Genomic DNA, 144179 nt, shown 5'->3' on the forward strand with positions numbered 1-144179 from the left:
GACATGTTAAAGGTGCTGCTGTGGCCTGCGGTTGATCTTCAGGTTAGTAGGACATCTGTGTGCTGAGCTCCTGTTGAGGTCAATGTGGGTTTAACCCACAGCAGAGGCAGATGTGACCAATATAAACATGACCAAAGAACCAAAAGTCCAAACAGAACCTCTCCAACTAAAGTTCTTTGTAGGCTTTGTTTTGTGTGCACGGTCAGTGGAATCTACGCATTAGTTTATGTTCTGTCTTAAGTCATTTAATGATAACTTTGTTTAGCTCTTTACTTGTTGAGTTGGTTTAGATTTTTGCTGAATTTACAATTTTATCAACTTTTTCTAAGTTATCAACAGTTGAAACAATGGCTGTGTTCAAAATGTCACATTCTGAACTTTACACTACAAACTCAATGAGTACTATCTACCAAAAATTAAACCCTGGCATTTTCTATCCAGACCAGTCCACTACATTATCAGCGACACCACATAGAAGCCGTTATTAAAGCTGCAGTTTGTAGAATCCTCTCTCCGCTCCGTTTTGTAACCGAAACCGAAACTGTTTTGTGAACGCTCTTCGAAACTTTTTTCTGAATAGAGATTAGTGACAAATGTATGGACTTCATCTTGTGTCATTGGAGATTTTTGTGGTGTTTTAGAGACATGAATGTACTTTGTAGTTACTGTCATGAGCAGCGGCTGCTGCCGTCAGCTCGTCTCCGCCAAAGAGCACACAGAGGCTGCTGGGACGACCGTGGCCCAGTGGTAGAGTGGGTCGTCCTATAACCGAAAGGTTGGGGGTTTGAATCCTGTTCTCGACAAGTCATTATTGTTGTGTCCTTGGGCAAGGGACTTTACCCACATTGCCTAGTATATGAATATGGTGAATGAGTGAGTGTTGATGGTGGTCAGAGGGGCTGATGGCGCACTATGGCAGCCTCGCCTCTATCAGTCTGCCCCAGGGCAGCTGTGGCTACAACAGTACCTTACCACCACTGTGTTTGGAGTGAAAGAATAATGCACATCAATGCATTATTATTATTATCTCGGCTGCTTGTCGCTCAGCGCAGAGTGACAACCATCACTCTACATTCAGACTGCAAAATTAATTCACCTTGAATAGGTTCTCTTAGGTTTACACTCAATTTATCCCGTCTGTTCTCACTCTCCCTCTGACACCAGTGTGTGTGTGCGGCGGACCCCGCACAGTCAGGGGGGTCCATGAGGACGCAAAGCGGTCTGTTCCTCCTCAGTGTTTGCAACTTTAAACAGTTGCTTCTCACACCTCAGTCTGCCTTTTTCCGCTTTAATTGCTGTGTAACTGTTGTGTCTAATGCTGCGATGGAGACTTCTGCTTGGAGGTCCAATAGCACACTTTTGCTACGTAGAAATGGTAACTGAACCCACCTGACTTCAGTCGAGCAGCCAATTGTAACACCAAAAACAGCTCATGGAGCACGTGTTTGTAGAAAGATCTCTTTTTGCCACTTTTGGACCATCTTTGGCCACGTGTTCCCACGTCTGCCTTCCCTCGCTCGTCAATAAAAACATAGTGGACCGCAAAGGACCCATTTTGGGTCGACTGCCCATCGGGATGATTCTCGGTATGCCAATGGTGTCTTCTATATAGTTTAAGTATGGTTAGGAGAATTAGAATGGTGACCGTTCCCAATGAAGTATACTTCCAAGTTTCCCAAGATGCATTTGGGACCAACAACAGAAACCTGAAGCACACTGAGACTAAATATCTCTGAAAGTTCTGAAAACATTTTAAGTAAGAAAGTGACCAAGTAGAATATCAACATGTGCTCATTTGATTCATAAAACTCCCGGGAACACTTTTAACATTTCAGAGACCCTCCATTGTGCGACTGACAAAACATACGGTTAACTTCAAAACAAGAGCCCTATTTACAAAAATGTTAAAAAAAAAAAACTAAAGGAAGACAAGAAGAGATGCTTTTGTTTTGAAAAGGGAATGTTTGATTTTTAGCTTGAAGCTGGTCCCAGGACCATTTTACATTCCGCTCACAATGCATCATGGGACGATTGAGTATGACTAGTGTGCACACTTAAAAAATGTCCCTATACATCCGGGTATTTCTCGCATACTCAATCTTTCCATACTATCTAATGTGAACGCAATTCATACTCATTTTGACTTCTTACTTAGTATAAGTAGGACGTTAGTATGCAAATTCCCACACAGTCAATGTCTTTTCTCTTCATCCGTTCCAATTACATCCCTGATTAACTAATCTTGAATATCAGGATTAGCCTAGTTAAATCCCAGTTTCGTGAAATAGAGTAACCTTGTTGGAAGAAAGAATTCTTTGAGAATTTTGGCATAAACTTTTCTAGGTTTTGGTCCAGAAATTTCAAACAAAGCTAGAATCTTAAAAAATAATTTATTTGCATATTAGTTGAATTAATGAATATATCAATTATATTTGTGTAAAGGTTTTACAATTACTAAAAAAAAAAAAGAATACAGAAACACTCTTAAAATAGAATGACTATTTATATGGCTGACTTGGTTTATTGTGTTTCAAAATAATGGATTTTATTGGTATTTTTCTTTTTTTTTAAAGTTGGTTTTGTTTCTGTATTGTTCTGCTAATCAGAGAGGACGAGGAAGTATTGACTTGATTGATCAGGTTAAGGACTAAACGTGAGTTGAAATGTGGGACAAACTTGGAGCAGCAGATGTACGTGAGTTTTTGTGCCACAGTCTAAACACAGATTAAGGTCAAAGGTGACTGAAGTTGTGCAGATCACCTGTTAGAATGAGTTCAAACGAAGAGCAGTCTGTCACTGGAGGAGGAAATCCTTCTGTCTGCTTTAGCTGATGGCAGCAAACTGGGCCAGTGTTGTTTTATTTTACCATATACTTCAGACTCAGAGGTGGGCAACCGTTACAAAAATGTGATTGTCTGAGCCACATCATCAATATTAATGTTAGCATTTAGAATAAAGAACGATCTTGATCAGCAATGAAGGAAATAAAAATTGTTTTTTTTGTTTTTCTGTCATTCATTGATTTTTTTTAATTCCTTTAGCGTATTTTTGCTGTAATCGTATATATTTATTGTCACATTTTGTGTGTTTTTGTGTATTTTTCACTTATTTACTTGTAGTGTTGTGTTTATGGAGTAATTTGTTGTATTTTTTGTCAATTTGTGATTCTTTTTGTTTATTATTGTTGTTCTTCAGTGTATTTTTTTTCCATACGTTTTAGTGATTTTGTGTTTTTTTTGTGTATGTTTCCATCCTTTTATGTGTTTTTGTTAGAGGTGCACATTTTGGTTTGCAATAAAGACCCATTTCAACATTGTCGTGCATTAATTTGCACTTCCACGTAAAACCGATATAGTAAACTTATGTATGCCTGTGACATTATCCAAGCAATAAATGCAAATATCCATCCCTGCAGAATCTTCACTTCAAAACATTTAGACTTTGTGAACATTTTTCATGTAATTAAGGGCATTTTTGGGTGATTATTTGTGAGAAATTGCAGGATTTCAGAAATGTTGGGGAGTTATTTTGACAATTTGCGAGTGCAATCATGTTATATAGACACGAGAATTCACATAAACTACACAAATATTGTAGAGTTTAATTTATTTTATGATTTTGGAAGTGACTGAGATATCTACAACTGAATTATTTAGTAAATTGCACAACAGTGTTGGGTAAGTTACTCTAAAGTTGTAACTTTATATTACTAGTTAGTGGTATAACAATGTAATATATTTGTATTACAATATTACTGTTTTTTTTTAAAATGTAACTACTTTTAGTTACTTTTGGTCCACAACACTAATGATATCACACTGATAGTGTTCCAATAACATCGGTCTAAGTTTATTTTCAAACACTTCTGCTGTTTCTAGGAGCAGAAAGCTCTTTTTTGTTCCCCATAAGTTATATTTAACTATAATGATCATCTTTTTTTCCTCAAATAATTGCAAACAGTGAGAAAACAAAGCAAGTTAAATTAAATATGCGGGTAACTTGAATTACTTTAATTGTAACTAGTAATATATGACCACTTTTCACTTTTGTAATGAGTTACACTACTGAGTCTGTTTATGAATATATATTTCTTTACTTTGTATTCCAGAAAAACAGTTTGCACAGAAGCATTTTCATATTTATCAGTGGTGTTACACTCCTTATAATGAAAGTGTTACTAATTAAAGATCCTTATTTTTATTTAGTTTTGCCTCTTTTTATTTAATCATATTTGGGGTGTTATACGAATAAATGTATCTTGTGTTTAGCAAAGTTCTTGTTTCATATATCAGATATTAAAACCCCTCAATATCAGGTTCTATCTAGAACTGAATGACTTGTTAATTTACACAGTGATTCGTCATTTTTATTTTCTCGTTTGGACCGATTTCAGATGCCTCAAAGGGTCGGATTTGGTCCCCGGGCCTTGAGTTTGACACACATTGATTCATATCATTATATTTCCTTCAATTTGTGTTCTTTAAATGAATTGAATAAATTAACAAAACAAAAACCTGATGCATTTAATGTAAACAAATAAATAAAGGATCAACGCGCGCTGACAAGCACGTGGCGGAGAGGAAGTCCACCTACGTCACGCCTCCTGTTGGTTTCTGACGAACGACTCGTGCGGGATTGCAACATAGTAGCCCCGCCCCGCCGGATGACGACACCGCGCTGAGGAAGAACGAAACCAAACAAACCCAGAGTCCGTCCCGAGTCCTCCTAGTCCGGCACCGAGTCCCGAACCGAGCCGAACAAAGCCGAGCTCAGCCGAACCGGACCAAAACACACCGGACCGGGTCTCCTCGCGCGCGCACAAACGGAGGCTTTTGATTGGAGGAAAGCGGCGCTCGGGACGGACACAGGAACTCTTTGTTCGCTTCCCACTCTGGATACTTTGTTTCCTTCTTTCCTCAAAGTTTACTCACTTTTTCAGTTTTTAATTCATCATATCGACTTAAACTGCGACTTGAATTGACACCAAAGAGGAAACCGGTCAGCAGCTGACTGACTGACGACACATTGCGCAACATCGTACAATTAAGAAAGCAGACAAAGACGTCACCAGACCCCAGTGTCTCCAGTGTTTCCAGTGTCTCCAGTGATCCACGACTGAGCTTTTTATTTATTTTTTATTTTTTTAAAGACTGCGCACGAACAACTTTAATGTATTTTTTAACTTCTGCTGCTCACCAACGGTAGAGAAACCAGCACGTCCACCAGACCTGACCACAGACTTCCACTGGTTTCCAGTTTATCTGAAGGTAACAAGTTACAACTATTAATAACAATTATTAATAACTTCAGCTTGTAATAATCACTCATCATTTACATCTGATTGTTTACTAAGCTTTAGAAAATAGAACCAACATGTGAAAAGACTGCATTAGCTCTAAATAAACGTTGCCTAACACACACACACACACACACACGCACACACACACACACACACACACACACACACACACACACACACACACACACACACACACACACACACACACACACAGATTCAGTCTTGATCTTTTATCAAATATAACATAATATGTGATATTTACAGTGTGTGTGTGATTTGCTTTAAATGTTTTATTTTGTTACCTACCAAAATAAAATTTAGCATGGTATGGTTTTAATTTAAACAGGCACAATTTAACATTGACCAAACATACCAGATTATAGCTAAAATGCTAATTTCCACCTGTAATCCCTGGGCAGGTTTATGTTACAGGAATTGATTTTAAATGTAGATGAGCATGTGACCATGGATTTATACATTTTAACGTTATAATTAACACATTTATTTAAATAAGTTTGAAACATGATCACATTTTTCCACCAATCCTTTCTCCAGGTGAAATGACGTCGTTACTGATCATGAGTGCAAGATGAATTTTCTAGAAGCTTGTTTTAGTTGAATGAGCAAATGCTTTAAATGTAGTACATGCAATAATCTCTGTTGCTTCTAACTAAACCATGTGTCAAACTCAAGGCCCGGGGGCCAAATCCGGCCCATTAGAGCATCCAAATTTGGTCCAAAGCAGAAAATAAAAATAACAGTAAAAATATGAAACATTGTATGAATTAACAACTCATTCAGTTGTAGATAAGTGTCTGATTATTAAAGGTTTTTAATATATATGATACATGAATTAGGAAAATTGGGCAAGGAAAGACACGGTATATTTATTTGTGTAGTGCATATTTCATGCACAAGTCAATTCAGTGGCTTTAAATGATCAAAACGTGCAACAGAAAACATTCAACAGCTTAAAAACCAAAAAGAGCATTTAGATCAGCAGTAAAAACATTTAAAATCAGCAGTAATACCACAAATGTGAGTCAATACAAAGAATAAAAACACTAAACGTGTGCCAACTCTGTTTCTGCAATGCAGTGTAAAATATATATTGCAAATAAAGTTGCTCAAATCGAAAGAGAAAGCAAAATGTAACTGTAAACAATGAACGTGCACTACTCCTCGTATTAGTCATCACTGCAGATTCTAAAGTGGCGTCTTTAGATAGAATCAGCAAAAGGTTAAAACATCGGTTCAATATTGAAGCTATTGACTAATATCGTTTATTTGGTGATAACTAGCCTAGAATCGGCGCATTTAATCTTTCAGGCTTTAGTTATAGATATTTCAGTCTCTGCAAATACACAAATTCAATTAAACTCCACATTATTATTATTATTTGCGGTGCTCACAGTATTTTCATGCTTATTTTACGTGATGAATCTCAAATGGTTGAAAGAACTCTCAATCTTTCCAAATTGTTACAATTTTCAACAAATTTACCAACGTTTAAATAAAAGTTGGTCAGAAAATCAAAGAAATTCAAATAAGGATTACTTATTGCCTGGATATTATCAGTGCCGTACATACATTTATACATTATTTATACACAGAAGTGAAAACTAGGGCACGTTGATGATGACGTTTCCCTTTTTCTTGTTTATTATCTTGATTTAAAACTGTTCCACTTTTTGGCCCCTGAAGTAAAATGAGTTTATCAGCCCTGAACTAAATTAAACTAATTCTTATATCACCTGCCTGTGATGTATATTTGTGTGTCATGTGACTGATGTAGGTTTTATTGCACTGAATATAACTTATTTTTGTACTTTGTTTTTTAATCTATGATTTATTTCAATTTGTCAAATAGGAAGTCACACAAATACAGAAATCACAAATAATATACGGACCCAAAATGAAACAACAGCAAATAATAAGAAATATAAATAAGTCAGCCTAGAATAACAAAATAAAAAAACAATAAACAATAGCATATAAGACAAAACAAACCATGATGTCAAACAGCTGCTTGTAAACATGGATCATTGCATAAACAAAGCATGTTTTTTTTTTAGTTTATTATATTTATATAAACTGGAACAGAACTGGAGCCATATTATCACTTACATATTTTATCACTGATACAACTTTTTCACTTCCTATTCGATACCGATATTGCAACCTTTGGTATTGGCCGATACCAATATCGATACGATACGATATCTGCATGAATCAATCAGACTTTTATAACTTATTTTGTAGAGTGGAATCACAATGTTAGATATAGGTAGGTAGGTAGGTATGAGAAAATAGGTATATTCAATAGGTATGAGACAAAACTGACCCATTTATTAATAACCAGACGTTTTAACCTTAAACATTAGGATATTCTACAATGGAATCAAATTAATAAATAAAAAATAACCTCAATAAATCCAAAAAAACAATATATACCATATTATATTGGAGACTATAGATACAGGACGATATAATCTTGCACTTTTTTTTGTTTTTCTGCTAATGTCAGATCGATATTAATATCAATACCGGATCGGGACACCCATAGTCAGAATATAAATGATGATTATGATGGTGGATGGAAAAAGGAAAAACCCTGCACATTTATTAACGAATCTTGAAAAATTACATAATGTTGTTTTACCACTGTTTGCTTCAAGTTCATTTGACTTATTAAGTCTTCAGCCTCACTCATTAGTTTCCTCCTCAGTCACAGCTGAATGTTTTAAATGAAGTTAGAATGAAATCATGTGACACCACGGAAACAGCAACACTCAATGCTACATTTAAGCAAATGGAATTTCAATAAAGTATCCAAAATTAAAATAGCTTATACACTATAGAAGAAGTCTAACTTTACTGTTACCCCCAATTTACACCGCATCTGAAACCACAACGCAGCCGATACGTTTCCACCTCATCCACATCTATTTTTGCCAGATGCCTGAGCATGTGCAGGACAGGAGGTAGTGCATAGACTCAGAATAACATTTCTGGATTTTTTTCAAAATAAAATAATCCGTGTTCAAGGCGGATCGTAATTCCATCCATTGATCGAGGTTACCCCTGGTAGAGGAAAACACTGACCTTCCGGGTCCTCCAGCGGCCCCATTTCAGGCTCTATCCGAAAACCGAGCACATATTCAGACTCAGGGAAATAAAAAATGTCCGCTGATACCACATTTTTGACAAAATGAACACTTTTTTTTTTGGCCCGAAAATTGTGCTTTTCGCCTCTAGCGGGGCGCAATATGGACTCTACCCAAACACCAAGCACATATTCAGGCACGTTGGGATCAGACATTTCCATTGATACCACGTTTAGCCCAATCCGAGCACTTTTAAAATCGTATTTCATAAAGATGTCCCGGTACAACTTTTTCATTTCCGATATGATACCGATATCAGCATGAATCATACATACTTTTCTCTCTCTCTCTTTCTCTCTTTTTTAATCAAAAATAATAATGACTTATTTTGTAGTGTGGATTGTTAGAAAAGGCTTGATCAAGTGATGTTACTCAGCAACAGAAGGCATGAGAAAAACTGACCCATTTATAAATAAACAATTGGTTACATACATTTTTAACCTTCAACATAATATCTACAGTATTCTACAAATGAATAAAATAAATAAAAAAAAAAAATTGGAAAATCCGGAAATTTGAATCCAATATTTGTTTCCAGGCTAATATCGGACCGATATCGATATCGGATCAGGACACCACTAGTATTTCATATATAAATATTGCATTTATCCATGGTTGAATCACATACATATAGAGCGATTACACGGGAATTAACGGGATCTTCTGAGTCCGTGCTGCAACAGATACGCAGAAAAACCGTAGGCGGTGGGAATTATCGGTCTGCAGATTGCGCTGCAGTTACGCAGCAAAGCAGTTTCGGAGTAAATCGCATCCAGTGGAAATCCAGGGTTCGAGTTCTTCAATCATTGCAATTATTGAGCTGCTTCTAAAAATATATATATTATAGTAGCTTATATAACGATGCCTTTAGAATCATAGTACATACATTTATTAGTGCCAGTCAAGTTATAATGTTTGTCAGTAATAATGTTCCAACTTTTTATGTTTAAATTTATGCTGAGGTCATCCAAGTCAAAAAATGAGTTGATTCAGGTCTAGTTGAGACTACACTAGGTGCATATAAATATTCCTCCTGTTATTGGAAGCATTGGTGGCAATGCTTGTATGTGTTTGTTTTAACTATACGTGCAATGTGAATATTTTGTATTTATTGTTGTTTGTACATTTTTTTATATGGAGCAAATATTCATTCCTATACGTATGTGCAAGTTTAGTCACAGGATAACATGATTATTATTCCAACCGTAACACACTTTTAAATAGATTTTAAACAGGATTACAGGCAGAAATCCACATATTTGTCAAACTTTGTAGTCATCGAATCTCCAGTGAAAAATGCGTGATGTCCAAAAAAATGCTCGTGTGGCATTTTGGTATCCTGTTTGGGCCCAATTTTCAATAAAGGGAGAAAAACCCTGGCCTTTTCTGTTTCTGAACATGAATTCCATTTTTCCGTCTGATTTTCTTGGATGATGTGTTTGGGAACTACTCAAGTGGTGATAAAAGCACTCCATAAAATAACATAAATAGGTAGTAATAGTTATTTATGTCATTGTGGATTTTTAGTTATTTATGTGGAGTTTTTTTTCTCCCTTTTTTCTCTCTAAATGGAATAAACAAACTATAACGACACTGGTGCAGATGATGTCATATAGAATGGGAATAGCTTCTGAATAATCGTCTGTATGTAACAATCAGGATTTTTAGTCAACTAAATACTAAATAAACAGTGGGTGGGATTTTATTAAATATTTTATTCAAAGTCTATACAAGTGCTTTTATATATTAACCCCACAATCATACTACTTGTGGGAGTAAACTATATCTGTAGCCACAGCTGCTCAACCATATTCTGCTGCCTTTTTTATGCTGATTGTAAACTGCGTGTATGTGACTCACTGAGTGTTTCACAAAGTCACTGCAGTCACTTTTTACACTCACACACGCACGCACACGCGCACACACACACACGGTGTGAGTCTGTTGACTGTATTTAAAGCTGTTTAAACTCTAAACTGTTGTGCTGTGATGCAATGATATGAAAGATGAGGCGCCTGCTGTCAGTTTACAGGAAGTTGCATCAGGAAGCCTATAGACACACGGCCAGTGAGTCACATGTGAGCAGCCGTGACGCGGAGCGCGCTCACACACACACACACACACACACACACACACACACGCGCGCACACAATGATGCTAGTAAAACTCCTATTACTGTACATGAAATCATCATTTAAAAACGAGAGGACTACAGGGGGCTTTTACTGCGATCATTTCAACCACGTGTCAAACTCATGGCCCGGGGGCCAAATCCGGCCTTTCAGAGCATCTGATTTGTCCCACAGGAGAGAGGGAAAATTACAAAGAAAACATGAATTACTGTGTAAATTATCAAATAATTCAGTTGTAAATTGTTGCTGAAAGAACTCTAAATTTTTCCAAAATCCTGCAATTTTTCTCAAATTATTCCACAAAATCTCCCCAAATTAAATAAAAATTGGTCAAAAAATCAAAGGACATTTAACTATCTGTCACTTATTGCTTAGATATTGTTGATGCCTTCCATACTTTGTCTAATTTATAACTGAAAGTGTAAACTTAGGAACATTAATGTTGAATTGCCTGATTTAAACCCTTTTTCACTTGTTCATTTTAACCAAAAACCAAAAAAAAAAAAAAAAAAAATCCACATTTGTTACAGTAATTACGTATATGCATTAAAAAAAATACAGGATCAAGGATAAACCAAAAAAGTCAAAAATAACAGTAGGAATAATAACAATAGTGTAAAACAAATAGTCAAGTAAAGTGATATATATTGGATACCCATAAGATTAAAAAGAAGAATAATAAAATAGCTTTTAGTGTGAATTTTTTATTGGAACTGGGAATAAATTCAATCACTCTTTATTTAGTTTTCATAAAGTTTTCGTCAATGAAAAAAGGTTCATCCACAAATATTTTTCGTCATTATCACTAAACTTGCTGCAGTTGATGTCCATACATTAGTTCAGTTATTTCTAACTTTATAGCCTTCCCTACTGAGAATTGGCTTTATATTTAACGTGAATCTCTAGTTTGTTTTTGGGTGGACTACAGAGTTCTGTCTTTCAAACATGATGTATTGTCAGTCAGTATTGTATATTTCCAAAATTACTATATACTGTAACCACTAAGGGTCCTACTTCAATCTTCTTGGGGTAAAAGAGGTTCATTTTTAGGGTTACAAAGAGGTTAATCATTTTTGGTAAATTTCCACGAGAGAGAACGTAAGCTTAAGAATTTGGGGAATATGCAAAAAAATATAAGCTTTTCGTGAGAATTATTTCTTGGAATTAAAAATTGGGAATAATTTTAGTCACTCTTTAATTTGTTTTTAGTGAGTTTTCCCCCATGAAAAAGATTCAACAAATATTTTTCATCATGGTCTTTGTCAACTAAATTAACACGGGTCACACCTGATTTGTGTTTGCACATCCTTGTCATGATATATGAAGTTTGAACTTGAAACCAAATGTAATATTTATTGACACGTTCTCGTCCAATCACAGATGAGTATGAGCGCGGCCACCCACAGCTCCCACCTGTGTCTGAAGAGGTTACTGAACGAGCCCCGAGATAATTTATTGAAATGGAAACGAGCCCGTCTGGTTCCGCCTCCTCCCTCCACCAGCCTATCGCCGTGTCTCGGCCCAACAAGCCCCACCCCCAAGGACAGCCCCAGCCAATCACCATCCAGAGTGGGATCGTACCTGCTCTACGGACGCTCTGAGAGGGAGGAGACCTTCAGAGCTGTGCACGTGCACACCAAGCAGCAGTACACGTGTCAGGTAACTCCTCACATTACACCCGTCACCACACGGAGCAACTTTTATCACCTGGAAAAAAAACAACCAATCCGATCATTCATACTGGAAAGAACAAAGTGTATTTTCTTACTTTGTTTGTGTGTTTTTAAATATCTTTCTTAGTTTTGTGATCATCTTGTGTGTTTTTGAAGTAGGCTTGTATGTTTCTGTTTTCTTTTTTTGTGTTTTTGGAGTAATTTTTGTGCATTTTCATGCTGTTTTGCTGATTTTTATGTAGTTTTTTAAGTATCTTGTGTGTTTTTAAAGTCGTTTTGTACATTTTGTTGTCTTTTTTTTTTTTTTAGTGTTTTTGGAGTTATTTTTGTGTATTTTCATTGTTGTTTTGTATATTTCTCTCTCATCGTTATGAGAGGTGAAATGAAATCATTCTTCTTCTTCTCTTGTGTTCGCAGGTGTTACCTCTGCGGTGTTACCAGGAACGATTGGCTGCCTACGCTCAGATCGGTAACCATGACAACGTTTGTGGCATACTGGACGTGGTGATCGGCGAGGAGAGCGTGTACGTCTTCTTGCCCAATCACCACGGCGACATGCACGCGTACGTGCGCAGCAGGAAGCGTCTGGGCGAGGAGGAGGCGGGTCTTCTGTTCCAGCAGATGCTGAACGCCGTGGTTCACTGTCATCACCACGGAGTCGTCCTCAGAGACCTGAAGCTGCGCCGCTTTGTCTTCATGGACAAGTTCAGGTGAGACGTGCGCACTGCAGGAGTTTATATAAGAGAACAAATAGACGAGTACAGATCAAAGCTGGGACGATAAATTGCAATAATAGAGCGTCACAAGATTTATTGCTCACCAAATAAATAGACCTGCTAATATTAGCTGTGTTTTCATTACAAAGTAAAAGCAATATTTCTTATATCCTGGCAAAGTATAATTGCGTGTTTCCATTTCGCTGCAGGAAAATGAATGATTCAAATCTCCTTTTTTTTTCTAATGTGGCAGGAATAATTTTAACAGAGGTGTAAAAAGTACTGTCATATCCTACTCAAGTAGAAGTACTGTTACTGGATGGAAATTTTACTCAAGTACAAGTAAGTCATACATAAAAAACTCGAGTACAAGTAAAACATCAGCAAAATGATGGTTCATTGTTCTATGAATCTGTGATAAACACATTTATTTATTTATTATTTTATAATAGGAATCCAGGAAGTTTATTATAATTTGCTCCATAGTATATAGTCATCTTAAATATGTACATCTTTGTTTTAATCAGAAATAAAATTGGTTAAAAGTGACCAAAAATGGTAAAAAAGGAGGTAAAATGGGATTTTAAAAACAACTGAAATTGGTTAAAAGTTGCAAATTAGAGTGGCCAAAAACACATAAAAAGTGGTATAAAAATAAAAAAAGTTAATATTGGAACAATTAAAAAGGCAATTCATGGGCATGACAATTCGTGAATGTGGTTAAATTGGCATAAATAAGCATGAAATATGGTGAAAAGAGGTTAAAAGTGATAATGGGTCAAAATATGTGACATTATGTGGAAATGGTTTAAAAGTGCTGAAAATGTCTTGAAAGTGAGAAAAATGTGCAGAAAAGGCATTAAAATGTGATGAGAAGTGGCAGTAATAGGAGTAATGTAGCAAAAATAAATTAAAAGGAGCAAAAATATGGCAAGAAAAAGTAATGATGGAAAAAAAGTTTGGTGTAGTTGCAGAAAATTAGTAAAAATAACGAAAATGTGGATAAAATTGGAAAAAAAAATTCTTAGTTTCTTGAAGGTATCTGGCTACTCCCTTCCAGTGTCTCGCAACCCCAAATGGGGTCCTGACCCCATGGTTGAGAACCCCTGATCTGTTGTATTGTATTGTGAACTCAGTCTATCAAATATAAAGATAGTTATGCTTCATAATTACATTTCCTTATTCAAATTCAGGCAGTTTTTCCTTTTGGCCCACTGAAAACCGGTTCGCGACCTACATTTGGGCCTCGACCCACCCTTTGAAAACTCAGGTTGTGAATAATAACATAAAATTGAACGTGTTACGTATTCTCTCTGCAGGACCCGTGTCGCCCTCCTCGGTCTCAACGACTGCGTCCTCCTACATGGTAACCACGACGACGACTCTTTAAGCGACAGACACGGCTGTCCGGCGTACGTGGGCCCGGAGCTGCTGACCAACGGGAACACGTGTTACTCGGGGCGTGCGGCGGACATGTGGAGCCTGGGCGTGTCTCTGTACACCATGCTGATTGGACGATACCCCTTCCAGGACACTCAGCCCGCCGCGCTGTTCGCCAAGATCCGGCGCGGGGCCTACAGTTTGCCCGAGTGGCTGTCGCCGAGGGCCAAGTGTGTGATCGGCTGCATGCTGAGGAAGTCGCCGACGGAGAGACTGACGGGGCGTGAGCTGCTGATGCACCCGTGGCTCACAAGTCCTCGAACGCATCACCATCACGCCACAAAGACGCAGCACAGCCACAGCTCGCCCGCGGCGCCCGCCAGTTTTAACCAGCACGACGACAGCGACGACCAGGTGGTGCCAACGTGGACTGAGAACAAATGAGTTCCACATATTTAAACTCTGCATTTGTGAAAGCCAAACATGTTGGAAGTCAGACAGAAAACTAGTATTTTTATTTTCCCCCCAAAAAAACGGATTTAGTCTCATCCAAGGAATTAACAGATTAATTTACAGCAAAGTGCAACGACGTCTCTTTTAAACCTTTTGTTAGAAAAAGTGCAAATTGCTTAATTACAAGTAAGAGTTTTCACTTTAAAACAAGCTCCAAATCACCTCTTTACCAGATATTCTCAGTTATCAGGTTCAATGATCAATATCATGGTCCCGTGATATTGATCATTCACACTTTAAAAAGCTTGGAAGAAATTTCTAGCATCATTAATAACCTACACTACAGGTGTGCATTTGCATGCCATGATACAATATATCCTGATACTAAACAATACGATATATATCATGATAGTATTTCATAATATCAATAGTTACAAATTTCACCTTTCAAATTACAAAGTGGTATGAAATGCAAAGTTTTTTCATTTTTTTTTTACTTACGAGAACAAGTAAATGGTAACTAACTGTAATTCAAGTACAAAATATAAAAAACAAGTGGTATGTTTATGAAACTGTCAAATTACATTTTTCAACAAAGTTTAACATTTGCTTCTACATCAAATTCTGATTCTGTTAAGTTGTTAAATCCATAAAAGTGCCCAGTATGTTTTATGAAAATAAAATGCATTCAACCTTCAAAATAAAATACATTGAGTAGTGATGTAGTTTAACAAAGTCTGATGATGTGTTCACTGACACAGTGACCGGGCGTTTACGTGCTATGCGTATTTTAGCGCAATTAAATGTTTATTTTTAGGGACGTTCCGATACAACTTTCTCACTTCCGATATCAATATTGCAGCCTTGCGTATTGGCCGATATCGATCCAATACGATATCAGCACAAATCATAGTATACACACTTTTATGACTTATTTTATAATGTTAGAAACGAATTGATCAAGTGATGTCACACAAACGGAGAACAATAGTTAGTTTATGGTGGGAACAACTGAGGGCGGGGACAAAAACAACACATCGGAGATTTTGGATGTAATCTGATAAAATCCGATATTAGTTTTTTTGTCTGATATCGGACCGATAACCAATATTGAATTGGGACACCCCTAGTTTTTTTGGTTTAAAAATATGATTTAAAAAAACGATTTGGACATTTTTTGAGTCGATACGATAATCGCACAGTGATATATCACGATACATCGCCGAATTGCGATGAAATGCGCAATCCGGATGAAACTAAAGGAGAAGTGAGGAACCAACCCGAGATAACAATCAAATTTCCTAAAATTTGCCCAATGACAAACTGAAATATGAATTTTTGGAATTTGGCCAATGATGAGAAGTGATTATTTTTTTTATTTCTCAAACTGATCAGAATCATCCTCTCCAAAATGTAACAATGAAATCTTCCGTGGTGTAAGGTCTAGTTTTAGTTAAAATTTGCAAAAATCTGTTGAGCATTCATTAACGTAATCCTGCTAACAGACAAAGTGAAGATACACGACCTCCTATTGGGAGGGAAAGACTGGACTTTCTAATGAACCTTTGATTTCCACAGGCTACAAACTGGTTCATGTGGTAAAACTCAATGGTTTTCACAAATGCAGATGTACACAAGCAGCACTTCACCCTAAATATGACCCTGGATTAACTTGACACCAATGTGCCTTTAGCTCTGTGTAGCTGGTCCGCTATTGTCACATGTTTATATGATCACACCAACAGTGATTGGCTCAGACTGTGAAGTTCTACAAAGAGCGATTGGTCAGAAAAGCATTAAAATGTAGCGGACCGCTGAGCTGTTCATGGTGTGCTCTATGCATGTTAGGCTAGAAGCTGATCTGGTCAAAACAATAGGATTCAATGACTAAGTGTTTATGATCCCCTGAGTTGAAGTGACTCAGCTTTTCTTCTCATCCTGTTTTTTTTTTTAAATTCTGGAATAAAGCTGAGTCGTGGAAAAACACATGAGAAAAACCCAAACTACAGAGTAGTTATCAATAAGTGTTTGATATCTGAATGTCTTGATATTAACATTTGCTTTGCATTTCTGGAGTTACAGTGAGAGTGATGATGGTGATGATGAAGAAAAAACTGGACAGAACACACTTGTGGTTTGTCGTGTGTTGGTTTTCACTTCCAGATAAAGAATAAATATCTTTTTTTGTAAGAAAAAACGTTGTAAAATCTTGATTTTTCTTTCTTATTTTCACCATAGCATCATCAACACATCAGCTAACTTTATTAACATGTGTAAAAATGCTCTGTTAAATACACATTCAGTTAAACTCACAGTTTTCTCACGCTTATGTCACATAATGGCATAGATTTTTAAACACACATTGTTGAAATAACTTTAATTTTTCCTCAAATTATTCCCCAAAAACTTTTATAAAAAAATACAATTTAATTCAATAAAATTTTGTTTGACATGTTGAATGTCAATGAAACATCAAAGCGATCAGCAGATGCCTCTGACGAAGACTGGCAGTTGACAATCTGTGCTGAGTAAGTTGAATTGAGATAATTGTGAATAGTGAGGTACAGTATATAGAGTAGCTAGTTAGCATTACAAAGATTGCTATTTGAACATTTTATAGTATAGACTGGGCGTGTCTTAACTGCTCCAGGAGCCCCGCCCATAATCAAGACATTTTTTTAAATTTCCCTACAAGTCAGCAAAAACTAGGGGCTTTAGATGCTTTTTAAATATTACGCTGGTCTGTATTTGGAAAATTAGTTTTACACTCCTGATTTAAAGTCATTTTGTGTTTTTTAAAAAGAAACAAATTAAAAAAGCATCTTGTAGCGAAGTGAATATATTAATAAAGCATGTCTTAATGAAGGAAATTATTGATTGCAATGAATAGAAACAAATCTACTTTTTGTAATAATGTCAAATTCACAGACAGACAAAGGAGTGAAATCCTGGGGATCACAGCAGCTTTATTGATCAAACAATACAAGTTAGAAAAACATCAAAGTAAAAGTATCTCTTTCCCAATCTTCATGTTTGTATTCAATTCACCAGAAAACAGAATAAATGGATTTTTCTAATCAATGGAGTCAATTTCAAATCTTCATTTCTTTTCATCAATCATTTAAGAGAGTCTCAGTCCATCAGAATCAGCCAATCAGGAGCCGGTTTCAGTTTCCATGTCCTCTGCTTCATCGCTCTCTGAGCGGCAGATCTCCTCTAACGCCAGTTCTGAAACACACGTGTTCACACCGACATCAAAACTACAGAGGAGTGAGATACTGTATATTATAAATGTACAGGGTGGAGATTAATTACATTATTCAGTTACAATTAAGCTTTCAATTATCCATGTTCAACTCAATTACAATTACAGTTACCAGCATTTTTTCCACTTACAATTAAATTGCAATTGTTTTTTTTTTACAATTATATTCTCAATTACTAAAGTTCAAATACAAATAACCACAGTTACTGAGCCTGAAATAATTAACCTAATAAAAGTTAGCCTTCCTCTTGTGTTAGCTTCCTATTAGCATCTCTTATGATAACTAGTTCTTAATCGACTGTAAAATACACAATAAACAAATATCTATCATCTAATTTATTTCCTATCTATGGTTCCCTTGTTAGGATTCCTAATAAATGAAAATATAGGTTTTAATATTTTTGGTGTGGGTGTCTGAGCCTTTTTTGTGGTTCAGTAAAGCCCAAGATTTACATTTTTTTTTTTTTAAATGGTCAAATGTGGGAAAGCTTGATATGAAACACATTTTAATGATTGTTAACTACATATGTGTAGAACTGTACATAGAACTGTAACACGGTTCAACTGTTTTGCGTTAAATTATAATTGACATTTTTTAAAAGAATTTTCATGGCAATTACAATTAAAAAGTCAATTATCTAAACTTTAAATTGAATTGTAATTAAATTACAATGTAATTACGATTACGACAGCAACAGATTTTTAAAATTACAATCACAGTTATAATTACACCATAAAAGTTATAATTATGCAATTACAATTATAATTGACCTCAACATCCCGTAATGTGGCTCGTGTATATATATATATATATATATATATATATATATATATATATATATACTGTATATAGTGTACATACAGCTGTAAGCCAGAACAAAACAAGAAGACAGTCATCAACATCCCCCACCAGATTGGTTCTCATTGTAACTCACAACCTTTTCCTAAATGTCCTAAATCTAAGAACTTAGATGTATACATAAGAAAATATTATCACATCAGAATATAAAATTAATAACTATCTTAAACGATTTCTAAGAAAATCTGTCCCCTTTGAAGATACCTCGAACACAGTGAAGAAAAACAGAACAAGGGCAATAACTCCGGAAAAAATATTTGCGCACTTCTCATTTTCGAACTCCATCAAGGTATTGATACCCTGAAGCCACACACCAAATTCGGTTATCAGTTTCTGAGAAAAGCTGTCCCCATTAACTCTGACGAACGCACAGAGCTCAAACCCATATCCCCCTTCCACACTTTGTGACGGGGGGATAATAACTGGATAATATTGATTTAATAATTTATTCAGGAGGCAGAGAAAAGGAGAAAACTCCTCCTTTGATGCTCTTTTCCATGTGGAATTGACTTTGATTCTTTTAATCGACCAGTGCTTTGCTGCATGCAGTATTCAGCCTTTCAAGATGATTTATTCCCTGAAAAGATTGAATTCTACTGCAGAACAAACATGAGTTGACGTAGTGTTGGAGAATTACTACGATCAGTTTTAGTTGCTGACGGACGGTACGTGCGTCTTTCTCGCGCTAATAGAAACACATCACCTGACCACTTAATAAAGGTGTTCGTTTTCCGTTTTTCGTTTTCTGTACTGAAGCAAAAGAGCTTATATTTGAAAAACAAGGCGTTTTCCGTTTTTTCATTTTGGTTTTGGAAACAAATATCAAATAATGAGTGTTTTTTTTTCTCGTTTTTCATGTTTTTGTTACATAATGAAAAACTAATGATACACGGATTCATCCGTCTACAGAACTCTACATCCCAATTTTTTTTCCTTCAAACAAATTATCTCAGATTATTGAACTATGAGGCCTGCATTATGTCTTTATCTGACAGAAAAATATGAACATCTCCAGCAGCTTTAATGCATTAATAGAAAATAGACATTAAAAGCCTATTTTAATGTTTATTTTGTTGGCAAAATAGACATTTTGGCAGTCCAAACCATCAATCTGGTCCGACCAAATTTCAGGAGGGTGGTAGTGATGTCATTTGGTTATGTACAAGACAAACCAACTGCTGTGTGTGTGTACCTTCGCTCTCACTGAGCTCTGGTATCTTCCTCAGCGTGTCCCTCACAGCAGGGATCACCTGGTCGTACATGTGCAGCAGAGGTCTGCAGCTCTCTGAGAAGCTGCCGTGATGCAGCAGTAGCCAGTGAAGTAGCAGCAACGTTTCCCTGAGCAGAGATGCTGGCGGCCTGGACCACCACGGAGACGAGGACATGGTGGAGTCACACTCTGAAGGAATATATATATATATATATATATTAACAACACACGTTAAAAACACGTGAGGGTTTAATTCTTAGCAATAATCTCACAGTTTGTAAACTGGACCCACCTGTGGATTCTGTGAGCTCTGGAGAACCACGAAGCTCTAACCACTGACGGTGGAACACAATCAGAACCGTCTGAACCAGCTGTGAGGACAGAACGATGAGTGAGTGAGGAACAGTGACAGCGAAGAAGAAGAAGAAGAAGAAGAAGAAGAAGAAGAAGAAGAAGAAGAAGAAGAAGAAGAAGAAGAAGAAGAAGAAGAAGAAGAAGAAGAAGAAGAAGAAGAAGAAGAAGAAGAAGAAGAAGAAGAAAAAAAAATAAATAAATAAAATAGAAGAAGAGTAACAGTTACCTCTGTGTAACACTGACAGCTCCTTCTCTCTGGTCTCTGAGTCGTTAATCTGCTCAACAGACGAACCACCTGAGACACCACAGAACAACCCACATCAACCAAAACATCAGTCAAACATCTACTGCTCTTCTTTACCTTTAAAAATCCAAATTAAACATTAGGTGTGTTTATATTCACCACATTTATCAACTTCTGATAAAAAAAAACCAGCAAACAATCCAAATTAAATTTTTTTAGGAAAATCAAGATGAAATCTGTAATTTACATCTGATCCAGATGAAACTCAGTGGAATAATTGATAAACCAACCCATCATAACTGAGTCAAATTTCCTAACGATCAGTCAATTACAAACCAAGATATGATTTTTTTTTGTTTCCATTTTCACCAATGATGGGTTAATTTTGAATCTGATTCAGAATCAGTATATTGATCTGGATCCCTTCAAAATGTAATGCAATCTTCCATGGTGGAATGTCTGTCTTTGGTTAAAATGTTGTTAAAATCAGTTGAGCACTTTTCACGTAATCCTGCTCAGACAAACAAACAAATTAACCTGCGCTTGTTTAACACAGACTTTTGAAAACGACCGATCGGATCCGTACGTCACCATGGAGTCAACAGTGATGATGTCAGAATTCCAAAATGTGGATGGGAAAACGAATGGGATATATATATTTCTATATGTTTGATTTTGGTAGCCAGAACACCACCAAAATTTAATCAGCTGTTTCTCGTCCCATTTAGCAAATTTCCTGAAAATTTCATCAATACCCGTTGATAACTTTTGAAGTTATCGTGTACAGACTGTTTTTTTTTTTTCAAGTCCAATTGTTAAGGCACAAAATACATTTTCAGTTGCACATTTAAAAAGAAAAAGAACTATTATGCAGTTTTGCATTGTTTACTATAGAACCAGAATTTAAATTAATAGGCTTCTTCTTCGTTTGTATTATTCCTTTATTTATTTCATGATTTATTTTTAGTTAAATTGCATTGTTTTGAATAGTTTATCAAGGGATTCTTTAGACAATGAAAAATAAAGGGAAAATAGTACAGTATTTTCTATGGAATATTTTTCAGTCATAATTTGTACATTTTGTAAAATAAAGCATGAGAGAATCATATTGTGAACCCAGTATCGTGAGTTGAGTGAATCATTACATCCCTAATATAATATAAATATATATATATATATATAATTTTTATAAATATATTAAAAAAAATTTTTTTTCCTTTTGGTTGCCAGAACATCACCAAAATGTGCCATTATCAACATTTCTTGAAAATGTCATCAAAATCTATTCATAAGTCTTCAAGTTATCATGTATGCAAAGACAGACTGACCAACATACTTCTGAAAACCGTTTTAGTTTTAAAAAGTAATAAATAAAAACATAAACAAACAATGGTGAAAATACAACTATATATATATATATATATATATATATATATATATATATATATATATATATATGGGATTGCGGTGGCAAGTCTGAGAATAAATGTCATAACAACTGCTAAAAAAATGGTGAAAAGTGAGTTTACATTGTGGACCTGAAACAAAATCATGTGCTTTGTGGCAGTTTACACCAAATGTATAAAAAACAAATAAAGCCTGCTGTATCACCTCATTTATACAAGCAAATCACTTCATAAACCAACAAAAAAGGCAAAAAACAACAACAAAAGACCTTCGTAGTAGTATTAATAAAACTTTAAACCCCAAACCACTGAGGCTTTGACTTGCTTTTGTCTGAATAGAAAAAAAACTCACCAAATAAAAAAAACTCTGGTGTGTTTTACCTGCAGATCCAACAGAATCCAGTCTGTGTGAGCAGCCTGTTTGTCTGCTCTGGTCCTGATGAACTGCAGGAACTTGAGGAACACACAGGGTTCTACAAAGAGCAGAAAACATTTAAAAACATGCTTTATAGAATTTTGCTAAAGTGATTGACAAAAAAACTGATACAAATGATTCGAGGCCAATGCACACAGAAGTAACTTAATAAAATAATTAAAAAGATGACAAATAAGAAAGAGTTTGAACAAAGCAGAAAATGGAAGAATTTATAAAAAATAAAACATTAAAATTAGCAACAAAAAAACAGTAAAATAAAAAATGAATCAATAAAATATTTTAAATATTAAATAATTCAAATTATAAAATTCTAAAAGCCAGACTGAACAAAAAGACAGTAATCAACATCCCCCGCCAGATTTGTTGTCAGGTAGCTTCATGCTAACGTCTATGGGAAAACCCATGTATATGCTCATGCTAACATTTACTGCGATCGGCAGTGATTTACTGTATATAACACACCGTTTATGCTTAACTTTCACAAACACAGTCTTATGCTTGTGAGTATATTTAAGTGTGCTGTCTGATAACATTCCTATGTTTTTTTTTCAAGCCGAAAATACAAGAACTTAGTTCGTAGAGACCAGTAGGCCATGGGCTTTCAAGACGACGACTTCCGACTACTACGGCAACAGTGGTAGGTCAAAACACACAATCTCACACAGAGTAAAGAAAAACTGAATAAGTGCAATAACTCCGGAAAAAATAATTGTGCACTTCTCATTTTTGAACTCCATCACGGTATTGATACCCTGAAGCCACACACTGAATTTGGTTATCCTATCTTAAACAGTTTCTGAGAAAAACGGTCCCCTTTAACTCGGTCGGATGCACGGAGCTCAAACCTATAGCCCCCTTCCACTTTGTGATTAAAAATCGTAATATTCTCGGATCCTCTCAGATCCCACAACAAAATGTTCCACCGTCTTGGATAAAAAAAAAAAAAACTTGAGTAGTCACCAAACTTTGGGCGTAAAAACATCACGCTGAAAAGGGTTTTTGTATCACATTAAAGGTTCCTTTGTAGCAAGAGGTGAAGCCTCACCTTGTTCAGAGCAGAGCTGATTGGACAGAGTTTGATGGTTGGACAAGGACACAAGGAGGGACACACAGTCTGAGACCACCTGTAGTCGACTGTCAGAGGAAACACAAGCCAGCACCACCTGTAGAACACCCTCCAACCTGAGGGGAATAAAGAGAGGGAGGGGTTTGAGAGAAGGAGAAGAAGAAGAAGAGCATGCATGTGTTGGAAATATCACACTGATGTATTACACACTACAAAGTCAATGAGTATATACAGTCTACTATATAATTATGATTAGGATGATGAGTGTTCCCACTAAAGTATACCTCCAAGTATCCCAAGATGCATTTGGAACCTACAACGACAAAAGCCTGAAGCACATTGAGGCTAAATATCTCAGTTGATTCTCCATCTTTCAAAGTTAACTTCAAAACAAGAGCCCTATTTACATAACAGCTTAAAATCTAATGGAAGACAAGAAGAGATGCTTTTATTTTGAAAAGGTGATGTTTGATTTTTAGCTTGAAGCCGGTTCCAGGACGATTTTACATTCTGCTCGCAATGCATCATGGGGCATTTGAATATGACTAGTGTGCCCACCGTGCATACTTAAAAAATGTCCCGATACAGTATACATCCGGGTAGTTCTCGTGTACTCTAACTTTTCTAATGTGAATACGTAATTTTACGACAAACTTAGTATGAGTAGTATGTTAGTATGACATTTACAACATAGCATCTTCTGACATCTTTCCCTTTTGTTCTGCATGATTTTCTAGAGTTGTTGTAGTGAAAGTTTGACTCTCGGTGCTTTCACTACTTCTATATCGTCATGACTTTAACTACTTATAACTGGGAAAGATGAAGCCTGTTAGGGCATTAAAATGTCCCCATATAGCATACAATCTTTTCATACTATCTAATGTGAATGCACTACATACTATATTTGACGTCACACTGAGTATGAGTACTACCTTAGGATGACATTTTTATCACAACCTAAATGTGTGCGTCTGTGATTGTGTTTAGGAAAGGCCAATTTATTTGTATAGCGCATTTCATACACAAGGGAAGTTATGAAACTCACCATATTCTTTAATCAAACTCAAATTGTTTAATTTAAGGGTGATTTAAAAAATAAGAATCACAGGTGTGAGTGTACCTGTCAGCGTGTGTGGGCGGCGTCCTGTCGGCAAGGAGCCTCAGAGTCTTCATGGCGTGGGAGGAGATGTTGTTACTCTGAGAGTTGTCGTTGCCACCGAGCCTCGACTCACTCAACCTCAGCAGGGATTTCAGAACCGAATTCTGGTTGCACAAACCCACCGATGTTTCAGCGTGAATCGTCTGCAAGAGAATCACAAATGTTTTATTTGCCAAGTACAGTTTTTAAGACAGCACAAGGAATTTGACTTGGTAGTCGGTGCGCGGAACAAAAAACAAGGAAACAAGCCAGCAACAATAATAATAATAATGATAAATATAAAGGATGAGGGATAAATAAGGGACAGATAGAGAATGAAGGATAAATATAATTCTAAAAAAAAGAAAAAAGAAAAAGAAGGCCTTAGTTTGACTTTAGGACACTGGCATTCAAATCTAGAACCAAAATAGGATCAGGATAGTAGAAATAAACCCTCACAAATGCCTGTGAATTCCTTCTTCCCCTAATTTAGGATTTTTAATTTCTTAAATGTGGAAAATGTTATTAAGAAACAGGATGATGTCAATGGTTACCTTGCTATTAGCATCTTCTCGTTCACTCGTGTTCAACAGCACAGCTTCCACCACCTGAGGACCAAAGGTCAAAGGTCAGCACTGGGAAACATTCACTCAAATCCCATTTCAGCGTTTCCCGACACGAGCCTCGTCACCTCGTCGCTGTGCGTCAGCAGGAGATCCAGGAGGCTTAGAGCAGCTAAACCAGTGTCCTCCATGCTAAAACCAGACAAACCAGTCTCCTCCTCCTCCAGTCTTCCCAGTGCTGCTGAACACGAGGAAGACGCAGAAGAAGAAGATGAGCCACCGCTGCGGGAGGAGGTGGAGTTGGACTTCATCGCGTCCACAGCCTGACAGAGTCGAGTCAGATGGAAGTCCATCAGAGGCAGGAGGAGGACGGCTCCAGGACACGACCTGCACAGATTCACAAAATGTTAAAAAAACACAAATTAAACAGTGCTACACCGGTGCTGCCGAGATTTAAAGTCAACCTTGTGGCAGTTAAAGCTGCAATATGTAGATTCATGAGGCGCTCCACGCTCCTCCCTCTCCTCCTGAAACACTCACAGGTTTTCTTGGGAAGGCTTGCGTGCGCATGCACAACTGTGGAACTCTTTGCGACTTGGACAGTAAGAGGCTCACAGCAGCATCACGCTCCTGTATTTCTAAAGCCCATTTACACAGATTCACTGACCACTAAGAACACTTTGGATTACAATCTGCAATACAACATAATAAAGTGATTTATGACCAAATAAAACCAACAGCAATTACATATTGCAGCTTCAAATCAAACTAGCTGTTAAAATAAATAGTACGCACTAGTTTAAAGTTCTGATTTAACATACATGAAGACATGTAGTTAGTTTAGGGATGTAAGGATATATCCTAAATTGGCTAAAAATCGATGCCAAAAAGAGGGGATTAAAATCAATACAGTTGTTGTTTTGACATTACGGTCTCTCTTGGTTCAGCCGCACACTCGATGAAACCAAAATCAGTGGCAAGAGAGAAACTTTAATCAGGCCAAAAATAATTAAGACCCAGCCTGAGCCCAACAGAACACGGCCCCAACACGTACAACCCAAATTTAGCCTATGTCTCTAAACTCGAATCAGTTTCAACCAGACACTATTCACATCTGTGCGTGTGCATGTAGAGGTGAGTCAGCATCCATTTGTGTGACTTTCTCACGCCAATTCAAATGCATCACCTGATTTACTACACAACCTCCAAACCTGGCCTGAACCCGTGGTATTAAACCACAGAGCGACACACAATGCACAGACTCCTTAAAAAAAAATGTAAATTCCAAACCAGGAACATAGCAAACTTTTGTTATATTTTATTTTAGATGTTTTTAAAAAATATATACTTTTGTTCAACTTTGCATGGTGATAAATTAAGAAATGTGCCTTTTATTTTGGTTTAAGAGTTCAAACAGTTTCTAAAAATGTTATAAGAAAAAAACATAGTTTTTTTTTTTTTTTTAGCAATTTAAATAAAAGAATAAAAATATGATATCCTATACTATGTGTGTTTTACCTGTTCCCCTCTGACAGGGAACAGAAGTTATAGTCATAACATTTCATTTTTCAAAAGAAAAACATACATTTAAATATTTAACATACAATATAGATTTGAAGCATAGGACCATGATGGATTGCTTCTCTGGGAACAAACCATTAGACATATTGTATAAATGTGATATAATTCTATCAGGGCTGCTATTATGGCTGACTCCACACGATGGCGCTGCAGTCCTAGAAATGTTGAAAGTGAGTGCTTTAAAAACCTTTGGACTTTGGAAACTACAAAAAAACGCCTGATTCTAACTCCACCAAGAAGTAAAATCACTGCATAAAAACATTGCAAAAGTTTTCCTTTGTCGACATGAACTGTGTAAACATCCACCCATCAAAGTTCACCTGGTGCTGCTGTTGTTTCTGGCTGTAAATCCTGATTGGCTCACGCTCAGCATGTTGATTCCAGTTACAGCGAGACTCTGGACTGGACTCAGTGCAGCAGGTACAGCATCAGATCCAGGCTTTGGACGTCCTCCCAGCTGACTGGATGTGAGGGTGGATACAGTTAGTAGAGACGACACAATCACAATGAGAAAATGTGCACTTGGCCAGTTGTCCTTTGCATTTCAAGCTGCTCATTACTGGAATGTATTACCTGTAAATATAAGCCACACTCCCACATATAATTCATTTAAATTCAGATCTAGCCCTGATAGTCAGGAGTTCTCCAGCATTTTATTTTTTATTCATATCTAATATTTATATTAAAGTATTGAACACTTGAATAAAAAGACAGTGATTTTTTTTTTTTATTGTACTATTGTTGATAGATTTTGTTTTAAAGCTAGGGTTGATGATTTTCTCCAGATACACTTTTTAAGTTTTTGGTTGAAATTGTTTTTATGTCCTGACAGAAATTAAGATCAGCTGCTGTAAATCTGTAATAACTTCGATCAACGGAAAAAAAACAAACCATTTTTTTTTTAACCATTCACGTCTCCCTGTCTCCCTGCTTGTTCTCGATCCCTCACATGCACGAGCTCTTGGTCACGTTTTTAACATATACTGTATAAGGGTAAAGTTTATTGTTCACTTACTGCTGAATGAGACAACGACATTTCTACACAATACAAGTGATGAGCTTAGCTCCTCTTCTGCAGCAGCTGTGAGCATGCATGTGAGTGAGACACAGGGGAGGGGCGAGGGGGTAAAGGCATAGCCGTCGGGGAAGCTACATTCAAAATCAAACTCGCTTTCGAAAATCGCCTACCCTACCTTTAAGGGTGACTTTTAAAAGATGTCCTGGGACAGCACATGAAAAATAGTCAAATAAGATAAACAAAAAAATAAAAATAAATAAATAAAAACATTCTGATTGTGATTAAAAATACACAACTATGTGCAGCACGTCCATTCTTTTTAACATAAAGATATAATACAACATCCACTATAAACAAAGGAGGTTTTCTGTGAAGTAATGATAGAAAAAATGTGTATTACTATCAATTAACAAGGTGGAGAAACACCTGCAGCAGTGCTCCTGCTGTCATTAATAGAAATGTCCCTCAGTCTGAGCGAGGTCATCACAATAAACACAATGTTAATGGAGGAAAATGTGTTTGAGTCCAGGATTTCACCTGGACATCTGCTGCAGGACATTGAAGTTCATTGACAGCAGATGAGTCAAACCCAGGCTGCTGCCAGACAGAGGCTGCTGCAGCAACAAGCTCAATAACACGCCACCTGGTGGACAAAGCATGAAATCAAATATTACATCTGAATCCTAACTCATACATTTGTAGTTTAAAGTGTTACTTAATGCTCCAAGTATCAAAGTATCACATTTGATGTGGCCGTGTCCTGATAAAAGATTATGTAACCCAGGTTCCAAAATAGTTTATTTATAGTAATATTAATATATAGCATGACTACTAAATCAAATCAAACTTTTTTAAATACCGAGTGATTTTCAGGTAGTTTAAAAACCACAAACCCACAAAAAATAAATACTATACTTTGTGTTTAAGCCCTTTGAGTGCCTGGAGCTGCTTTTTTAGTCGTTTTATCTGTAGCGGTGCCTCTAAGAAGACCATGTTCTGGTGTTTTGGTTGTTCTTGTTCATATGTTCTAATTAATGTGTGTGTATCGTGCTTATTCTTTAGTAAATTTACACACATTGGTACGTTATGACTGGTATGGTTGTTGATAAAACTGTTAACCATCCGACCTATCCCAACTTTTATTTTATTTATTCATCTATTATTATTTTGTTTTGTATTTTTAATATAAATTCAATCTTGTTTTAAATATCGGTAAACTGTGTGTTTAATTTTCACGCTGTTTATCTTATTTATTTACATTTTTTTTTTTAATTTATGTATATATCTATAGGTGTGTGTGTGTCTATATACAGTATATATGCGTTCTAATTTTGTGTGACCCTTTTTGTCGTCTTCATTTTTTTCTTTTTAAACTTATCAAATATCAATTGATGAGCTTGACTATTTATTGTTGCTATTATTCCTACAATTACTATCATTGCTACTGTTGTTATTGTCTTTTTTGTTTTATTCTTGATTCTGTTTTTTTTTAATGCACGTAAATATTGCACCAAAATGTGAAAATCTTTGCTAACTGAGTACCAAACATGTAATAAAATTAGTTTAATCAGACACAGGTTAAAACAATATTAGGGGTAGGTTTTAATAATGAGGGGTAGGTTTTTATAAGTTCTTTTAACTTCTTCCTGCTCCCTTTGAGAGCAATTGATTTGGATTTGTCATTATGTAAAATAAGTTTGTAATATGCTGCTCAAATGAATAAATAAATGAAAATGGAATGAAATGAATGAATATAATTCCTAAGTATATGACATTATTGTAATTTCCAAATGCTGTTACCATATTTACATTCAATTAGCTGTTAAAAAAAAAAAAAAAAAAAAAAACCTAAAACAAGGAAAAGAGACCTAAATAAATAAAAAAAAATAAATAGTTGTAGGAGTTATTAATCTGCAGATATTGTAACTGACCTCTGGGCTGTTTGGGTGCAGGTCTGACCGACTGGAAAGGGTCCTTAAGGTCTCTAGTTCTGCTACTAGACGATCCATAATCTGCCGACACATTTGTCAGTTTTAGATGTTATTATAATCACCCTCCACACATCCTCTGCTCCGTTTCCCACTGACCTTCTTTCCTACTCTTCACTGGAATCGTTCTGGATGAAACCTGAGCTTCAAACATTTCCTTAGTGATGAAACCGTTTGCCAACGGAGATGACGAGCTGCTGCTGTTCCCATGATGCCTCTGGGTCACTGAACAAACGGCTTTAGGACTTAAATGGAAAAAAAGACAAGAAATCAGATGAGAAAGAGCATAATGATGGAATGAATGAGTGATAACACACATTTTAAAAAATCTCATTTTGTACATAAGTGGAAAAAAACAGTATTTAGTGCAGTGGTTCACAACCTTTTTTGGATCGTGACCCTGTTTTGATATCAAAAATTTCTGGTGACCATAAGGACATTTTTTCTTTCTTTCTATAATTAGTTTTTGATCATGTTTGAGCTCAGATTTTTTTTTTACTGCATTTTCAGTAGATTCACAAAGTGAAAGCATAGAAATACAGTTGTTTAAGATTGTGTGTTGCTTTAATAAATAATAAAACTAAATAAATAATTAAAACATTTCAAAAAAATCTATTTTAATCTTGCAGAAATCTCAGGTGACCACATATAAAACTGCAGGCGACCCCACATGGGGTCCCGACCCCAATGTTAAAAAACTGGTTTAGTGGCTCCTGAATTATTTATTCCTATAGTTTATCCGGTCTTCTTATGCCTGGGGTGGGGCCAACCCTGACACTTTTTTTGTTAATTTTCCACACACTCTCTTTCTCTTAAGTACCTCCTGTAGTGCCATCGCATACCGCTAAGGGTACACGTACCCCCATTTGTGAACCACTTATATAAGGACCCTTACGATGCGATTATGATTCAGGGTGCTACGATTCGATTATTCAACAATTATCACGATATATTTTTGTGGACAGGTGTTGTAAATTCGCAAATGTGCTAAAACATGCAAAAAGACACATCTGGGTTATCAATGCAATTGTGATGTCCATTTTATGGACTGCTAAATAAATATGTATTTTAATGTATTTTTTGAAGCATTAATATTAATTTCTGCAATGTAATGTTTATTTTAGTGAGGTTAGTAACATTCAGAGCCATAAAAGCAACGGCACTAATAAATGGCATAATCATTTGTTTCAGTTGTCTGCCTTGGCTTTTCTCATTTTTCTAATCTATTTATTCAACCTTATTATTTTAAGTATTTTTTTATTAAGTATATTTTATTGTATTTATTTCTAACTTAATCTCCCTATTTTCTTTCTTTTTTTTGAGCGTGCACATGTACACCCCCGTCAATTAGTTATTATGAAAAACAATAATTTTTGGACATTTATGAATTGTTACTGAATTGCCATGTGTTGCATCGCGATTAATCTAGTATTCAATATATTGACACACTTCTATTATGTATTAGAAATGTCATTACAATGCATTAAAACAATACATAATTCAGCTGAAAACACACACTTCAGTTTATCTCAACTTTTATCTCAGCTACATAAGATTCGTGGATGAGGAAATAAAATATGTTGATTTAATGATGAATGCAGGAACATACAGTGATGCTCTGACCTGTTTTTAGGAAGAGGAGAGCTTGTCTTGTTTTTATCTGAACTGTGGAGTTTAGTCTTGATGTCATTGATCTCTGCTTCTTTAAACTGTAGCTCCGACTGCAGGGACTGAACCTGAACACAGAGGACATGCTGGTGTTAGTCTCAGGACTGTCATAAGACGTATCTACATTTGTTTTTACAAATCAAAAGCTGACTTTCTTGTTGAGCTCCTTCTCTCGTTCGCTCTGTTCCGTCTTCCTCTGAGTATCCAGCAGGATCTGGTTCTGTCTCTGAGCCTCTTTGTCCTGCTGCGCTGCTTTCAGGGAGTCTCGCAGGACTCGGATCTCCCCACTTTTCAACAAAATCTCATCCTCCACTTCCTTTAGCTGGAAGTGCAAAACATCAAAACAATGTGACAGTAAAAGACAGGTGCTTTCATCCTGGTTGAATCAATGTATTACAGTAGAGGTGTCAACATTTGGAAACGTAGCAAAAGGTGATGATTTGTAAAAATGTTTCCCTAAATACAAAATAAAATCTTAAATATTATATAAGTCTACCCATGGGGACAAATAAAGTTAACAGTTTCTAAAAGCTTACATCATTTAAACTGCTCCTGTGATTTTCCTGTCAGATGGAATACTCGAAGAAACAAAAGTCCCTGATGAGCATAAATCATCCACATGCGAGGGTTGGAAAAGGGTGGAAAATTTCAGATAAATTTCCACGGTAAATTTATGCTCAGGAATTTTGGGTATAAGTAACTTTAAATTACTAAATAAGTGTATCATATACAAACATAAATATTAGCATTCATGCAAAATTAAAAAATCATAATAATTTCCACTAGGGTTGCAAAATTCCAATTTATGTATGAAATATATTTCATTGGCATATTTTACACTCAAAACATTGGCTATAACATGCCATGTGCCAACAACTTAAAATAAAAAAATAACATACAATCTGCCCGTGGCTTTTAAACCAACTTTGACTTTAGTGCAACATGACTGAGGTATTTATGCCTAGAACAACAAATAAATGCAGAAAGTTAGTACTTTCTTTTTAGATTTTATTGAAAAAACACAAGCAGGTCACAATCACCAGGTTTCAACACACTTCTTTGTGGAGTTACAATGTTTCCTGCACTGGAAAAGACTTTCCTGGGTAAATAAAGGTAAAAAATAATTAAATAAATACATAAATAAAACTCGATATGGATGCATTTTGAATCGATCCAAGAATAGTGCGACGTAATATCGCGATATATATCGCTGAATCGATTTTTTTCACCATTTCAACGGTGTATTCCTTTATAATTGTCCTCCTCTGTGGATCACTACTCTCTCTGTTATGCAGTTAAAGCTGCATTCTCCAGGGCTAAAGCTGCTGCAGCAGGAAAAGGAAGAACGCTGCGCGCAAACGACACCAAGTGACCGAGCACGACCACCTGTTCTAAATATCTGTCTAAACCCGACCCGTCCAGTGCCGTCGGGGTTTGGTCGGATATCCATCCTCTAGTATCAGCTGTAAACAGCTTATACGCTCCCCCGTGGTGGCTTGGCTGATGGCTGCAGTTACACCAACCACTGTGGTGTCACTATGGAGTCTGACTTCTAGATCCTGCTCCATGCTCCTTTAAAAGGTGGATTATTTTTTTTTTTAAGTTACCCTACGGATGGTTTTTAACAATGTGAGAAAGTGGTTCTTACCTTCCTCTTTAGTTCTGCGTGCTGAGCCTCCAGCACGCTGTAGGAATCCCTGGTGTCTGACCAAATCTGCTGCCCATTACCTGAACACACACAATCCAATAAAACACGATCAACACGAGCACTGGTTATTACATCACTGCCACATTCTGATGCAGTCTTATTCAAGCATGCCAGGAATGCGCTATTACATTTTTAGATTTGATTTTTTTTATTACTAAACAACTTATTTTTATGTTGGCATAATTTTAATTAGCAAATGTGTTTTTAGAAGAAGGAAACTGAATCATCTCCACCAACTTTGGAACATTTTACACAACTTAGAACCAATCATGCCCAAACATACACGAGCAGCCAAAAAACAAAAGATTACATAAAAATTACACTTCTAATTTTGGACACCATCTGAAAAAAATTGAATTGAAAAACCAGTGGTTGAGTTTAAACAGTTAAGAATGATGTAAAATGAATTTCAAACACCAAAATATACAGATCATCATCTATCTTTTTTCTCAAAATGGCAATATACCATATCAATCTTGATATTTTTAACTCAAAGTCTGACCAGAAAGACAATTCCTGGTTAAATTTGCTGATGCAAAATTCCACACAGGCACATTTATTAACAAACAGCTGCACAATATGTCCCACTTTAGGCTTGTTCTCCTATAAGGGACAGCACGTGTGAGTGAGTATTATAGGGTGGCTTGTTTAGGGAAAGGTCTGGGATAGGACGCACTCAGCAGTGACTCCTAAAACAGGTATTTTAATAAAAATAAGTGGAGCTGGGCGATATATCAAGATTCAAAATATCTCGAGTTTTCACTTTTGATGATATAGAAAATTACAACATCACCTTTATCTATATTTAGTTTTTATAGCTTGTTTTGTTTTAAAGTACCTGTTTTAGGAACAGCATGAAAAGCACAGTTAGATGGATTACTGAGTGTGTCTGAAGCCAGACCTTCAACTAAACAAGCCACACTACAGAACTCACTCACACGTGCTGTCCCTTAGAGGAGAAAAAGCCAAAAGCGGCACATATTGTGCTGCTGTTTGTTTATAAATGTGCCTGTGTGGCATTTTACATCAGCACATTTTACCCAAAATAGTCTTTATGGTCAGACTTTATTTGAAATAAAAATATTGAAATTCATATTGTATATCGCCATTTGGTGAAAAAACATTGAAATATGGGTTTTGGTCCAAATTGCCCAGCTCTAAAAATTATAAAGAATATATCGATATAGGCCATATTGTAATTGTCAATATCACCAAAACAGAAAACTCGATATATCTTGATATATTGCCCAGGCCTAGTCAGACGTGTTAAGTTGAGTTTTTAACTCACACAGTGGCTCTCTGCTTGACATCCCAGCATTCCCTCTGCTGCTGCTGCTGCTGTGGTTGATTCCCAATGATTTTCCTCTGCTCGCAGTTTGATTCAGCCCAGTAAATAGTGGCCGATGTTGTTCTGTGGCTTTGGTTCCTGCAGGTTCAGAGCCTTTTCCCGTCCCCGACTCAGTGATGGCCTGTGAGGCAATGATGTCGATTTCATCCAAGTCGTCCTGCGTAAAGTCTCCATCGTCTCCGAATGGATCCTCGAAGGCCACGGTCGTCACTGCCTCCTGGTTGAGGCCTCGGAGGCGTTTGAATGGGGGACAGTTCATGCTGTCAATGAGACATAAGACAGGTGAGTGATAGATTTACCACAAATTATTGATTTGTCCTGGTTTTTCACAAACTCAGTCCCGTTTGTCCCGTCTGGTCTGAAGCTTAATATAGTATGCTTAAAAACTTTTGTGCACTGTGAGCTGTCAATCACAACAGTTGCCACGGTAGCGCCTGCAATATGAACCAATTAAAAAGCTCAAAAGTCTTCCACGTGTTTGCAACTCGACGCTGATTGGTCGACGGCATAGACAATATTATCTTTCGCTTCCTTTCATGCTTTCTTCTTCAACTAGTTTTTTTTTTTTTAGATTATTCAAAACAATTTTATGTTCACTTAAGAAAATTTTTTTAAATTGTTTTTCACTGCTGCAATAATACATTTCATCCAAAAGGAAGAAATAAGAAATGTCATTTATGTGACTTTTATTTAATTACAAATAAAAGCATATGCAAAAAGTGTCTATAGAACTTGGCATTAACAGAGTTGATGTGCCACCTTTTATTTTGTGTTAAGTTTATTATAAGAAATTAAATATTAAAAATAAAATAAAAAAACAGGTTGTAGAGGGAAACCATTTAAGCAATATGAAAAACGACAAGTTTCATTCCACCATACAAATGTAGGTAAATATGAGTTTAAAAAAAGCAGTTTTCATTTAAACTTCAGGCTACAAAAAATAGGATTATTACATTCAAAACATGTGTAGCTTAGGATTCCTGTTGTGTCCAATAGCAGCATTCTATTATATTTACTTTAGGAAAAAACACCCTTTATAAATGTATATCATTTTTTTATTTGTAAACTGGTCTCTCTTCAACACAGCAGTTTAATTTAAGTTAGATTATACATATTCTTACCTGGTTGGATTGAGCTAAATAGCCTGTTAAGCTAAACAACGCCGCTAATCAAGCAGCTGCTAATTCACAGGCACATCCGGGTAAGCGTTAGTATTTAAAAGTACTTTACGAGTATCGGTTTAAATTACTCCGTTCCCATGGTTCATTTATCCATGCAAACGTTTAATAAACCGATTGAAAATCATAAAGTTCAGCGACTTCAGCCCCGCTTCATTGACCATAATAATCTGACCAATCAGGAAGTAGCACCGAATTTCCGGCCCACATCCTCTACGGGAGCCCGTAGGAGTCAAACTTCTGAAAACGCAAATATACAATAACAAAACTCGACGTTTTTGGGGAAAGGAACAAAAGAAATGAGCAGAGCAGAATTTAAATATATTACATGTGTGTAAATATACAGTGATGATGCATGGATTAGAGGCAAACGTGTGTATGTCTAAAACCGAATAAAAATATTTAACACTTGAGACACATGATGGTTTTTATAAAGTTTGATACAACGAAATTCAGCGACATCTGTTGGTCAAATTTAAGCATTGTATTATTGAAGAATAAAGGTGTTACTAATCTGCATATTGCAGTTTTTCTCAGTCACTTTGGTGCTTTTCTCAGATGAGAATGCAAATATAACAATTAGTTCAACCTCCACAACATTTAGTCATTTGTGCACATCATAGTAGCAATTTCTCCTTCCACTGAACAAATTGCAAATGCTTTTGGGCATATATCTGTTGCTTTCATACACGTATCTGCTGTTTTATAACATTATCATTTGCTTATGTCATGTCAGTCAAAATAAACTATACTTATGGATGCTGAATAGTTGTTCCCAATAAAACTAATAGTCTTCATTTCATTCCTTGAGTCATTACATACAAAATTGATGAGCTAGTTATCCAATTTTTGCCAAGCAAATTTTATACCTTTCTTTATCATTTTTTCCTGGAAATGTCACCAAGTGTCAGAATGATTAACCTATGTTCAGTTACAATATGTACTATTACAGTATATTGTTCACATTTGTGCACAGCTCTACCAAAAGGGTGTTTCTTATGTTTGTTCTAAATAAATGACTACAGTGTGTTTTTCTTTTGCACAATACTGTAGAATTACAAACAGCATATACAGTGAAAATGTGAAACATACATATTCAGTGTCTTGTACTCACTTATTCCGTTAACTACAGCAATGTGTAACTTTACTGTAGTTTTCAAATGGCTGTACAAGTAGTGTATGGTGCTGTCATGAGCATTTTCATGTAGTGTCACCGAGTTTTGACCTTTTTTTTTTGCTTTGGAAAACAATGAGAGAATAAACTGTCATCATGAAAACATGACAAAACAATGGTTTCACTAACTCCTGTGCAAATGTTAATAGTGATGTGAGAGAAGCCAAAGAGACTGAGGAAAACTGTAACAAAATAAGGTATGTTTTACAATATTTGGAACATAATTAATATCTTATATAATACATAATAATATATCCATGATCAGCTTTGACAGCATTATTTAATTAAAACCTTCTGCATATTGGATACATTTTGGATGGAATTATTTTTAGATTTGTATCTATTGTTTTATTATTTGTAAATCCCTTTGTCAAGGATTCAATATTTTCACTTATTTTGTGTGTTAGCAGGATTATATAACATTTTAACCAAATACAGAATTTACGCCACAGAAGATTCCATTAAATTTTATTTTATATACTTATTCTGGATCAGTTTGAAAAATGGAAAAATTCATATCTTTCCTTTTTTAGTTCAAGTGAATATAAAATAAACATAAATAAGACCAATTTTTCCTATTTAAAATGCAAAAAGTATCACTAAAGTGTGAAAAGTACACAAAGAAAGAGACTGACACTTCATGGTAGTCTAAAATTAAAACCAAATTATGTTGTCATGACATTCTTCAAAAAATATTCCTATCTGTGCATGAACTTTGCGACAATTTTTTTTGAAAACATCAAACTAGAACAATCTACACAGTCCAGATTTAATATATAGACATTGTTTTTTTTTTCATTAATATTTGCTGTTGACATTATCTATCAACAGACATTTGGACATTGACTATTTTTCCTGCATTTGAAAAGACAGCGTAACGGAAAAGTGAGACTCAGATGGTTTGGTCATATATGCAGAGATAATAACTATATAGGGAAATTTATTCTTGTGAGGAAGTAGGACACATGGAGACCACAAGGATTGGATGAAGTTGATTGGCTGTGGCAACCCCTGAAGGGTAAACGCAGAAATAAGAAGAAACAATAATAATATTCATTAATTATTTGCTTGTTATGTACATGGTTGCAAGGCTTGCTGAACCAATACAGAAATACAAGCAAACCCTATCACATTAATCAATCAATCAGTTGTAATGGAAATGTAGAGACTGTGGGACAAAGACAAATTATTTGTAGAGAAATCACACTAACACCAGGAATAGATGAACCTCGTGGTTCAGCAGCAGTAAATATGAAAGGCATCAGCAGAGGTTAGTGCTAAGGACAAATATCTATCTATAAAGGAAATAATCTCTGTCTGTCCGTCTGTCTGTGGCTCAAATAACTCTGCGGTTCAGGAACAGACAGAGCTGAGACTTTCAACATGGCTGCTTTTTGGTTCAAAGGTGTGCAATGGCGGATTTGTTTGGACTGCAATAGTACCGTTGATGAATGATTTCATGAAATTGTACACTGCCACCTGAGCGGAGCCACAATAGCCATGTGTGCACCAGAGCCAATCGCTGGAGAGCCCACCCCCACCTCCTGGTTTTGAGCGGAGCAGCGATCCACTGTGTGTGTGTGTGTGTGTGTGTGTGTGTGTGTGTGATTCAGAATTAAATTTGCATTAGGATTAAAGACGATTTAACTTTTATTCTGAATTAAAGAGTAATTAAAGCTCCTATGTAGACTTGAGTGTCTCAAAGTGTTTCTCCAGGCATAACTTCATACTGGTGCATTGCTTTTTCCCAATTTATTCATTTAATTATATGAAAACACAATAGTTATTACTCAACACATTTCACAACAAACCTAAATGTCCCTGACGTCCCACTTTCAAATATAACCACATTTGGCCATCCATGAAAAAGCTACTTAACCTCCAACTTATATAGAAATACATACTTCTACGGGCACTGCACTAGTCTATCTATAAAGCAAGGAATCTCTGTCTGTCTGTCTGTCTGTTCCTCATGATTTCATAAATGCCATTGTCCACCGGAGACACCACAGTCACGTGCGCGCAAGAGCCCACCTCCTGGCTTCAGTACACGGTGTGTGTGGACTCATATCAGCCGCACGGAGGAATCAAAGCAGTAGTGATGTGTCGGTCGTGAACGAAACCGCTCTGAGAACTGGCTCATGCCTTACATGTGATGCTGCGGCGTGTGCTGGAGCGGTTCATTGCCATGAGAAACAGGTTTACATTGCCAATGTTATGAAAAGGTAATGTACAAAATTTTACATATAGCATTATACATACACACATATGCGTCCGGTTGCACAAGTACATACATATATACATACAGTACATGTACACAAACACCTACATATGTATATATTCATACATGCATGGGCAGACCGTATATATAGATAGTCTGCCTATGCGTGTATGAATACAGACTTCCTACGAGCACTGCACTATTACAATGAGTTCACTAAACAAAGCCAGCTCTCCCTAACCTCTGACTCTACATCATCTAACATCATCCACAACACAACCTCCAAATACCAAAGTCACAGTTAACCCACATATTTCAACACATGTGAGAGCTTGTATTTAAATTTGTGTTTGTATTTCATTTATTGGACTGATTAGACTTCATTGTAGATGGATGGATAGCGAGATAGATAGATAGACTCAAGGTCCATTGTACATTGTACATTAGTAAAAGAGTGTTTTTCAGGGTGGGGATTTTAATTTATTTTATTTTTTTGCACCCTGAATGGTTAAAAAACTACGTAAATCAAAAATAATGTTGTTTGGGCCACTTCAAAAAAAAAAAAATCATGCTGTCCTTACTTGTTCTAAAAGAAGTATCCTAATAATAAATCCTATCTGACAATGAATAAACTTGACCCTGGCTAATATTAGACCTACACTGAGTGAAGCAAAAACCATTCATGTTGGAAATAACCACCCTGAGTACATCATGAAAAGAAACGGTGTGAGTGTAAAAGCAGCACTGCTGGCAGACCAGTGACGTCAATTGGCCAACACAAAACAATGTTTCTTTCAGTTATAATTCATTTTAGTGTTGAAATGAAAAGACCCCCCCCACCCCAACCCCCCCAAAGAGTCACCAAGGAAACTAAAATATCCATAAATGGTCATCCAGCACACAGTATTAGCACAGCAATAGGATTTTATTTGCTTCAGCATTTTGACTGAAGAGCAAAATGTGACTATATACAGTAAGAAACTACTGTTAATGTTTCTGTTTCTGTTCTTTCACAGGAAATTAGCCCATAAATTAACCCCCACCCCCCGCAGAGGTGTAAAGAGTACCGATATATCCTACTCAAGTACTGTTACTTAATTTAAATTGTTATTAAATAATGTTTATTTTTGGTAATAAATCTTGCCACGGTTCTCTTGCATACAGTAAAGATCTCATGTATAAAGAAAAAGGAGTTTGAAGGGGTTTAATTACTCTTTAAAGGTCCAGTATTATGCTATTTTTCACCCATCTACAATTGTTCTAAAAACCCCCAAAAACAGGATTTGAGGTTTATTTTCTCAAACTCACCTGTTTTCTGGATTTTTAGCCCTCTGAAAAGTCACTAGCGCTCATAAAAACAGGCTATTTTTTTGGGCTTTTATGCATATGCATGAGTTTTTTTTTTTTTACTTGTCTGCACATGCTGTCAAAGGTAAACACCACAGGAAGTGCAATCATTATGAGACAGCAATGCATATTTTGTTATTGCAATAAAATACATTGATTTATTTTATTGCTTAATTGTGACCATCACCAGCCCTCCCTAAGGAAGGGTAAGAAATCTTTTATTATAGGGAGGATATAAAAAGGGAGAGCAGTGTTACACCTAAGTGGAGGGGGGAGGGAAGGGGAGGGGAAAGGGAGCAGGGAGGAGAGACTCAAGGCAGGAAATAGAAAAGGTGGGGAAGAATAGACTGTTTTGCAGTGAGGATGAGATGTGAGGTTGTAGAATATATTGTGCTTATTATGTTGTGTAATCCAGCCAGTCTGGTGACAAGTGTGAAGCTTAGCTATAATGGTGGTGGCTGTGAACAGGGGGAATGAGTGAATGGTAGTACCTAAAGCAGGTATTTGGGATTAACGTGTCTAAAGTTAAGCCCAGTTTGAGTTTTATCCCACATCCCAAGGCGTGCCAGTGCATCGTATACCAGTATATGTGCAAAAAAAAAAAAAACGCTACTGCAAGCCCAGGAACTGCCCTGGGCCCGCAGATGCAGCCAGGCCAGCAGAAAGAGCGGAGGCCAGGGAGCCCCAGGCAACCCCCCAGATGCCCCCAAGATCCCAGGCCGAGAGGCAGCCACCGCCCCCCACACACACATCAGAGGAAGCCCCAAGCAGCCGAGCACCCAGCGCATCCCCCCACCGACCCCAACCCCCAACCCCAAGGCCCCACGCCAGCATCCAGCCCCCCCCACCCACCCATACCCAAGCACCCAACCCCCCGAGGGAAGGGCCCAGAGAGCCCCCCGCCCGAGACCCCAGCAGAGGAGCCAAGGCCCCCGCCCAGCAGACGGCCAGAGCCGCGCGGAACGGGCAGCCTGCGGGCACCCGCCGGTGGGCCCAGAGCCAGCAGGGTCCGGACCCCAGGCCAGAAGGACCCGGAACGGAAGCAGCACCGAGAGTAGCGCCCCCAGGGACGACAACCACGCCCATAGTTGCCGATATATAGTCGCATATGCATGAGTTGGTCGTAGGGGTGGGAACCTTTGGGTACCTCACGATACGCTACGCGATACAAAGCTCACAATAACGATTATCTCACGATATGACGATACTGCGATTATCGATATATTCGTCAGAAATCAATCTATGATAATCTATGACATAAAAAAAGAAAGATTAAGTGAAATAATACAATTTTTATTTTACATCTCTGAAAGACAATAAATATAAAAAGTGTCCTATGAACAGTGACACTATTTTAGTGCAACATTTCTGTAAATAAGTGTCAACATACCAATGTAAATGAATAAGTATCTCCAATAGTGCTTTCTGTAAACAAAAAATAGGGTCTTTCTTACCAGTTACACCATTAAAGTGCAATATTCCAGTAAACAATATATTGGTTCCTTCAACAAACAGCGACAAAATTTATGTGAAGACGTACCTGCACATTTTAGTGAAAAAAAAGCAGAAAATGTTTTGAAAAAAAAAAATCAATACTTAGCGCGAGCATATCGATAATCGATCGTGCAGAAAAATATCGCGATATATCGCCATATCGAGATATTGTCACACTCCTAAGTGGGCGTAAACACACACGCTGAAGCAGCATATGTGTTTATCACAGCAGCAGCAGCAATACATCATCAACAGCCCCTTCCTTCTCCCTCTTACCTCTTCTGATCACAGAAATAGTTCATTTAAGATGATAATCCATTGTTTTGTCCAACCGCTGCATCGCATTGGGACATAAACACGTCACATCATGTCATTAAAGCAATACATGGCGGTATAATGGCTACTAAAAGTGAAACTGATGTGACCGTTCCTGCTGCTTTGCAGTGAAGTAAGCTGAGTCAGCTGTTTCAAACGCTCACATGAGCTGCTACGTCGCTTTCTTCTCCTCTTCACCTCTTCTGACCACAGAAATAGTCAATTTAAGACGATAGTTCATTGTTTTGTCTAACCGCTGTGCCGCATTGGGTCACAAACACGTCAGATCATCCCATAAAGGCAATATGAGGTGGTATAACGGCTACTAAAAATGGAACTGATTGTAACCGCTCATTCTTCCCCCACAGAGAGTTAAACTCTCAACTATCAGCTGAGTACGCTGTTTCAAACATTTACATGAGCTGCTACATTGCTTTTTTTTAAAATTTGCACCTCTTATGACCACAGAAATTGTCAATTTAAGACGATCGTCCATTGTTTTGTCCAACCGCTGTGCCGCATTGGGTCACAAACACGTCAGATCATCCCATGAAGGCGATACGAGGCGATATAACGGCTGCTAAAAATTGATTTGGAGCGCTCACGCTGCTGTTCAATTATTAACTGTGATATGAACCTGCCTTCGCTATGTTTGTTTTACCTATGAGGTAGTTTGAGAGGGAGGAGCTTGCATTCTTAAGGTGCATTCACACCGAACGCGACTGTAGCGACTGAAGTGACAAGATTACACTCAAATCAATGCAAATGATGCAACCTCAAGTTATCTTAACCTCAAGTGACGTGACGTCCCCGATTTGAACGACGAGGTCCAGCGGTTAAAGTGGGGGAAAAATCCAACTCGCCTGTTTGGAGCTGACTTTTTACAAAATGTGGAATAACAAAGGAAACACAACTTTTTCAACTTTGTCCCTCTGAATGAGGCTAAAGGAATGTTTATCACTGTAGCAAAACCATTAAAAAGTGATTTTTTTTCATAACACTGCCCCTTTAAGTACAAGTGAAATGACTGATTTAGAAATATACTGAAAAAAGTACAAGTACCATAAAAGCAATTGCAGTAACGTGAGTACTTTCACCTCTGCCCCCCTCCCAGCATGATGCCTTTGTGACACTCACTGAGTTTACACTGCTGCCTCTTTCAATCCACATCACTTCTCTTCCAGGCTTGTGCGTGCACACATGAATGCCTGCTGCTGCTGAGAATGTGCGGCCTTGCTTTGAATCCCAGGCGTCTTGTGGCTTCTCAGCAACAGCAACTGTTCTTTCCATTTTTAGACACAGACAGGTCTGTGAGTCGCAGCAGAGGTTTTACAGTGTGTGTGTGTGTGTGTGTGTGTGTATGTGTGCACTCTGCCACATACTCTATCTATCTCCCCTGCCCGCCTCCGTACATCAGTGCAGAAATGGCAGAGCTCAGTGACAAGCATCCAGATGCATCCATCGTCAGAGTCGTGCTTTTCAGCTTCAGCAGCACGAGTGAGAGGTGCACAACGTTTCATCTCTGACATTAAACATTATGTACTCTGAACTGTCATATACTTCCTAGACACAGATTTACCTCTTTGCATCTTCACTTCAGTGAAAAACGCAAGAAACGCACACGATTCATATATTTAGGCAGGCTAACTGGTTGCCACAGCAACCGAAGAGAGCAGGATCTCAGAGTAAATCACATGAAGGGAGACCTACATACATGTGCATTATGCTGCATAGGGGCGGGGCATGAACAATGTAAGGAATGGATGTTTTTTCCTGATACTGTGCCCATATACGTGATGTTTGTAGCTGTCCAACCCAACAGTTACCAAGTCTATACTGTCATCTAACCTGAGAGGAAGCATGATTTTAATGGAGAGGAAATGTACCTTCCAATACATTGTAATATGTATCTAAATTAATGCGAAATGGTGATATTTTTGATCTGATATTAAAATTCTGAGTGAAAAATAATGTAAACTCTAAAGCAGGGGTTCTCAACCTTTGAGTCAGCACCCCATTTGGGGTCGCGAGACACAGGGAGTGGGTTGCCAGACGCCTTCAAAAAAACGGAGATAATGCATAATTTGGATTTATTAGAAGAAGAAGAAGAAGAAGAAGAAGAAGAAGAAGAAGAAGAAGAAGAAGAAGAAGAAGAAGAAAAATTTGTTTGTGCAGCTGCTGGGTCATGTATTTGGATTGGTATTTATTTGGTCCAATTTCTATTTATTACAACATTACATTCAGGGATAGGGTTAAAGCTGCAGTATGAAAGTTTTTTTTGGGCTTCATTTGGTCATAAATCCATGCTAACCTTTGAGCATATTGTAATTCAAAGTGTTCTGAGTGGACTCTTCTAATCTCTTGGCTCTGTATTTAAGCTTTAGAAATCAAGGAGCGTGACGCGACTTTTCAGCCAATCAGAGATTCTAGTCAATTCAATTCAACTTTATTTATAGGGGAGGTATGATATAAAAAATCACTTTCTGATGGTTTTGTTACAGTGATATACAACCGTTTAGCCTCATTCAGAGGGCCAAAGTTGAAAAAGCTATGTTTCCTCCCTCCCTTGTTATTCCACATTTTGTAAAAAGTCAGCTCCAAACGGGACCTGACGTCACCTACAGGAAACTCCTCCTCCTGACAATCCTCTCTCCTCCTACCATGGACATAATACCTCCTACCCTACCCTATAAGAATGTGAGCTCCTCCCTCTCAAACAATCTTACAGCTAAAACAAACACTGCGGTTTAATACAGAATATATATTATACTTTATTGTCATATACTGTATGTAAATGCAAACTGCACTACTTTTTCTGCTGCTTGTGTCTGCAGTCTTTGCAATCATGTCGGGAGTCACTGCTCTGAGCCACAACAACATTGTTTACACCCATCAGCTGTTAGCACTCGTCACGGGTAATGTTAGATCCATCTCCAATAAGATAGATGAGCTAACGGCGCTAACACCGGACTCAAATTGGAGAGCTTTCAACTTTCACGTGGTGACAGGACGACGGAGAGCGGTAAGCGGAAAGGATGGGGTCTGGCTGTGTTTGTGAATGATAGTTAGCGTAATCCGGGACACATCACTGTCAAGGTGCAGTTTTGTAGTAGGGACATTGATGTGTGTGCCGCACATCGCAGTGTTTGTGTGACTCAAAATCACAATAGCCTCTTAAATATCCATGTGTTTTACTGTAATTTGCAGTTTTTTGGCTGAAAACAATAACAAGAGTGTGTGCATAGCAAAAAGTCAGCGTCTACAGACACGCCGACTCATGAATATGCATAAGTAGGCTGCAAATCAGCCTGTTTTTAGAATTGCTCAGAAAGTCACTTTTCAGAGGGCTAAAACTTCAGAAAACAGGCGAGTTTGGAAAAATAAACCTCAAATACTATGTTGTTTTGTTGTTGGAGTTCTTAGAACAAATGGAGTTGGGTAAAAAAAAGCATAATACTGAACCTTTAATTACAAACAGAGTGCTTAATGAGCTGTTTTGGGGCATTACGATTGGCTGCCTGACTAACGTCGATGCGTGTTCACATTCCTATCTGTAGTAAAGGTGCAATGGCGAGCGTTCCAGCAGAAGTCACCATTGCGGTTTAGGTACAACGGTTACATGGCAACGCAAACGGGAAAACGAAGACCAACATGGTGAAGTAACAGAATATTAAAGTTTAAAACATATTTGAGTGGAACAGACTCGACAGAGGTCCGCGCGTACTGCCGTCCGCCCTACGTACTGCTGTCAGAGGGAGAGTGAGAACAGATGAGATAAATTGCGTGTAAACCTAAGAGAAGCAACTCCAAGGTGGAGAGAACAGACGCAGTTCATTTGCAGTCTGGATGTGGAATGGTGTGGGTTTGCTCTGGGTTCACTGCAGCCGACTGTGAGCTTTGTGGCGGGGAGGAGCTCACAGCACCAGCTGCTGCTTTTAAGAACAGTAACTAGAGAGTGATACTTGCTTTCAGGTCTCTAAAACATTGGAAAAAATATCCAATAACACAAGATGAAGCCGAGATTTGTCACTAGTCTCTATTGAGAAAAGAGTCACAAAGAGCTCCACAGTTATGCACGTTCACGAGGATGCCAGTGAATTCAGACATATTCTCACATATTCTATAAACTGCAGCTTTAACTGCTGCAAAGCTCTAATAAAGATTAGTCGCGGTTCCCATCAATGAAGAGTTGGTCCTAAGAGAGTTAGGAGTCAGAGTCACCAGTTTCATGATGGCACAATACGATGTTGATCCTTTGGATCATATACGGTATATTTGCCTATATTCACAGTCTGCCACGGTTGCATTTTCAACTCAATTCAGAGGCCATTGATCGATTTAAAACAATATTATACTGTATATTCATTTAATACACATTTTACCTAAAGCTAAAAAAAAAAGCAAGAAATTTTGACCATTTTATTACTGAAACCTTTCAGACATCCATTAATCCATTCATCCATTTTGTGACCCTGACATTTTGTCTGCTGGTGCCTAACCCCAGCTCTCATTGAGTGCTAGCTATGGGTACACCCTGAACAGGGCGCCAGTCCATCGCAGGGCAACACTCAGACAAACAACAACTGACACTCACATTTAGCAACTCCAGTTAACCTAACAGTCATGTTTTTGGATTGTGGTAAGAAACCGGAGGACCCGGAGTAAACCCACGCCAGCACGGGCAGAACATGCAAACTCCACACAGGAAGGACCCAAGTCTCCACCCCAGGACTTGAACCCAGGGCCTTCTTGCGGTGAGGCGGATGGCTAACCACTAAGCCGCCATTTTTTTTTAGGTCGGGTTACCGAACTGAAAACGCCACTCACTTTGTTGTTGTTCTTCTTCTTCTTTTTCTTCTTGTTGTGTACGCTAGTTAAAATCGCTACTCCTCTGTTATTCGTGAACGGATCGGGGTGAAATTTGGTAGGTATAATCTATGGATGTATACGCATCAACGCTCAGACCCCGAAAAACGAAAGTTGATTGTCATCTAGCGCCCAGCAACCGTCGTTGCCTGACCTATTTACTGTATATGATTGTTTTTTACATATTGGTGCAAAAATAAGGCGTTGGTTCTGCTTTCATCATTGCAGGCTTGTCTGCATTAGTTTGCTGTAATATTCAGGTTTGATTTTAAATAAATAAGTGGGCCATCCTTAGACTGTATCAATATACATCCTGTTACTAATGCACATCTCCATCTCCATGACCAGACCATTTTAGAAGTAGAAAGTGTGTGGGCACTTCTGGCTTAGACAACACACTCTTGATAGGAACATTTATGGGCTATACTTCATCTCCCACAATGCATCTGTTAGGGGGAGACCCTGTGGGTATAGTTAGTAGATGGATGGATGCATGTTGTATTCGCTCGGTTAGTGAGTGCGTGCACTACTGCAGCAGAGGCTGCATCCTGCACTAGGCTTCGTCGAGCACTTTCAGCCACAGAGGAAAACGTCCACAGGGAAAACGCAGCGTCTGATTGGCTCCCCCACCCAGGAAAAGCCTCCAATCAGACACCGTGCTGGCTGTGAGGCTGAGTGTTTCCCCTCTCCATCTCTGAACTCACTGTGCCAGCCTGTGCTCTCCTCTATGGTTGCATCTCCTCGTGTATTGAAAGTGTATGTCTGTGCGTGCTGGATGATGCTCGGATCTGGAGCACTGGAGAACAGGGAGGGGCAAGGATGGAGATGCTGAGGAAACAAGATGATAAATGAGAGCAAAAGAGGAGAAACATCAAGCAAATAGCACACATGCTGAGCAGGGAGGCGAAGTGAAAGGGAGGAGGGGAGAGAGAACCCAGAAGAAGAAAGAGGATCTGCTGAAGGAAGCAGCAGCAGCAGCATTGCTGAATCTCATCCAAATCAAAGAAAGCTGTCTCCACTGTTGCCGTGACGATGGGGTGCTGGCTATCTGGACCATGGATGAGCGACCAATCGGTGAGATTCTGACAAAACTGATGCTTATGCTTTCTTTTTTTTAAATGTTTTTAATATATATATTAAAGAAGATGTTCATGCTAAAGCTTCCTGTGCAGATTTAAATGGAATCAAGATCACGGCTACTGTGCTTGTGTGTGTGTGTGTGTGCGTGGACCACAGGCAACCATATTTCCTTAATAAATGTAATTTCATAATTGGATAATGTACTTGTATGAGTCATATCTCCTTGTTCCTATCTTTACCTCCTGAGAGCTCGCCTCTCTGCACCCACCGTACATTCAGGTGCCATTTTGTGCTTCCCATCTCTCGCTGTACATTGATGTGTGCGAGCATTTCTGTGGTGACTCATGATTGTCATGATGTTCTGGATTTCATGTTACAATTGAAGCAAGAGGGAATGCAGGTTTTCATGCATTTTCCTTAAACTTTAAACACATATGTGCACATTTTATTTGACTTGCTCTGACTGCGTATCATGCACTGGAAAAACCGTCCTCCATCCGACCATATAGTGTCTTGTGACCAATTGCGTAACATTAAACCAGTATTTAGAACAATATTGAGGACATATATTCATTTAAATGGCAGAATGTGAGCTAGGATTTGATCCCTGTAATGATGAAAGCTCTTTTACCCATAATGCATGACTGTATTGATGCATTCCTTTAGGAGTTTTGATGGTTGTTTTGCTGTTTTTGGTCTTTTTAATTAAACAAACCAACTGAAATATACCTTAGTTTACGTGTGAGGACGAAACTCCCATAACTCCAGAGCTTAACAGCATGTTCTGATTAGGTAAGCAGTTGTATCTTTAATATTCACCCCCCCACGCAGTTTGTACCACAGACTTCTCACGTCACATTTTTAGTGTGAAAGCACAGTCGAAATTAGCACTTTCAGACACCGTGGTTGTTATTTTTTGACTCATGCCATTAGGGAAGTGTTTATTCTTAGTGATAATTTGCAATCTTTGTTTTGTATAGTATAAATATCTGATCAGTGAAATTGTAACTAAAAAAGATCATAATGTTAAATCTCAGAACAGAATTCCAGAAGAGCCTGCAAATGCAATATTTATTCAAGTTGTTTTCTCAGAATCTATTCCTGTTTGGAAATCTGGGGTTTGGGATTTTGGGGAAAAAAAAAAAGCTGCAGAAGCTTCAAAATTCCAGAGTACACAGCAGAGTCTGTTCCTCCAGCCTTAGTCTAAAATCCTCTTTCTAAGCCATAGGCTGGCAGCTAAACCAGCTGAACACTAGCCATCGTTATTATGTTTGTCTAACCTGAAATTATCTTCTAGATCATTACAGTGTTTTGGAAAAAATAAGCCATCGCAGAAAATTGACAATCAGTGACATTCATTCATTTATTGCACTTGAAATGTTTTTTTTAAGAAAACTGAACCTCTTGTTGTTTTTGGATGAAAAACACCTCCTGATGTGATTTATACATAGAAAATAATGTAATTTGTCTAATTATATGAGGAACAAAATATGTTAAAACATGATCTAGATTGTAAGTATAGGCCAATTTATGTACAAATTATAAAATGCCTGATGGATTAAACGTCTTAAACTGGTGGTTCCTCAAACCCAAACTTATTCTGAACTTTTGCTTTGTACAATAACCCCTTTTCTTTTAAAGCATGTGTCAAACTCAAGACCCGGGGGCCTAATCCGGCCCTGTACAGAATCTAATTCAGCCTGCAGGAGAATGTAAAAATGACAGAGAAAACATTTATCATTGTGTGAAATATCAACTAATTCCCTCCAAATACACAAATTCAATTAAAATCATCATTTTTTATCTCAAATTGTTGTAGGAACTCAAATAGTACAAAAAATGGCCCCAAACTGAATAAAAATTGGTCACAAAATCAAATAACTATGTGTAATGTATGTGTAATCTGAATTTGTCACTTATTGATGGGATATTGTTGGTGCCTTTCATACTGTATATAATTTACTGTATATGTGGAAGTGCAAACTAGAGCACACCAATGATGGAATTGCTAATTTTCCCATCTAAAATCTGCATTTTACTTGAGATGGAATAGGACTGTATTTGAACCTGAACTAAAATGAGTTTCCCTACTTTAAAGTGTCGACATCACGGCTGTGGGCCGACCATAATGTCCATAAAGTCCACAGAATGACTTTGTACCACGTAATGAGGACAATACGTACAAACGTAATGAAGTCAAAAGTAACGCATCCTACTGTTCACTCCTAAACATTTGTGACTTAGTGCTTTCTCTTGAACATATACCTTTTGATTTCTCTAAAGTAAAACTGCTGGGGACTATAACCAGGGCCGGCTTTAGGTCATTTGATGCCCCAAGCAAGAGTGGACTTTGCCACCCCCAACAAGTAGTTATTGTTTTTTTTTTAAGTCTATACACTATTTATTTTAAAAATCAAGACAAAAAAATGCAATTCTGTGACACAACAAACCATTGAAAGAAATACAACCGATTTTAAAAATTTGTATAATACACTATAATACAATATAACACAGTGCAAATATCCTGAGGGAACAACAACAACAATGGTGCAAAATCCAAAGGCAATGCAAAACAGTGAAATCAAAAGTTAAAATAAAATATAAAAGTTTTAGTGCAATGAAATTTCTACTTTTTTGTTTGGTTCTAATAGTCAGTAATAAAAATATTAAAACCAAAGAACACAATAGAATTATATAGAATAGAACAAGAATTAAATTATGATAAATATGCATAAACATGGATAAATAAAGATTTTTAATATTAATATTCAAATGAGATTAAAAAAAATGTACAGTGGTTGTAAATGGTGTTTCATGTTTATTTTATATTTTTAATTATTTTTTTTTTTTTATTTGGGGGAGGGGGGCTACATTGTGGCACCGCTCCAGCAGATGGTGCCCAAGCCGGCCGCCTGGTTTGCCTGGCAGGAAGGCTGACCCTGACAATTTTTTTTTACATTTCTTTTTTTAATTTCTTCCAAAAAATGGTAGAATTTCTTCACAATTTTACTCCACATTCGTTTTTAAATGGTCGTGTGACTATAACTTCAGAAATATTTTGTGTGTTGCATTGTGGGATTTGGAGTTTCGTAAAAGAATGCAAAGATGGCGATAAAGCTACATGTTTTTTTGTATTCTTAACGTGATTTCTTGTGTTTCTTTGTCAGACATTGAGTCACTTGACATCACTTTGTTCTGGTTTGTTTATCGTGTTTTTCCGTGATATGACTTCTCTCCGATTTCGGCAGTAATCAGGTGTTTCAGTGAAAAACCAAAATATCGACCTCCGCCAATGTTTTTGTTTTCAATCCGTGAAAACTCCAAAAATGTCACATTGTCGCACTTTTTGAGGCTAACATGACATCAGTGGTGGTGCATGAGAACAACATTTGGATGAAAAACAGGTACAGTTGTTAATTATCGTTCCCAGCAGTAGCCATACAGTGTTGGAAAGTCAAATGTTTTGTTTTTTTCTGGTCCGCCCCCCAAATGTTACTCATGAACTTGACACACCCATTGTAGATGCTATGGATATCATATCACATGTCATAGTATGTATGATTACTGAATGTAGTTATGTAACCTAAAGGTAGAAACTTATAGGTTTAAAACCAATTCACTGCAGTTGTTGAACATTGCAAGAAAGTGACTAAATCTGATTATTCACATTTCTTCTGTACATTTGTGTGTGTGTGTGTGTGTGTGTGTGACACATGCCTTGTAGTGTGTGTGAGGAGTGTGTGTTTCATGGCAACACATGGCTGAATGATGCACTGTTATGCTTTGGAACATTGGGTCCCACCTTCCATATGGAGGATTCTTTAGCGCGTGTTACACACTGTATTCTAGCATTGTTTCAGGCTGTTTGTTCTTGGAAAGGGTTTCCCTGATGTCATTAGCATCTTCCAGCTGGACAAATTGTGGGATTATAATAAAGTGATGATTATGATCCATTAATGCACGTTTTTGCCATTTCAAAGATCTGCTTACATTGTTTTATTCAAATTTATACAACTTTGAGGGTTTAGTGTGGCTCATTTTGTTTTTAAATGTTTCCTTTTCCAGTTGAGAATCAACAACATGCACAGAACATCTGGTTCTGGTCTCTGGTTTGTTTTTTGTTTAGTTTTTTTTTTTTTTTTGCACCATCCACCAAGTCCTATTCCTTATATTGTTAAAACTCTACTTGGCAAATAAAACTATTCTGATTCTGATTCTGATTATTTGGCACAATTAATTAAACATCAATTGCAAACATTTATGAGATACAATAACTGTTACAACCTGTTGTAAAAATGATGTTATTAGTTTCTGTATCAATCTGACCACCCCTGTTGTAGGAACTTAGACTTTCCTGAACTCTATTTCAGTGGTTTCCCATTTCTCTGCCACTTTACCCTCTTTGTTTTGTTTCCATTTCATCATCTTTCTTAATTAGAAAGTTTCTATTTGTACGGTTGTCGTACGGACAACCTCCGGTGCTATTGGTATGTTTACCAAAATACATGTACGTAACGTCTTAGGTCTAGGGTTAGGTTATAACCCAATATCGCAACAATTTTTAGGGTTAGGGTTAGGGTTAGGTAAAGGTTGAGTCTTAGGTTTAGTGTTAGTCACGCGACCTAAACTGGCCATTGAGGAGTGCTGTGCACAAATAGAATGTTGGTATATCAGAATCAGAATCAGAATCAGAATCAGAATCAGAATCAGAATTCCTTTATTAATCCCAGGGGGAAATTGCGTTTGTTACAGCCACAGAGAAAAATCACAAATAAAAGAATAAAAACATTAATAAAAATGAAAGAAAGAATAAACATTAAATAAGTGTATACAGTAATTAAGTAAAACACTGTTAAAAATAGGGACCAGATACACACACATTACAGTAGTAGAAAATAAAGTAGGATAGATAATACTACTACTACTACTACTAATAATAATAATAATACAAATATACAAATTATAAACAAATATAATACAGATATTTACAAAAATAATACAAATATACAAATATGATTTAGATATGTACAACAATCAAGCTATGAGGTTACAGTGATGAATAATAAGTTTGATCGCCACAGACAGGAATGATTTCTTGTAGCGTCCATGGTTGGATCAGCCTGGTGCTGAAGGTTCTTCTGTGACTGACCAGCACATCATGGAGTGGGTGGGACTCATTGACCAAGATGGCCTTCACCTTGGAAAGGCTTCTCCTCTTTGTCACCACTGTCAGAGTCCATTTAATCCCCACAACGTCACTGGCCATGTGGATAAGTCTGTTGGCGTCTGCGACCCTCAGTCTGCTCCCCCAGCAAACAACAACGTCGAGGATTGCACTCGCCACTACTGACTCATATTGATACGACAACCGTACGGATAGCCACTGCCTCTTGATTAATATCACAACATTTTACCAAACATGTTGAATAGGGTTAATTGATAAATGGTTGCTAATTATGGGAGCACGGTGACAAAGTGGTTAGCACATCTTCTTTGCAGCAAGACGGTCCTGTGATCAACTCTGATCCTTTCTTTGTGGAGTTTGCATGTTCTCCCCGTGCTTGTGTGGGTTTTCTCCCACAATCCAAAAACCTGAATGTTAGATTGATTGGAGCCGTCGAGGAAGGTGAACAGCCATTACATTCATTCAAAGGGGCCACTTTACACTTTAACGTCATTTTCATAGAGTCATTAGAGTTTAGGGGAGGTAATCCCACAGTTCTGCCACAGGAAGTAGTTTGTACAGTAAATGTGCCAGAGGAAGACTTTTCTCTCAGTGCCTGAGATGTTTGGTTGAAACCAGAGAATGCATAGTTAGCAAATGAAGGCTGGTAACACTGTAAAAGATGACAGCTATTACATTTTCACTGTAAAAAAAAAAATGCATTGAAAAATATTATAAATATGTTCTTCATGCATTGATATTAGCATGTTGTATGCTACATAAGGAAATTATTCCTTATGTTTCATGAATGCGCAATGGCCCCAATCTGGTCGCTCCAATAAAAACATCAGCCTCTGTCACGACACTGATGTATTCTGATGTATTCCATAACTTATTAACTCATTCAATCTCAGTGCTTCAATAAAACATCCAATGAACTATCCCACGGTCACCTTTAAATAATTCTACATAAAATTAAAAAAAAAAAAAAAAAAGGCCAGCATAGCATAATCTAAGCTTGTCATATTTGTATCTCATGAAAAAAAAAATTCTCTATAATTTATTTCCAACACGTCAATGTTTGGACATTGTTTAAGGTCATCAATAATCCACATCCTTCAACATCAGAAGAGTCATTTTTGTTCTACCTACTAAACAAACAGAAGACTGAGAGCCCTAAATAAATCACTAATAAGACATTTATAATGTAAAAATGACATCACCAGGGGCAAATCTTCTATATATCTATATATTCATACATAATTAAATTCTGGTAACACTTTACTTGAAGTTTTATACATAAGGCTGACATTATGCAGTCATTATCTGTCATTAGCATGAATAAGATGTCATGAAAGCTGTCAATCATTGTCATCCACTGGATTATGACACCTTTGGAGCTATGTTGGCATTTTTTGGGTTAGTGGAGGGATCTAGTGGGGTTAGGGTTCAGGTTAGGATTAGGGGTTAGGGTAATGAATGACACTTCATGACACCTTATTCATGCTAATGATAAGTGTCATAATAATGACAGCGTAATGTCAGCCTTTATGTATAAAACTTCAAGTAAAGTGTGATCAAATTTCTAAGTCACATAACAATGATATACAACCTACACATATTTACTATAAAACTTCCCTGGTGTTTGTAAAAGCTCATAATGAATCAATAATAAAATCAAGAAATTATTTGCAGAGTAGGGAAAACATTGTACTTATATCATCATGTAAATCAAAGTATTGCCTTTTAAAGAAGAGCTTTTTTTTAGGTTTAAAGAGCCAGCGAGGTCGCCATCTTGAATGGTACGCAAAGCATGATGAGTTGACTTTTCATTGTGCAGCTCATTGCTTTAATGTGTTTGTGGCTTTGTTTGTATTAACACAGAGACAAAGTATAGCAAAATTATGTAGATTATTTTACTGTGTTTTATCATCTCTGATTAAATAATTCACATTTGTGTCTGTAATCGTCTTTTCATCCATGGCCTCTTTAAACGTTTCCAATGTTTGACTGACTTAAATAACTTTCCTATTATCAGTAATTATAAACTTAATATCATGTAACTGCAGCATGTGTGATCATAATTAGTGTTAAATTAACTTGTGTGTTCACATCGTAATTGGGAGTTGGGTTCTCAACTGGTCTCACCCTGGGGCCCACATTTTTCCCCTGTCATTAAATCGTGACCCACTTTTTTTTAGAATTCAACCAACCAAATTTAGTTTTTTTTTAGTGTTCAAAACACACATACAGTATATCTTTTTTTTTTTTTTTTTTTTTTTTTTATTAAATCTATATGTTTTCTTGTGCAACATGCATTTCACAGTATGCCTGTCAAAAGAAAAGTTTCTTTCAAAATAAAGGACAAGTCCAACATGAGAGACATTAAGTATGTATTTATTTTTGACCAGCTGTCCTGGGCTTGGCCATGGATGTGTGATTGATCTCTAAAACATAGCTGCTTCTTTTTTTCCTTAAAGACGAATGGGCGGAGCCTAGCACACATGAGCCAACGGGATGCTTTGCGAATCCTCGCTGCCAATCAACGTCCAATCACAATGCAGATCAAGAGCCAGAGGGCGCGTGGTGGCAAAGGAGCAGCATCGTGGGAACCACTTCCACTTAACTTACAGCATCTCAACCTACCACTGCCACTGATGGGGGCGGGGCTTAACACATCGAGCCCCTCCTTCCAGGACAGGTACACAACCTGAACATTGACCACTTCCGGCAGCACCCACAGGCTGATGTTTTCTGAGATTATGAAGAGTAAATAGAGGTTTTTCTTCTCAGTGGTGTTCACTCATGTCACTGTGTTATGATGGGTGTGGACGTAGTTTTACAAAGAGCAACACATCGGCATTGATGCATAAAATTATAACTGCAATTGCATAATTGATGATTTATTACAATTATGGCGTAATTATAAATGTAATTGTAATTTTAAAAATTTGTTTCTGTCGTACTTGTAATTAAATTGTAATTCGCTTTGTAATTCTATTCAATTATAATTGACAATTCTATGAAAATTGTCAATTATAATTTAAGGCAAAACTGCGGAACCATGTTACAGTTCTATCTACAGTTCTACATATGTAGGTAACAATTATGAAAATGTGTTTTCATATCAAGCTTTCCCACATTTTAACATTGAAAAAAAATATTAAACCTATATTTTCATTGAACCCAAAACATAATTAACAAATAAATAAAAATGTAATTGACACCAACCGTGGTGTGAGTGTTCAGTGGTCTGTCAGATGTTCCTCAACGAGGAGCATCACTTGCCTTCACTACTCAGAATTTTTCATAAATTTAATGAATAATAATAAATAAAAAATTTTAGTTCAATACTGTGCTTTTCCAGATGATTATCCCTTAAATACTGTATGTATTTTTTCTGAGAAATTAAAATGCTGTAAATTCCTATTGCGGTTTGTTATGTATGCAAAGAGGTTTCCTTCTGATAAAGAGGTTGGGGGTTCGATCCCAGTCTATACTTGTCAAAGTGTCCTTGGGCAGGACCCTGAACCCTATGTTGCTCCCAATGGTCGACTTGCACCTTGCATGGCAGTCCATTTACCATTTAAAAAAAAAATATTATTATATATTTTTTTCTAGCAGCCGAAAGTAGATGGCACCAAGATTTACATACTCCAGTACAGTAGGTGGTGATATGCACCTATTCAAGTTGGTTGCAACACGCCATTAACCAAGAACAACAACAACAAGTCAATTTAACATTTTTTCTTTGGGTCTTTTATTTAGGTTATTCTGCTATTGTATTTTACTCAACAAGCAACCAATTTGTAGTAAAGGTTCCAATTAACATCATGTTACGTAATAAAACATGCTCACACATGAATGCATTTGCACACTCAGCTTACAGGATGTATATGTAAAAGTATTTGTAAAACTTGAATAGACACCACTTGCTGAGGAATCTAATGAAAAGATAAACACAGCTTGATTCAGTTCCTTAGTCATGATTATCAAAAATGTCCAAATATGGTTTGTAAAAATGCCAAATTGTCCCTTTTTTGTCCTTCTCAGACATTATTACAACCATCTATCTTTGCCACAAGACCACTGTGATGGACGCTACAGCTACCTTTCCAGCTCCCCACGGGACACAGTGGATATCAATCACCAGGTGACACTGAGAACCACACAAATATGTTTACATAAAAATGCTAAACTGCACACTTGAAATGATGGTAGAAAAATGTTGAATCATGGAAAGTGAATTTAGTTCCAAGTAAACAGACCTAAGTTTTGTAATTTTGTGTTGGTTATTAACACACACGTTTAAATTTGTGTTAAAACTCGTTACTTCGAAATCACCAAAAAAATGACATTTCATATTTAACACCCAGGATTCTAAACTTGCTCATCGTCGACCAAAGGGACACAACTGCCTGATGGGATGCTGCAACACAAGCATGGAGGAGCCCAATGCCTGTCACAGTCAGGTATCCAAAAAACCACAATTCTTCAGCTTTTGTCCAGTAGCGACATCTTGGTTTGAATAAAGTAAATTCAGTTGAGCTAAGTGGAAAAGAAGTGCAATGTTTAGTTATTGCATAAACTGTTTTGCATGAAATTTCTTTTACAATCTCTTGAACTGTGTGCACTTTGCTCCAGACCGATGATGAGGACTACATGCTGGACAAGCCGCTGGGCTATCTGCCTCTTCACCATGAGCTGGACAGCGGTCTGGGTTGGACTGATGGCTCCATCCATCAAGGTGACCTGTCAGGCCTTGAAACCGAGGAAGGAGGCCTGGAAGATTGTCATTCCCACGGGGGTCTTGCTCCAGGAGGATGCGGTGGTTATGGAGGTGGCTCCCCTTCTTCTGAATCTTTCATTTCGTCAGAGCTCAGTGACTCAGGCTTTTACAGTGTGAGCACTGGAGAGTTCAGACACTTCCAAAGGCTGCTGGAGAAGCGGATGCGTCTGTACAATGCCAGGCTGCAACATCAGGGCGAAGTATGCGAGAGGCGTGAGAGGCGCGACAGCTGTCCCAAAAGTCATCGGGAGCTACTGGAGGCTATTCCCGAGGCACTGACCATGCAGCCTCATTGTCAGCGCCTGCAGCTGGAGATGGAAGAGGACCAGGGTCCTATGATGGACCTTCCACCTCGAAGACTCTTCAGGTGAACAAGTTAAAGCAAATATCAATACATTTGTATCTAGTTTGAGTTCACATGTAGTTTTTTTTTATTAAGTCGTCTCGCTATTGCCACTTAAAAAATTAAGCTAACATCAGGCTGTCATTATTATGACATGACACCTGTCATTAGCAGTGACGTGCCGTGAGCACTAGGGTTGGGTGGGCAGGGCGTTCCTAATCGAGGCCACCAATGTCAACACCAATGACAATGTCATATGTTTCTGCTGGCGTTCATTTAGCGCAATTTACAACAAAGTCATCTCAATGCGCTTATAAAAATATGAAATTCATAATGAGAAAGAAAAAACCCATTAAGATCCACATGAACGAGCATTTAGCCATCAAAATCAACTTTGTAAAGCACCATTAAATAAACATAAACAGTTATTTAGTATAGCCTCCATACAAGATATATCTCGTGACAACAACTCAGAACAGCCTCAGAGAGGCGCATCCACAAAGCCAAAATCCTTCCTTGTGTGCCTTTCACTGTAGAAAATACAAACAATTTTCTGACATTACCTTTGCTGAAGGTCTGGTAGCTCAGGTGTTGGTCTCTCATCTTTTAAAAACTGTCGTTTTTCCTCAAAAAAAAGAACGTAGCAGCAGCGGTCACGTGATATGACTTCACTAATGCACTGTGAACTTACGTATAGCATTTAGCATAGCACGGTTACGTCCAAAGGCAGCGTAGAGAGCTGCCTTTGGATGATTAAATGATTGTCATCTTGGGGAACTGACTGCGCATGCGCAAACACATAAAACACGCTACGGGAACAGAGGCAGAGCAGCAATGTGCTTTTGAGAAAGGGTGTGGCCTCCTTCTGCCTTACAGCGGTTAGGAAATAGCGATGTTTAGCAATTTGGGCTATGAAAAGCACAAAATGCTAACACTTTAAAACTTATAGGTACTGTAGGCTATCGGAAATTGAAAAATAAATAATTTATAATTATATTATAATTAAAACAAATAATCAAAATATCAGTTCACCCTTGGGTAGGCACTGCCTGCCTTGCCTACCCTGATGACTCGTTACTCTCATTAGCATGAATAAGCTGTCATGAAGGCTGTCATTAGGTGTTGTTCGTTACCCTTACCCTAACTCTTTGTTAAACATAACCCCTAACCCTAACCCTAACCCTAACCGAACACCAAAGAAAGGCGTTGGCCTGTGCCTACCTTTGATTCCCATCTAACTGGGAAGGCTCAGAACTTCTCGGGCGTCTCATTGAGAAAAAACGTTACTTTACCTAGCCCCACTAGATCCCTCCACCTAACCCAAAAAATGCCAACATAGCTTCAAAGGTGTCATAATTTAGCAAACGACACTAAGTTACAGCCTTCATGACACCTTATTCATGACAGTGTAATGTCAGCCTTATGTATACAACTTCAAGTAAAGTATTACTGAATGGAATCTATGAAAACTATGATTAACACTGATAGTAATACCAATTATTTCCCAATCACTTGTTAAGGATCACATCTACTTGTGAAGTAAATTTATTTGCAAAAATAGTTGAGGTTACTTTTTGTTTCTTTGTTTTCAGGGTCTCATCAGTCCAGTTTCACAAAGCTGACCGACCCTGCCTGAACCGTCACAGCTCCAGCAGTGGAGCTCTTTTTAACCCTTCATACAGTCATGCTGGGGTCCCACGAATGGCCGGTCCCGTCCTCTCCACCTGCAGCACCCCGTCCAGCCACCGGAGACCGCTGGTTCCCATTCAGCAGCAGCAGCATTATCAAAGTTCCAGCTCAATGGGGATGCTGAGGAGAAGCCGAACCTTGCACTATCACCCTCCTCCTCATGAGTACCGCCGCAGGGCCAGTCACCCAGCCTCCCCCTCCTACTGTGCAGCAACACTACACCACTGTGGAGGCGTCCCTCCACCCAACGTTGGTCCACGAGGTGTGTCAGAGCAAGGAGAGCTACTGATGCCTTCTCATGCTGCAGGGATGTCTCTATCTCCTCAGCAACACCCCTCAGCTCTAGGACATTGTATGGTTGGTAACAATCATGAGCACTGCTATGAGAGCAATCCTAACGGGCAGATCCCTCATCACGACTGGTGGCACTCGCAGGAACGGATTTTGATGCCTGAGCCGGTTATGGATGAGGGAGAACAAGAGATGGAGAGAGAAATGAAACAAAACCGGCTAATGCAACAGGAGAAAGAGCTTGAGAGGGAGAGAAAGATCCAGGAGGAGATGGAAAGAGAACGACAAGAGCTGGAGAGAAGCCGTGCCAGAGAGCAACATTATAACCACCAGGGTGTGGTCCACCCTCCTCAGGTCGGAGACATCAACGATACGTGGCCTAAACAGGCCAGTCGGCAGTCTCACGGGGGCAGTGGAGGAAGAGGTCTCTACAGCACGCTGGAAGGTCACACTGGTGGCGGCGCTGCTTCTGGATGGGATGCAAATAAAACACAGATCAACACAAGTTCCAGCATGACTCAGCCAAAGGTTCCTCCAAGCTCCAAACCTAACCCTAACTCTCGGGTCTCAAGAAGCCAGTTACTGAGAGACAGAGCATCGCAGCTGGCTGATGAGCGCAGCGGGATGAGCACGGATGAGGAGACGAGTACTGACATGCTGCTAGGTCGGTATTGGAGCCGAACAGAGAGGAGGGAACACTTCTTGTTAGCCCGTGAGCAAAGGCAGCAGCAATTGCAAGCGAGAGCAGGGACTGTACGGGACACCCCCAACAGGGGAGGACTTATCACAGTGGGAGGAAGAGGAGCATCAGTCATAGATGGAGGAGGAATGGACATCAGAGGAGAGGGAGATGGACGGTGCAACACGGTCCTGGAGCTCAGTCAGAGAAAGCTGAGCCGTTTGCGGAACAGAAAGCTGTTGGATGACTGGACGACAGTAGAGGAGCTGCTGACTCATGGGACTAGGCTGGACAACCATGAGGACATCATGTGTTCTAGCTCTTTGCTGACAGTGACCACTGTCTAAATGCATGGACACCACATCTGACTAAAGTGTGTGTAGAAAAAGGGTGATCTGATCATGGAAATGCAACATTTAGTTTGACCTACTTGTTGGGGCTTTTAGTCTGGTTTTGAATACAAAGGACTGTCCTTTTTTCGCCCCAGTGGTGAACACCCTTTTTAGTTCAAATTTCTCCAGTATTTTAGGGTATTGTACATGTTTTGAGGGGCAAAAAATCATTGGGTTTGATTTGTTGCAACCTTAAACCTCAAAGCTAGATGCTAGGTTTGTCCTTTCTGGTACTTGCAGTACATTACCTGACCTCCCCTGCGAACTCACACCCAATATTTGCCACCCAGCCTCCTGCCTGTCCATTTGAGTCATGTTTCTGGTGTCAATGCATTATTTACTACTCTATGGACAGCAGCATGAAGCACATGTGTTGAAGTAATTAGATGATAAAACCATGCAAGTAATCAACATATGAAATACACAAATCATCCTTTACATGTGAAGCACAAAGAGGAGCTGCCACTGGCTTTAAGGACAAGATGATTGACACAAATGCTCCATTGTTCCTTGTTTAAATATACGAGATGAAAAACATCTTCACTGTCTTTACTGTGCATCACATCAACAGGTGGCTTTATGTGAGTAGAACCACTGTAAAGCACTGTACGTTTGTGTGTGTAAAGCCCATCACATAAAACCAAGTGTTTGCATGTTACAACCAATAGCAAACAACCAAACAATTAGAGTTCATGTCATCACATGCTTTATGCGTTGACTTAGAATAATGAGGAAAATTAGTGTCAAAATCTAAGTTGGGACTCAAATCTTAAAGGAACACAATGATTTGGTGTACCTGAACTGTGCAAAAAGGATGAGACACATAACTCTCACTTCAGCTTCACTTCAACATCCAAAAAAATATTGTATAATTGTCATCAAAGCATTGTTTACAGATCCATCTAAAACATTTTCTACAAACCTCCGCCGAGCAACAAATATCTTCCTTGCCAGATATTAGTTAGTGAATCAGTTATCTCGATCCATGATCCGGATCGAGATTCACTCTTTAATTCACTCCATAATTAATGATACAGTAGGTCCAAATGTATGGGCACCCATATTTCTTTCGAAAAATTGCAAAGAAATGCAAGAAACCAGATCACATCTGGATGAAACTTGGAGGTGTAATTGGAAAATCAACCCTAAATAAAATTTCATAGATTGGTTCGTTAGGTATGAATTTTTGAAATTTCGCAAATTATTAGAGATTAGGATTTTTTTTAACCTGATCCAGAATCAGTATATTGTTCCAGATCCTCTCCAAAATCTAATGGAATAAGGTCTATCTTTGGTTAAAATGTTGTCAAAATCCATACTTATGACCTAATCCTGCCAACAGACAATATATGCAAACAGCATTAGTGTAAATTCTGCAGTGCAGGAAATCATGCAATAATACCTTGAGTCATCCATAAAGTCGTCTGCACCATTATTTTAAGCGACTTGATTTCAATCAAACACATGCACAAAGTGACACCTCAAATGCATGGTAAACGTAGACCAGCAACAGTAAGGGGATATGTAGATATTCACAATGTTACTTAACGTTTTCCATCAGATGTCACCCAAGAAAACAACTTTTTTGCACATGGTTTTTATACAAACTGTTTCCCAACCTATCAACACCCGGGACTGAGGCCAGTGGAATGACTGTAGATAGAACGAAATTGTGTGTCGATGTTTCCTTTATTAACTTATTATCTTAGTGATTTATGGAGGAATCTAAGAAAAATCTAGTTTCTCGTGATTGTGTTGGGGATATTTCAATACTTTGTTGTGATAGTTCAACAGTTTTTATGATCTTTAAAATGTTTCAACACAAAATAATTTACACGGGAACAAATGACGCTGTGATTTACCAAGGCGTGGACACAACCTGTGAATATTATTGTGGTTTTGAATTGCGGGATTGAAATTTAGCATTTCTTTGTGTTAACCTGACATGTACATATTGATTTTGTCAGATGGTGCAGTTTAGGGTGGGACACGATCCCCCCACCAGATGCCTCCAATGGTGTCTCATGGGATTAGAAAGCTGTGTGATATTATCTTACTATGTTTCACAAATACTGTCAACATTCATAGTGGTTCAGTTTGTTATGAATATTTACTGACGTCACTGACACTGTAATGCTTACAAGACCACCTCCTATTTTCAAAGCAGACCTTTTTTTGATGATTCCTACAGAAATTCTATATTTAGGAGGGTGTTTGTTGACATGAACACTGGAAGCAAATTATTGAACCTAGGCATGAACCTTAAGGCCTTGTACGAAGGGCACCTTAAATAGAATACTTACAATACTTTAGAGCTCAGTCTCACAAAGTTTGTGAATTTTTGTGCGTGGCAACACAATCCCTTCATGTTTTATGTGCTGCAGGTCACAATATTTGTTCGAGTTGCATGTCACGAAAAAGCGATTTCTGGTCTTAACCATAATCCAAACCCTTGATGAAGTGCTGCAATAAGATGCAATCGCACAAAATTTCTTCTGACCGAAACCCGTTGAGTTTGAAAATTGTGCCCGCAGCACACAAAAAAGAAAAGTCGTGTTGGCACACACAAAACATAAAAGTCTATTTTTTGTGACAGGGTGGCATTTAACCACGAGATTGTGTTGATAGTTTATTGCACAAATTGAAAAGCACACTTACAGCCTGTTGAGGACGAGCTTAATTAGCAGGTCGCGATTAAAAAAACCAATCGATTAGCCGTTTCCGAACCGTATGACCTAGTTCAGATCACTAAAGTACTGGTTCCAGCTCTAGTTTCAATTTTGATTCTTAGTCATTTCATGGAGGCAGGCCACTTTTAAACCTGCAGAACTAAAGCATCAGTTCACCACACCGCAAAAGTTAAGAAAATTGTGCCAAAACACTACACGCCAAAAGTTCTGTTGATTTTGATTAGATAATTACTTTTGTCCAACAATACAATGAGTGCCAACTCTAGAGAATCAGGAGATACACTAAACTTCTGAGTTAAAAAGTATATGTATATGTTTTGTATTTTTTCAGACATTGCTATTGCCATGCCAAACAAAGCTAACTATTCTTGTTTACGAGTTCTTGTCTTCAATGTGAATGTGACACACCCACTGATGATGTCACGGTCACCTAATCTGGAATCCATTGAAATGAAGTATGATAAACCCTCTAGCATGAGACAGGGTTAAGGAAACAGAACCAGCACACAACGCTTTTCTGAACCTAATAAATAACATTTACTAAGCTTCTTAAGGAGCAACTCAAACCCAGGTTTTGGCAGATCAGCCACTAGGGGAAAAATTCAAGAAATGCCTCGATCATGACATGCTCAGTTTATACAATAAAATCTCCAAAGAACAATCCATGCTATGCTAACCAGCTACTCAATATTCACTCTAACTCTTTATTCACAATTCTCTCAACCTAACCTACTTACCACAGATTGCAGAGTCAACAGGTGCTAGTTTTTATTGAAGGGTCACAAACCACCGTTCTCAGCCAATAGATAAGATTTGACTGTAATAGCTTGGTTTCAACCCATGGAAGGGTTAGGGTGACTGCCTTCCATGGGTTTCAACCTATGGAAGGCAGTCACTCTTACATCTTACAACAAATTAGGTCAAATTGAAATACTTTGACTAAAATGTAAAGAGTTGGACTAGGATCTGTCGACAACATTACTTCATACCGAATACATTTGTTTTCAGCAGAAAAAAGTGGTGAAGGTGTTTAGTCACCCTTTAAAGATAGTACTGCACTCGATACATGCGCTGTAAATGAAAGTGGCAAAATATTTGGTATTGCTGAAAGCTGATATCCGGAGTTTCTGAGAAACGTCTCAATGTCCCGCCTTAAACAGCCTCACTTCCTCCCACCGCCTCTCCCAATCTACCAGAAGCCACGCCTCTACTTTTCTGCATGCGCATGGCGGAACATAACAAGGTCGCATCGGGTTGCATTCATATAGGTCTATGTGTCAGGTAAGAGCCAAAATCATATTTACCTGTTTGCTGTTGTGACGCGAGGCCTTTGTTTCCGTGCAAAGTTCAAAAACACAAAGTCAAAGACTATTGGCTGGGAGCACTCGGCGATCGTTTCGATTTGTATAGGGTTCTAAAGGACAAAGGAGGGACTTATATACATTAATGTATATGAATGACCACCGGCAGTAGACTTGAGTAAAAGACTAGTTTTAGGTATTTCTTTTGCATTTTAAAATAATCATAAACACAGATTTCTCAGAAACTCTGGATATCAACTTTAAAGAAACAAGAGCACTCGGAAATCTCTGGATCAGTGATCCTGATCATGGTACATATGATCACTCACACTTTTAAAGGCTTGTCAGAAAATTCTATCCTCATTAATTACAATACAGTAGGTCCAAATGTATGGACACCCCCATTGTTTTAAAAAATCGCGATGACATTCGTAATCCGGATATGATCGGGATGAAACTCGGTGGAGCGTGGATGAGTATGGATATATACATTTTTTAAACTGATCCAGATCCCCTCAAAAGTTTAACAGAATCTTCCATGGGGTACAAGCGGTCTTTGGTCCAAATTTTGTCTGAATCTGTAAAGTACTTTTGACGCTGGCCTATGCTTACGAATAGAAGTTAATGCACTTTATCATAACCGTGTTGTCCACCAAAAGCTTGTGTGTGTAAATCAAGGCTACCTCTGGTTCTGTCAGCTTAAGAAAAAGCTTTGTGAAATGTCAAGGTCAAGTATGACCTTGTGAGGACCAAATATATAAATACACACTAAAAATGTCCCGCCTTATGTTTAATTCTTCTTGGTATTTAATGACAAATTTGAGTTAATACATGTTTTAAAACAGTCCTCCTTGAAACTGAATTACATCTGCAATGTATGTGTTTTTTACTCCAGCATAGGCCCTTTGCTCACGACCTGTACAGTGGCCATGCCCAGTTTCACTGAGAACCAGGGTCGGGGTCAATTACAAATGTGTAATTGTTAATTAATTACAATTATGGCATAATTATATTTGTAATTGTAATTTAAACATCTGTTGTGGTCGTAATCGTAATGAAATTATAATTGAGGTCAGATAATTAACTTTGTAATTGGAGTTGCCATGAAAATTCTATAAAAAATGTCAATTATAATTTAACACAAAACTGGGGAAGCATGATACAGTTCTATGTACAGTTTTACACATACAGCATGTAGTTAACAATTATCAAAATACGTTTCATATCAAGCTTTGCTCCATTATACCATTTAAAAAAAATAAAATCTAGGAGTATACTGACAGAAAAAAGGCTCAGACGCCCACAACAAAAATATTAAAACCTATATTTTCATTGATTAGGAAGCCTAACAAGGTAATCAATAAATAGGAATTAAATTAGATGATAGATATTTGTTATTAGTGAATTTTACAGATGATTTAGAACCCGTCATCATAAGAGATGCTAACACAAGAGGAAGGTTAACTTTTATTAGCTTATTCATTTCAGGCTCAGTAATTGTGATGAATTGTAATTAAAGTTTAGTTATTGAGTACGTAGATGTAATTGACTTTCTGAGGATAATAAACCAATTGTAATTGAATTGTAATTGGGGAAAATGCTGGTAACTATAATCATTATTGAATTGTAATTGAACATGGATAATTGAAAACTGTGACAAATGTAATTGACCCCAACCCTGGTGAGAACCACCTGAGTGAGCAAAAGGAAAGCTTAATACTTCCAAAAGCTTCCAGCCTTCATGTTACATTGTCACAATCGGGATTTTTTCTGTTTGTTTTCTCAAATCAGAGCATAGAAATTCAGAGTATACCATCAAATGTTTGGTGGAGAAACAGAACACTGTAGACTAACCTTGTTTACTTCCTCACTTTTCCCTCCCCCCTTTTCTCCTCTCCGGGCTGTGACTCAGTGTGAATAATGAATGACGAAAGGAGACATTTTTTCTCGCCGCCCCCTCCCTCTTCAGCCTCTCTGCTTACGTTACACAAGGACGAGCAGAGAGGCTGAAAATAGATGCTGCTGCTGCTGCTGCTGCTGGTGGTTGGTTGGTTGGTTGGTTGGTTGGTTGGTTATGATGTTGTGGTTCTTCTGTGATTTACAACTAAAAGCACACTGAAGCTGCAGACACCTGCTGCTGGCTAACCTTAACACACACACACGTATCCGACAATCCCTCCATCCAGTCTGTAACATTACCTCCATCTGTCTGTGCAAAGGGTACTTTACACCAAGGCAAGCTTTTGGAATATGATGTACATGTGATTGTAATAAAGAGATTTTAATTAGCTATGACATTGTTGTTTTGGGTCTTCATTTCAAAATGTGTCGGTTGTAGGGGTGTAACGATACACAAAAATCACCTCGATATTGATATGGTATATTAATTATTATTATTGTTTATTTATTTTATTTTTTTCAAATAATCTTATTTGAAACAACAGCAATAACAGGACTTTATCATTGTTAGCATGTAATTACTTAGTTCTGTTAAGTTATACTTGTGGCCATACCAGCCTGTCATTGCCTGATCCTGTTAGCTCTCTGAAGCTAAGCTAAGGTTAGCAGTTGGATGGGAGATCCCTGAGAATTCCAGGAGCCACAGTGGGGGACAGTCACCCCAGTGGCAACTGTCCTTGTGCCCTTGGGCAAGGCACTTCACCCATATTGCCTAGTATGAATGTAGTGTGTGAGTGAGTGTTGGTGGTGATCAGAGGGGCTGATGGCAGCCTCGCCTCTGTCAGTCTGCCCCAGGGCAGCTGTGGCTACAATAGTAGTTTACCACCACTAAGTGTGGAGTGAAAAATAATCCCTTAATTCTGTAAAGTGACTTTGAGTGTCCAGAAAAGCGCGATTTAAAATTGATGCATTATTAATATTAAGTTGTGTTTTTAAAGTTGTGCTTACTTGTAAACAGATGTAGTTCCATTTGACCGAGTCAAATTCCTCGTGTGTACAACATACACTTGGCGAATAAAGATGATTCTGATTCTGATTCTGATTCTGATTCCATTTACTCAATAATGATTAGTTAAAGTTACTCAACTTGACATAATTAAGTTAGTAGAACTTTTTCTATAACTTTGAGTATAAACTACATAATCTGTTACTAGTTACTTTGAATGCTGGGGTTTAAAATGTACCGCTATCTATTCGATTTAATATCAGCACAAATCATACATATTTTTATTAATTATTTTATAGCGTGAAATTAGAAAAGGCTTGATGAAGTGTTTTAGCTCAGAGAACAATAGGCAGCAACAGTAGCTATGAGAAAAACTGACCCATTTATTTTCACTTTTAAATAAAATAATATTCTTCGATTGAGGAAAACAATTACCATGAAAAATAATATATCAATAAATGTAATCAATATTATATTGGACATTTAACTGCAGGCTGATATAATCTGATACTATAGCAGCAGTTATGGGAAGTAAGGTCAGGCTTGATCACCCTGTAGCTGGCCACCTTTGATGAGGGTGTCCAGTGTAAAAAAGGCCAAAACACCCCCTGGTTCAAAGGAACACGACTGATGACGCGTCATCTGAGACACAGCTCCCACGCCACTCTCAAATGGTACAAAGGATGATTTAACATCACGTCCCGCATTTAATGATTCTGATTCTAGATAGTGGACAGATCAATATCGGATCAGGACACTTTATTGAACAAAACAAAAACGCTGACTGAATAATACAGAAAGAAGAGTACATGTGCATGTAATTGCAATAAAGATATTTGAATTAGCTATTACATGGTTGTTTTGAGTTATATTTCTCTTTGCTGTCTGGATTTTATGGGCTTCTTCTGGGTGTTTTTGCATCAGTAGTGAGTGTTTGGTTCTAGTTCAGCACGTCAGGGAGAGAAATGACTGCACATAGGTGAGCTTGACATTTTAAATATTTTATACCCTCATATCCTGAGTGTCTCCGTGGGCAGGTCGCCACGCCACACGCCCAGATACTCAGGATAATTGTGCATGCATGTGTCGGCGGAGGAGGATACGGATTTATTCATGGAAAAGTGATCAATTGCAGAACCAGAGCATGCATAACATGTAGAATAAATCCTAAAGGAATCTGAGTCTTGGTCCTGAAGCTGTGAGGGGGAAATATGGTAATTTGATGAAGGTAGGATTGCAGCACAGCAGAAATAAACATATTATGCATAATGAGTTGACACACTCGTGATGATTAGGAGTGTGGGAGAAATGTGACAATGCAGACGTCATTAGTAGGAAAAATCTTTAAGATCTGTGTGAAGTCCTTAAAGTGACACCAATAAGAAGGATCCTTTGTATTAATAAATGTGCACATCTGTTAAACAGACACACACAACTACTAACAGCTGGCAACACAACAGCACTGTAGTAAAAATTGATTCGGCGATGTATCGCAATATTTCACCGAGTGATTATTGCATTAATCCAAAAAAAAAATAAATAAATATCGTTTTTTTTTTAAACATGCTTTTTTGAAGAAAAAACATTACATTGCGCTAACATATGCATAGCATGTAGGCACCGAGTCACTAGGTGTGAATCACATCAGACCCTGTTAAACTACCTCAATCCTCAATGCATTTTAGCTGGAAGTTGATTGCATATTAACCAATGGTTACAGACATTTTAACCTTAAACATTAGAATTATTCTACAACTGAATAAAATTAAATAAAAAAAAAAATGACCATAGAGGATCATATAAAAAATAAAAAAAATAACCTCTACATATCAAATAAAAATAACCAATATTGGAAGATATTAGATGTTTTTTGCTGATATCGGACCAATATGTGTAGGTAATATTGGATCAGGACAATTTCACATATATCAACAGAACAAAGAAAATATTCAACAAAACAAAAACGCTGACTGAATAATACAGAAAAAACAGTACTTTTCAAATGATAAAACATTTTGATATTTTTAGATTGTCATGCATGCATGTTTGTGTCTCATTAACCTAAAACATAACCTGACAATTAAAGGTTTTAAAAAGTTACATGATATTGTGTTTGTAGCATACCTGTCAAGTATCACATTTTGGCCAGGAAACTCTTGTATAATATCGTCCCGTATTAGTATTTTTCACGTAAATATCCCGAACAGAACGTAAATGTCCCTTAAGAAGGAAAAGCCAAAAGTGACACATATTGTGCAGCTGTTTGTTAATAAATGAGCCTGTGTGGCATTTTGCATCAATTGTATTTCTGGTCAGACTTCATTTGAAATGAAATTATCAATATTTATATCATATTTCATAATTTTGAGAAAATATATTGAGATATGAGTTTTGGTCCATATCGCCCAGTCCTAGTAGGAATGTTCACAGAATTTCAATGTTAATAAAGGTAGGCCAACCAGATTCTAATCACATCATTTTATTTAGTAAGTAGTTGACAAGTGGTTATTTTAGATTTCCTGTACATTTGTCTTAAAATATAAGTGATACTGGAGCTTGGTTCGGCGGGTGGGAAGACTCGTAGCGGGTGCCAGAAAATTGCCCTTATCTCCAAATCCAAAACTTGACAAGACATTACCATTACCGTTGACATTGACTGCACCATCTCATTCCCTCATGTCAGAGGTCTGGATCTACTCAGTGAGTGAGTGTTATGTGGTTTTCCTGCAGAAGTGTGTCTAATGATGCATTATATTCCTCCTCCTGAGTGGTAATACATATTTAAAGTAGAAGCTTTCAAAAAACCTCTGCCACCTTCAACACTGACATGAATCTGATGCTTTTAAACCCAGGAATGCACAGGAAAAATAATGTTTTTGTTATTTATTAACCAGTTTTTGAACATCTTTATAATGGTTTGTTGACGAGAGAAGAATTTATTCACCTTGTGATTTCTGAAAGGAGATTTCAATATATGTGTGTGGAGTCGTAAGACAGTCTCTCTATGACGAGAAGAGTTTGAACAGTGAAATAAAACGTTAACAGAGATTTTTTGAGGTTTTTTTTTTATTCAAATAAATAGTAACATGTGTTGTGTATACTGTATATATTGTATAAAAAAATACAATTAGACAACAAACATGTCCAAAAACATTTCCTTAGAAAGTTTCATAAGATACAGAAAAAAATTGTTTACTTTTCCCAAAGAAAAATGGAAAAAAATAATGGACTTCAATGATCTCACTATTGTTTCAGCAGAATTAATGCAATACAAAGTTTGTTTTAACATAAAACACATTAGGGCAATGACTACAATGTCATCAGATAGATACAATTTTCACTGAAATCATTAATAAAGGGGTACTTTTCATTCCACCAAAAAAAAATATTCTTGCCAGAATATTGTAACAAAGTATTATGTCCTTTTTCAAAAAGAAAAGTCCATAAAAGTACGAAATAGAGACAGGAAGAGAAAAGTCTCCTGATTTTCTGTTTTACAAAAGCAGAAACAAATGAATGAATAAAACAACTTTTCACAGTGAAAAGATAAAAACACAGATCTCCATTAAATAGATATTAAATCTACGTCAACGAAAAGTCTGAATAAAGACTTTTGAACCTAAAACAGATCAGATTTAAGTTGTCAGAGGTTTTAAAGTTAATTATGACTAAACGTCCACAAAAAAGGACAAAAATAAGACGTTCAATTAAAATGATCCAATATTAACCAGAAAGTAACAAGTGATCAAACTAACTTTTCAGATTGAAAACATTAAATATATTGATCCAACTTTGAATCAGATTTCAGTAATCAGAGCGATTAAAAAGATAAAATCAACTTATAAAATCAGTCTATATAAGACTTTTAGATGTTTGACCTCAATAAAACACTAAACATTATGAATAAAACATGAAAAACACTTTAAATGAAGTGAGAAATATTCACCATCACTGATGTAATCAGATTACTTTCATGCAACATGCATGATAAGAAGTTTTCTTTCTGAATATGAAAGATGTTGATGAAAATAAAAGCTTCATTAATCAGTGATTAAATAAAAATAAAATCACTTTAAATATTAGTCCATAGAAGACTTTTAGATGTTTGACCTCAATGATCAGTTACAATAAAACATTAAACATCATGAATAAAACATGAGAAACACTTCTAATGAAGTGAGAAATATTCACCATCACTAATGTAATCAGATTACTTTCATGCAACATGTATGATAAGAAATTTTCTTTCTAAATATGAAATAAATGATGATGTCATTTCCTCAGGAAATGTCCAAATCAAAGCTTGTAGAGAAGATGAAGTCCATCAAAGTTGAGAGAGTTCAGCTCAGTAATGTTTGACCAATGTGGTCTTTTCAGTGTGTGCTGGTAACTCCAGTCTGTAGGTTCTACCACGGCCTCCAGAGGGCGCTGCAGCCTGGACTCTTGTCTTTGGTGCTGCTGCTGTGGACTGAGGAGCTCAGAGCAGAGCAGTCAGCCTCTCTCAGGTGGTTCTCAGAGGAAGACTGCAGCTTGGTGAAGTGTTTCAGCAGTCTTCTCTGCTGCTGGCTCTGCTGCTGCAGCTGAGTCAGGAAGCAGACGCTCATCTCCAGGATGTCTGCTTTCTCCAGCTTGGAGTCTGGCTGCTGTTTGAGGAACTCTGGACCCAGGAGAGACTTGAGCTGCTCGATGCTGCTGTTGATTCTCTCTCTGCGCTGCTTCTCCACCAGAGGCTTTCTGAGCTGCACCAAGAAGAAGAAGAAAGTCATGAATAAACGTGTCAACACGCTGTCAAAACACAAGCCAACACATGATGAGGGAGGACTGTGGTTTGATGAGTGTTGAGTTTACCTTGTGGCTGAGAGTGTGATGCTCCTGAGAATGGCTCATTGCTGCAGTGATTGTAGGTGCCATGGTTGGATGTGTGTGCTGTAGAGGTCTCTGTAGAGAGAATGTGATGTGTGCTGGCTGCATCCCTCCTATTTATACTCCCACATCTCCATTTCAATGTGTGGGTCTCTCTCTGGATGATGTTTCCCACAGTCTGAGCCAATCACAGAGCAGGCTCAGAGTGAATGGAGGTCAGCTCTGCCACATGCCCAGTGCTCCCATTAGTAGGGACAATAGTTAGATCTCAGGGGAACAGATGGAGGACTGGAGGAGATGGAGAGAGACTCACAGAGATCTGTGTGAACCTGACTAAGTGGTGACCTCACTGAGATGATCAATGAGCACACGCTGCTCATCTTATTACACACGTGCATGAAAAACCATCAGGATTCTCAACTGGTGCACTTTTACTGACCTTTATTTAATCCAAGTACAGATTTTAACTGAAACTTATGCATATATATATATATATATATATATATATATATATATATATATATATATATATATATATATATATATATATAGAGATTTAAGTTTAGTGTCTTGAACATTTATTAGTCAAAATGTTGACTTGTAAAATCAGAAAAATTAAATTTTTCCACATTTAATTTTATTCCTGATTTGTTGATTAAATCATATCCATCCATCAAATTTCAGACCCGTGGGATCTGCCAGTGCCTATCTCTGGGTCTCATTGGGCGTTAGGCGGGGGTACACCCTGGACAGGGCACCAGTCCATCACAGGGCAACACACAGACAGACAAACAAACTCTCACATTCACACCTACGAGCAATTTAGAGACTAATCAAACAAACAGTTATGGAACTTAAATGTCAATTCATATGAGTATGTGTGTGTGTCTCTCAATGAATCTGCTGCAGTCCAGTGTGTGTGTGTGTGTGTGTGTGTGTGTGTGTGTGTGTGTGTGTGTGTGTGTGACACGTGCCTTGTAGTGTGTGTGAGGAGTGACTTGATCTCTTTCCCACTGACTTTCAATACCTTGTTGAATGAAGCACAAAAGCAGCTCAGTGACAGATGCTGCCTGTGTTAGAGAAACAACATGACATCATCAACCACTGGGAGGGAAACACTCTGATTGGCTGCTTCAAACTGTTTCAAAAGGTACATTTTGATTATAAAACTAAAAAGTTATATAATAATGATCAAATTCAAATTATTCAAAATTGCTATTTGATATAAAACTTCAATTAATTAGAATATATTACTATTGATCCCAGTTATTAGACTGATTAATGACTGACTGTTGAGTATTATCAGTGTGAGGCAGAGGGAGGGACGTTTACATGGAGGCAGCTGTTTCCTGAAGTGTGTCAAATCCCTTTGGGGGATTATTATTATTATTATTATTATTATTATTATTATTATTATTATTATTATTATTATTATTATTATTAATAATAATAATAATTATTGCTGCTGTGGCAGAGAATTATTCCCACAGTTTCCACACTTTGTCTATTAACAGGAAACCACAGTGTGTGTATAATTAACATGTAAATTTGTTTAAACAGGAAGTGTTTGCTGTTCATAAAATATCAAATTTTCTAAAAAAAAAAAAAAAAAAAGAAAAGAAAAAAATATTTTTAATATTGTTCTTAATATGAACAATATTTATCAAGCAAATGTATTGTTTCTTATCATAAATCAATGAAACCAACATAATTTGTGAGAGAATATTAAAGTATGTGTTAATGTGAAAGGGAAACATAAATAAGTGCTGTAATCATTAATCATAGGGACAAAATAAAAAAAATAAAAAACATGTTCATTAAAAAAAAACAATTATTAAATCTCTCTTATTTTTTTAAACAATTTAATTGTGCAGGGTAATACTATTTTTGTCCTTTAAAAAAAAACAAACTGTAAAGTGTACAGTATGGCACACAGTAATAAACCCTGACATGGTGTTGTGTAGAAGTGTCTTAAATGTTGTGTTTTCATAGAAAACTCCAGAATGTTCAGTTTTCTCACTAAATTGATCCAGATTCACAAAGTGAAAATGACAGAAATTCTTCTTTAAAAAGATGCTCTTAATTTTCACACATTTATAAAAAAAAACATATTTTGGTTTTCAAAGGTAAAGAAGCATGATGAGTTTAGAGCAGGTTCCACAGTTTGAAGCAGGGCTTCTTTTTATCCTGAGACTCTCAGGTCAGAGGTTGTGGATCTATTGTCCCTCAGCGGCTGTGAGTGAGTCTCCTCTGGTTTCCCACACTCTGTCCTTTCACTGCACCAACAAAACAAGTGTGTCTGATTATACACACATCACATTCAATGTGGAACCTGTTCCTGAAGGAAAATATCAGCTTTAAACTGTTAACATAGAGTGAAAACAGGAGTGGATGTTGGGACCAGAGATATGAGCTCAAACCTCAGCTTTTGGTTGGTTTTAATAACATTACCTCATAAAAATGATCATATTATTATTGTTACTGAGAAAAAAACTATATTTTGGTGTAACTTTGATGACGATTCGTGCAGTTCTTTGTTTATTTGTGAATGAAAAGCTGAAACATTAATAAAGGAGTTTATCAGTGAACTAAACATGTGATTCTAAACGCTCATGATCCTCCACCTCCAAACTAAATTAGAACAAGACATGAAACCAAATATATTAATGCTTAGTCAGCAGTTTGTTAACTCAATCAAACCCAAAGATGCTGCAGCGTTGTTTCTAAAAGCTGGACGACAGGTGAAGATGCATCACTTTAACATTTCTACATCACATCAACCACTCTGCACTGTCCTCAGTTCATTGTTTCTGCAGAATCAACCAAACGTGTTCACTCAGTGTCTCAGAGCTTTAATAAGATCTGAACACAAACTGAGTTTGATCATAAAAACCCTTTCAGAAACATTAAATCTAAAAACAGTTGAGATATCAGTGACACATGCACTGAACTAAAGTTTATTTCTGCATAAAACATCCATAAAAAAAGGACAAAACCAAGTTTAATCTACAAAATGGATCAGATTTCAGTATCAGAGTGATTGGAAAGTGTTTCTAATCATTGATCAGTTACAATATAACATAAAACTACCACCAAAGCATGAGCAACACTTTAAAAACACAGAATTATTATTTTCATTAACTTTTATCATTCTATTTTTACAGAAATAAACTTTAGAGATTTACAATAATGTTATTCATGAGTCAGTGTTGATGATTCCATTGGTTTTTATTGTATATATATAAAAAAAATGAAATGAACTTTTTACCAAACTAATAACGTGAGTTATGAGTGTGTGCGTGCATGCGTTCCATTGAACACATGCATGTGTGTGTGTGTGTGCGTGTGTGTGTGTGTGTGTGTGTGTGTGTGTGTGAGGAGTGACTTGATCTCTTTCCCACTGACTTTCAATACCTTGTTGAATGAAGCACAAAAGCAGCTCAGTGACAGATGCTGCCTGTGTTAGAGAAACAACATGACATCATCAACCACTGGGAGGGAAACACTCTGATTGGCTGCTTTATAAAATAACAATGACAAAACCTAAAACTTGGTTATTTTCCCCCTGAAAATAATAAAATATGATTGTTTTTGCATCAAATGACACCAAATCAGATTTTACGTATAATTTAAAGGATGATGTTTGTAACTGGGGATGATTAACTTCAATCAAAGCTGGTAATATCGACTTATTCACCAAACTTAGACACAATGTACTTAAAATCACCACGTTTTATAAAACTTTGAGGTATAGTCAGAGACATTTGGAAGATGTTAATTATAAAGACTTTATCATCCAATCAGCTGAATTCACAGATCTAAGATCAACATCTATATCTTTATGTGTTTACTTCATAAAGAATGCAGATATTCTCAGACTCAGAGCTGTTTTCCTGCTCAGTCTAAGCTCACAGATCAGCTTCAGTACTGCTGATCCTAGAGAGCCACTGTTCTGTATGTTCTAACGTGTTCTCTTTGAAAACAAGTGATGGACTCAAGTCATTGTACCTGCTGATTCCAGGTCTTTTTGAAGCTCTCCACAAGTGTTGCTTGGCTCATGAACAAATCTTATGAAATCTTGTGAGGAACACCTGCTCATGGCTGGTTTATGATGTAATGATGTTCTTTCTACTTCCAGATCACAGTGTTCACTAGAACATTCAGAAGTTTAGAAATCCTTATGTTACCAAAGCATCAGAATGTTTGCAACAATAAGGCTGTGAAAGTCACCTTGTTATCAGCCTCCAGTTGGGACTGAACCAGCTGATATGAATGTGCACTGATAATGGTCAGGATTGGTTTCTAATTACTGGTTCATTGATTTCAGTTGGTGTCTTGGCTTTCCAGGTTATATTAAATACTATTTCCCTGTCATTTCACATTGTTACACATAACTTAATTTATGAACATCTATAGTTTGGTTTCTTTGCATGTGTTGATTACATGGGTTGTTACCAACATGTGGTGATAATTTCATCAATATCACCTTTAGAATTATATTTATTGATTTATTTAACCTGCTGTAAATGAACAACATCGTACACATAATATCCAGTCAACAGTTTGTTTATTCATTGGAAAGAAAAATGCTGCATTAGTTATAAAAGTTAGACAAAATGTGATGATGCATCACAACAACAACAATAACGTGTAGATTTCTACACACACTGGACTCACAGAGAGTAAAGGATCAATGGTCTTTATCAAAGACAAACAGAATGTGATGACTCAGGACTCACTGTCCTTTAACATTTGCTGCAGAATGAACTGAAATATTCACTCAGCATCACTGATCTTAAACAGATCATAACACATAGATCACAGTACGTACGCAGTACGCACAAAATCACTACATTCACAGAATAAGAAAGTCACAAACTTTCTGAGACTTTGTTAAAGATATATTTTACAAACATTTGAACCTAAAACGTCCACAAAAAAGGACAAAAAGAAGATATTTGACCAAAATGATCAGATATTAACCAGGAAGTGACAAGTTTCATAAAACTGAAACACATGCAGCAGTGAAACTAACTTTTCATATTGAAAACATTAAATACATTGATCCAACTTTGAATCAGATTTCAGTAATCAGAGAGATTAAAAATATGAAATCAACTTATAAAATCAGTCTATATAAGACTTTTAGATGTTTGACCTCAATAAAACATTAAACATTATGAATAAAACATGACAAACACTTCAAATGAAGTGAGAAATATTCACCATCACTGATGTAATCAGATTACTTTCATGCAACATGCATGATAAGAAGTTTATTTCTGAATATGAAAGATGTTGATGAAAATAAAAGCTTCATTAATCAGTGATTAAATAAAAATAAAATCACTTTAAATATTAGTCCATAGAAGACTTTTAGATGTTTGACCTCAATGATCAGTTACAATTAAACATTAAACATCATGAATAAAACATGAGAAACACTTCAAATGAAGTGAGAAATATTCACCATCACTAATGTAATCAGATTACTATCATGCAACATGCATGATAAGAAGTTTTCTTTCTAAATATGAAATAAATGATGATGTCATTTCCTCAGGAAATGTCCAAATCAAAGCTTGTAGAGAAGATGAAGTCCATCAAAGTTGAGAGAGTTCAGCTCAGTAATGTTTGACCAATGTGGTCTTTTCAGTGTGTGCTGGTAACTCCAGTCTGTAGGTTCTACCACGGCCTCCAGAGGGCGCTGCAGCCTGGACTCTTGTCTTTGGTGCTGCTGCTGTGGACTGAGGAGCTCAGAGCAGAGCAGTCAGCCTCTCTCAGGTGGTTCTCAGAGGAAGACTGCAGCTTGGTGAAGTGTTTCAGCAGTCTTCTCTGCTGCTGGCTCTGCTGCTGCAGCTGAGTCAGGAAGCAGACGCTCATCTCCAGGATGTCTGCTTTCTCCAGCTTGGAGTCTGGCTGCTGTTTGAGGAACTCTGGACCCAGGAGAGACTTGAGCTGCTCGATGCTGCTGTTGATTCTCTCTCTGCGCTGCTTCTCCACCAGAGGCTTTCTGAGCTGCACCAAGAAGAAGAAGAAAGTCATGAATAAACGTGTCAACACGCTGTCAAAACACAAGCCAACACATGATGAGGGAGGACTGTGGTTTGATGAGTGTTGAGTTTACCTTGTGGCTGAGAGTGTGATGCTCCTGAGAATGGCTCATTGCTGCAGTGATTGTAGGTGCCATGGTTGGATGTGTGTGCTGTAGAGGTCTCTGTAGAGAGAATGTGATGTGTGCTGGCTGCATCCCTCCTATTTATACTCCCACATCTCCATTTCAATGTGTGGGTCTCTCTCTGGATGATGTTTCCCACAGTCTGAGCCAATCACAGAGCAGGCTCAGAGTGAATGGAGGTCAGCTCTGCCACATGCCCAGTGCTCCCATTAGTAGGGACAATAGTGAGATCTCAGGGGAACAGGTGGAGGACTGTGGGGAGATGTTTACTGGATGAAGCTGGGAAAGTGTTGACCTTTGAGGAATCAATGACTTTGGAACAGCACACGTCCATCATTTAGTGTGAAAACATTCACTATTTCTGCAAATATGTCATTTATTCACTGATATTTTATAAATCTCTCCTATGTTTACATTACAGTGTATGTGTGTGATAATCCAACATAATTTATTTTATTTAATCAGATTAACATGTTTGAACCATTACAGTTTCTAAACTGTTTTAAAGTAATTTATCAATGTTAATTTGAACTCTGAGTGGGAGCTGTGTGTGTGTGTGTGTGTGTGTGTGTGTGTGTGTGTGTGTGTGTGTGTGTGTGTGTGTGTGTGTGTGTGTGTGTGTGTGTGTGTGTGTGACACGTGCCTTGTAGTGTGTGTGAGGAGTGACTTGATCTCTTTCCCACTGACTTTCAATACCTTGTTGAATGAAGCACAAAAGCAGCTCAGTGACAGATGCTGCCTGTGTTAGAGAAACAACATGACATCATCAACCACTGGGAGGGAAACACTCTGATTGGCTGCTTCAAACTGTTTCAAAAGGTACATTTTGACTATAAAACTAAAAAGAATTATAATAATGATCACATTTAAATTACTCAAAATTGCTATTTGATATAAAACTTCAATAAATTAGAATATATTACTATTGATCCCAGTTATTAGGCTGATTAATGACTGACTGTTGAGTATTATCAGTGTGAGGCAGAGGGAGGGACGTTTACATGGAGGCAGCTGTTTCCTGAAGTGTGTCAAATCCCTTTGGGAGATTATCATTTTTAATATTATAATATTTTCCACAGTTTTAACACTTTGTCTATTAGCAGGAAAAGTGTGAAAGAAAATTAAAGTTTATGTTAATGTGAGAGGGAAACATACATAAGGGCTTTAATCATTTGTCATAAGTTAGACAAAATATACATGAGAAACATGTTCAAGTCAATTAGTAAATCTCAAAGACCAGGATGACAGAAATAAAAAATATATATTTTAAAAAATGCTCTTAACTTTCACTTTTTTAGCAAAAAACCTACTGATTTAAAAAAGAAAAACAAACAAACATTTGAGCAGGTAAAGAAGCATGATGAGTATAGAGCAGGTTCCACAGTTTGAAGCAGGGCTTCTTTTTATCCTGAGGACTCTCAGGTCAGAGGTTGTGGATCTATTGTCCCTCAGCGGCTGTGAGTGAGTCTCCTCTGGTTTCCCACACTCTGTCCTTTCACTGCACCAACAAAACAAGTGTGTCTGATTATACACACATCACATTCAATGTGGAACCTGTTCCTGAAGGAAAATATCAGCTTTAAACTTTTTATTGTGAAAAACTCTAAAGAAGACGATGGACAAACGAGTTTAAACTGCAGATTTTTATTTGTTTTATTGACTTAACTTAGTTCAAATATTTAAGGGAGTAAAATACTAATGGAAGCTTTTTATTTATTGCTAAACGGTCATTTCAACAAGTTTTCAGGACTAGAACTACAACATTCAGAAGTTTAGAAATCTTTCTGGAACCAATTCCATCAGTATGTTTTGAAAAAATTTTAAATTGTGACATATTTGCTTTTATCCATCATGTGATGTTTCTTGTGTGACTCCTTGGTAATGAGACACCTTGTTATCAGCCTCCAGTTGGGACTGAACCAGCTGATATGAATGTGCACTGATAATGGTCAGGATTGGTTTCTAATTACTGGTTCATTGATTTCAGCTGGTGTCTTGGCTTTCCAGGTTATATTAAATACTATTTCCCTGTCATTTCACATTGTTACACATAACTTAATATATGAACATCTATAGTTTGGTTTCTTTGCATGTGTTGATTACATGGGTTGTTACCAACATGTGGTGAGAATTTCATGTCAATGTCACCTGTAGAAACACAGTGGGTATAAAAAGTCTACACACCCCTGTTCAAATGCCAGGTTTTTGTGATGAAAAAAATGACACAAAGATAAATAATTTCACAACTTTTTCCACCTTTAATGTGATCTACAACCTGTACAATGCAAGTGAAAAACAAACTGAACGCTTTCAGGGAAGTGAATTAAAAATAAAAAAACTGAGAGTATGAGGCTACTAAGGTATGCACACCCTCTTATAACTGGGGATGGGGCTGTGTTCGAATTTAATCAATCACATCCAAAGTCATGTTAAATTGGAGTCACACACACCTGTCTCCATTTAAAGTGTCTCTGATTAACCACAAATAAAGATCAGCTGTTCATGTAGCTTTTCCTCATTTTTTTGTAGCCACGTCGTCCAGTACAAGCCATGGTCCTCAGAAAGCTTCCAAAGCATCAGAGGATCTCATTGTTCAAAGATATCAGTCAGGTGAAGGATACACAAGAATTTCCATGGAATAAAATGTAACATGGAACACAGTGAAGACGTCATCATCGAGTGGAGAAAATATGGCACAACAGTGACTTTACCAAGAACAGGACGTCCGTCCACAGACGAGAAGAAAACTGTTCAGGAAGGCTGCCAAGAGGCCGACAGTGACATTGAAAGAGCTGCAGGAATTTCTGGGAAGTACTGGCTGTGTAGTAGATGTGACAACAATCTCTCGTCTTCTTCATATGTCTGGGCTATGGGGTAGGGTGGCAAGACAGAAACCTTTATCTGATAAAAAAAAAACCATCCAAGCCCGGCTTCATTTTGCAAAAACACATTTCAAGTCTACAAAACGCATGTGGGAAAATGTGTTATGGTACGATGGAACCAAGGTTGAACTTTTTGGCCTTAATTCCAAAAGGTATATTTGGTGTAAAAACAACACTACTCATCACCAAAAGAACACCATACCTACAGTGAAGCATGGTGGTGGGAGCATCATGCTTTGGGGCTTTTTTTCTTCAGCTGGAATTGGGGCCTTAGTCAGGATGGAGGGAATTATGAACAATTCCAAAAACCAGGCAGAGTTGGTACAAAACCTCAAGGCTTCTGTTAGAAAGCTGAAGATTAACTTTATCTTTCAACACGACAATGACCCTAAGCACACAGTCAATTCAATCCTGATTTATTTAACCTGCTGTAAATGAACAACATCGTACACATAATATCCAGTCAACAGTTTGTTTATTCATTGGAAAGAAAAATGCTGCATTAGTTATAAAAGTTAGACAAAATGTGATGATGCATCACAACAACAACAATAACGTGTAGATTTCTACACACACTGGACTCACAGAGAGTAAAGGATCAATGGTCTTTATCAAAGACAAACAGAATGTGATGACTCAGGACTCACTGTCCTTTAACATTTGCTGCAGAATGAACTGAAATATTCACTCAGCATCACTGATCTTAAACAGATCATAACACATAGATCACAGTACGTACGCAGTACGCACAAAATCACTACATTCACAGAATAAGAAAGTCACAAACTTTCTGAGACTTTGTTAAAGAATTATTTTACAAACATTTGAACCTAAAACGTCCACAAAAAAGGACAAAAAGAAGATATTCGATCAAACTGATCAGATATTAACCAGGAAGTGACAAGTTTCATAAAACTGAAACACATGCAGCAGTGAAACTAACTTTTCATATTGAAAACATTAAATATATTGATCCAACTTTGAATCAGATTTCAGTAATCAGAGCGATTAAAACACTTCTAATGAAGTGAGGAATATTCACCATCACTGATGTAATCAGATTACTTTCATGCAACATGCATGATAAGAAGTTTTCTTTCTAAATATGAAAGATGTTGATGAAAATAAAAGCTTCATTAATCAGTGATTAAATAAAAATAAAATCACTTTAAATATTAGTCCATAGAAGACTTTTAGATGTTTGACCTCAATGATCAGTTACAATAAAACATTAAACATCATGAATAAAACATGAGAAACACTTCTAATGAAGTGAGAAATATTCACCATCACTAATGTAATCAGATTACTTTCATGCAACATGCATGATAAGAAGTTTTATTTCTAAATATGAAATAAATGATGATGTCATTTCCTCAGGAAATGTCCAAATCAAAGCTTGTAGAGAAGATGAAGTCCATCAAAGTTGAGAGAGTTCAGCTCAGTAATGTTTGACCAATGTGGTCTTTTCAGTGTGTGCTGGTAACTCCAGTCTGTAGGTTCTACCACGGCCTCCAGAGGGCGCTGCAGCCTGGACTCTTGTCTTTGGTGCTGCTGCTGTGGACTGAGGAGCTCAGAGCAGAGCAGTCAGCCTCTCTCAGGTGGTTCTCAGAGGAAGACTGCAGCTTGGTGAAGTGTTTCAGCAGTCTTCTCTGCTGCTGGCTCTGCTGCTGCAGCTGAGTCAGGAAGCAGACGCTCATCTCCAGGATGTCTGCTTTCTCCAGCTTGGAGTCTGGCTGCTGTTTGAGGAACTCTGGACCCAGGAGAGACTTGAGCTGCTCGATGCTGCTGTTGATTCTCTCTCTGCGCTGCTTCTCCACCAGAGGCTTTCTGAGCTGCACCAAGAAGAAGAAGAAAGTCATGAATAAACGTGTCAACACGCTGTCAAAACACAAGCCAACACATGATGAGGGAGGACTGTGGTTTGATGAGTGTTGAGTTTACCTTGTGGCTGAGAGTGTGATGCTCCTGAGAATGGCTCATTGCTGCAGTGATTGTAGGTGCCATGGTTGGATGTGTGTGCTGTAGAGGTCTCTGTAGAGAGAATGTGATGTGTGCTGGCTGCATCCCTCCTATTTATACTCCCACATCTCCATTTCAATGTGTGGGTCTCTCTCTGGATGATGTTTCCCACAGTCTGAGCCAATCACAGAGCAGGCTCAGAGTGAATGGAGGTCTGCTCTGCCACATGCCCAGTGCTCCCATTAGTAGGGACAATAGTTAGATCTCAGGGGAACAGGTGGAGGACTGTGGGGAGACGTTTACTGGATGAAGCTGGGAAAGTGTTGACCTTTGAGGAATCAATGATTTTGGAACAGCACACGTCCATCATTTAGTGTGAAAACATTCACTATTTCTGCAAATATGTCATTTATTCACTGATATTTTATAAATCTCTCCTATGTTTACATTACAGTGTATGTGTGTGATAATCCAACATAATTTATTTAATTTAATTTAATCAGATTAACATGTTTGAACCATTACAGTTTCTAAACTGTTTTAAAGTAATTTATCAATGTTAATTTGAACTCTGAGTGGGAGCTGTGTGTGTGTGTGTGTGTGTGTGTGTGTGTGTGTGTGTGTGTGTGTGTGTGTGTGTGTGTGTGTGTGTGACACGTGCCTTGTAGTGTGTGTGAGGAGTGACTTGATCTCTTTCCCACTGACTTTCAATACCTTGTTGAATGAAGCACAAAAGCAGCTCAGTGACAGATGCTGCCTGTGTTAGAGAAACAACATGACATCATCAACCACTGGACTCCAGGTAGTCAATGACCTGTTGTTCAATCGATTTTGTTTCTTCGTCACTCGCGTAACTCCTGGGTTTTATCTTTAGGCCTGTGATGATGACATCTTTCTCTCTTTCCTTTTGTTCCAGCTGTTCAACCCTGGCGTTCAACAATTTTATCTCTTCAGCATTTCTTTCATTCTTTTCTTTCAGTACCTTTGCTTCGCTTTGTAGGTTTTCCAGTGAGTTTTCCAGCGTCTTTTCCAACGACTTTATCTCGGCAGATTAATTTTGTAGACCTCTTCCAAACCCAATTCGGGTTTGGAAGAGGTCAAGGAGATGACCTCTTCACACTCTCACACTCTGCTGCACCCCAGTTAAGCTTTTTATTCAGTTGTTACTTTTCGCTCATTGAAGTTGTTTTTTGTTTGGATATTTTAGTGTAGTATAGCATTTGTTTCAGTTTGCTTTTGTATTTTGTTGGTTGTTTATTAAAACTTATTTTATGCAATTTGAGTCGTGTCTTGTTGACCTGCACCTGAGTCTCACCACTCGTAACATATATATGCCAGTAAACAGGATTCACAGATATCTTTTGGTTGTGAATCTTTATTTTATATCGAGGAATCTTATTTTGAAAATAAAAAATTAAAGCTTGTTTTGTTATTTGTATAAAGTCGGAAGTAGCCTTTACAATGATAGTTTACATTATTTTAGACATACTTTTTATCAACTGTTGTTGGGTTTTAGCTATTATATGTGGTTACAGTTTTTATCACGTCTTTACTTATAATTAAAATCTAATCTAAATACAAGATGGCTTTGAATTAATTATGATAGAAAACATTCTAATTTGTTCCTCCTTTCTCCACTAACTACATATGACTGAGAGGGAGATTTTTGCTCATTATTGTTGATTTCATGTATTTACTGCTTATTTTAAATGCCTTTACTGTTGATTTTAGTGTTTTTATTGATTTTTAAATGTTTAATGTTGGACTATTTTTACTCACGTATGCAATGCGCTATAAAAATAAATTAGCCTTGCCTTAGTGCATAACATAACATTTAACTTTCCATTTCATTGCAAATTTTGAGATTGCAGTGAAGAATAGTATACATATTCGAAAGTGCAAATGAAGCAATGGCCAACATGATTCTTGTTCCATTCCAATGAGCCATAAAAAGAAAAACATTACTCACAAAGTTTCTAGGTGATCAAGCACCACACAAACAAAAGTCTGATGACCAGAGGTGACATCGGTATGCACACCACATAGTTGGTCACCCCGACAATACTGACAGGAGTGAATTCCGCTCAATGCCATCTTTACTCAGTTAGCCATGTGAGGTGAAGCAATAATAATGGAGCTTCAACACGTGAGGACGCCCTCATCAAACACGGAATCCAGAAGCAATAAAAATCCTCCTTGAGTCCATTTAATTTAGACCTTATTTAACCTTTGAGAAGCCAGGACGCCATGTTTGTATTGAGTAAACTGTGATCTCTTCTTTTTCTCAGAAAACATATAAGATAAATTAACATACCATGGATTCTTTCATCCAAGCAGTGACTCCCAACACGATCAGCAGCAGAAAAAGTAGTGTAGTTTGGGCATCCAGTAGTGCAGTTTACATATATGGCAATAAATTATAGTATATATTCTATATTAAACCGCAGTGTTGTTTTAGCTGATGGCTAGTTGGAGAAGGAGGAGCTAACATTCAAGGAGGCGTGTTAGGTGACGTCACCTGCCTACGTGGCTCTGCTGGCGCTGCGTGATGTCATCAACACTAATATAGAATCAGAATTCCAATAGTCTTAGTAGCTCTGCTACACTTTGATGAGCTGCTATAGATTTCAGCTCCATCCCAGATACGGTTCAGGCACCAGTGATCTCAGTGGTCCCACCAGTGACGCCAGCATCCCAGACACAGCAGCCATAGCAAGAGCACAAACACCGTCCAAGCAGCAGCAGACGTGGCAGAAGCAATAACAGCGACCATAGCAAAAAACCCATCAGCGGACCTATTGTAAACCCTTACAACAGCCAATCAAACAGTCAAAACAGTGGCCCAAATGACTGATCAACATATGTTCAATATGCCTCTAGAGGAAATTGTCAAAAGGCTGTTGTGTAAATTGTCTAATGATCCAACGATGTTTGACACATCCCACAAATTTGCTCAAAGATTAATAAAGAAGATATATAGAGGACTCCCAGAGTCTAAAAAGTTTTTGCCCAATCTGTCAGATGTAGAAAAGGTTACAACTAAGATCCTGGAAAAGGTCCAGAAGACGATTGGTTTTCGCTCTTCTCAGAAGTGGCAGGAACTGATCAAGAATGAAGATGAAGGGGTCAGGATGTTATTGTCTCATGCAAGTCATGAAGTCATTAGCTCGTTTATGCGGAGGAACAAATGGAAAAAGAACTTTCTGCGGTTCGGAACAATCACTGGTAGCACGGTTTTGCTTGTTTGTTCATCTGTAGCTTATAGCCTCATGCCGGGTGGGTTGACATATTTGGCGGTATTATTTAGTGCGGTCTTTCTAACAGCCGTTGTTATTTGGCAATATAATTAAACTGTTTCTCAACCAGGGTTGGGCTCGATTATTACATTTTTGGTTTCAAAAAGATCTGAGGAACTCAGAGACAGTAGTTAAAAAGCTTTTATTCCACAAGGGTTATTTAATCATAAAAACAATGCCAACATGTTTCCATCTAACAGGCCTTCATCTGGACAGTGACAAAATGGCTGCCAAGCTACTTCCTTCCTACCAGAAAAAAGCTCAAAAAGAAAAACTACAAAAAAGGAGAAAAGTCTCGCTCACCATTGTGTTGCTTTTAATGTATATATCCAGAAAGACTTTCTTTGGAGGAGCAATTTAATTGATCTCCTCCTCTGATTGACTTTTGTATTTGCTGAATATCAGAGAGTTACAGCTACCATGATTAGCCTCTCTGTAATGTACAGCCATAGAATATTGTGGGTTTTCTGTTTTAATGCGTATTTATGTTCAGCCCATCTTACTTTTAGTTGATGCTTAGTTCTCCTGATATAGAAACACCCGCAGGGACATTCGTGTCTGTAAACTACATAACAATTGTTGCACTGAATTGGTTCAGTGCGTTGGTGAACTAATGTTTTTTTTTGTTTTGCTCATGTTCTGGTCTAGTTTATTTTAAATATGAAAACATTAAAATACATTTAAAAAGGGTGAATAAACTGCGGTGGGTTCTCTCCGGGTGGTCCGGCTTTCTCCAGCAATATCACTGGGTGATGTGCCAGGGTAAAGTGTTTCATATCAGTCAATATCTATTCTATTGATTAGGGCTGGGCGATGTATCGAGATTCATGGCTTAGTGGTTAGCACGTCCGCCTCACAGCAAGAAGGTTCTGGGTTCAAGCCTGGGTCCTTTCTGTGTGGAGTTTGCATGTTCTCTCCGTGCTGCGTGGGTTTCCTCCGGTACTCCAGTTTCCTCCCACAATCCAAAAAAATGACTGTAAAGTTCAATGGAGTCTCTAGATTGCCCATAGGAGTGAATGTGAGTGTCTGTGTTGCCCTGCGATGGACTGGCGACTGGTGTACCCCCGCCCAGCGCCCAATGACCCCCGCGACCTGGTAAAACAGGAGCAAGTGGGTTTGAAAATGGATGGAAATAATTAATATCAATTGTTTGACACTAGAAGCAACGTTTTTCAATTCAAATGGGTTTTGGCATATGACTGAATCAATGAAAGTAATAAATGGACTTAAACAAACTGTACCCTTCGTTCTTTGGTTATTCCATTTTAAAACCAAATCAAAATAACAAATAAACAGTGTGGTTATTTTGTTTTACTGATTTAAAACCTACACAGAAATACAGAAAAACAAAAAACCAGACAAGCAACATTTTTCTATTTTTTGTTTTAAACTTGTTCTGTTCGTGTGATATTTGGATATTTACAGGGAAATTAGAGCGAGAACTGATCATCCGCTGCACCTTGGTTCCCTCCCTGGTCCTGGACCAGTTCTCCTCACACAATAGGACTGTTTAGGATTTATTTCAGCAGTTTTCTGGTCCTGCTCATGTTTTCATGCAGTCTGTGGATGTTTTAGCTCGTATAACGCTGCTCACGTTTATGTTTTGTTTTGTGGTGTTACAGTCCAAATAGTATCCAAATAAACTGGTGACTGACTGTCAACTGTGAGGCTGGTGTGATGAACAATAGATGTTACAACATCTACCATTTGACACTTTTGCAAAAGCTATTACAGCTCTAAATGTTTACTTTGCACGTTATAAATACCGCTAACAGCAGCCTTCAACACACACGGAAGTTAATCACAAAAAACGAGGAGCACCAGTAGATTCATTAAACCACCTCTGGTTAATTTAATCACATATCATGTGCATGTTTTACGTAAAATCCATCTTTTAGTTCTGATTTATTTATGCATTAATAACGTTTCAATTCACCAGTAATGTGACTTATGCATTGGTTATTTTTATGTCAGGGAGCCAAAGTCCGCCCAGTCACCAGTTTATCTACTATTTTGACTGTAACACTGTTCGTTAAAGTTGGCAGATATTCACAGATTCGGACTTTAACGAAACGTCAACACACAAATTACGCCTCTGCCATCAATGTGAGGTGGACAACATGATACAAGATCAGAAGGATACACAGATTATAAACAATAATAGTGTTAATTATTTCCATCACTAAGTGCAAACATAATGTGAAATATGAATAAAGAACATTATGATTGCATTGTTCACAACAGTGAATCTCTTCTCCTGGCTGTTTGGGCGAAACCGACGGGAGCTCAGACGGAGGGGTGCACCGCACACAATGAGATGGGTTTAACTGCTGCTTTACAACGCTCCTGGTTTACAAAAAAAAATCAGATATGGATAATAATCAAAAACAGTCAATATTCAAAGCTTAGAAATCGTCCATGAGCTTTAAAAAAAATATGTTTAATCCTCCCTGTGGTGGACGCATCAATGACAGGCCACTGTCACGTGTTACCAGACAGACAGACAGACAGACCCAAACCAAGCAGCGTCTTTTCATCATAATGAAACTTCTCTCCTACACTGGGAACGATGGGTTTGACTGGGACGCTTTTAAGCGGAACTCTTCTAACTTTATTCCCTCAAACAGGTCAAAACATTTTCCAACTTTTTTTTATCCCATCTTTGTGTCCTTAGGACCGAGTAGCCCACTACTCCTCCTAGCTGGATGAAATACTCATTTATTGTAACGTAATAACTAAGGATCGGATCACTACATATTTGTTTAATAATTAATAATTGAAATAATTTAAGGGTCCATTTATTTATTTTTCATTTATTGCATTTTGGTGTATGCAAACAGTAACAGTCATTAGTTTTATTCATGTTTGTGAAGGTTTACAGATTACATTACATTTTGACATTTTGCATTCTTGCAAAAAAAAAGTCCTTATATGATATATATTATAATATAATAAGTATTATAATATACATATATATATATATATATATATATATATACATTATATATATATATATATATATATATATATATATATATATATATATATATAATTTCTGTGAAGGACACGTGCAAATGAGACAGCTAGAATGCATTGCAAACCCTTCCTAAATTACTTTTCTCATGTGGTTTTTGTTATGTTTACAGTTTTTAAATGAAAGAAATGGTTGGGCGAAGGATAGTTTATGAAAACAAAGTTGTTGATTTATGTATTTATTTTTCTTTAGCAGAACCTCTGCAGTCCAAAATGTGAGGCTATAATTATCCCAACAAACTACAATTAAATTAAAATAATATAGTTGAAAAAAACTTTTTTAAACAATTTTACAATATTTTAAAATCAAAACAATATTTCAAAGCACGTGCACTGAGACATTCTAAGCTAGAATACATTGCTAACCCTTCCTGAATTACTTTTCTCATGTGGTTTTTATTATGTTTACAGTGAATGAAAGGAATAGTTGGACTAAGGATAATTTATGAAAACAAAGTTGTTGATGTATTTATGTATTTATGTATTTATTTTCCTTTAGGGCAACCTCTGCAGTCCAAAAAGTTAGCTTATAATTATCCCAACAAACTACAAATGAAAATAATATAGGTTATGAACAAAAAACAATTCTTTTAAACAATTTACAATATTTCACAATCAAAACAATATTTTTCAAAGCGCGTGCACTGAGACATTTTAAGATAGTATTATCACGGCAAATTTGCGGTTGACCTCATTTGGAGACATGATTTATGCTCTGGTTGAATGATGGAGTCCAGTCGAAGCATGATGATTTTATAAAAAAAGATTAATTATAAAACTAATTAAAAAAAGAAGTACAAAAGAAGAAGTGTCCCATCCTGTTTGGAGTAAAGACGGCCAGGTACTAAGCAGGATGGTTCAAAAGGTCTTGTGTCCGGTTCAGGATATTCATGACTGACCAACAGTTTCACAGTTTTAGCTTTATACAGATATGAGAAAAGGTCCCAACCTTGAAAGAAAGAAAAGGAGGGAGTCAGATGCTCCCAACAGTGGAGATGTGATGATGAAGATGTGTATATTATGAGGAAGGTTGGGCGCCACAGTTATCTGTCCTTGATAGTGTGTGTGCGTGTTTATCTGCATGTGAGTTTGAGTTTGGCCTTCAGCAGAGACTCTGTGTTGCACTGCGGATACAATACGATCTGTACTGTTTAATCTAACATGACTCAGCTGTTCAAAAGTGCAAAGAGTAATGCAGTCATCATGTAATAAAACATGACAAATTGTACACCTGAACACACATTTGACGATATGAAGATGAATATAATAATTGCCATAACAGTATGCATTTGCTAACCTTTCCTAAATTAATTTTTTTCTTATGTTTAGTTCGATTCTATGAGGTTTACAGTTTTTAAATGAAGGCAATGGTAGGGCTAAGGATAATTTACGAGAGTAGAGTTGTTGTTTATTCATTTATTTATTTATTTTGTTTATTTTCCTTCAGGGTTACCTCTGCAAACCAAAAAAATAGGCTATAATTATCCCCAACAAACTACAAATGAGAATTATAAAATTTAATGTTTTCCAACCAAAACGATATGTCAAAGCACTCATTCAAATATAGTTATTCCCACTATATTACTTATTTGAATTGTTTTATTCAAATTCATATTGTATTTATTTAATAGGAACAGTGCACATTATGGAACATGTAATTTAGCAACAATATATGTAAATATGCTGATTATAAAAGAAAAAAATATGCTAATTTGCATCTGCCGACCCTCGGCACATAAAAGACAAATTTATCAATAGGACATAAAAAATAATAAGAAAATAACACAAATTACAGAACAGTGCATGTTAAAAGTCAATGGAATAATAGATTAATTAATAACACATTATAAAACAGCACACAGAGAATCTAAAGGTCAGTAGCTTACTTTAGTCAAAATGTCAAATGTTTAGTGTATTATAATAATAATTTATTTATCAAAAAAAAAGCAATATTCCAGATTGCTTTAATTCATCGCTTTAATGTGGTGTGTTTAATGCTATAAACTAATTTTTTGGTTTTTCTGCTGTAGTTAATTTAACTCATCTGTTATACAATGATTAAGGTCATTTTAAATCTTGATTGTGAACATATCTGGTGTTTACTTTGCAAATATAAAGTGTAGTTTAACTCCCATTGCAGGGGACAAAACAGTGAATTACAAACTTATCATAACGTTATAACGTTTATTTTTCTTTCCCTAATATATGATCCTGATGGGACGCTGCCGTAATGCACTTAAGATGTCCCCGCATGATTCAACCTGCTCTTTGTTAGCAATCGTTTAATTTATCTGGCACAAAATAAGAATTATAGACTTCAGCTGAATCACAAACACCCCTCCAAGATGATTATTCGTATTAAACGTATATCGTGTGCCACTAATGCTCAGATTGGTCAGTATTCTAAAATAATAATTATAATTTTTGCATTTCCTGAAGAAAATGCAAGTGAGGATGCATGTGCTTGCCCCCGTCGCACTGCAATTTAAAAAAAAGTTGAATTTGTTAAAAAATATGAAGAAAAGTTGAAGTGGGTTGAAAAAGTTGAAATGGGTTGAAAAGGTTGAAATGGGTTGAAAAGGTTGAAATGGGTTGAAAAGGTTAAAAACGGTTGAAAAGGTTAAAAAGGGTTGAAAGGGTTGAAAAGGTTGAAAAAGTTGAAAAAGTTGAAAAAGTTGAAAAAGTTTAAATGCTTTGAAAATAGCGTTAGCGTTAGCATTAGCATTACGATTAGCATTGCGCTAACATTAGCATTGCACTAGCATTAACATTGTGCTAGCATTAGCATTGCGCTAACATTAGCACTGTGCTAGCATTAGCATTGCACTAGCATTAACATTGCACTAGTATTGTGTTTGCATTAGCATTGCGTTAACATTTACATTGTGCTAGCATTAGCATTGCGTTAACATCGCGCTAACATTAGCATTGTGCTAGCATTAACATTAGCATTGCATTAGCATTAGCATTAGCATTGCGTTAGCATTAGCATTGCGTTAGCATTAGCATTGCGTTAGCATTAGCATTGCGTTAGCATTAGCATTAGCATTGCATTAGCATTAACATTGGCGTAGTATTGGCATTAGCATTGCGCTAGCATTAACATTGCGCTAACATTAGCATTGTGCTAGCATTGCGCTAACATTAGGATTGCGCTAACATTAGCATTGCGCTAGCATTAACATAGCATTAGCATTAACATAGCGTTAGCATCGTGCTAGCATTAGCACTGTGCTAGCATTGTACAAACATTAGCATTTCGCTAACATTAGCATTAGCATTGCACTAGCATTAGCATTGTGCTAGCATTAACATTGCATTAGCATTAACATAGCGCTAGCATCGTGCTAGCATTAGCATCGTGCTAGCATTAGCATTGTGCTAGCATTGTGCAAACATTAGCATTTCGCTAACATTAGCATTTTGCTAGCATTAGCATTGCACTAGCATTAGCATTGTGCTAGCATTACCATTACGCTAGCATTAACATTTCATTAGCATTAGCATTGCACTAGTATTAGCATTGCGCTAGCATTAGCATTGCGCTAACATTTGCATTGTGCTAGCATTAGCATTTCGCTAGCATTAGCATTTCGCTAGCATTAGCATTGTCCTAGTATTAGTATTGCGCTAGCATTGAGCTAACATTAGCAATGCGCCAACATTAGCATTGTGCTAGCATTGCATTGCGCTAGCATTGTGCTAACATTGCATTGTGCTAGCATTAGCATTGCGCTAGCATTAGCATTGTGTTAGCAATAGCATTGCGCAAGTATTTGAATTGTGCTAGCATTAGTTAAAAAGTTTGAAAAAATTTGAAAAAGGTTGAAAAGTTTGAAAAAAGTTCAAATGGGTTGAAATGGTTGAAAGAAGTGTAAATGGGTTGGAGGAAGTAGCTGAACATGTTAAAGGTTGAATGGTTTGGATCAGTTAAAGAATGGCTGGTGAGGAAGGGTTTAAAAGTTGCCAAGGTTGACATTTTCTGAACAGTTTGACATCTTGATTGTCAAAATCGGACAAACGGTGTAAACGTAAACGTGTGAACAGCACACGTCCATCATTTAGTGTGAAAACATTCACTATTTCAGCAAATACGTCATTTATTCACTGATATTTTATAAATCTCTCCTATGTTTACATTACAGTGTATGTGTGTGATAATCCAACATACTTTATTTAATGTAATTTAATCAGATTATCATGTTTGAACCATTACAGTTTCTAAACTGTTTTAAAGTAATTTATCAAAGATAATTTGAACTCTGAGTGGGAGCTGTGTGTGTGTGTGTGTGTGTGTGTGTGTGTGTGTGTGTGTGTGTGGGTGTGTGTGTGTGTGTGTGTGTGTGTGTGTGTGTGTGTGTGTGTGTGTGTGTGTGTGTGTGTGTGTGTGTGTGTGTGTGTGTGTGTGTGTGCGTGTGTGCTTGTGCTCTAACAGAAACAGAGGCTGACGTCACCAACCATCTGGAGGGAAACGCCATTGTTCTCTTTTATTATATTATTTAAACACTTCCCTGGAATTAAATTAAAGATATAAATAAAGAAAATGAAGATTCAAACAACAACTCAAAACTTAATATGATTTTCCACAGAAATATCTACTTATTCTATGTCACGTGTTAAGAATTCTTCAAGTTGTAGACTAATGTGTACTGATGCTTTTATTTTGAAATGTGCGCTCTTATTTTGAAAGGTGTCTATGTTGTGTTTCCCCTTTTCTCACTACGTTGGACTGTGGAAATGTTTGCAGTGGTGCAGCAGTCACTGATGATGTAAGTTATGTTCATAGTGATGGGAAATGAATATATACATGTTACTTACCTTTTCTGATAGTGTTGTTTAGTTCCTGGTGTGTATTTTGCATTCTTCAAAATGTGAGTTTTCACTCTTCAGCAGGATTGTGATTTAGCATTGTTTAAGCTAACAGAGTTGGTTGGTAAATGTGTTAGCCTCAGATTGTTTCCAGCTTCCATTTATATGCTGTGTGGTTTCATTATATATTATGAGGTTAATATTGACAAATGTAATCTCTACTTATTGTGAGTGTTTATTTACAGCATTTTGATTTATTGTAGTACATAATGTAGTACACAATGTTAATTTAGTCTTTTATTTCTTGTTGTACATTTCTAGAAACTGCTACTCTGTACCAGATGCATCGCTGTGCACATACAGTTCCTCAGTAAACAGTCAATATTCATCTGATGTCTCGTGTGCTCTCTGATCGGAGCCCTGCAGTGGTCAGTTAGGCTAAAATCAGCAATCAGAGGTATCAATCCTCAACAAAGGTCCTTCGAGCCGGATAATTGACTACCGCAGAATATGTCATCAGAAGACGATACAATGACCATCCCTCATATGGAGGTACGAGAGCGACAAGTGAGACAGCGCCGCACACCTAGGCATCTAGAGCAGTACATCCTTGCCTACAATCCTCGTAGGCCTGCCCCTTCCTCCCACCCTGACAATGGAGAACGTGAGGAGCAGAGAGGAGCAGCGGCCGCAGCAGACAGTGGACAAGCAGATGCAACTTCTCATCTTGGTGCAAGCGGAGCCTCACGTAGCTCTAACTCAGGTGACCCACTGAGCACCACATCACTGAAACAACTCATTGAATCTTTATCCAGGAGTGAGGAGGAGGAAAGAGCGGAGATAGCTGAAGTCACACACAAACTCCGTCAATATGAACATCGACAACGTCGTCGTCAAGAACTACTAGGGCACATCACATCATTCCTGCGAGAAGAAGAGGAGAATGATGAGGCTTGCAACGTGAAGGGTTCCATGCCCACTCAAGTACAAAGTCAGTCTCCACTTCACACCCTTACCTGTGTTCACCCTCTGAGCTACTCCCCTCCAGCAGAGAGGCAGGTTCAAAACATGGAGTCTCACATTGAAAGACATACACCAAATATGATTTCAACATTAGAGGGAGAAGCTGGACCGAGAGACTACACCTCTATCATAACAAGCGAAAGAGCGAGATCTGCATTTACGCCATTGCATCCAGTCCCTCCAGAACACCCACACTCCCCCTATTCAACCATCTCTGCGGGAGCGATAACTCCAACCTCGGCACAAAGACACCTCATAAAGCCAGTCCCTCTACAGCCCCAGATGACGGAGCTGTATCGCTGTGAGGATGGAGTTTCCTATATGCACCAGCCTCAGGTACCACAGCTGTTAACCAAAACAGCCCTGTCTTACAATCCCACACCTCCAGCTTTATATCAGAGACTTCCCCCATCTCAAGCCCCCTCAACTTATAGCCTGCCTCATTATGTACCTGTGCCAGCATCGGTAGTTGCACCCCAGACTCTTCCACCTGCCTCAGGAATGCGTAATATCCCTGCAGCTGTTCAGTCACAGTTTCCAGCCAGCCAGGCCATAGCCCCACATAACTTTAGCACACAACCACGCTCCATATATGGTGTGCCCAAACCCAAAATTCCAGATTTCACTACAGATAGTGAAAGGGAATTTGCCAACCTGAAGTTAGCCTTGGACAACCTGCTCGAACCTTATCCTGAACTGACTGAAAAATACAAATACCATGTGTTACTCGAACACCTCAAACTCCCTGAGGCACAGATGATTGGTCAGTCATGTCGACATGCCCCCTTTCCCTACACTGCAGCCATGCAAGCACTACAGCTCCAGTACGGCCAGCCACATCAGTTAGCACAGAGTGAAATAGCAGCTATCCTCACTACACCTGATGTGAAGTCTGGAGATGCACGCACTTTCCAGAGCTTCGCTCTCAGAGTCCATCTCCTAGTTAGTATGCTACTCTCCCTGGAGGGACCTCAAGGGATGGAGCTCAACTGCTGCTCACATGTTGACCGCCTACTTAGTAAGCTGCCCAAATATCACAGGGATGGGTTCATTGAATACCTTCAGATACAGGGAAAGCTCAACACCACAAGCCTCAATCCCTACAACCTCCAAGACTTGAATAGTTGGCTTCAAGGTAAAGCTCAGCAGCAGCGTCTATCAAACAGACTAGTGCAGCGCTACCAACTGGAGAAACCTGCAAGCAACGAGAAGGAGAAAATCCCATATAGGGGCAAAAGTCAGAGCGTAGCTGTGTACCATGGAGCAGAGCCCACTCAGTCAAACACCCCCAATAAACCCACATCATTTGGTGGCAAGAAACCTTTCAAAGTGCACTGTCTCTTCTGTGACAGCAAAGAACATTACATCAGCAGATGTCCCAGCATTAAAGTGAAATCAACAACAGAGCTGGACAGATGGATAACAGAAGGGAAACGTTGCTGGAGATGCGCTCGTACTCACACACCTGAGTCTTGCAACCTCAAGAAACCCTGTAGCGACTGCGGTGACATCCATCTCCAAGTGCTTCACAATGTCGCTCAGTGTCGCGCTACCGACCTACAGCCAAGAGCCTCAGAGAGCCGAGTCTACTTGACACCCAGTATAACGACCAGCAAAGTGCTCCTGAAGGTGGTTCCAGTCTTGCTGCACAACAATTCTAATTCAGTGGAAACTTTCGCTGTGTTAGACGATGGCGCACAGCGCACTATGATCTTACCAGCAGCTGTCCAGCTGCTTCAGCTGAATGGAGAGTCAGAGACCCTCACCCTACGCACAGTACGCACAGACGTCACACATCTTCAGGGTTCAAAGGTCAATTTCCAGATCTCCTCCAGAGCCAACCCACGGAGGCAGTACAAAGTTCAGGGAGCATTTACCGCCACAGGTCTAGATTTAGTAGAACAAACCTACCCTGTACAGATGCTTCAAAGACGACACTCCCACCTGCGAGGTATACCGCTGCAGCCTTTCCAAAATGTACGGCCACTAGTGTTACTCGGTTCTGATCATGTACACCTCATCACGGCAACGGAACCAATCCGCAGAGGGTCTAATGGTGGACCCATAGCCATCCACACTGTCCTGGGATGGGCCCTGCAAGGTGCAGAGAAGTGCATACCAGAGCAATCACCGGTGCAGCAGTGTCTCTTCACTTCAGTCGTTAGCCCAGACGACCTTCTCTACCGAAACGTCGAAAGATTGTGGCAACTTGATGTTTTGCCCTTCCGAAATGAGAAATTGGTCGTTCGCTCTCGTGAGGACCAGGTCGCCATAAGCCTCCTGGAAACCAAAACACAGCGAATCAAAGAGGGAGGAGTCTGCCGGTACGCAACCCCACTCTTGAGGAAACCAGGATCACCTAAACTCAATGGCTCTGCACACTCAGTCATGGCTCATCTGAGGGCCACAGAGAGACGGCTCAAGAGGGATCCGGAGAAAGCAGCAATCTACTCAGCTGAGATCAACAAACTCATCAAAGCGGGGTATGTAAAGAAGCTCCACCCGAAAGATGTAGGACAGTCTGCAGAAGCATGGTACTTACCCCATCATCTGGTGTGCCACAACAACAAACCACGCCTGGTCTTCGACTGTTCATTTCGGTTCCAAGATGTCTCCCTAAACGAACAGCTCCTGCCTGGGCCTACGCTGGGTCCATCACTGGTTGGGGTCCTCCTTCGCTTTAGGCAACACCAAGTAGCAGTAAGCAGCGACATTCGTGCAATGTTTCATCAAATCAGCCTGCTACCTGAGTACAGACCACTCCTCCGGTTCATCTGGAGGGACCTGCGTTGTGAAGACCAACCAGATGTGTACGAGTGGCAGGTGTTGCCATTTGGTACAACAAGCAGCCCGTGCTGTGCCATTTTTGCGCTTCAGCAACATGCTCGTAATCACCAGGACACCCATCCTGAAGTGCTACAGTCGGTACAGCAGAGCTTCTACGTTGACAATTGCCTGGAGAGTTTTCCCACTATATCGACAGCCAGGCAGAGAGTCGACCAGTTGCGCACCTTACTGGCAGAAGGAGGGTTTGACCTCAGGCAATGGGCCAGTAATCAATCCACGGTGATCACTCACCTTCCAACCGACGCAAGATCCTCAGCTACGGAGCAGTGGCTGAGCCAGAGCCGTACTGACCCGCTTGAACCCACCTTGGGCCTGAGGTGGAACTGTGCAGCTGATACCCTTAGCTATCAGTACAGGATAATTGAACATTCTACGCTGACAATGAGGACAGCGTATCAAGTGTTAGCCAGTCAATATGACCCATTAGGGTTCATGGTGCCATTCACAACCCGAGCCAAGGTGCTTATACAGCAGTTCTGGTCCAAAAAAAGGGGCTGGGATGATCCTGACCTACCGCCTGTCCTCAGAGAAGCCTGGGAAAACTGGGAGAGTGAGCTGAAGCACCTCAGCAGTGTATCCATACCCCGTTGTTACTCACCTGTCCCAGTAGAAGGTACAGATGTCAAGTGCGACCTCCATGTATTTTGTGATGCCTCGGAGCAAGCATATGGAGCAGTCGCATACCTTACAGTCTATGCAGGTGACACTATTCACACCTCCTTCGTGATGGCAAGATCCAGAGTTGCTCCGAAAAGGCAACAGTCTATTCCCCGCTTGGAGCTCTGCGCAGCACTAGCCGGAGCTCAACTCGCCAAGCTCATAGAAACTGAGATGTCACTCCCTCTCCGACAAACAGTCCTGTGGTCTGACTCTACCACCGTATTGGAGTGGCTACAATCCGATTCCTGTCGTTATAAGGTGTTTGTCGGAACTCGGGTGTCAGAAATACAGGAGCTGACTGACCGAAGGTCCTGGCGCTACGTGGACAGTCTAAACAATCCGGCCGATGACATAACCAGGGGAAAGCCACTGTTGGATCTTGCAGAACATGGTCGCTGGAGTCAAGGCCCCCTGTATCTCAAGCAAAGCACAGAACACTGGCCGACGAAGCCGAAGCAAACTACGACAGGAGGCTTGTCTGAACTTAAAGGTATCACCCTTTGTTGCTTCACGGCCGTGGAGTCCAATAACAGCATTCCTGATTCTAGTCAGCATAGCTCATGGGAGAAGCTGGTGGAGGCAACTCAACGAGCTCACGGGGCGGCCACAGATGAAGAACATGATCAGCCCCTCAGTCGTAGAGATGCAGAGGTACTGTTGTTGAGAGGGTGTCAAGCTCATAGCTTCTCTGAGGAAGTTGCAGCGCTTAAAGCACAGAAACCTGTCCCAACTCACAGTCGTCTCATCAACCTTGCTCCAGAGTGGGATGATGAAACTGGTCTCATTCGTGTGGGGGGAAGGTTGCGAAGACTGCAGAATCTAAGTATCGGTGAGATTCATCCAGTTGTGCTGGATTCAAGGCATCCTGCAGTGAAACTCCTCATCAAGGACATGGATGAACATCTCTTACACCCCGGTACAGAACGAGTCTATGCGGAGTTGAGGAGACAGTATTGGATCATACGAGGACGTCAGGCCATCCGACACCACCAACTCAATTGTTCAACTTGTCAGCGTTGGAGAGCGCAACCAAAGGTGCCACAGATGGCAGATCTTCCCCCACAACGCCTCAGACTGCTTTGTCCGCCATTCTATTCAACTGGTGTCGACTGCTTTGGGCCTTACCTGGTGAAGATAGGTAGACGGACAGAGAAGCGCTGGGGCGTGATTTTCAAGTGTCTCACAACACGTGCAGTACACCTTGAGCTTCTGAACTCCATGGATGTCGATGCCTTCCTCCTCGCTCTGCGTCGATTCATCGCCCGGCGGGGTCGTCCAAAGGAAGTGCTATCAGACTGTGGTACTAACTTTCGTGGTGCAGAGCGAGAACTTCGGGAGGCCTTCGCCACAATGGAACCACGACTGAAAGAACAGCTGGAAGTATATCAGATCGATTTCAAGTTCAACCCACCAAATGCTCCGCACTTTGGTGGAGCGTGGGAGAGAGAGGTGCGGTCGGTTAAATCTGGCCTTCAAGTTGCAGTGGGCAGTCAGTCTGTCACAGAGGATGTCCTGTATACAGTTCTAGTGGAAGTGGAGGGGATCTTAAACTCAAAGCCACTGGGATACGTGTCAGCTGATGTGGCCGATTTGGACCCCATTACTCCGAACATCCTCCTAATGGGGCGGCGGGATGCAGCTCTGCCTCAGGTGGTCTATGCTCCAGTTGGTATGGGGCGGCGACGATGGCGACATTGCCAAGCACTGGTGGATCAGTTCTGGCTTCACTTCACGAGGAACTACTTACCAACCCTCCAGACTCGGCAAAAGTGGCAAAGGTCATCAAAGAACATCACTTTGGACTCTGTCGTACTAATCGTTGACCCATCACTTCCAAGAGCTCACTGGTCCATCGGGAGAGTCATCAAGGCTGTCGCTAGCCCAGATGGATGTATCAGAACAGCAGAGGTCAAGGTTAAGGATAAAGTTTACGTAAGACCAGTTGCTCGACTTATTAAACTTCCTGACCTTCAGGATGACATCAAAGACACTTGAAGAATCCCCGGTCTTACACATTTTCAAGCAAATGTGGGGGCGGCTGTTAAGAATTCTTCAAGTTGTAGACTAATGTGTACTGATGCTTTTATTTTGAAATGTGCGCTCTTATTTTGAAAGGTGTCTATGTTGTGTTTCCCCTTTTCTCACTACGTTGGACTGTGGAAATGTTTGCAGTGGTGCAGCAGTCACTGATGATGTAAGTTATGTTCATAGTGATGGGAAATGAATATATACATGTTACTTACCTTTTCTGATAGTGTTGTTTAGTTCCTGGTGTGTATTTTGCATTCTTCAAAATGTGAGTTTTCACTCTTCAGCAGGATTGTGATTTAGCATTGTTTAAGCTAACAGAGTTGGTTGGTAAATGTGTTAGCCTCAGATTGTTTCCAGCTTCCATTTATATGCTGTGTGGTTTCATTATATATTATGAGGTTAATATTGACAAATGTAATCTCTACTTATTGTGAGTGTTTATTTACAGCATTTTGATTTATTGTAGTACATAATGTAGTACACAATGTTAATTTAGTCTTTTATTTCTTGTTGTACATTTCTAGAAACTGCTACTCTGTACCAGATGCATCGCTGTGCACATACAGTTCCTCAGTAAACAGTCAATATTCATCTGATGTCTCGTGTGCTCTCTGATCGGAGCCCTGCAGTGGTCAGTTAGGCTAAAATCAGCAATCAGAGGTATCAATCCTCAACATCACGAATATAAATAATGTTGTGTTTTAGTCGACTAAAGATTATAGTGTTTATTATTATTGCATTATGTAAAGATTCAATTACCATTGATAAACCTGATATCGGTTGGTTTTAATGTTTGTAAATACACATATTTAATTTGATCACATAAACTCTGATTGTATTTCATCCCTTGTGACGAAAATGGTTTATGTTTTTATTAGTCGACAATCATTTGATACAGTTTTCGTCCAGATGTTTTTTTTCTTTTTGTTGTTTGTAGAAGAATGTCATCAACAAAAGTTATGAGGAAAATCTCGAGTCTGCAAAATTAACACTGGTGAGACGTTATAAAGGTAAATAAAAGTTTTCTTTGACCAGTTGTGCAATCTGCTTTTTTTTCTCTACAGATCTGAACAAAGCACTTATTAGTCACTCATCAGTGGTCCCAGCAGGTCAGAGGTTGTGGGTCTATTGTCCCTCAGCGGCTGTGAGTGAGTCTCCTCTGGTTTCCCACACTCTGTCCTTTCACTGAAGGAACAAAACAAGTGTGTCTTTAATGCAGGACGAGTGGAGACAATGGTTGTCTCTGGATGTTTGACATTCCTTTGCCTGGAATGAATGAATGAATGAATGAATGAATGACTTTTATGATACTTGAGCAGCAGCTAAAGGTCACTGTTGAATAGTTTTTGTAACGTCTCAGTTAAATCTGTAAAATGTGTTTTGTTTTTTTTTTTACAAGGGTGTCCGGATACGATATTAATATCGAGTATTGGTCTGATATCATCCAACATTGAATATGGTAATATGTTTTGTTTTTATTAGATTTATTGTCTTACGGTCCTTTTTGTTTGTTGTGGGAATGTTTTATATGTAACAATTATTATGTTTAAATGCGCCCTACCTTTTAAATGTATTTTTTTACTTTTTTTTTTTTATTGTTTTTGCATATTATTTAGTCATTGGTTGATGAGATAAATTATCCCAATGAGTGAGAATTAGCTTTCTATTAGCATCTGTGTGACATGACGTGTCCAGTGGGATTTTGGCACACTTTTCCACCAGCTGTCCAAGATTCAGGTTCCCATCAATACAACTCTCACATGTATGGGATGTGTTTTGACTTTTTAATAATAATAATTATAAAAAAAACAATAAGTAGCTCTAATTTTATTGTTATTTGTTTTATTTTGACCTTACTTTGCTAAAATCTTCAACCAGCCAATCACGTCGTTTCCCTCCAGATGGTCGGTAACATCAAGCTCTCAGTTGGCGCCATGACAATCTCTTTCAAAGTGTTTTCATTCAAACGCACGAGTGTGGGAATCTGTGAGGAAGTTTCTATTCACGGCACTAAAGAAAGGAAACACCTGCCATTTCTGGAACACAGAAGTTTTTGAAAAGTTTAGGAGGGAAAGTGTTTGTGAATAAAAGTTTCAACTGCGAAGTGATGAAAAAAGAAACTAATGCTGTTAATATGGAAATGTGCACAAGTGTTCAAATGCATTAGATGTCGTACAGATAGTGAGATATTTGTGTCCAGAGGTGAAAGTACAGGATTACGAGTACTTACGTGACTGTAATTGTGTTGCTTTTATGGGTACTTGTACTTGTACTTGAGTATAATTCTAAATCAGTCATTTTAGTTGTACTTAAGAATGTTTTAAAAGACATGAAATAATTAGTTACATTTCAACACCCAACCGTTACTGAGTGAATATTAATTTCTGAAGTTTTTAAAGTTTCGTTTCATGGTCTCTTCATGAACTATTTTTGAAAGAACATTGAACGTATAATCTTAGTCATGTCATTTTGATCACTGCCCAATAACTTTCTTGGGTTTAGATTGGGGTTAGAATTTTATTATTTTAAATTGAATTTATTAGAGTTTTTTGTTGTTGTTGTAAAGAATTGTTCATTTTGACAAGAATGTATTTTATACAATTTGTGGGAGATTAAAAAAAAAAAGTGAAGTTCCAGTTGTGCAATATTGGTCTCTTCCTTTTTAAGTTTATACATGAGATGTTTACTGTATGCAAGGAACATTTCAATCAAGTAACAGTAGTTTTACTTGAGTAGGTTATATCAGTACTCTTTACACTTGTGTTTGTACTCCACATATCAAATAGTTTGATCATTAAACTGACTTAAATATCCCAGGTTCATTAAAAAACAAGACAAAAAAAACCCAAAACAAAACACTGAAACAAAATATATAAAAGAAAACTTTCATTAGATTCTTTAGCACGGATCGTTCACACGCGTGTGTTCTTGGAAAACGTATTGATCTCTGCACCAAATAGCAGATCATCTCAGTGAGGTCACCACTTAGTCAGGTTCACACAGATCTCTGTGAGTCTCTCTCCATCTCCTCCAGTCCTCCATCTGTTCCCCTGAGATCTAACTATTGTCCCTGAGGCTTTAACTAAAGCATGTCACTGCTCCACATGTCTGATTGTCTCAGCCTGCTCTGTGATTGGCTCAGACTGTGGGAAACATCATCCAGAGAGAGACCCACACATTGAAATGGAGATGTGGGAGTATAAATAGGAGGGATGCAGCCAGCACACATCACATTCTCTCTACAGAGACCTCTACAGCACACACATCCAACCATGGCACCTACAATCACTGCAGCAATGAGCCATTCTCAGGAGCATCACACTCTCAGCCACAAGGTAAACTCAACACTCATCAAACCACAGTCCTCCCTCATCATGTGTTGGCTTGTGTTTTGACAGCGTGTTGACACGTTTATTCATGACTTTCTTCTTCTTCTTGGTGCAGCTCAGAAAGCCTCTGGTGGAGAAGCAGCGCAGAGAGAGAATCAACAGCAGCATCGAGCAGCTCAAGTCTCTCCTGGGTCCAGAGTTCCTCAAACAGCAGCCAGACTCCAAGCTGGAGAAAGCAGACATCCTGGAGATGAGCGTCTGCTTCCTGACTCAGCTGCAGCAGCAGAGCCAGCAGCAGAGAAGACTGCTGAAACACTTCACCAAGCTGCAGTCTTCCTCTGAGAACCACCTGAGAGAGGCTGACTGCTCTGCTCTGAGCTCCTCAGTCCACAGCAGCAGCACCAAAGACAAGAGTCCAGGCTGCAGCGCCCTCTGGAGGCCGTGGTAGAACCTACAGACTGGAGTTACCAGCACACACTGAAAAGACCACATTGGTCAAACATTACTGAGCTGAACTCTCTCAACTTTGATGGACTTCATCTTCTCTACAAGCTTTGATTTGGACATTTCCTGAGGAAATGACATCATCATATATTTCATATTTAGAAATAAAACTTCTTATCATGCATGTTGCATGATAGTAATCTGATTACATTAGTGATGGTGAATATTTCTCACTTCATTAGAAGTGTTTCTCATGTTTTATTCATGATGTTTAATGTTTTATTGTAACTGATCATTGAGGTCAAACATCTAAAAGTCTTCTATGGACTAATATTTAAAGTGATTTTATTTTTATTTAATCACTGATTAATGAAGCTTTTATTTTCATCAACATCTTTCATATTTAGAAAGAAACTTCTTATCATGCATGTTGCATGAAAGTAATCTGATTACATCAGTGATGGTGAATATTTCTCATTTCATTTGAAGTGTTTGTCATGTTTTATTCATAATGTTTAATGTTTTATTGAGGTCAAACATCTAAAAGTCTTATATAGACTGATTTTATAAGTTGATTTCATGTTTTTAATCGCTCTGATTACTGAAATCTGATTCAAAGTTGGATCAATGTATTTAATGTTTTCAATATGAAAAGTTAGTTTCACTGCTGCATGTGTTTCAGTTTTATGAAACTTGTCACTTCCTGGTTAATATCTGATCATTTTGGTCAAATATCTTCTTTTTGTCCTTTTTTGTGGACGTTTAGTCATAATGAACTTTAAAACTTTCTGACAACTGAAATCTGATCTGTTTTAGGTTCAAATGTTTGTAAAATAATTCTTTAACAAAGTCTCAGAAAGTTTGTGACTTTCTTATTCTGTGAATGTAGTGATTTTGTGCGTACTGCGTACGTACTGTGATCTATGTGTTATGATCTGTTTAAGATCAGTGATGCTGAGTGAATATTTCAGTTCATTCTGCAGCAAATGTTAAAGGACAGTGAGTCCTGAGTCATCACATTCTGTTTGTCTTTGATAAAGACCATTGATCCTTTACTCTCTGTGAGTCCAGTGTGTGTAGAAATCTACACGTTATTGTTGTTGTTGTGACGCATCATCACATTTTGTCTAACTTTTATAACTAATGCAGCATTTTTCTTTCCAATGAATAAACAAACTGTTGACTGGATATTATGTGTACGATGTTGTTCATTTACAGCAGGTTAAATAAATCAATAAATATAATTCTAAAGGTGATATTTATGAAATTATCACCACGTGTTGGTAACAACCCATGTAATCCACACATGCAAAGAAACCAAACCATAGATGTTCATAAATTAAGTTATGTGTAACAACGTGAAATGACAGGGAAACAGTATTTAATATAACCTGGAAAGCCAAGACACCAGCTGAAATCAATGAACCAGTAATTAGAAACCAATCCTGACCATTATCAGTGCACATTCATATCAGCTGGTTCAGTCCCAACTGGAGGCTGAAAACAAGGTGACTTTCACAGCCTTATTGTTGCAAACATTCTGATGCTTTGGTAACATAAGGATTTCTAAACTTCTGAATGTTCTAGTGAACACTGTGATCTGGAAGTAGAAAGAACATCATTTCATCATAAACCAGCCATGAGCAGGTGTTCCTCACAAGATTTCATAAGAGTTGTTCATGAGCCAAGCAACACTTGTGGAGAGCTTCAAAAAGACCTGGAATCAGCAGGTACAATTACTTGAGTGCATTACTTGTTTTCAAAGAGAACACGTTAGAACATACAGAACAGTGGCTCTCTAGGATCAGCAGTACTGAAGCTGATCTGTGAGCTTAGACTGAGCAGGAAAACAGCTCTGAGTCTGAGAATATCTGCATTCTTTATGAAGTAAACACGTAAAGATATAGATGTTGATCTTAGATCTGTGAATTCAGCTGATTGGATGATAAAGTCTTTATAATTAACATCTTCCAAATGTCTCTGACTATACCTCAAAGTTTTATAAAACGTGGTGATTTTAAGTACATTGTGTCTAAGTTTGGTGAATAAGTCGATATTACCAGCTTTGATTGAAGTTAATCATCCCCAGTTACAAACATCATCCTTTAAATTATACATAAAATCTGATTTGGTGTCATTTGATGCAAAAACAATCATATTTTATTATTTTCAGGGGGAAAATAACGAAGTTTTAGGTTTTGTCATTGTTATTTTATAAAGCAGCCAATCAGAGTGTTTCCCTCCCAGTGGTTGATGATGTCATGTTGTTTCTCTAACACAGGCAGCATCTGTCACTGAGCTGCTTTTGTGCTTCATTCAACAAGGTATTGAAAGTCAGTGGGAAAGAGATCAAGTCACTCCTCACACACACACACACACACACACACACACACACACATGCACGTGTTCAATGGAACGCATGCACGCACACACTCATAACTCACGTTATTAGTTTGGTAAAAAGTTCATTTCATTTTTTTTATATATATACAATAAAAACCAATGGAATCATCAACACTGACTCATGAATAACGTTATTGTAAATCTCTAAAGTTTATTTCTGTAAAAATAGAATGATAAAAGTTAATGAAAATAATAATTCTGTGTTTTTAAAGTTTTGCTCATGCTTTGGTGGTAGTTTTATGTTATATTGTAACTGATCAATGATTAGAAACACTTTCCAATCACTCTGATACTGAAATCTGATCCATTTTGTAGATTAAACTTGGTTTTGTCCTTTTTTTATGGATGTTTTATGTAGAAATAAACTTTAGTTCAGTGCATGTGTCACTGATATCTCAACTGTTTTTAGATTTAATGTTTCTGAAAGGGTTTTTATGATCAAACTCAGTTTGTGTTCAGATCTTATTAAAGCTCAGAGACACTGAGTGAACACGTTTGGTTGATTCTGCAGAAACAAAGAACTGAGGACAGTGCAGAGTGGTTGATGTGATGTAGAAATGTTAAAGTGATGCATCTTCACCTGTCGTCCAGCTTTTAGAAACAACGCTGCAGCATCTTTGGGTTTGATTGAGTTAACAAACTGCTGACTAAGCATTAATATATTTGGTTTCATGTCTTGTTCTAATTTAGTTTGGAGGTGGAGGATCATGAGCGTTTAGAATCACATGTTTAGTTCACTGATAAACTCCTTTATTAATGTTTCAGCTTTTCATTCACAAATAAACAAAGAATTGCACGAATCTTCATCAAAGTTACACCAAAATATAGTTTTTTTCTCAGTAACAATAATAATATGATCATTTTTATGAGGTAATGTTATTAAAACCAACCAAAAGCTGAGGTTTGAGCTCATATCTCTGGTCCCAACATCCACTCCTGTTTTCACTCTATGTTAACAGTTTAAAGCTGATATTTTCCTTCAGGAACAGGTTCCACATTGAATGTGATGTGTGTATAATCAGACACACTTGTTTTGTTGGTGCAGTGAAAGGACAGAGTGTGGGAAACCAGAGGAGACTCACTCACAGCCGCTGAGGGACAATAGATCCACAACCTCTGACCTGAGAGTCTCAGGATAAAAAGAAGCCCTGCTTCAAACTGTGGAACCTGCTCTAAACTCATCATGCTTCTTTACCTTTGAAAACCAAAATATGTTTTTTTTTTTTTTTATAAACGTGTGAAAATTAAGAGCATTTTTTAAAAAGAAGAATTCCTGTCATTTTCACTTTGTGAATCTGGATCAATTTAATGAGAAAACTGAACATTCTGGAGTTTTCTATGAAAACACAACATTTAAGACATTTCTACACAACACCATGTCAGGGTTTATTACTGTGTGCCATACTGTACACTTTACAGTTTTTTTTTTTTTAAAGGACAAAAATAGTATTACCCTGCACAATTAAATTGTTTAAAAAAAGAGAGAGATTTAATAATTGTTTTTTTTTTTTTAATGAACATGTTTTTTATTTTTTTTATTTTGTCCCTATGATTAATGATTACAGCACTTATTTATGTTTCCCTTTCACATTAACACATACTTTAATATTCTCTCACAAATTATGTTGGTTTCATTGATTTACGATAAGAAACAAAACATTTGCTTGATAAATATTGTTCATATTAAGAACAATATCAAAAATATTTTTTTCTTTTCTTTTTTCTTTTTTTTTTTTAGAAAATTTGATATTTTATGAACAGCAAACACTTCCTGTTTAAACAAATTTACATGTTAATTATACACACACTGTGGTTTCCTGTTAATAGACAAAGTGTGGAAACTGTGGGAATAATTCTCTGCCACAGCAGCAATAATTATTATTATTATTATTATTAATAATAATAATAATAATAATAATAATAATAATAATCCCCCAAAGGGATTTGACACACTTCAGGAAACAGCTGCCTCCATGTAAACGTCCCTCCCTCTGCCTCACACTGATAATACTCAACAGTCAGTCATTAATCAGCCTAATAACTGGGATCAATAGTAATATATTCTAATTAATTGAAGTTATATATAAAATAGCAATTTTGAATAATTTGAATTTGATCATTATTATATAACTTTTTAGTTTTATAATCAAAATGTACCTTTTGAAACAGTTTGAAGCAGCCAATCAGAGTGTTTCCCTCCCAGTGGTTGATGATGTCATGTTGTTTCTCTAACACAGGCAGCATCTGTCACTGAGCTGCTTTTGTGCTTCATTCAACAAGGTATTGAAAGTCAGTGGGAAAGAGATCAAGTCACTCCTCACACACACTACAAGGCACGTGTGCACGTGTCACACACACACACACACACACACACACACACACACACACACACACACACACACACACACACACACACTGACCCACACACCCCCGCCTAACGCCCAATGAGACCCAGAGATAGGCACTGGCAGATCCCACGGGTCTGAAATTTGATGGATGGATATGATTTAATCAACAAATCAGGAATAAAATTAAATGTGGAAAAATTTAATTTTTCTGATTTTACAAGTCAACATTTTGACTAATAAATGTTCAAGACACTAAACTTAAATCTAAATATATATATATATATATATATATATATATATATATATATATATATATATATATATATATATATGCATAAGTTTCAGTTAAAATCTGTACTTGGATTAAATAAAGGTCAGTAAAAGTGCACCAGTTGAGAATCCTGATGGTTTTTCATGCACGTGTGTAATAAGATAAGCAGCGTGTGCTCATTGATCATCTCAGTGAGGTCACCACTTAGTCAGGTTCACACAGAGCTCTGTGAGTCTCTCTCCATCTCCCCACAGTCCTCCACCTGTTCCCCTGAGATCTAACTATTGTCCCTACTAATGGGAGCACTGGGCATGTGGCAGAGCAGACCTCCATTCACTCTGAGCCTGCTCTGTGATTGGCTCAGACTGTGGGAAACATCATCCAGAGAGAGACCCACACATTGAAATGGAGATGTGGGAGTATAAATAGGAGGGATGCAGCCAGCACACATCACATTCCCTCTACAGAGACCTCTACAGCACACACATCCAACCATGGCACCTACAATCACTGCAGCAATGAGCCATTCTCAGGAGCATCACACTCTCAGCCACAAGGTAAACTCAACACTCATCAAACCACAGTCCTCCCTCATCATGTGTTGGCTTGTGTTTTGACAGCGTGTTGACACGTTTATTCATGACTTTCTTCTTCTTCTTGGTGCAGCTCAGAAAGCCTCTGGTGGAGAAGCAGCGCAGAGAGAGAATCAACAGCAGCATCGAGCAGCTCAAGTCTCTCCTGGGTCCAGAGTTCCTCAAACAGCAGCCAGACTCCAAGCTGGAGAAAGCAGACATCCTGGAGATGAGCGTCTGCTTCCTGACTCAGCTGCAGCAGCAGAGCCAGCAGCAGAGAAGACTGCTGAAACACTTCACCAAGCTGCAGTCTTCCTCTGAGAACCACCTGAGAGAGGCTGACTGCTCTGCTCTGAGCTCCTCAGTCCACAGCAGCAGCACCAAAGACAAGAGTCCAGGCTGCAGCGCCCTCTGGAGGCCGTGGTAGAACCTACAGACTGGAGTTACCAGCACACACTGAAAAGACCACATTGGTCAAACATTACTGAGCTGAACTCTCTCAACTTTGATGGACTTCATCTTCTCTACAAGCTTTGATTTGGTCATTTCCTGAGGAAATGACATCATCATATATTTCATATTTAGAAAGAAAACTTCTTATCATGCATGTTGCATGAAAGTAATCTGATTACATTAGTGATGGTGAATATTTCTCACTTCATTTGAAGTGTTTCTCATGTTTTATTCATGATGTTTAATGTTTTATTGTAACTGATCATTGAGGTCAAACATCTAAAAGTCTTCTATGGACTAATATTTAAAGTGATTTTATTTTTATTTAATCACTGATTAATGAAGCTTTTATTTTCATCAACATCTTTCATATTCAGAAAGAAACTTCTTATCATGCATGTTGCATGAAAGTAATCTGATTACATTAGTGATGGTGAATATTCCTCACTTCATTTGAAGTGTTTGTCATGTTTTATTCATAATGTTTAATGTTTTGAGGTTAAATTGTTAATCGCTCTGATTAGTGAAATCTGATTCAAAGTTGGATCAATGTATTTAATGTTTTCAATGTGAAAAGTTGTTTTATTCCTTCATGTTTTTCTGATTTTGTAAAACATAACGAGGAGACTTTTCTCTTCATTTAAATTAAGAACATTTAGGTCTGAGAGAATATTATTTATCATCTCAAACTTTTTTTAAACTTTTCTTGAGGAAATATTTGATTTTAATATATTTCATAAAGAAAACTTCTTATCATGCATGTTGCATGAAACTAATCTGATTACATTTGAAATAATCCAAGTCTATCATTGTATTCTGGTACATTTTGGTTGATTGTAATGTTTTTATCTCATTGTTGAGGTAAAAAAAAAAGTTTTTGATGGAAACATTTAGATTGACTACTTTAGTTTTTCTAACTGATCTGTTTTAGGATCTGATCTGAATGGTTCAGCTTTTATTTTGAAAGGTAGACCTCAATGTAAATCACATGTATTACGTTCATGTAATACAGTCATGTTTTCATTCTAAAAGGATGTTATTGTGTTGCCGTTCCTGCTGTGTGGGAATTGAAAGCTGATCAATGATCAGATTATAATGTTTCTATACGTCAATAATTGATCATGTTTCAGAGATCATTTCTTTATTGATCTAGAACATCTTTGAGTGTTTTTCTCTCTGATGTAATGTCAGTGCAACTCTTGGTTTCCTGTTAAACTACTGAACACCTTCACTGTGTGGAGCAAATGTTAAAGAATGTGTGAAGTCAGTCTTTTACAAAGACATGAGTTCCTTTTACTCTCTGTGATAAAGTTCCTGAATAAACAAATATTAATAGTTTATAAAGCCTGAAACTCTTTTTTTATTCTTGTGATTCTACAACATTAAGTTAAACCGACAATTTGTTTGCAAAAAGTAATCATTTGTTCTGGAAAAATTAGTTTTGATCAATGATTTTCTTTGTACAGCATTGAGTCACAACATTCATCCACTCATTTTTAATTATTTTTATGAGCTGAAAAACCTGCTGCTCACATAAAATTTAACCCAGGTTATTATATTTTCACCCTCATTAATAAAAAAATAGTGCCCACGTAAAGTTTGGTTATTTTGAGATTCATAGCTTTACTAATGTATTTTTATATTATTTAAAAAGGAAAAAAAAGGCCAAAGCAATAATAAGTAGAAAAGAGAGAGCGCAGACCTCCACCAATCAGCTCATTTCCACCCTATGTTGTAGTCCTACATTAACTTTATATACACATTATATACATACATATTAGATTCATTGATAATAAAAAAAAAACATACCTTTAGCTTTTGAAAAAAACAATGATATTATTAATTGTCAAATAGTTGTTAAAATATTACAACCTGGTTACAAACCATGCTCTGTGAGGGCCAGTTATATATTGTGTCACTGATGACATCATCAACAAAAAGTTCCAGTGTGGTTGGGAAAATGAATGGGATATATATATATATATATATATATATATATATATATATATATACTGTATATATTATTTTCGTAGCCCGAACATCACCAAAATTTAATCACCTGTTCTTTGTCCCATTTATCAATTTGCCTGAATATATCGTCCAAATTCATTCATCATTTTTCAAGTTACCTTACTAACTGACAGACGGAGGGTAAAACATAACCTTACCGCTAATAATAATAATAATAATAATAATAAATAAAATAATACATTACATTTTAATTTCAAAATTTGAATTCGAAAGTATTATATTAATTAAACAAATCAGATGTGCATAAAATCTCAAAATGGTCACTGATCCACTTTTCATTCAGTTATTTTTGTCTACATCAACTTAAACTCAACAAAATCAAGAAAAATAAACTGATGAAAATAATATTAAAACTCTGAAGTCAAATGATGTAAACAGGAAAAAATTAAATGCATAATTTTTTTTTAATGTAAGAGAAATAAAGGCATGTTTGATGTAGAGTTTTATTCATTTAAATATTAAATATCCTAATCAAACAGGACTATCATAGTTAAAATAATAACTAATAGGTATTTCCAATGATTTCCCTCTTTCAGGAGGTGGGACTGTGTGTTAATGTGTGTATAATCAGACACACTTGTTTTGTTGGTGCAGTGAAAGGACAGAGCGTGGGAAACCAGAGGAGACTCACTCACAGCCGCTGAGGGACAATAGATCCACAACCTCTGACCTAAACACACCAACATGGAGCTCTGCTTCCACATGTACATCATCAGCATCACATCACCATCATTGTGTGGATGAAACATGTTCTTTACTTTAGCTTTAAGTCATTTTAGTCTGTTTTACTGACACTGAGTCTGATTAGTCATCAAAAGTACCAAATGTTGAATATTATATAGAGTTATTTTGTATTAAAGCCAGAATGTGACACGTTTTTAACTCGTTTTCTTCCTGTTGGTTGACATTTGAGTTTGTTTTGGTCTTAGTTTTAATAGAAAAGTTTAAATGTTTTATAATAGAGTACATTTTTTTTATATTAAAATTACACACAAATATACTTCAATGACTGGATTTGATTTGGTCACATATAACATGTCTTCAGTGACTGTTTCTTTTCCTCTACAGTGTCTCAATAAAAACAAATACATTTATATGTTTGTCTAAATATCTGGAGTTCTGTTGATAATGTGATGTTTCCTGTTTTTACAAATAAGCATTTTTTAAGGGTGTCCCAGTCCCATATTGATAATGGATGTTCTTATATCAGCAAAAAATGAATATTGGATTATATTTGCCTGCACATCGATATATAACTTGTTTTTATTGGAGTCAATAAGGTTAATTTAATTCATTATTCATTTATTTTATACATTTGTAGAATATTCTTATGTTTAAGGTTAAAAAGTCTATAACCCATTGGTTCTCATTCCTACTGTTGCTGATTATTGATCTCTGTTTGAGTGATAGCACTTCTTGTTAAAACCATTTCTAACATTTAAGAGTAAAAACAAAGTAATAAAATTAATTTGGATTCGTACTGGATTGATAGCATCAGCAAATTATTGGCTGAGGCAATGATATTGGTATCGTATTGGAATTGAAAATGAAAAGAAAAAGCATCGGTTCTTACATTTTATTTTAAAGTTAAGCTTCAAACTTCAGATTTAGTTTAAGAATATGGCAAATATTGAAATCGGAGGATTTTGTGTGAAAGTCTGTTAGTTTCCATTGGTTTCAATGCTCATATTGTTCATTAAAAACTTACGCTTATGTAGATTTAATTCCTTTCTTTTTTATTATTATTCTTTCTTTTCTGGTATCAATCTTCAGATTTTTTTTTAGATGTGTTGGTATGTAAAAGGTTAGTGATGTGGCCCTTTGTTGCAGCTAATGTGATGCATGATGTGACACACTTGTATTGACCACTGGGTGAAAGCAGTTAAAGGACAGGCTGTGGGAAACCAGAGAAAACTCCCACTCAGAACCCCCCAGGGAGAAACCATCAACACATGTGGTCTGACTGAAGGAGGAGAGAAGATAGTGGAATTTAAAGGAAATACAATTAATACAAACATCGATGGATGTTGCACACATTATAAAAGCTATGATATTCTGACGCCACTGTAAAACAGAGATAGGCAACTTTTACTTTATTCTTAAATTATGAATAATATCTTGCTAAAGCAGATCTATTGTGTGTCTATCTACAAAGCAAGGAACCTCTGTCTGTCTGTGTGTCTGCAGTGTATGTGTTCCTCAAATATCTCAGCGCATCAGGGTCAGACTGACCTGAGAGTTTCAACATGGCTGCTGCTTGGTTCAAGGGTGTGCAATGTCAGATTTGCTTGGGCTGCAATGATACCGTTAATAAATTATTTCATAAAATTGTCTTAAATGTAGCTTTGCAGAACAGCTCAATGTTGACAGGTAGTCATGTTAACTCTAAGTTAGAACAGTTCAATGTTGACAGGTAGTCAAGATAACTCAAAACTAAAAACTGCATAGAAGCTTTGCAGAACAGCTCAATGTTGACTGAAAAAGGAAAGAACAAATCTCGGCTTTATGGCATTCTAGGTAGGTCGACACAGGGCTTCAACATTGAACAGGATTGCAACAAACACAAGGAGCAACTTTATCAAATGGACAGCAAGTTAAAAGCAAATATGAAAAAATATGACCAAGAACAACTATTAGCACAAAAAAAAAACACAGCCAACAGTGTCTCAATGGCAGTATGAAGCTAAAGACAATAAAGGCACTTTACACAAGGTGCATCAAATACAACTGGAGAAAAAAACCAAGCAGTTGAACAACCAAGCCTCAGAAGTAACTGGGAAACAACCAGTGCAAACTGCACAGCTATCAAGATATCAAGGGACCATAATACAGCAGGAGAAGCATCTCCAGTTCTCAACTGCACCAGTAGATGATCTTCACATCAAAGCTACAGAGTTAAAACAAGACACAGCTGAAAAAGCACGGCCGCGGTTGATGAAATGCAACACATGGATCATTGGACATGATGATAAACCACCAAACTCTGCTTCAGAACCACAAAGTCCAGCTAATAATTTGGGAGAACTTGAGGTGTCTAGTCCACCTGTTATTAAAATAGCCAGGCAGAAGTGGAAAAGATCCACCGTATGGATCTTTGGAAAGGCCGTTGAACCACCAAACGCTGCTGCAGAACCACAAAATCCATCTAATGATTTGCAGTAAATTGGGGTGCCTGGTCCCCCTGTTACTGAAAAGGTCCAGCCATGGCTGATTAGGTGCAACACATGGATCATTGGACAAGCTGTTGAACCACCAAACGCAGCTTAAGAACCACAAGGTCCATCTAATAGATCTTTCTCACAGCTTCCATGTTTTGTACAGGAAATACGGAATCATTGTGGAAACCTACTTCCTGTTGCAGTCAGTGCAAGCAACAAGCGAGAGTTCTTGACTTTTTCCTGGGAGCGATTACACCTCTAATGCTCTAGTCTGGGCTATCAGCTTGGATTATGTCATCACGAGCACGTCATCGCGACAAGTTGCACATGCGCAAAATGACCGGAAATAACTTAAAGCGTAAATAAGTGTTTACAAGATCAAGGAATTATTTAATTCGGAATAAACCAGCCACCTCATTCAGATTTAAGTTTATTTCGGAATTACATTTGCATTAGGAATGAAGTGTTTACAAGGTCAGTTTAAAGAGGAATTAACTTTTATTCTGCTTCAAAGAGGAATTAAAGCTCCCGTGTAAGTGTGGCCAATGAGTGGTGAGAGATGTGTGGGAAAGCTGTGAGGACTGAAGTCACAGTTAAAGCTGATTAGCATCACAGAAGAACTGGACTGATGTCCACTGAGCTTCAGCAGCACACACACACACACGCACGCACGCACGCACACACAATGTACACAGCTGCCACTCAGTACCAGTTTTGAAAAATGAAATTTAAAAAGCAGAAAAATTTACTGCAGAAATGTCAAACTCATTTTAGTTCAGGGGCTAAATACGGAGTAGCTTGATCTCACGTGGGCCACAGATTTATAGTTTATTATTATCTAATAATTTCAACATTATTGTTCCTTAGTTTGCCCTTCTATGTATACATAAAATATAAAATATGTGAGAAAACAACAATATCCAACAATAACTGATAAATAATAGTCACAACAGGATCTTCACTTTAGATTTCCTAGATTTGTGACCAATTTCTATTTAATTGAGGGAAATATGTCACGATTTGATGAAAACTGAAGAATTCTGTGAGAATTTTGATTTTCTTTTTTAACTGTTTAACATTAAAAATTAATGCTGTCATGCAATATAAGCACTGAGAAAACTGTGACCACCTGCAAATATTGTTGAGTAATGAGTCATGTTTTCTCTGTCCCGAATTGGACGCTTCAAAGGACCAAATTTGGCCCCCGGACCATAAGTGTGAGTGTAATGGCTTTAGTTGTTCAATGTATAATGTACTTGATAATCTGGTTAAATTTTTAAATTAAATAAAGTATGTTGGATTATCACACACATACACTGTAATGTAAACATAGGAGAGATTTATAAAATATCAGTGAATAAATGACATATTTGCAGAAATAGTGAATGTTTTCACACTAAATGATGGACGTGTGCTGTTCCAAAGTCATTGATTCCTCAAAGGTCAACACTTTCCCAGCTTCATCCAGTAAACGTCTCCCCACAGTCCTCCATCTGTTCCCCTGAGATCTCACTATTGTCCCTACTAATGGGAGCACTGGGCATGTGGCAGAGCAGACCTCCATTCACTCTGAGCCTGCTCTGTGATTGGCTCAGACTGTGGGAAACATCATCCAGAGAGAGACCCACACATTGAAATGGAGATGTGGGAGTATAAATAGGAGGGATGCAGCCAGCACACATCACATTCTCTCTACAGAGACCTCTACATCACACACATCCAACCATGGCACCTACAATCACTGCAGCAATGAGCCATTCTCAGGAGCATCACACTCTCAGCCACAAGGTAAACTCAACACTCATCAAACCACAGTCCTCCCTCATCATGTGTTGGCTTGTGTTTTGACAGCGTGTTGACACGTTTATTCATGACTTTCTTCTTCTTCTTGGTGCAGCTCAGAAAGCCTCTGGTGGAGAAGCAGCGCAGAGAGAGAATCAACAGCAGCATCGAGCAGCTCAAGTCTCTCCTGGGTCCAGAGTTCCTCAAACAGCAGCCAGACTCCAAGCTGGAGAAAGCAGACATCCTGGAGATGAGCGTCTGCTTCCTGACTCAGCTGCAGCAGCAGAGCCAGCAGCAGAGAAGACTGCTGAAACACTTCACCAAGCTGCAGTCTTCCTCTGAGAACCACCTGAGAGAGGCTGACTGCTCTGCTCTGAGCTCCTCAGTCCACAGCAGCAGCACCAAAGACAAGAGTCCAGGCTGCAGCGCCCTCTGGAGGCCGTGGTAGAACCTACAGACTGGAGTTACCAGCACACACTGAAAAGACCACATTGGTCAAACATTACTGAGCTGAACTCTCTCAACTTTGATGGACTTCATCTTCTCTACAAGCTTTGATTTGGACATTTCCTGAGGAAATGACATCATCATTTATTTTATATTTAGAAAGAAAACTTCTTATCATGCATGTTGCATGAAAGTAATCTGATTACATTAGTGATGGTGAATATTTCTCACTTCATTTGAAGTGTTTCTCATGTTTTATTCATGATGTTTAATGTTTTATTGTAACTGATCATTGAGGTCAAACATCTAAAAGTCTTCTATGGACTAATATTTAAAGTGATTTTATTTTTATTTAATCACTGATTAATGAAGCTTTTATTTTCATCAACATCTTTCATATTTAGAAAGAAACTTCTTATCATGCATGTTGCATGAAAGTAATCTGATTACATCAGTGATGGTGAATATTTCTCACTTCATTTGAAGTGTTTGTCATGTTTTATTCATAATGTTTAATGTTTTATTGAGGTCAAACATCTAAAAGTCTTATATAGACTGATTTTATAAGTTGATTTCATATTTTTAATCGCTCTGATTACTGAAATCTGATTCAAAGTTGGATCAATGTATTTAATGTTTTCAATATGAAAAGTTAGTTTCACTGCTGCATGTGTTTCAGTTTTATGAAACTTGTCACTTCCTGGTTAATATCTGATCATTTTGGTCAAATATCTTCTTTTTGTCCTTTTTTGTGGACGTTTAGTCATAATTAACTTTAAAACTTAATGACAACTGAAATCTGATCTGTTTTAGGTTCAAATGTTTGTAAAATAATTCTTTAACAAAGTCTCAGAAAGTTTGTGACTTTCTTATTCTGTGAATGTAGTGATTTTGTGCGTACTGCGTACGTACTGTGATCTATGTGTTATGATCTGTTTAAGATCAGTGATGCTGAGTGAATATTTCAGTTCATTCTGCAGCAAATGTTAAAGGACAGTGAGTCCTGAGTCATCACATTCTGTTTGTCTTTGATAAAGACCATTGATCCTTTACTCTCTGTGAGTCCAGTGTGTGTAGAAATCTACACGTTATTGTTGTTGTTGTGATGCATCATCACATTTTGTCTAACTTTTATAACTAATGCAGCATTTTTCTTTCCAATGAATAAACAAACTGTTGACTGGATATTATGTGTACGATGTTGTTCATTTACAGCAGGTTAAATAAATCAATAAATATAATTCTAAAGGTGATATTGACATGAAATTATCACCACATGTTGGTAACAACCCATGTAATCAACACATGCAAAGAAACCAAACCATAGATGTTCATAAATTATGTGTAACAATGTGAAATGACAGGGAAATAGTATTTAATATAACCTGGAAAGCCAAGACACCAGCTGAAATCAATGAACCAGTAATTAGAAACCAATCCTGACCATTATCAGTGCACATTCATATCAGCCAAATCAATTCTCCCAACAACCCTATTGTACGTCACCTCCTTCTAGTTTGCTCTTGCACTGATCAGCATAATTTTACAAAGTTATTGCAGTAGGACGTGGTCAGTGAGGATCCATAAAGCCTTTTTTGTATTCAAACAGACAAAAAAAAAAAAAAAAAAAAAAAGTGAGCTGACTTGAGAGCATAAGTAGTGACTAATGAGTAAAAAGTACAATTGTTGTTTTCTAATTAATAAGAGCAAAAACAGCCGCCAAGCGCCAAATCTCCTCCTTGCTAGATATTGGCAGTTATCTGTATCAGTGATCGTGATCATGGTACCATGAACATTCACACTTATAATGCTTGGAAGAAATGTATATTCTCATTCATAACCATACAGTAGGTCCAAATATTTAAGAACCCCATTTATTTAAAAAAATAAGATGAAACGTGCAATCCGGATCCAAACCAAATAAAACTGATAATTGATTTCATCCACTTCATAACCTACTCCTGACCAGGTTAGGCGTTCAGCCTAAGTTACCATGGTGATTTAATCCAGTAAGAAGTTAACCAGCTTCATAGTACAGCACACACCCAATAAATCCCGGAAGTTAGCGCGATAAGAGGAAATCCAGTTTCGTAGTACAGGCCTTTATAGGTCAGTACCAAATCTAAATATCAGGTGTGCTTATATTCACCACATTTATGAACTTCTGATAAAGAAACCAGCAAACAATCAAATCTAATGGCTCATAAAATATTTCTATCCTCATTAACAATAACCATACAGTAGGTTACAAAGTATGCGCACCCCCCATTTGTAGTGTTGTGGTGGTCAAGACCGGTCTTGGTCTCGAGACCAAATTTTAAAGGTCTTGGTCTTGTCTCGGACTCTGAAGCATTTTGACTCGGTCTTGTCTCACACTCGGGATGCCCGGACTCGGGATTTTCCGTCAAGACCGTTCGAGACCAGCACTAATTCCTGCTATTTTTAAACTTTTTTATAATGTGATAATAACACGGAGAAGAACGGGATAAAACAATCCTTTATTCATTATTCAATCCACCCTGTATAATGACCACAACCTTCCTTAATGTGACTGAGTGACGTGTGTGACTACGGTGTCAGTTTGGACCGCGGAGCGCAAGGGAGATATGAACTAATCACCGGTAAAAATCCCAGTAAAACTCCAGAAAACAATCACCAGTAATAAATATTATCTCCCTGGTAAAGACAGTAGCTCTAATAACTGGTAAAATGATATACTGATGATATTACAGCCTGTGAAGGCTGGATAGGGGACGCACTTACTCTGCTTCTGGGTCCTAGTGCCAGCCGAGCGGTGAAGCCTGTTCCGTTTACCGTGTTTCCTAAAGTCTGTGTGTGTTTAGTAAGTCTGTGTGTGTTTAATAAGTCTGTGTGTGTCCGTGTGAAAGTCTGCATGTTTATGCCTCTGTCCATCCACTCTTTTCATTATATCCATGTCTTTTAAGGCTTTTATTACATAGTGTCAGCTGTAGTCCGGGCCGCCGCCATCTTGGATTATGTCGTCACCAGCGCGTCATCGCCGCAGAGTTGCACGAGCATAGAATGAGTCAAATAACTGTAAAGAGGTCTTATATTAGTCTATTATCTTTTTAAAGTGGTGTTTTTTGTGTCTTTAGACTCCAATTACATTTATGTATATAATATGTTCCCCACAAAATAAACAGGTTCACAATATAATTATTTTTTATAGTCTCTGTTTCCACTGTATCCAGAATAATAATAATAATTCTCAACAAGAACTATTGATTGATTTGTCACATGACTGATCCAGTGTTTGTTTTATTTAGTTTCACATCTACCTGTAGATCTATGTTTTTTACACTGCTGACAACTTGTTTGTAGTTTTATTTCAGAAAGTTTCACTTTTACAGTTACAGTTGGAAACCTTTGTTAATTGAATATCCTAGTTACATTACAGCAACCAAATTAAACTATATCAACTAAGTGAATTAATAAAAATAACCTGTGTAAAGGCTTTTTCAAACTAAAAAATTATCTTGTGAACCCTGTGACCTGTTGACCTGCACAACTCAAAGAATCAGAATCGAGAATCATTATTTCTTGGCAGAAATGCTTTTAAACACTTGCTGTACATTCAGCTGACATAAAAATCTTGTTTTCAAATATGTAGAATAATTGTGAATTTATCAGTAGCAGTAGTAGTTTTAATATTTTAGTTAATTTTTTGCAGGCACCTTTTTTGTCTGTCAAATGTATTTAAAATAAACTAAAATTAAAGAGAGAATGTTATTTAACTGTTGAACCTTGCCATAATTTTATTTATTTATATATTTTTTTAAATTGAAAAAAAATGTTTATGGTCTTGGTCTTGGTCTTGGTCTCGGCTTGTCTCGGTCTTGGTCTTGACTCGGTCTCGGCTCCCGAAAGTCTTGGTCTTGTCTTGGTCTCAGTGCATTCTGGTCTCGGGCAAGTCTTGGTCTGGGATAGTGTGGTCTTGAACACAACACTACCCATTTGTTTTGAACAACCATGATTACATTTGAAATCTGGTTCCAATCCAGATTAAACTCAGTGGGAAGATTGAGGAACCAACTTGACATAACTTAGTCAAATTTCATAAAGATTAGTCAATTAGTAACTAAGATATGAATTATTGAATGTTTGCTGAACTGATCCAGAAGCAGTTTATTGATATGGATCCCATTCAAAATGTAGTTCAATCTTCCATGGCACAAGGTCTATCTTTGGTTAAAAGTTTGTCAAAAGTATTTTTGACGTAATGCTGCGAACAGACAAACAAACAAATAAGTAAAAACAGGTGAAAATATGGCTTCTTTGGTGGATCTAACAATAAAACTTTCTAAAGGTAATTGCATGTCTAAAGTGCACAGTTACAGTTAAAGTTAGCCTGCACCACCCTGACAATGTGACACATTAGCGATTAGCTCTCAGATCTCCCTCCATCTGCCCTGTTGTCTGAGCAGAGGCTCATGTTTCCCTCCAAACTCCTGCTGCTGCATGGCTGCACCAGGCTGAACGTGCCCCGGTCACACGCCCTCCTCTTTCTCTGCACGCTGGGAGCCACTGGGACACGAGGCTTCCCACACTTCTGTGTGCGGCCCCTCTCAGCCACACACACAATGGAAGTGTGTCGTCCCCACAAAGCCCCCAGGAGCAGTTCTCAGGCAGGCCTGGCTAGGACAGAAGGCCACTTCAGGAGATAAACCATCTGGTTTGGCTGCAGATCAGGGCTGGGAACCACTACACAACAATATGTGGCATTAAACCTTGTAGGGGTTTTAATATGAAATGAATTTTATTTCTTAAATTCAAATTATGGGACCAATCTCATACTGTATATGTTGAATATGTTTGAATACTCCCTGTGAGACTTGTTTGATACCTGCTTGTAAAAATTTGTTTGTTTTTTTTTCTTTTTATATATATATTAAGGGCTTAACAGGGTATTTAATTTAATTCTGTACATGTTCACATAAGCACAAATTAATCCGTTCCTTTCTGGTTTCTTTTCAATAAGAAACTCATTGGAGCTTTAAGTTTAAGGATCAAATTTAATTTTTTTTTTTAGTTTAAAATATTTCTATTTCTATCTTATAGGTTGTATCTAATTTTTAAAAATTTCATTGAAAATGCTTAAAATATGTTGAGTTTGAATGCATCACTTTGGTTTCTCTGAACTACCTGTGAGACTTGTTTGATACCTGCTTGTATATACTTGTATTTTTTTCTATATTTATTTATAAAAGGGCTGAACGTGGGACTCTGGTACTTAATTTAATTCTGTACATGAGCACGAATGAATCAGTTCCTTGCTAGTTTATTTTCAGTAAGAATAACTACGGACCCTAAAGTTTCATTTTGTATATTTTACATTTTAGAAACATTCTTTACTAAGTTGACTTTACTTATAATAGTGTCATGGTCTGAAAATCCCATATTTTCATTTGTTCATCAGTTTTTTGGTGTTCTACTTTAATCACGTTGGATTTAAATTTGCTTTTGTGTCATCAGATGATTCAAGAAAATTATATTTTAGAACATAAATGTTTTGCTTCTTGGAGTTTTTAACCCGAGAATGCAGATTTTTTTAGATTTTACATTTTAAAGACGATCTTTATGATTAAGTTGACTCTACTTGGATGGTGTCATGGTCTGAAAATCCCAGAAGGCGTTGAAGTTTTTCCCTTGTCTTCTGGGGAAAAAGCATTTTCCCACTGACCTTGGTTGATGTGTGTCACACAGATAAAGCGTCCCACCTGTTCTCATTGACAGCCATTAAATTCACTCTATTGTCCAGGACTCGCAGGCTTCTGATTGGCCGCTGAGCCGTGGGAGCGTAGTGCCAGCAGCATAAATTCACCAGCCCAGAGTCAGACTTTATCAGAGACCTCATCTGAACCTTTTCCAGAACATCTCTTGAACTTCCAGCTCCAACAAACCCGACCTGAACATGGCTCTGTACACTGACCTCAGCCTCCAGGACAGCATGAAGGAGCAGCTCTTTAGGTGAGTCCTCATCTATTCCCAGAGGTCAACGTAACAGATGAACAAGTTCTCACGTTACTGTAATTGAGTTGCTTTTATGGGTACAATAAAAATAAATCATACATTTTGCTTGTATGTAAGTACATTTTAAAAGACATACATTTCTACACCCAACCATTACTGAGTAAATCATCATTTCTTGCGAATATTTTTCTATATTTTATTCTTCAAGATTTATTACCAAAAATAAACATGAGGGGTGAAAGTAACTAATAATTTTTACTTTTGAGTACCATTTAAATGAGCTACTTTTTACTTGAACTTGAGTATTTTATGTATGACTTACTTGTACTTGTACTTGAGTACAATTTTAATAAACTAACAGTACTTCTACTTGAGTAGAATATATCACTGTACTCTTTACACCTCTGTCTATCAGGATGAGGATCAACTATAATTCTAATTGCGTAAATTGATAATCCATTGCATTTATAGTGTAATTAAAATTAAAAATCTCTTGCTGTCGTGATCAGAATTAAATTGTAATTGAGTTTAGATAATTGACTTTGTAATTGTCATTGCCATGAAAATTGTCCATTATAATTTAACGCAAAACTGGGGAACCATGTTAGACTTCTATGCACAGTTAACAATTATTAAAATATGTTTCATATCAAGCTTTCCCACATTTTAAAATAAATTGATGGGTTTACTGAAACAAATACGGCTCAGACGCCCACACCAAAAATATTAAAACTCGTATTTTCATTGATTAGGAAGCCGAACAAGGCAACCAATAGATTGAAAAGAAATTAGATGATAGATAATTGTTTTTAGTGTATTTTACAGCTGATTAAGTAACTGTTATCATAAGAGATGCTAACAGAAAGCTAACACAAGAGGAAGGTTAACTTTTATTAGGTTATTTATTTCAGGCTCAGTAATTGTGATTCATTATTTGAATTAACTGAACTTTAGTAATTGAGAACATAATTTCAATTGACTTTCAGAGAATAAAAAAATAATTGTACTTTAATTGTAATTGGGAGAAATTGTTGGTCACGTACCATCGAAATCATGTTTGAAGATCTAAACAAACTGACGAAACCTGCTCTTCTGTCTTTTAGGTGCAAACTACAGACGCTGGAGAGGAAATGCAGTGTCGGCGTGGAGAAGCTAAAGGCTGTGATTGAAGAGCACCTACAGAACGGCCTCCCTCTGTCAGACATCCTGGAGAAGACCAAGTCCATCCTCACCCTGAGGAAGGCCCTGCTCTCACACAACGGCTACTCCAAATACTCACGGGACATTTTACGGCTGTTTCCAGACGCCGAGGACGACGTGGCTCCACTTTGCTTCTAAACATCAGCAGATGGACTGAAAAAAACTAGCATCAATGCTAGATTAGAAAATGTGTCAATTTGAGAGAAATGCATTTTTTGCATGAATTTAAGATATTAGTTTCAATTCAAGTTTTGCACTTGAGCTGTTGCTACCCTCTGCCTGACAGAGATTATTATGTTCACAGTCTTTCCTGAAAAGGCTGCTGAACTCATGTTGTGCTGCTATTTACTGCAGCGGTTCTCAACCTTGGGGTCGGGACCCCATTTGGGAGGTCCCCACCACTTTTCCCACCTAATGTTGCATATGTTGACCCATTATTGTCACTTTTAACCTCCTTTCACCATATTTCATGCCTATTTTTTTGCCAATTTAACCACCTTTACAATTATTTACCAGTTTAAACTAATTGTTTCTACTTTTTTCTGTCATTTTTAAGCCAATATTGACACTTTGAACCCTTTTTTACCACTTTCTCTGTCTGTTTTTGGCCACTCCAATTTTGCAACTTTTAACATAATTCACCTTTTCCACAATTTTTGGTCATTTTTAAACCCATTTTTTTCTGACTAAAACAAGGATTTACATCTTTAAGATCCGCAAATTATAATAACCTTCCTGTATAACAGTGGATATTATTCAGATGAATAAATACATGTGGTTATCACAGATTCATAGAACAATGGAGCATCATGTTGCTGACTTTTGTCCCCTGGCTCTGGTCCCTTTATTTTTGGGGGTCGCGGGCTGAAAAGGTTGAGAACCACTGATTTACTGGATTTAAGACTCTAGATTTGTTTGAAGCAAACATACAGAAGATTAATCCAGTCTTATATCTATGCAATGTTGTGTTGTCATTCCCTGAAGACAATTTTTGTTGATTTATTTTCAGCCATCAGAGATTTGTCTGTTATACTTGAGTCGACTTTGTAGATTTGAAGCCAAACAGAGCAATGTTGCCCTTTTTTTTAGGTTGACATTGTGGGATTTCACCTAGTTTTCAGTGTGTTATCTGCCTTGTTTCAAGGCATTATTTCCTTAAACACCAGCTACCTTTCTTCTGAAAGGGACTCATCGTTTTTTTGTGCGTATATGCTGTGTATGCATACTTTGATTTGTTCAACGGTTTTTGTGTTTTATTTCATCCACAGTGGATTTACATTTGCTTTTGTGTTGTCACATGATTTAAGAAAATAAAATTTTTGAAAATACATATTTTGCTTGTTGGACTTTTTAACCCAAGAATGCTTGAAGGTTTGTTTTTTGCTAAATGCAGATTTTATTTGACACAAGATGAAAATGAAGTAACATTTATTCAGCTGTTGAAAAACAGAAGAATAGCTTAATGATGATAAAATATTATTACTAAAATGTGCTTTTATTTTGTCATATTATTCTCATTCGATAGGAACTGTTAAAATCCAAATTTCCTTTATGTTTGAACGACAACAATAAAACACAGAACAACAGAATAAAACAGGAAACAACAATAAAAGACACAAAATGACAATAAGATACACATAGCGACATCAACAATACACAAAATCACAATTAAAGACACAAAACAACAAAATATAACACAAAACTACAGAAAAATACATACAAAGCAACAGAAAAATACAGTAAACGACAAAAAAAATTATACAGGAAATGACAAGACAACACAAAAAAAATAAAATAACAGAAAAATACACAAAATGACTATAATTCACAACACAAAAAAACTTACAGAAAATCACTTAATAATCAAACAATAATACAGAAAACTCTTTGTTTTCACAACTCAGATTGGTTGTTATTCTAAATGCTGACATGAATATTAATTATGTGACCCCCAAATCACACAATCACATTTTGTGCCCCCCGCTGAGTTAATAAAATCCCTTTTTATCTTCCAAATTTGGGTTTAAAGGTTGTTAAGTATTAAATTAATTAATGCTTTACATGTTTTGGGGTTAGGGTTAGGGTTAAAAACTTCCTCATTGGGAAGCATAAAGGTTGGGACTATATGTAAAATATTTCAGTACAATGATATAGAAACAAAAAGAAGAAGAAGAGGCAAAGAAAGTATTGTTGTTTTTTGTGATTGTTTTATTTCGCATCACTTGGTTTGAAGAGATACATTCATTTTTAGGATATTTTCTATGTAACAATTCCTTCACTGAAGGTTATGCGGGCCGTCACTCACAGAGTCATAAAGCAGCACCGTTTGGTCTCAAACTTCGTCTGCTTCAAATACAGACAGCGTGGATTTCTATCAGTCCAAAAAAAACTTTCAAATGTATGCAAAAAAAAAAGAAAAATCATACATGAATCACTCTTTCTCCCAATGTGGAAGCAAATAAACATGGATAACTGCTGTTGTTGGATCCAACACAACCAAGAAATTCTCATTGAGAATGTTGAAAGTCTACTTCACAGAGTAGGTGAAAGAAAATGTTATTCTGGCCCAATGTTTGCAAATATCATAGAATTTAAACATTAATCAAGCTCTAATATTATATATAAGACGATCCTATGATGGTTCTACCACGGCCTCCACAGGGCGCTACAACCCGGACTCTTCTCCTTCTTGTTGTTGGTCTGGATTGAGGAGCTCAGAGCAGAGAAGTCAGCATCCCTCAGGTTGTTGAAGTGGTTCAGCATTCTTCTCTGTGTCTGTGGCTTCACCTCCTGCTTGGACATGAAGTTGACCATCTCCTGAACACATCTGGAGTAGCCATGGTCCACAGCTGCTGAGCTCAGCGCTCCGTGTTGGTGCTGGAGGCTCCTCAGGAAGCAGACGGTCATCTCCAGGATGTCTGCTTTCTCCAGCTTGGAGTCTGGCTGCTGTTTGAGGAACTCTGGACCCAGGAGAGACTTGAGCTGCTCGATGCTGCTGTTGATTCTCTCTCTGCGCTGCTTCTCCACCAGAGGCTTTCTGAGCTGCACCAAGAAGAAGAAGAAAGTCATGAATAAACGAGTTTCAATTCAATCACAATTACATTATCCATGTTCGATTATGATTACGTTGAACATCATTTTATTTTTCTTCCATAGTATATTAAGTTGAGGTTTCGGTTATTTCAGTTTTTCAGGAAATTTTCATCTTCTGACATGTTTTGAGTGTCAACTGCCAGTCTTCATCAGAGGAATAACAACATTTAACCTGCACTGGAACTATTACACGGAAGTCAAGTGAAACTTCAAAGGGAGCATCAAAGCCAATCAACAGAACTCCTCTGAGGAAGACTGGCAGTTGACAGTCGAAACATGTCAGGAGATGAAACCATTCAAAAAGAAGACAAAATGGATGTAGCTGGAACTAGCAGTTATTATTTTTCCCCTTCCGTTCTCAATTACTAAAGTTCAATTACAATTAATCACAATTACTGAGCCTTTAATAAATGAGCCCATAAAACCTAACCTTCCTCTTGTGTTAGCTTTCTGTTAGCATCTCTTATCATAACGGGTCAGTTTTGACCCCATGTTTCAAATCAGCCGCAAAATACACTCAAATATTATTTACATTATTGTTTTTCATCTCTTGGTGACCTTGTTAAGCTTCCTCTTCAATGAAAAAATTGGTATATTTATATATATACTGTATTTATTTTTTATTTTTTTAAGGTGAAATGATCTTGAAGAGAAGTGACAGGTAAACCTGATATGAATCATATTTGTATTTGTTCACTACGTATGTATAAGCCATAGAACTGGTTCTCTGTGGTTTTACGTTTAATTACATTGTAAATTACAGTTTTTATAGGATTTCCATAACAATTACAATTACAAAGTCAATTATCTGAACTCAATTGCAATTGAATTAAGATTACAACAGCAACACATTTTTCCCCCAATTACGATTACGGTTATAATTGAGCCCAACCCTGGTGTTGAGTTTACCTTGTGGCTGAGAGTGTGATGCTCCTGAGAATGGCTCATTGCTGCAGTGATTGTAGGTGCCATGGTTGGATGTGTGTGCTGTAGAGGTCTCTGTAGAGAGAATGTGATGTGTGCTGGCTGCATCCCTCCTATTTATACTCCCACATCTCCATTTCAATGTGTGGGTCTCTCTCTGGATGATGTTTCCCACAGTCTGAGCCAATCACAGAGCAGGCTCGTGGACAATAAGGGATGCGAGACATTGAATGGTGTTATTGCCTTAAAGATAATGGTCAGGTCCCAGGGGAACAGCTGGAGGGCTGGGAGGGAGGGGGTTGGGAAAGACCCACAGAGCTCTGTGTGAATCTGGGAAAGTGGTGACCCTGTAGAGAGAGCAAATCTGCTGCCTGATGCCTGGATCAATGAGTGACTGAGCACACACTTGTCTGCTTATCACACACACGCTGGAAAATGAAATCTGAGAACAAGCAGAGCAGAACAATCACCAGCTCTGTTGTTGATGCAGAAAATCCCTGAAAATGATTTTTCGGATGTTTTTGTCTGGGACACCGATCGTAAAGTTGCGTATGCTAAATAGCATCATTTAGCAGTAAAACACGTTTAAAAACAATTTTTATGTTACTTAAGACCAGATTTACAGCAATATTTGTGAAATTTGTGATGATTTTTTTTTCTTGTAAAAATTTAATGTTAAATCTAAATAATAAATCTAAATCTAAATGTTAAATGTGAGCTTTAATTTGGTACTATTTGCATATTAGCTAAAGTTTCACCCGTGACATTTAGATTTAACATTTAGATTTAGATTTAGATTTAACATTTAGATTTAGATTTAGATTTAACGTTTAGATTTAGATTTAACGTTTAGATTTAGATTTAACGTTTAGATTTAGATTTAACGTTTAGATTTAGATTTAACGTTTAGATTTAAATTTAACATTAAACATTTAGGATTTACATTTAACATTTAGATTTATCATTTAGATTCAGTTTTTACATTTAGATTTAGATTTAACAATAAACATTTAGGATTTAAATTTATATTTATAGGCACATGTGTCAAACTCAAGGCCCTAAGGCCAAATCCGGCCCTTTGGATCATCCAATTCGGCCTGCAGGAGAAAACAAAAATGGCAGAAAAAATGTATATCATTATGTAAATGAAACTCAACAATATGTACAAGGGCTTACAGTTTTCCCGGTGCTTATTTCGCATGATGGCAGTCATTTTTAATGTTAAATTCTTACAATATTCTTTATTTTTTCTCAAATTATGACATACAATTTCCTTTAATTAAATAAAATTTAGTACAAAATCTCAGAAATTTAAAGTGAAGATCCTGTTGGGACTGATATCTGTCACTTATTGCTTGGATGTGGTCGGCTTCTTACATATTTTGTATTTTATGTATATATATATATATATATATATATATATATATGTATATATATATCTAGAAGTGCAAACTATGGCACAATAATGTTGAAATCTTTGGCCCATTTGAAATCATCTCAAAATTAATATTTTAATCAGCTGTCATTGTTTTAAGATGTAATTTTACTTCACTTAAGTTGATATAAAAATGGTGGATAAAATCATTGAGGAAAGTTTAATAGCTAGTCTGAGTTCCACGCCACCATGACCAGCACATGATCAATTCAGGAATGAACTTTCTTTCATCCTTCTGTCAAAATAAACCGCCTGGAATGTAGTGAAACAGTCTGAATCTAAAATAGGGCCAAAGGAGCTTTTGAATGCTCATTAATCCTTTTGCGTGTCTGCATTCCTCATAGGCAGCCGACAAAAGGCTGCTCGTGATGAGTCCTGATGACAGGAATCTCCATTCACTGGCGGTGAGACCAAACTCGTAAACTGACTCCATAATTAATGTGATGTGCAACCAGACACACTTCTTTTGTTGTTGGAGATGCTGAATGGACAGAGTGTGGGAAACCAGAGAAAGCTCACTCACAGAGCCCCAGTGGGACAATGGACAACACAGACGAGACCAAGACGTCTGCAGAGTGGGGGGAGGAGGAGTCGTTTACTGCTTTTACTCAATGTTTACATCTCAACAAACCTTAAAGCTGCTCGGGAATAGACACTTCTAAAAGTTTAACACATAGGCTGTGTTGGAAATGGCGCACTAACGTACTATACACTATGTATATACTGTCTAATACAGGGGTGTCAAACTCATTTTGGCTCAAGGGCCAAATACAGTGCAGTTTCAGCTCAAGTGAGCCACAATTTTAACGCTAATCTGCCCTAGTTTTCACTTCCACGTTGAAGATTGAAATTGCTGCTTGAAAATTTGTCTTAATCTCCTTTTTTTTTTAGAACTTTATTATGTTTTTTTAGTAATAAACATGAGAAAACATGTTACAGAACCTTCCTTGACAGCAAGACAACAAAATAAGACGTTGGGTCACAGAAAACCAAACAAAGCCGACAAATATGTAGAGTGATAACTATTGTGTTTTCATATATTTTGGCTTTTAGCGAGGACGCTGTAAGGAGCTGAACCCCATCTACTCTGATTCCAGCTTGTTGTCCTGGCGGTTCCGGATCTCCTCAGACCGGAACAGACTCAGTCCGGACTTGTTTAGTGTCAGTTTAGATGCGCAGAAAGGGAGCGAACCGCCGGCTACATACCGTTCCAGCTCGCACCGCTGCAGGTATCAACATCTGCGGTCACTGTCGAATCAGGAGGTGGGGCGTGGGGATGGGCTCTCCAGTGATTGGCTCTGGTGCGCACGTGACTGGGGTGGTTCCGGTGGGCAATGATCGCGGAAATTGTAATGCATTTATGAAGTAATGTTTTAATGTATCATGGCAGTCCAAACAAATCCGACGTCGCACACCCTTAAACCAAGCAGCAGCCATGTTGAAACTCTCAGGTCAGTCTTTGAGATATTTTAGGAACGCACAGACATACACACACACACACACAGACAGCGATTCCTTGTTTTTATAGGACGATATGTAGCAGGTGCTTTTGATTTTTTTTTCAGGAATCAAATAAAAAAGAAACTAGCGTGACATGTACAGTAAATCAACTGCCAGAACTTTAACAATCTTCCTCTTCACACCCCTCCAGAAAGGAATCAAAATTGGGCAATCCCAAATTATATGTGAATGGTCTCCAACCATTCCACATTTTATTGCATCTGGATTGTCTATAAATTTCGGAACCACCAAAGGGTCTGATAAAGAACCTTATCTTTGTCTTCTAATCAAACTAATCTCCACTCTTTTATTGACATTCTCGAAAAAAGTTTTGTGTTTTGCGTTGTGGAATATAGAGTCCTGTAGACAGATGAATAGCTGTGTTTTTACTTCATTATCACTTCACCCGACAAGGAGGACATCAATTTTGTCCAGCTTTCCCCCAGGATTCGCCGTGATATCACTTCAATCCTTGAGACATTCAATTTTGTGAGGTTCCGGATTTTTCTGTGTAAACCCAAAATAAACACCTGACATTGTTTTGCTGCAACTTTCAGTGAAAACAACAGAAATGTGTTGGAAGGGGCCAAACACAAAAAATCTCAATGAGAATGAAGTAAAAACACCTCTATGCGTCCGTCTACGGGACTCCACTTCCCACAATGCAATGCGTTAAACTTCACGGCAATGTTGTTCAAAACAAAACACCTGTCGAGATGTAATTTCAACCCTATTAAATCTTTTTTTTCAAGCAAATGATCTTTGATTTATTGATCTATGAGGCCTACACTGTCTTTATGATTTAAGTCCAAAAGTCATTAAATCCAAACTTAATGTGAAATTTCAGTCCCTGGTAAATAATAAACGATAAATAACACAAAGAGGCTCTGTTGTCTACAGCCTTAAGCAAGGGTGTCCTAACTTGGTCACAGACGGCCGCGGTTCTGCAGGTTTTAGATGAATTTATCAGGCCACACGCTTGAATCTGGCTCCTGACTCTCATAAAACTGGTCTTCTTCAGATTCACCTTTTTGCTTTCAGAAATCAGTTTTGACCTCCATGTTCTATGTTTGACAACAAACAAGTAATAAAACAATGGATTTGACACAGACAGCAGCTTCTCTACGGATATAATGACTGCGCTAAAAATGGGTTCTTTACGTAACAAATCAAAATATCTTTAAATGTTCTGATTTGTAAAAAGGAGTTAGTGTAATATGTATAAAAAAGCGTAAATGTATTAATCATAAATTGTGAAATGTATCATTCTGTATCTTCACATTGATGTCTTCTATAAGTCAGCCTATTTGACCAAATCACATGTGAATAAATACATAGATATTGTATTGATATTGTATTGGTTCCTGATGGTGATATTCAAGTGTCCCAGTATATAATGACAATTTGTCCCAAAACAAAATTTATTTGAGATTAAAGTCAGTGTTTTTAATAATTAGCATCCATACATAAACTTAGCAGACTGATGTACAAGTCAAAATATGTTTGTGTAAGATCTCATGCTTATAGAGGGTTAGTGTGTAAGTGTGTGTGTGTGTGTGTGTGTGTGTGTGTGTGTGTGTGTGTGTGTGTGTGTGTGTGTGTGTGTGTGTGTGTAGTGTGTAGTGTGTGTGTGTGTGTAGTGTGTGTGTATGTGCAGCTATTAGCATTTAACAAGGCACATGTCCATTGTTGGGTGGGAGCTCATCAATGGTGGTGAGTGTGGGAAAGCTCTGAGTGAGCGAGTCACAGTTCAGTGCGATTAACTCCCTCAACCCCACCAGCAGCACCCCATTATCCTCTGAAGGGAGTTGACACGCTTCACAGGCCCATCGTTTGTGTGTATGTGTGTGTGTGTGTCTTTTTATGAGGCTCACACTCTGTAACATCAGTTTTTTTGGATCGTGAGCTCGTTATTTTGAGTAAATTCATCGTTACATGACTTTACTGTGACATTTCTTCAATATTACCGGTAGTTGTTATAAAAGCCTAAAACATCTGTTATCGTTTGCTTTTAAATGTTTGATGACACATTATAATTTTAATATTTGCTGTTTGTAAAGTTACCATGTTAAAATAAACAGCAACTTTTTGCAACATTTAGCAACAAACCATGTTACATTTCACCAGAATTACATCAATATATACATATAGTATACATACAGTATACATATTTAATGTTAAATCTGAATGTTGAATCTAAATCTTACATTCAAATATAAATGTTAAATCTAAATCTAAATGTTAAATGTTAACTCTAATGCAATCTAAATATAAATGCTAAATCTAAATATAAATGTTAAATGTTAAATCTAAATCTAAATATAAATGTTAAATGTTAAATCTAAATCTAAATGTTAAATGTTAAATGTTAAATCTAAATCTAAATGTTAAATGTTAAATGTTAAATCTAAATCTTACATTTAAATATAAATGTTAAATCTAAATCTAAATGTTAAATGTTAAATCTAAATGTAAATATCACAAATATCACATGAATCTGGTCAAAAGTTATTCCTAACCCCTAGAAAATACATTATATTTTATTATACACCATTAAATATACTGTAAATCAGCAATTTCCTGATTCCTCTACATTTTTTTTATTCTATAGATTCATATCTTCTTTCTGTGAAAACACAGGTTTTTCATGTTTTTTTTCCCAACTTACTATTGTTTGATTATAAAATGTAGTAAATAGCCTTTTCATTTGGATGTATTTTTAAAAGGGGAAATACAAGCAAGGTTTTGATAATATGAAGCAAATCAAAAATGTTCAAAGATGTATGTATTGTTAATGTTGCGATAAATATTGAAGCTCTATGAAAGCAGTTCTCTGTTCTTTTCTGGAGTGATTTTTTTTTTCTTTTTTTTTTAATCCTTTGTCAGCAGCATCAGGTTGTGTCTCCTTTACAAAAACATATTGTACAGCCATTGAAAGTTCAATTGTGTTGCATTAATTGTTGCCGCTGAGATTCAGTGTGGGAAACCTCGACTGGGGCCGTACTCAGTGAAACACCCTGTAAGAAGATACAGGCCACATCTGCTCAGCTATCACATGTCCACGTATGTATTCACTGTGTCGTTTAGCTGCTGTCTTATTAATAAAACCTTTGATTATCTCGTTTTTTTGTCCCAATATTTAGATAGAATACACTTTTATGTGTTAAAGTCTGAAAAGAACTTAAGCACAAGAGAAGAAGAATTATCAGTACGTTTTTATATGGTTGTGTTCACTTGTATTTTTTTGAATTAGTCATAGTGTAGGTATTGTCACTTAAAAAAAAATCTAGTCGACAAAATTAACATTGATACAAACTGTGGGAAACACACACACAGAGACATTGGAATTGGGATGCAGGAGTATAAATAGGAAGGATGCAGATGCAGAGAAAGTGGGGTACGGGTCGCCCCAGGGGTACGCAACATGTCATAGGGGGTACATGAATAAAAAACAAAAATTGTAAACTCGAATGTATATCAACCATGGTCAGGAGCCTCCATGCATTGCCACAATCTTATCAAAAAAGCCCAAATATAACGAGAGCTACGATGCTTTACCGATTTACAGCCCTTATAGATTATTATTTTATTATACATTCAGTGATACATTTTACTGTAGGGCTACATTGTATGACATTACATCAGTGATTCCCAACCTTTTTTGAGTCGTGACCCCATTTTAATATCACAACTTTCTGGCATCTCCACAGACTTTTTTTTCTGTCTTTCTAAGATTAATGCACAACGTGACACAATGCATTTTATTTGAACTAGATTTATTTTTAAGAAAGTGAAAGTATAAAATACAGTTGTTTAAGATTGTGGTGTGTGTGGTGTTATAACTTGAAAAACAATAATAATGAAAACACTTTAAAAATACAATTTTAATCAGTTTTATTATTATTATTATTATTATTATTATTATTATTATTGCTATAAATTACTAAACATTTCAGGGGACCTCATTTGAATTCCAGGTGGCCACACATGGGGTCATGACCCCAAGGTTGAAAAACACTGCATTACATGTTGTTTTTTTAAATGTGCAGGACTCGGGGTTTCATGGCTTCAGGTTAAATGTTTGAAGGGGAACAGGACTGTGAAAAGTTTGGGAAACACTGCTCTACAGCACAGAGATCCAATAATAGAGTTCATCCTGCAGCGCCATCTGGAGGCTGTATCAGACTTTTCTTGACTGTATATATATATATATATATATAGTACTACATATTACAACATGTATAGGCTTCATAAGCATGATTTCTGCACCATTTGTTCTTTCTTGTTGATTTAATCATTTTTTTGCCCTTTTTCATTATTATTATTATTATTATTATTATTATTAGTGTTTTTCCTCATTGTGACATACACTGCTGTTGTGTTCATGTTCGAAATAAAAATAAAATCAAATAAAATCAAAGTTTTTTTTTTTTTTTTAATGAAATTGACTAAATTGATTGTGTTTATCAAAGACAGTGTCATGGTTGTGAATAAAGTAAAAAAAAATAAATAAACGTGTGACTAGTGCATTCTAATATTTGTCTATTTCTTTTGGTTATTTTGTATCAGATCTTTTTGTTTCTATTGTTTATGAAAGGTTTATCATAATGTTAAAGTATTTGGCCCACATTCAGTCATAAGTTTGAACAAAAATAAATATAAATAATAATTTAAGTCAGCATTTTGATGATTCATTAACCTCAGATATTGGCGATATTGTCTCTGTATCTACTTATTATCGAAGTTGCCCTCCACTACTTTGTTTGATAATTGAATTTTAAATATTGAATCCCTTTTTAGGCTTTAACTCGACAGCTTATTGCATACATTATGGAGTTGTATTAATTTGTACATCTATAGATTTGTATTATTATGATTACTATTGAATGAATGTGTGCACTTGTATTTATTAATTATTTAATTAACAGTCTTTTACTTAATTATGCACGCTTTCTTTATTGTTTCCTCTTTTCATCTGCAATATTTCTCGTGGGATATCAATAAAATACATCTGATTCTGAATTTTGTTTTTATGTATTTATTTTTAAAAATAATCTGATTTTTATTTGAGCTATAACGCCACGCCCACCTTCCCCGCGCAAACGTACGCGTCCTCTGATTGGACGCCTGCTGGGCACGTACGCCACGCACGGTGCGTCAGTTACGTCCCTGACCATGGCGGAATGTGTTGGAGTTGACAGCAACACAAGTGGCCACAGCATGGATAAAAGCATCACTCTGCCACCAGACGAGATCTTTCGCAACCTGGAGAACGCAAAGCGCTTCGCCATAGATATCGGTACCTTCTCTCACCATTATTCTGCCCTTTTTTTTTTTGTATTTTTACCTTCACTGGCAGCCTAAAGCTGTGACAGCACACGAACACACAATAAACTCCACGAAGCTAAAGTTAGCTGCTGTAAATTATCAGCCTGTGTGTTGCCTTCAATGACCTCAAGTCTGTATTTCCCCCTGAGGTTTGTGCGCTAATGAGCTTTTTAATGGAGGTGTTTGCTATGCTAATGTAGCACATTAGCAGTAACTTTGAGAAGTAGCTATTAGCTTCCCTGTGCTAATGTTCAGTTTCGATTTATACACATGTAAACAACCCACTGCATGACGTCATGGTGAGTTTTCTGCTTGGTGAACAATAACACGCTTCTGTTTGTTGTTGTTTTTTGGTCTTTTTTTGTTTTGTTCTCATTGCATTAACAGGTGGATCTCTGACTAAGTTAGCATACTATTCAACTGTGCAGCACAAAGTGGCCAAAGTCCGATCCTTTGATACAACTGCTAAGGTACATCCACCCTGCTGCATACTTGCTTACTGATATATCCTACTCAAATAGAAGTCCTGTTACTTCATAAGTATTGTACTCAAGTTAGTACAAGAACAAGTAAGTCAAACATAAAACTAAAAAGTAGCTCAATTAAATAGTACTCAAATTAAAAGTTACTAGTTACTTCAACCCACCCACGTTTGTTTTTGGTAATAAATCTGTCCACGGTTCCTTTGCATACAGTAAACATCTCATGTATAAACTGAATTTATTTTCCACAAAGGCATTTGTATAAAATAATAAGCATAATAATAATTCTTAAAAAATAATAATAATAACACCAGTAATTCAATTCAAAATAAAAAAACATTTTCGTAGTAAGTAAATCTAAACTTATGAGATCTAAAATTAAGAAAATAAAAGGCATTCAAAGCTGTTTTGGTGCCATGGATTACGTTTAATCTGATTGATCAGCTATGATGTGATGCATTTGATTGTTGTCTGGTCATATCATTTTTTTTCTCGTAGTTTCACAATGTCCGTCGATCATTTTAAAACAAAATGAGTATGTGTAGAACTGTAACAAATTACTTTACCTTTTTTTTTTTTTTTAAAAAAACGTACTTAAAGCTGCAATCCGGAGTTTTTGTGAGAATGTTTCGATGTCCCGCCCTCAACAGCTCCACTTCCTCCCCTGCCTCTGCCAATCTACCAGAAGTACGCCTCTACGTTTGCGCACGAGCGTTGCAAAACATGACAAAGTGGCATAACTACAAAAACTACACATTTATTGAGAGTTCCATAACTTTTGATTAAAACATGTTTATTACCTGTAAATGAGAAATGTCGTCTGGCAGGGAACAAGGCCAACACGAACAACGATAGAGAGGAGGAGGAATAAAAACAAGACACCACTGACTACAGATGAGAATACACAAAAAAGGACTGTTCAGAACAACTCAAGAATGTTTGACCAGAGAGACATGTAAACCCATGTAAATTTGCAAAGGTAAAACAGGGGACGGGACCCAGATAAGCAAATTGCTTCTCTCGTCTCCTTTTTCGGCATGTACAAAAAAGAAAAAAATGTAAAAAAAAAAAAGTTAATGTAACCATGTCGGAAATAAACTGAATAAATAAAATGGAAGAAGTGTAAACAACCCCCCCCCCCCCCCCCCCCCTTCACTAAATTGTCCATATCTCAAAAAGTATTCATCCGATTAAACAAAAAATTTACCGTGTTTCTATTAAATAATCACGGAACAATTGTTAAAAATATCAGAATTTTTTGAGACCGAAGTGCATGGGCCATTTGTGAAATTACATGGAATGACCCTTGAGTGTTAACCATTAAGATGAAAACAAACGTAGTTTTGAGTGGCAATTTAAATTTTTTTTAAGCAAATTACATTTATATTATTGATCTATGACACTTACAATATGTCTTTATCTGAGGACATCTTTTAGTCTCCAGCAGCTTTGACCGTTACATAAACACGTGAAGTGATTGAATAAGCCACGAAGAACATGAATGTATAAAATGTCGTCCTGTTTCTGCAGGAGGCTCCCAATGACAAGCTGTATGAGATATCGGTGCAGGAGGAGGTTACGGCACGCCTGCACTTTATCAAGTTTGAAAACGCCTACATTGAAACGTGCCTGGACTTCATCAAGGACCATTTGGTCAACACGGAAACCAAAGTGATCAAAGCCACAGGAGGAGGGGCGCACAAGTTCAAAGAGCTGATAGAGAAGAAACTGGGACTCAAGTAAGTGATGTTTAAACTGCTTCCTGTATAAGGTTGAGGATTCCACCTCCATGAATATAATGTTCATACTGAGGATTAGAGTTTAGATTAAGCTTAATCAACACTCTCGGTCAAAAGTTTAGACACATTCTCATTTAAATTGTATAATGTATGTCCAAACTCTTTTTAATTCTGACAGATTAAAAATCTACATTTTGTGTTTTAAATGTGTTTTAAACATCATTCAGGATATGTTTTTTTACCCATTCATTGACAATGGTGGGAAATTATTAACTAATCCATTCAAGGAACATATTTATATTAGACATACTCTGATATTATATGGTGATATGAGTGTGATCTGCACACATTAGACACTTTAAGTGTTTTCCAGCTTTGTTCTCTAGCTCAGGGGTTCTCAACCTTGTGGTCAGGACCCTATTTGTGGTCCCGAGACACTGGGAGGGGGGTTTCCAGATGCCTACAAGAAACAAAGAAATTTTCCTTGCCATATTTTTGATCCTTTGAATGCATTTTTGTTGCATTACTCCCATTTCTGCCACTTCGCAATCAAATTTTAATGCCTTTTCTGCACATTTTTTCCGCTTTCAAGAAATTTTCCATCCATTATGGTCACTTTTAACCTCTTTTCATCATATATCATGCTCATTTTTGCCAATTTAACCATTTTCACGATTTATAATGCCCATAATTTGCCAGTTTAAACTATTTTTGCATCTTTTAAGCCAATATTTCAAATTAGAACCCTTTTTTTTTTTTTTACCACTTTTTCTGTCTGTTTTTGGCCACTGTCTGTTTTTGGGGATTTTAAAATTTTCTTTCACCACTTTTTTCACCATTATTTTTCATTAAAACAACAATTTACGTCTTTAAGATGACTATAAACTTTGGTGCAAATAATAATGAACTTCCTGGATAACAGTGGATATTATTCAGATAAAAAAATAAATAAATGTGGTTATCACAGATTCATAGAACAATGGACCATCATTTTGTTGACTTTATGGACGGACCCCAAAAATCTCTCCCCTTTATTCCCCCTTATCGATGGCCCTGTCTACACATGACTGTTCTTCAATGCTCATGTATGTGTTCAACCACCTTCATGTACAGTGGGGGTCCCCGGTCTCTGGAACCTTTATTTTGGGGGCACTGGGTGAAAAGGTTGAGAACCACTGCTTTAGCTAACAACGACTCTAAATAATGACGTGGTTTTTTTCCCACATTGTGACAGTGTAGACAAGGAGGATGAGATGACCTGCCTCATCAAAGGCTGTAATTTTGTCCTGAAGAACATTCCCCACGAGGCCTTTGTGTACGCCAGGCATGCCGACTCAGAGTTCCGCTTTCAGACGGCCAATCCTGACATTTTCCCTTACCTGCTTGTAAACATCGGCTCTGGGGTGTCGATAGTGAAGGTAACGACTATCAGGCCTGGTTTATTGTTTCAGAGGCGTAGTGTGTCTCTGATTTGACTCTCATTGATGAGTACACTTTGTACTTTTTTCCTGTAATTTGCACAGGTTGAGTCAGAGGACCAGTTTGAGAGGATTGGTGGAAGTTCAATTGGTGGAGGGACATTTTGGGGACTCGGGGCTTTGCTCACCAAAACAAAGGTATCTGACCTGCACTGTTGACCAGTTTAAACCCTATTTTAAAGTTACATAACATAACGCTGTCCATTTATTCATATTTCTTACCTGATTTTATTGGTCACATGGTACTGGAACCTATCAAAGCACTTACATCACTTGTGCATGCAAACAAACAACATGCTTGTTTCTAGTTTGATTGTAGAGCATCTCTATTTTATCTGTGAAAAGTCACAGAATTTGAGAACACTAATCATCTGTATTTATTTTTTTTGTCTTTTCTGAGTAGAGATTTGACGAGTTGCTCCAGTTGGCTTCCAAAGGGCAGCACACAAACGTCGACATGCTCGTCAAAGACATTTACGGAGGGTCATATGGCTGTTTGGGCCTGACTGGGGATCTGATTGCAAGCAGTTTTGGAAAATCTGCAACTGCTGACAAAGGTAAACCATCAAGTTTTTCTCTTTACTGATCACAGTTAGGTCATTTCAACACATTTTCAGGACATCCTACGCACTTTAGTCTAAAACATTTGTGAAATATTTACCAATTGTTCCGTGATTATTCAATTACAATTCTTTTTTAGATATGGCCAATTTAGTGAGGTGGGTATGTGTCCTTATTTTTCTTCCATTTTCAGAAATGTTGGAATAGCAATACAGCTCCACCTACTCTCTCAGAATATATAAAAAGATCTGCTATACATCCTATCTGGTGGACATAACAGCTCCTCAAAATTGGGGAAAAAGTTTTTCAGGGTTTGCGTCTGGAACATGTTTGGGCCTTTAATAAACAACTTAGCATATGCCTCAGCTCCCTGTAATGTGATCATTTTTGAGCAATGAACATAGACTGTTCACATCACTAATGATTAGTCACATATATGCATTAGTTCTTTGATGAAAGTCTCTTGAAATCTGAAAAAATACTTTTTTTTTTTTTTTTACTATTTGCATTGGCCATTTGGAGGACAAATTGTTCATATCTCAAAAAGTATTCATCCAATAAAACTGGGGAACTACATGGGGCCTTTGTAGCTTGCCTCTGTGTTTTATAATCATTTATGGTTTATTCGTTTTTCACAAGTAACATAGAAAAAAAAAATTGCATCAGAAAATGAATAATACAAATGAAGAGGAAGCCTATTAATTTAAATCCTGATTCTATAGTAAACAATGCAAAACTGCATAATAGTTCTTTTTCTTTTTAAAAGTGCAACTGAAAATGTATTTCCTGCCTTAACAATTGGTTGGCATGCAGATTTTCTTGCAGTGAAGAAGAGATGCTATGCGCTAGCAGACAGAGCTAATAGAAAAACGTGACTTTTGCAGATATTCACGTAATATTACAGATATTCTTTCGGTGCTAAAGGGGTAAGGAATCATTTATGAACATGTTTAAGAGTAGTAGGTGATTCCGCTTGCCACCTACGCTTCTGGACAAGAGATAACGCCCTCTGCTGTTTCAAAAAGTACTGCGACTC

General features: G+C 37.4%; 13 protein-coding genes across 15 annotated transcripts in view; 8 read left to right on the forward strand and 5 right to left on the reverse strand.

Moving 5' to 3' along the window:
• Positions 1-4650: 4650 nt before the first annotated feature.
• Positions 4651-17017, forward strand: LOC114463914 (tribbles homolog 2-like). The gene is made up of 4 exons (XM_028447802.1): positions 4651-5267; positions 11979-12257; positions 12689-12981; positions 14307-17017. Exons 2-4 carry the CDS (start codon positions 11979-11981, stop codon positions 14809-14811), a joined length of 1077 nt encoding a protein of 358 aa, XP_028303603.1. The 5' UTR covers positions 4651-5267; the 3' UTR covers positions 14812-17017.
• A 759-nt stretch (positions 17018-17776) lies between these two features.
• Positions 17777-36062, reverse strand: atrip (ATR interacting protein). The gene is made up of 18 exons (XM_028447163.1): positions 35794-36062; positions 34613-34932; positions 33265-33344; positions 31768-31938; positions 31572-31684; positions 30048-30193; positions 29892-29972; positions 28498-28603; positions 27263-27403; positions 25490-25748; positions 25353-25406; positions 24781-24962; positions 23640-23776; positions 22540-22631; positions 20735-20803; positions 20447-20525; positions 20137-20343; positions 17777-18048 (listed from the first exon to the last, which is right to left on the reverse strand). The coding sequence occupies exons 2-18, from the start codon at positions 34929-34931 to the stop codon at positions 17975-17977; spliced, it is 2310 nt and encodes a 769-aa protein (XP_028302964.1). The 5' UTR covers position 34932; positions 35794-36062; the 3' UTR covers positions 17777-17974.
• Positions 36063-47798: 11736 nt separating this feature from the next.
• On the forward strand, positions 47799-66848 carry LOC114463882 (uncharacterized). 2 transcript variants are annotated; one of them, XM_028447739.1, is made up of 6 exons: positions 47799-48341; positions 55992-56212; positions 57565-57664; positions 57888-57983; positions 58156-58667; positions 60236-66848. In XM_028447739.1, the coding sequence occupies exons 1-6, from the start codon at positions 48300-48302 to the stop codon at positions 61647-61649; spliced, it is 2385 nt and encodes a 794-aa protein (XP_028303540.1). In that variant the 5' UTR covers positions 47799-48299; the 3' UTR covers positions 61650-66848. The 2 variants fall into 2 exon arrangements, with proteins under 2 accessions (XP_028303540.1, XP_028303541.1); XM_028447740.1 differs by lacking the exon at positions 55992-56212.
• Positions 66849-72894: 6046 nt separating this feature from the next.
• On the reverse strand, positions 72895-73563 carry LOC114463597 (transcription factor HES-5-like). Its single transcript, XM_028447256.1, has 2 exons — positions 73439-73563; positions 72895-73329 (listed from the first exon to the last, which is right to left on the reverse strand). The coding sequence occupies exons 1-2, from the start codon at positions 73559-73561 to the stop codon at positions 72997-72999; spliced, it is 456 nt and encodes a 151-aa protein (XP_028303057.1). The 5' UTR covers positions 73562-73563; the 3' UTR covers positions 72895-72996.
• A 5464-nt stretch (positions 73564-79027) lies between these two features.
• Positions 79028-79705, reverse strand: LOC114463598 (transcription factor HES-5-like). The gene is made up of 2 exons (XM_028447257.1): positions 79581-79705; positions 79028-79471 (listed from the first exon to the last, which is right to left on the reverse strand). Exons 1-2 carry the CDS (start codon positions 79701-79703, stop codon positions 79139-79141), a joined length of 456 nt encoding a protein of 151 aa, XP_028303058.1. The 5' UTR covers positions 79704-79705; the 3' UTR covers positions 79028-79138.
• A 4022-nt stretch (positions 79706-83727) lies between these two features.
• Positions 83728-84721, reverse strand: LOC114463765 (transcription factor HES-5-like). The gene is made up of 2 exons (XM_028447544.1): positions 84458-84721; positions 83728-84348 (listed from the first exon to the last, which is right to left on the reverse strand). The coding sequence occupies exons 1-2, from the start codon at positions 84578-84580 to the stop codon at positions 84016-84018; spliced, it is 456 nt and encodes a 151-aa protein (XP_028303345.1). The 5' UTR covers positions 84581-84721; the 3' UTR covers positions 83728-84015.
• A 10781-nt stretch (positions 84722-95502) lies between these two features.
• LOC114462917 (uncharacterized) lies at positions 95503-100966 on the forward strand. The gene is made up of 3 exons (XM_028446018.1): positions 95503-95573; positions 95935-100794; positions 100904-100966. Exons 2-3 carry the CDS (start codon positions 96124-96126, stop codon positions 100964-100966), a joined length of 4734 nt encoding a protein of 1577 aa, XP_028301819.1. The 5' UTR covers positions 95503-95573; positions 95935-96123.
• On the forward strand, positions 100779-102837 carry LOC114463818 (uncharacterized). Its single transcript, XM_028447628.1, has 2 exons — positions 100779-102337; positions 102699-102837. Exon 1 carries the CDS (start codon positions 101035-101037, stop codon positions 102136-102138), a length of 1104 nt encoding a protein of 367 aa, XP_028303429.1. The 5' UTR covers positions 100779-101034; the 3' UTR covers positions 102139-102337; positions 102699-102837.
• Positions 102838-105380: 2543 nt separating this feature from the next.
• LOC114463775 (transcription factor HES-5-like) lies at positions 105381-106053 on the forward strand. Its single transcript, XM_028447561.1, has 2 exons — positions 105381-105509; positions 105619-106053. Exons 1-2 carry the CDS (start codon positions 105387-105389, stop codon positions 105949-105951), a joined length of 456 nt encoding a protein of 151 aa, XP_028303362.1. The 5' UTR covers positions 105381-105386; the 3' UTR covers positions 105952-106053.
• A 5381-nt stretch (positions 106054-111434) lies between these two features.
• LOC114463781 (transcription factor HES-5-like) lies at positions 111435-112066 on the forward strand. The gene is made up of 2 exons (XM_028447564.1): positions 111435-111526; positions 111636-112066. Exons 1-2 carry the CDS (start codon positions 111464-111466, stop codon positions 111966-111968), a joined length of 396 nt encoding a protein of 131 aa, XP_028303365.1. The 5' UTR covers positions 111435-111463; the 3' UTR covers positions 111969-112066.
• Positions 112067-118884: 6818 nt separating this feature from the next.
• On the forward strand, positions 118885-119515 carry LOC114463782 (transcription factor HES-5-like). The gene is made up of 2 exons (XM_028447565.1): positions 118885-118971; positions 119081-119515. Exons 1-2 carry the CDS (start codon positions 118909-118911, stop codon positions 119411-119413), a joined length of 396 nt encoding a protein of 131 aa, XP_028303366.1. The 5' UTR covers positions 118885-118908; the 3' UTR covers positions 119414-119515.
• Positions 119516-128902: 9387 nt separating this feature from the next.
• On the reverse strand, positions 128903-130747 carry LOC114463711 (transcription factor HES-5-like). The gene is made up of 2 exons (XM_028447434.1): positions 130606-130747; positions 128903-129645 (listed from the first exon to the last, which is right to left on the reverse strand). Exons 1-2 carry the CDS (start codon positions 130726-130728, stop codon positions 129247-129249), a joined length of 522 nt encoding a protein of 173 aa, XP_028303235.1. The 5' UTR covers positions 130729-130747; the 3' UTR covers positions 128903-129246.
• Positions 130748-138728: 7981 nt separating this feature from the next.
• Positions 138729-144179, forward strand: part of pank4 (pantothenate kinase 4 (inactive)) — a 20538-nt gene continuing 15087 nt past the window's right edge. For both annotated transcript variants that reach the window (XM_028446930.1, XM_028446931.1), the window contains exons 1-6: positions 138729-138854; positions 139271-139353; positions 140896-141104; positions 142339-142522; positions 142628-142720; positions 142986-143139. In XM_028446930.1, coding sequence (XP_028302731.1) covers positions 138731-138854; positions 139271-139353; positions 140896-141104; positions 142339-142522; positions 142628-142720; positions 142986-143139 — 847 coding nt within the window. In that variant the 5' untranslated portion in view covers positions 138729-138730. The remainder of the gene's footprint in view (positions 138855-139270; positions 139354-140895; positions 141105-142338; positions 142523-142627; positions 142721-142985; positions 143140-144179) is intronic.

The sequence above is a fragment of the Gouania willdenowi genome, chromosome 5, assembly GCF_900634775.1.
Source record: "Gouania willdenowi chromosome 5, fGouWil2.1, whole genome shotgun sequence".
NCBI classification, from domain to species: Eukaryota; Metazoa; Chordata; class Actinopteri; order Blenniiformes; family Gobiesocidae; genus Gouania; species Gouania willdenowi.

Bases quoted from the DNA above. Each gene is read 5' to 3' on its own strand.
- LOC114463775 (XM_028447561.1), top strand. From the start codon at position 105,387: ATGCAGCCAGCACACATCACATTCTCTCTACAGAGACCTCTACAGCAC. The intron at 105,510-105,618 runs GTAAACTCAACA...TTCTTGGTGCAG, and splicing joins ATCACACTCTCAGCCACAAG to CTCAGAAAGCCTCTGGTGGA.
- LOC114463914 (XM_028447802.1), top strand. From the start codon at position 11,979: ATGAGTATGAGCGCGGCCACCCACAGCTCCCACCTGTGTCTGAAGAGG. The intron at 12,258-12,688 runs GTAACTCCTCAC...TTGTGTTCGCAG, and splicing joins AGCAGCAGTACACGTGTCAG to GTGTTACCTCTGCGGTGTTA. The intron at 12,982-14,306 runs GTGAGACGTGCG...TTCTCTCTGCAG, and splicing joins GTCTTCATGGACAAGTTCAG to GACCCGTGTCGCCCTCCTCG.
- LOC114463882 (XM_028447739.1), top strand. From the start codon at position 48,300: ATGGGGTGCTGGCTATCTGGACCATGGATGAGCGACCAATCG. The intron at 56,213-57,564 runs GTACACAACCTG...TGTCCTTCTCAG, and splicing joins AGCCCCTCCTTCCAGGACAG to ACATTATTACAACCATCTAT. The intron at 58,668-60,235 runs GTGAACAAGTTA...CTTTGTTTTCAG, and splicing joins CCACCTCGAAGACTCTTCAG to GGTCTCATCAGTCCAGTTTC.
- LOC114463781 (XM_028447564.1), top strand. From the start codon at position 111,464: ATGGCACCTACAATCACTGCAGCAATGAGCCATTCTCAGGAGCATCAC. The intron at 111,527-111,635 runs GTAAACTCAACA...TTCTTGGTGCAG, and splicing joins ATCACACTCTCAGCCACAAG to CTCAGAAAGCCTCTGGTGGA.
- LOC114462917 (XM_028446018.1), top strand. From the start codon at position 96,124: ATGTCATCAGAAGACGATACAATGACCATCCCTCATATGGAGGTACGA. The intron at 100,795-100,903 runs GTACTGTTGTTG...ACCTTGCTCCAG, and splicing joins TCAGTCGTAGAGATGCAGAG to AGTGGGATGATGAAACTGGT.
- LOC114463598 (XM_028447257.1), bottom strand. From the start codon at position 79,703: ATGCAGCCAGCACACATCACATTCTCTCTACAGAGACCTCTACAGCAC. The intron at 79,472-79,580 runs GTAAACTCAACA...TTCTTGGTGCAG, and splicing joins ATCACACTCTCAGCCACAAG to CTCAGAAAGCCTCTGGTGGA.
- LOC114463818 (XM_028447628.1), top strand. From the start codon at position 101,035: ATGGATGAACATCTCTTACACCCCGGTACAGAACGAGTCTATGCGGAG.
- LOC114463765 (XM_028447544.1), bottom strand. From the start codon at position 84,580: ATGCAGCCAGCACACATCACATTCTCTCTACAGAGACCTCTACAGCAC. The intron at 84,349-84,457 runs GTAAACTCAACA...TTCTTGGTGCAG, and splicing joins ATCACACTCTCAGCCACAAG to CTCAGAAAGCCTCTGGTGGA.
- LOC114463711 (XM_028447434.1), bottom strand. From the start codon at position 130,728: ATGCAGCCAGCACACATCACATTCTCTCTACAGAGACCTCTACAGCAC. The intron at 129,646-130,605 runs GTAAACTCAACA...TTCTTGGTGCAG, and splicing joins ATCACACTCTCAGCCACAAG to CTCAGAAAGCCTCTGGTGGA.
- LOC114463782 (XM_028447565.1), top strand. From the start codon at position 118,909: ATGGCACCTACAATCACTGCAGCAATGAGCCATTCTCAGGAGCATCAC. The intron at 118,972-119,080 runs GTAAACTCAACA...TTCTTGGTGCAG, and splicing joins ATCACACTCTCAGCCACAAG to CTCAGAAAGCCTCTGGTGGA.
- LOC114463597 (XM_028447256.1), bottom strand. From the start codon at position 73,561: ATGCAGCCAGCACACATCACATTCTCTCTACAGAGACCTCTACAGCAC. The intron at 73,330-73,438 runs GTAAACTCAACA...TTCTTGGTGCAG, and splicing joins ATCACACTCTCAGCCACAAG to CTCAGAAAGCCTCTGGTGGA.
- atrip (XM_028447163.1), bottom strand. From the start codon at position 34,931: ATGAACTGTCCCCCATTCAAACGCCTCCGAGGCCTCAACCAGGAGGCA. The intron at 33,345-34,612 runs GTGAGTTAAAAA...GTGTGTGTTCAG, and splicing joins GTCAAGCAGAGAGCCACTGT to GTAATGGGCAGCAGATTTGG. The intron at 20,804-22,539 runs GTAAAACACACC...GTGGTGTCTCAG, and splicing joins GGATTCTGTTGGATCTGCAG to GTGGTTCGTCTGTTGAGCAG.